Genomic DNA, 144179 nt, shown 5'->3' with positions numbered 1-144179 from the left:
TCTGTCAGGTTGGATGGTGAACGTTGGTGGACAGCCATTTTCAGGTCTCTCCAGAGATGCTCAATAGGGTTTAGGTCAGGGCTCTGGCTGGGCCAGTCAAGAACAGTCACAGAGTTGTTCCAAAGCCACTCCTTTGTTATTTTAGCTGTGTGCTTAGGGTCATTGTCCTGTTGGAGGTGAACCTTCGGCCCAGTCTGAGGTCCTGAGCACTCTGGAAGAGGTTTTCTTCCAGGATATCTCTGTACTTGGCCACATTCATCTTTCCTTCAATTGCAACCAGTCGTCCTCTCCCTGCAGCTGAAAAACACCCCCACAACATGATGCTCCCACCACCATGTTTCACTGTAGGGATTGTATTGGGCAGGTGATGAGCAGTGCCTGGTTTTCTCCACACATACCGCTTACAATTAACGCCAAAAAGTTCAATCTTGGTCTCGTCAGACCAGAGAATCTTATTTCTCATAGTCTGGGAGTCCTTCATGTGTTTTTTGGCAAACTCTATGCGGGCTTTCATGTGTCTTGCACTGAGGAGAGGCTTCCGTCGGGCCACTCTGCCATAAAGCCCCGACTGGTGGAGGGCTGCAGTGATAGTTGACTTTGTGGAACTTTCTCCCATCTCCCTACTGCATCTCTGGAGCTCAGCCACAGTGATCTTTGGGTTCTTCTTTACCTCTCTCACCAAGGCTCTTCTCCCACGATTGCTCAGTTTGGCTGGACGGCCAGGTCTAGGAAGAGTTCTGGTTGTCCCAAACTTTTTCCATTTGAGGATTATGTAGGCCACTGTGCTCTTAGGAACCTTGAGTGCTGCAGAAATTCTTTTGTAACCTTGGCCAGATCTGTGCCTTGCCACAATTCTGTCTCTGAGCTCCTTGGGCAGTTCCTTCGACCTCATGATTCTCATTTGCTCTGACATGCACTGTGAGCTGTAAGGTCTTATATAGACAGGTGTGTGCCTTTCCTAATCAAGTCCAATCAGTTTAATTAAACACAGCTGGACTCCAATGAAGGAGCAGAACCATCTCAAGGAGGATCAGAAGAAATGGACAGCATGTGAGTTAAATATGAGTGTCACTGCAAAGGGTCTGAATGCTTATGACCATGTGATATTTCAGTTTTTCTTTTTTAATAAATTTGCAAAAATGTCTACATTTCTGTTTTTTTCTGTCAAGATGGGGTGCTGAGTGTACATTAATGAGAAATAAAATGAACTTTTTTGATTTTGGCAAATGGCTGCAATGACACAAAGAGTGAAAAATTTGAAGGGGTCTGAATACTTTCCGTACCCACTGTATGTGACTGACTTATATGTTGTATCCTAAACAAATAACACAAAGCTTATTAAGTGTGTTGCATTAGTGCTGACCCAGAATGACAGTGTGATTGCTGCAGACCTGCGATGGCATCGAGACGATGCTCAGTGAAAAGCCTACATCTTTGTTTGTGTTTGTGTCAGAGTCTCAGCGAGTCGTCGGCAGCTCTGCTCCTGCTGGGCCGATGTGGACAGAGCAGCTGTCCCCCCACTTCCACAGAAACAAGCAGGTACAGACGCAACAACACAGCAACACTATGTTCATTTACTGCAACAGTAACTACAGTCAGCACCCAGAGCTGGTCCAAAAACAGGCTGACACTGAATTAGTTTAAAATAGTGCATCCTGCTTTTAACACGGATATGAGCAGATGTAAAAATGTTTCTAGACATGTCCAACCTTAAATGATCACCCCCTTCATGCTGTGGAGTCCTGCTGTTTCCAGCTGCAGGACACCCTGCTGCAGAGAGAGGAGGAGCTGGCCCGGCTGCAGGACGAAAACAACAAACTCAGACAGTTCCTCAACTCGTCTTTTGTGAGGAACCTGGAGGAAAAGGCTAAGGTCTGTTTACCACAGCCACCCTTATCTCTGCCACACTTCCACCACAGACATAACCAGAGCAGCAGAGAGTCCAAAAACACTGGATCATACTGCAACTGGATTTTAGGCTCTCACTGCTGCCTGAATGCTTTTGTAGCTGAGCCACAGGTAAACAACTGGTTAGAAAGCAGCTGCTGTTCCTCAGGACTTCACTGTTGGGAGGATGTTTTCATGATGTTTCATGTGGAGACTCCTGTCTGACTCCTGTTAGCTTGTTTATTGTTTACTGTAACTTAGAGGAAGATCAGACTACATTTCAACACAGGGTCCACTCACTCCTAGTCCTGTATTAGGAGCTCAAATGGCACAGAATCATTTACAGATTCAGATCAGTGGAGCATCCAGTGTCCAGAATGTGTCTGATCTGCTTCAGATATTTTTATGCTTTAAACCTGTAGGACAACAAAACAATGAGATGTCTTCATTTTCTGAGGAACATGATGGAATCTCACAGAAATCTCTGCAGCTGGCGAACAGTCAACTATCAACAGGAAACAGTTACAGTTTGATTAAAGCAGGAAGCGTAAACATCTGTCCTTGTTCCTCTCTTGCAGAAACTAACCACTGATGGGAGGATGATGCTGAAGAGAAACCTCATGTATGTGGATGACAAACGTTTCCAGAGGTGTGGTCATCAGCCAGTGGCCTCCCCGCAGGTCAGCAAGAGAGTTTGCAGGAACCTCACGGCTGAATTCAGCTCCGAGTGCCCCGAAACGTCCACCGCCTCAGAACCAAACTTGGACCTCTGGGTGCTACGAACGCTGGGCCTGAAGGACAGAGACACCATCGATACGTCCAATGAATCTTCACCTTCATCTGGATACAGCCTCCAAAGTTTTGTTTACAACACTGCAGCCTCCTCTTCCTCGTGCTCTGAATACACTCTCAGCTCCTCGTTCAGCCCCTCAGTCAACACCTCTGCACCTTCTGCCCACAGCTACTGCCAAAGCATGTCTCTGCAAAATCAGTGTAGGTACAACGCTGCCGAATGCCAAGAAGCTAACCATGATAGTTCTACTGAGTCGTCTCAGAACTGCACAACTCCAGGTCAGCACTCCGACTTCACTGCCTCCAACCTGACCCGACAGTGTGAAGGCCCTGATACTGTGATCGGGAGCTACCCCACGTTAACTGCCTACCAACCTCCTCCAGTGACAGAAGACCTGTCTTTCACCCACTCAGCAAACCGAACAGAGATTTGCTCCATCACTGCCTCAAGTCAAGCCCAGCCTGTGCAAGGAAACCCAGAAAAACTTTCCTCGTACTGGTCTCCACTGCACAGCGGCAACATGCCATCACAGGACATGATCCAGGTCAGTCCAGCAGGAGAGAGAGTCCATTTCTGCCCCATTTCATCTTCAAGTCCGGTCACAGTCCGACCCTGGACTCCTGTCCGAGGATCTCAGCCTCCTGCCACGCCTCTGACCCCTCGTAGCCGCACAGATTTGGCATTCAGTATGTCCCTCAGCCCGTCCAGCAGCGTCAAGACACACAGCTTCCCCCAGGGACAAGCCTTCGTCAGGAAGGACACTGAGGGAAGGTGGAACTTCACCTGGGTGCCCAAACAAGGACCATAGGCAGCCTGACGCATTTGAAAGGAAACTGGAGCAAAGGGCTGAAAACAAATGCAGCCACATAATATTTTAACTTTGATCAAACCCAAACTGTGGGCGCATAGAGCGTTTAGCATTTTAGCTTAGTATGTCGCTAATTTAAAAAACACTCTGTAACAGTCAACGTTAGCAGCACTGCCTGAAACGTTGCTTCAGTGGTTCTACTCATCCAAGTGTTCAAACTGCCACGTGCCATAGACAAAGGGAAACAGGACTGAAGACACACTGCCTCAGAACAATAACTGCGACTACAAACTGCCACAGATCATGTGCTGAAGGTCTGATTCCAGAAAAATACAGGGGATCAGTGTTAAGGCTGCCACTGGCTGGTTGGATTTTGAATGTTTGAGACATGTCACTGCCATTTCTGCCAACTCTGTGAACACACCACCAGCTAAAAACCACAAATGGGTTTTAAACACAATCTAACTGCTCTGTTTCAACCTGCTGAAACAGTCCAGTCCAAACACAGGACTCCTGCTGTGTCATTTTATTTCTACCCGATGTGTATGAACCATTTACTGACTTTATCCCATGTGAAAAACAACAGGACACAGGATAAATGCACCTTCTGATGTGAAAAATTAAACATGGTCACATTTTTCACATAGAGTCGTAGTTTATGTAAATCTGTTATCAGGAAACACTGCACATTAACAATATTAACATGGATGTAAAAACATTTTTGATTTTTTAAATAAAAATTTCCTTTAAACACAAAACTTCATGTTGTTAAAGTTGCACATGAAATAAAGAAATCGACATACAAGTTTCATATATGTTTATATGTTTCCTCTCATTTTATAACATGCATCTGCATTAGGAAGTGAAGCTGTAATGTGTTATGTGAAGTTCGCAGAATGTGTTTCACATGATGTGCCCCATTTAATGTACAAAATGTCTCCTCTGCCAACAGCAGCAATTTGATTCATTTCCTAACTTCATTCATTTTCTCTGCAGAAGACATGGCCTGTTCTGGGTTTCAGTCCTCAGTCACATGTTCACCAGAACCAAACCCAGTTTGCGTTTGTCCCGATCATGATTACATCCATGTCTCACAGATAACTGATCACTGCTGCTGCTCACGGTGGCAACACATTCAAATATGTGTCCAGCACACATATGTGTCCATACACTGTCCAGCAGCTGCTTAGCATGTTTTATATCGACAGTGAGTGTTTGTAACAGGCTGTGTTTTTATATGTACAGGTTGTAATGACAGTGTAACTGCAAACTACAAACTAACAGAAATTATGATTCATGTTTCAGTCGTCTCATTTTTACAGTCTGTTCATTTAGCAGAAATCTGAGGTCAATGGAACTATTGCTGAGGTGGATCAGGCCTCGCCGGTGAGTCAATGAATGTGTGTGAATCCAGAACCTGGTTCAGCTTATTGGTCTGTGCTGTAGACCTCCATTGTTGTCCAAAAACTTAAAAACACAGCAGGGAGCCACACTGCTGACCTGGCTCACATGGTTCTTCCTCACCAACAATGGGAGGCCTGTCTTCTTCCAAAAACCAGCTCCAGACGCTGCTGTGAGCAGAGAAGCTGCAGTGGAACCAGAGCATTTTTAGGCCTCATGCTCTCTATAATTTCACTTTCCACATCATGTCGTATAAGCACAAATCACGGATATTTATGGTATAAAATTACTTCTCCAAACTCAAGATTAACACACTCCTCGGAATACCCTTCCTGAAATCACTGATCTGGGTTTTACTCAGAGTTAGTAAAACAGTAACCCCATCAGTGGCACCTGTATTTATAAGGGTTTTTTAACAACTAATGTGGTATATTTTTACACTTCATTCCCCTTTTCTACTTATTTTGCACCTGTATTATTGTCAGTGTGAATAATATGTTTTCTTGGTTAGTGCCTGTTTGATTTGTATTTACCCAAAAAATTAGGTCATCGCATGTTTCATGTTACAGCACCAGCCATTTATTGTATTTAACGGTTTTTAGAAACCCTGACTCAGTAAGAACAGTATCACCTGCATACAGTTAGGTCCATAAATATTTGGACAGAGACAACTTTTTCCTAATTTTGGTCCAGTACATTACCACAATGAATTTTAAATTAACAACAGATGCAGTTGAAGTGCAGACTTTCAGCTTTAATTCAGTGGGTTGAACAAAAATATTGCATAAAAATGTGAAGAACTAAAGCATTTTTTTAACACAATCCCTTCATTTCATGGGCTCAAAAGGAACTGGACAAATTAAATAACTGAAAATAAAATGTTCATTTCTAATACTTGGTTGAAAACACTTTGCTGGCAATGACAGCCTGAAGTCTTGAACTCATGGACATCACCAGATGATGGGTTTTCTCCTTTTTAATGCTCTGCCAGGCCTTTACTGCAGCGGCCTTCAGTTGCTGTTTGTTTGTGGGTCTTTCTGTCCGAAGTTTAGCCTTCAACAAGTGAAATGCATGCTCAACTGGGTTAAGATCAGGTGACTGACTTGGCCATTCAAGAATATTCCACTTCTTTGCTTTAATAAACTCCCAGGTTTGGCTGTATGTTTTGGGTCATTGTCCATCTGTAATCAATTTGACTGCATTTAGCTGGATCTGAGCAGACAGTCTGTCTCTGAACACCTCAGAATTCATTCGGCTGCTTCTGTCCTGTGTCACATCATCAATAAACACTAGTTTCCCAGTGCCACTGGCAGCCATGCACGCCCAAGCCATCACACTGCCTCTGCAGTGTTTTACAGATGATGTGGTATGCTTTGGATCATGAGCTGTTCCACACCTTCTCCATACTTTTTTCTTACCATCATTCTGGTAGAGGTTGATCTTGGTTTCATCTGTCCAAAGAATATTTTTCCAGAACTGTTCTGGCTTTTTTAGATGTTTTTTTTTAGCAAAGTCCAATCTAGCCTTTCTATTTTTGAGGCTTATGAGTGGCTTGCACCTTGCAGTGCATATTTACTTTCATGCAGTCTTCTCTTTATGGTAGACTTGGATATTGATACGCCTACCTCCTGGAGAGTGTTGTTCACTTGGTTGGCTGTTGTGAAGGGGTTTCTCTTCACCATGGAAATGATTGTGCAATCATCCACCACTGTTGTCTTCTGTGGACGTCCAGGTCTTTTTGTGTTGCTGAGTTCACCAGTGCTTTCTTTCTTTCTCAGGATGTACCAAACTGTAGATTTTGCCACTCCTAATATTGTAGCTATTTCTCTGATGGCTTTTTTCTGTTTTCTCAGCTTAAGGATGGCTTGTTTCACCTGCATGGAGGGTTCCTTAGACCGCATGTTGTCTGTTCACAGCAAAATCTTCCACATGCAAGCACCACACCTCAAATCAACTGCAGGCCTTTTATCAGCTTCACTGATAAAGACATAACAAAGGAATTGCCCACAGCTGCCCATGCAATAGCCTTTGAGTCAATTGTCCAATTACTTTTGGTTCCTTTATAAAGAGGGTGGCACATGTTAAGGAGCTGAAACTCCTAAACCTTTCATCCAGTTTGAATGTGGATACCCTTAAATGAAACCTGAGTCCACACATTATGTCCATTTCCATTATATAACTAAAATTGGAATATGTTTCAGTAAACAGGTAAAACAACAAAACTTGTGTCAGTGTCCAAATATTTATGGACCTAACTGTATATGTAAATACCAACAGTCGTCAGATTTTCTTCTCTAATCTCTGAAGTGAAGTAATTTCTATAAATCATAAACGGTGGTGAGGAAAGTGTTTCCGCTCTGCTTTATGGTGAGCACATGAAAATTTTCGTCTCTGTGTGACATCTGTGGAAAAGTAACCACAGACATCGTCCTCTAAGAATCACAATCACAATCAACTTCACTGGCCCAGCATGTTGGACATACAAGGAATCTGACTCTCAATGTGCTTTGTGGTCAACAATAAACTTAAACAAGAAAAAGAGTTAGGGGGCAATTTTGTTGAAATCAGATCTGCAGCTTCAGAGGTGCAGCTTCTGTATTTTCTGTCAGGTGTCAGACTGAGGGCTGACTCTGTTAAGCTTGTTAAAGTTTTCCTCTTTGTCTTTAGCTTCGTTACCAGTTTAACCAGTCTGACCATTCTCCTCCTCGACCTGATCTCCCCCTCTTCTCAGGAACAAAAGGAGGCCAGCCGCTCCCTGGAGACGGCCCCCACCTCCTTCTCCGCCTTAATCCGCCCTCCCACTGGTCACGATGGTGAGGTTTCTTCTCCCTGGGGGTTCCCAACATAGGGTCCTGGCCCTGCCCTAGGTCCCCTGAGAGCAAGATGGGACCAAGGGAAAGTTGGAAGCGGGCCGTGTCCGTGGCAGGCCGATCGAGTGGTCTATCTCTAATGACAAGGTAAGACCGGCTGCAGATGTCCGACAGATTGGAGGCTCTTTCAGGGCAGGGAGGCCCCAGAGTCTGGCAGGAATGTGAACGCAGGGCCGCTCCGGATCACAAGCTGTGTTGTTATCAGCAGGCTGAGTGTCGGCCAGAGAAAGGAGTCATTAAAGAGGCCGGCCGACTGAAACTCAATCTGCACAGGCTGACTGGGGGAACGGCCTCGCCGCCACCTTCTCGCGAAGCCGCCAGCTTGGCTCACCTCAACAGACATTGCCTAATGACACAGGTGAGAGGATTTCTCTCCCAGAAACAGTTTCCTGGAGGAAGCTGAGCTCAGGTTTCAGAATCTGCTGGATTTCTTCCACACTGTGTGTTTAAAACTCTTTTTTGTCTCCATAAAAAACAGCCATGGTGCAACCATATACCAGTCCTGCACCACAAAGCTGATCTTCAATTTGCTTCATTTCACCAGGACAATTGACATGGTTTCCTGGAGGAAGCTGAGCTCAGGTTTCAGAGTCAAAGCAGAGATGGGTGTACACACTAACATCAGGACATTACGGAAAACATTTTAAAACAGGCCTGGTTTTCATCTCTGATTATAGAGTCTTTGATGAAACACCTAAATACCTTTAAATCCCAGACCTGGACCATCCCCATCAATGTATTTTACTATCAAGCATGAGGACCTTGTTTTCACTATTTCCTGTTAATGACTTTATCACACGCACATTTAAACAAGATGGTTTTTCATGCACCCATGATGGGACTGAACATGTGATACAGCAGTTCTCTAGAGTCTTGATCCTATTCACACTCATACCGATATTTAAAACATCTCAGGCTCTGTCCACATCACAGCTGAAATTTTCCAATTGGACGTGTGAACAGACCAAACCAGTTCCAAACCCAGACCAGTTGTTTTAACATCTCCCCCCTCTGCACATATCGCCTGTCGTCATCATTCAGTGGGGGAAACATCAACATGGAGGAGGGGGGGCAGTGGAGAGATCAGGATGCTTCACATTGGTTGGACATTTATGGAGAAGCTTCTGATGGAGCCAAACTGGAAGGAATATATGGGAACCCAGCAGCTTTGGAGGAAACTGCACAAATACATGGTGGCAGTTTAGGAGCTCAGGGTGTTCACAACGGAGCCTGATACATGTCGCTTTCAAAAAATAAATAAATAAATAAAATTTTTACACAATCGGGTCTCCAGCTGTCCAACAAAAACAAAAATTGAAAATATTCAAAATACAAATACTTCCAAAATGTACTTGAGTACTTGAGTAGTTCAAACCAGGATCAGTGGGAGCCAACATATATTAACACAAGTGGTCTGCAGTGTGGAGGGTGGGGGGTCCAACATGGTGGCTCCTGCAGGGTGGTGGGCATAGCCATCAGCTGTCAGTCAGGTGTAGGTGTAACATTAACAGCACAGACTGAGACCACAGACACTCCCAGAGAGCACATTAACCCGACATTAAGTCTTAATGAGCCACCCGACACATGGGTGCAAGTTTACGATGTCATTCTGAAAGTCCTGATTCAAAACAATATGAAAACACTCCCATCAGTGGCACCTTTATATTTAAAGTTTTCTAATAACTAATGTTGTTTATATTTGTACATTTTATCCACCTTTTCTACTTGTACCTGTGCTCTTGTCAGTGTGAATAATTTTTTTTCTTGGTTAATGCCTGTTTGATATGTAGTTACCGGTAATTAACAGCATGGAGGGAAACAGCCATCACTCTGTGAAGGATCATCTTTGCTCTGCTCTGTGGCTGATTAATTAATCCATATATGTTTTCTCATAGTTTTGATGTCCACAGGATTAATCTGCAGTGAATAAACGACTGACTCACTGATCAGTCCTGATTAGTTTCTGATAGTGATTAGCTGATTGACGAAAGAACACGGACACACACACACAGAGTTACAGATTGGGTGTGTGTCTGCTGTGTTTCACACTAATTGGTTCTGGCTAATACGTCATGTATAAGTGTATGGATGCTGCTGACCTCTGACCTCTGGATGAGTGATCAGTGAGGGAGAAAACCAGCAGAGAGGTGAGTCTGCAGAGAAATGAGGAGAGCTAAGCAGTTGAAGGCCTGAGTGAAACTATATCGGTCAGTGAACAGAACATGGAGCACAGTGGTGGAGTGCTAATATCAGTATATTTTACATGCCTGAGTGTTGGTGGTTCCCTCGGCGCTTGTGTCCACAATGTCTCAGTTACAGTCATTAAATGACATTGGGGAACGAGCTTCCATTTACAAGTGATACAATTAGAGGTTGTAAATATGGCACTGCAGCCATGCAGGGGGGAGCCCACAGGACTCCATTTGCTCCATTTACTGGCAGTGTCAATCACGACCCAGAAACAGACCAATGCACAGTGTGATGTCGCTAAAGTGTGTTACTGCCAAATTCTGGTCTTAAGTCAGCAACCAGTGAGTGAAGGCCCCACTCTTCATAACACAGCTTGTCTAACACACTTATCTCAGCCCTCATCCAAGTCCAGGACGAACCCAACAGACAGAAAGCTCTGACCCAAACATGGCCCTAAGCAGGGACTGGATTGTGGCCTGTCTGGATGTGAAGCTCGGAGGAAGCAGCAGAGATGAGTCTGTCTCTGTCTGCTCTCAGTTTAATGGTTAATGAGTCTAAATGGTGATTTGTGTGAGAATGAGTAACGACATACCAGCACTAACTGCTGCTGTCCCCTGCTCAACAGTTAACCCAATGAATGCACACACGCACACACGCACGCACACACGCGCGCGCGCGCGCACACACACACACACACACACACACACACACAATGACATTCGTCCTCCTCAGCCCACCTGTCTGGAGTCCACATGAAGCTGCAGGTGGGGCAGGTTCAAAAGCTGAAGCTGGGCCCCCACCACCAGTCAATCCATCAGGAATAACGTTAATGAGAATTCAGTGATCTGCAGTTTGAGGGTCCACCGCACAGAACATCTGTACAGAGACCTGAAGATGGAGGTTCATCCAGTTTGACAGAACCTGAGAGGACCTGCAGCCGGTCAAATCAGGACAAACTGCTCAGGTTCAGCTGTGTCTACCTGCAGGGTTTTGATGCAAAGCTGCAGGTGAATCAGGGGAGTCAACGTTTTAATGCCTCTTTGCATCGTGTTCTGTCATATTAGCCACGACTGTTAAAATGAAAAAATATACAAACATGGACCTCACCCAGCAGGGTGAGACACTGAACAGAGGCGTGTGGACGATGCACAGATCACATTTTTAAGCAGGTGGTTTCTGTGCATCCACCTTCAGGCTGCACCTGAATACTCATGTAGTCTGGAGTTAAAACTTTAGTGGTGCATTTATTACCACAGCCTGAAAACAGTAAATACAGCTAATACTGGTACAGTGGGTGAAATGTGGCGACCAGGAGCGTCTTTGTTTCCCCAGATCCTGTTGGATGACAAAAGAAAGGAACAAAGGCAGGAAACAAAAAGAGCTCAAATCAGAGAACACGAGTGGCGGGCGATCAAATAATGGCGGTCGCGTGGTGTAAGCGTGTGTGGAATGGAAGTCGACCGAGGGAGACGACCTTTGGCACAGCAGGAAACACACACACACACACAATAACACAATCCCTGTTTGCTGGCACGAGGCCACAGACTCACTGAGTCACGTACAAACATATCGTGAAGCGGCCAGAGCCTCACACAACAATGGACACACACACACCAATTTAATAACCAGTTAAACCAGTCCTCAAAGAAACTGATTACACACAAACATCTGGTAAATCTGATATCGACTTGAACAAGCTGCTCAGACGTTTTAACTAAAACACGACTGAGATAATAAGGGGCATGGCCAACCTTGTTTTTCATGAATGAACCTGCTCACACACACATTGTCCACAGTGATTGGTCAACGTTAAAATGTTCATCGATGGGAGGGACTAGAGCCTGACTGAAAATTCAGTAAAGTCAAAGCCATTTCCAAGGCACCCTTTTCTCCAGCTGTAATTGTCTGAATTGTAAATTTATTTTGGTAAGGGGGCACTGAAACACACCGTAATGTTTCGTGGCATGGAGGTAGTTCGGCAGCTCCCTCAGTGGCAAAGCACCGGGGGTGGATGAGAACCACCCCAAGTACCTCAAGTCTCTGGATGTTGTTGGGCTGTCATGGCTGACACGCCTGTGCAACATCGCGTGGCATTCGGGGACAGTACCCCTGGATTGGCAGATCAGGGTGGTGGTTCCTCTTTTTAAGAAGGGGGACCGGAGGGTGTGTTCCAACTACAGAGGGATCACACTCCTCAGCCTCCCGGGAAGGTCTATGCCAGGGTGCTGAAGAGGAGGATCCGGCCGATGGTCGAACCTCGGATCCAGGAGGAACAATGCGGTTTCCGTCCTGGGCGTGGAACACTGGACCAGCTCTACACACTCTCAAGGGTGCTCGAGGGTTCATGGGAGTTTGGGGGAGTCCAGTTCTGGGACCACAAGATTTCATCTCTGCTTTTTGCAGATGATGTTGTCCTGTTGGCTCCATCAAGCCAGGATCTCCAGCGTGCGCTGGGGAGGTTTGCAACCGAGTGTGAAGCAGCTGGGATGAGAATCAGCACCTCCAAGTCCGAGGCCATGGTACTCAACCGGAAAAAGGTGGCTTGCCATCTCCAGGCCAGGGGAGAGATCCTGCCTCAGGTGGAGGAGTTTAAGTATTTCGGGGTCTTGTTCACGAGTGAGGGAAGGACGGAACGCAAGATTGACAGACGGATCGGGGCATCGGCAGCAGTAATGCAGTCGGTGTACCGGTCCGTTGTGGTGAAGAAGGAGCTGAGCCGTAAGGCGAAGCTCTCAATTTACCGGTCAATCTACGTTCCTACTCTCACCTATGGTCATGAGCTCTGGGTCAACAAGATCGCGGATACAAGTGGCTGAAATGAGCTTCCTCCACAGGGTGGCCGGGCGCTCCCTTATAGATAGGGTGAGGAGCTCGGTCACCTGGGAGGAGCTCGGAGTAGAGCCGCTGCTCCTCCGCATCGAGAGGAGTCAGTTGAGGTGGCTCGGGCATCTGTTTCGGATGCCTCCTGGGCGCCTCCCTGGGGAGGTGTTCCGGGCATGTCCCTCAGGGAGAAGGCCCCGGGGAAGACCCAGGACATGCTGGAGGGACTATGTCTCCCGGCTGGCCTGGGAACGCGTCAGTGTCCCCTCGGAAGAGCTGGAGGAAGTGTCCAGGAAGAAGGAAGTCTGGGTAACCCTGATTCAGCTACTGCCCCCGTGACCCGGCCCCGGATAAGCGGAAGAGGATGGATGGATGGATGGATGGATGGATGGATGGATGGATGGATAGTGTGTCTGGTAATGCAGCTGGATGAGATTCAATTCAAATAAAGCATTGGCTTGTCAGGAGACAGAAATCAGATTCTTTATTATCCTTTTTAGGAAGCTGAGCAGGAACTGAAGAAAAGCTCAGATCAAACAGCTGCACTGCCATTAAAGTTCAGCTTTTCTCTTTACATGTGGATATTAAGTGTTGAAACCTCTGGTTAAAGGTGCTGTTGTAGTTTTTTACTTTCTTTCTGAATAACGTGTTTCACATCATCACGCTATGACCTCTGACACACATTTGTCACACGTTACATCACACACTGACATGTTACATTGCACACACTGACATGTTACATTACATACACTGACATATTACACACACTGATGTTACATCACACACACTGACATGTTACATCACACACACTGACATGTTACATCACATAGACATATTACATCACGCACACTGACATGTTACATCACGCACACTGACATGTTACACACACTGACATGTTACATCGCACACACTGACATGTTACATTACACACTGACATGTTACATCGCACACACTGACATGTTACATTACACACTGATATGTTACATCACACACTGACATATTAGACACTAACATGTTACATTACACACTGACATGTTACATCACACACACTGACATGTTACATTGCACAAACACTAACGTTGCATCACACACACTGACATGTTACATTACACACTGATATGTTACATCACACACTGACATATTACACACTGACAAATTACATTACACACACTGACATGTTACATCACACACATTGACATATTACACACACCGACATGTTACATTACACAGACATATTACACACACGTTTCATCACACACTAACATGCTACATCACACACACTGATATGTTACATCACACACACTGACATATTACATTACATATCCTGACATATCACACGCACTGACATGTTACATTACACACTGACATATTACACACACTGACATGTTACATTACACACTGACATATTACACACACTGACATGTTACATTACACACTGACATGTTACATCACACACTGATATGTTACATCACACACTGACATATTACACACTAACATGTTACATTACACACTGACATGTTACATCACACACATTGACATATTACACACACCGACATGTTACATTACACAGACATATTACACACACGTTTCATCACACACTAACATGCTACATCACACACACTGATATGTTACATCACACACACTGACATATTACATTACATATCCTGACATATCACACGCACTGACATGTTACATTACACACTGACATATTACACACACTGACATGTTACATTACACACTGACATATTACACACACTGACATGTTACATTACACACTGACATATTACACACACTGACATGTTACATTACACACTGACATATTACACACACTGACATGTTACATTACACACTGACATGTTACATTACACACTGACGTATTACACACTAACATGTTACATCACACACACTGCCATGTATATTTTACCTCTGTTGATTTTACCGCACACCTTTCTGTTGTGTTCTCTCATTTGTTCCTGTCACTGATTAGTTCCCCTTCACCTCCATCATCAAACTAAGACCAAGGTCTTTTGTCCCTGAGGGACTAAAAACAGCCCTAAACTTCAACCAAACCTCCTTCTCACCAAACCCTAAAAACCTGCAACTGACCCTGGACCCGACGGTTCACTGGTCCAACAGTGACACCTGCTGATTTATGTTGATTCTTCTGCCACATTTTCAGCTGTGACCAGCAGGCAGGGTCCAGATTTCAAAATAAAACTCCTCTGGTTCCTCATAAGTATAACTGTTGTTACAATTTCCAAAATAAAACCACACATGAACACCTTTCTCATGACTGCAGCTCATAAAGGAGGCAGATTCACTTTAACTTTACACTGGGAATGAAATCTCTACTTACATTTGCGGGCACGTGTGAGCTGATGCTGCAGTGAATTATGGGATACACGTCAGGCTGGAAGGAAATAAAAGGATGTTACTGTGAATCAAAAAAACTGGGAGAGGATTTCATTTTGTTTGGCAGCAGCGTTTCATCCTGATCAGAAACCACAGAAAATGTGCAGCAACGGGAGGATTAAAGTAACAGACTGAGTTTGTATTGGTCCAAAAACCTCAGAACCTCTTAGAACCCTCAGTGCTGCACAGAACCTGCGCCTAATAAAGTTTGATTTTTTATTCTGTTTGTTAATCTGCACCTTCATGTAGAAGACAAATATGTTGCTCTGATCAATTCCGCCAAAACGCGACATCACCGATGAACTTTCAACCCTCAGGACGAGCCTTCGAGCAGCTCTTGGTTCCTCACAGTACACTGCTGCTCATCGTCTGTCGTCACCTGTGCGTCTTGGCGCGTTGACGCAATGCATCTCATGCTCTTCCGGTCACCTCCCGCTTTCACCTAAGCCCAATTTGCCTGAACTTTGACCTTTCACGTAGGAAACACTGCAGGTGAGTCCATTTTAAAAACGTTTTATTGACCCAAAACAACAAACAGCAAACAGAGTGACACAAAAATACACATTTGAGACATTTACGACTTCAATGTTTGTTTGTGTTGTACTAAACCAAACTGTGTGAATGTGCTGTTCGCAAACCAGCGCTGAAGAATCCAAACTGTACAATTTCATGGAAAAGTACAAAATCAGCAGCACTGAGATCATTTTCAGACATTTCCACAAAAGATGATTCACGGTTTCAGGAAACGCTTCACTAAGTAAAAGAATCAAATAAATGCTATGCTTTTTAAAAAAATAAAAGACCTTGGGCACTGATCAGCAGTCACATATACAGATCCTCAGATGGCAAAGTCCAAATCTTCTTTAGTCTGGACCTCACATGAGTTTTGTGGAAAAATGCACAAACATTACAGTTTCTGGGTTTTTATAGGTGAAACCATCAGAGTCAAGGCTGAGGATTCACTGTGAAGGCATCACATTGACTGGACAGAAAAAACAGTCAGAAAAGAAACAGCTGACCAGCAGGTAGATTTCATGTTCAGGCTTCAAAAATACTAATTTGTTCTTGTAACAGAATTCTGTTTATTCATTAAAGATTAAGAAAAAAACAGACAATTTAACAGATTTTTAAAAATATAAGCAAAATCAACATCTCCTGGTTTAGAGTATAATAGTGCAGGTGGGATAAAAGGTGAGACCTGTGTACGGTGGCCCTGAGAGCTCAGTGCACTGTGATGTTAGAAAACACACAACCAAACATCAATCAGTCAGAAAAACCTCTTCACCATCTGAAAACACACATGCATCTTTCTGGATTTTTTTTTTCAGCCCCTCATGTCTGAGATCCATATTTAAACTTTGACATGACTTCAGGTCAGTTGGTATTTTGTCCTGGGAATCTGTGAGACAGTTTTAAAGACATGATTTCAACAGGAGATGATTGACCTGAAAAAATAAGATAAATGTGTGTGAATTATTTAAAGACTCAAATGTCCAAAAAAAGGCCTTTTCCAGTTGATCTTCTGAACGTGAATGATATGTTTTCCACAGCCTGACCAGCCAGACTAACTCGTTTTCTGTTCTATACAAAGAATTAGTCTGGAATCTCGGGGGTTGAGATCGATTTCCAGTGGACAGCCAATGGGCTCAGAATAAACCAATCAGAGAAACGAAGGATGTGACGCGTGCTGTAGACTGTGGTTTCTGTTGTTAAAACATGAGAACACAGTGTTATCACCAGGTCTGTGCATATTTTTGAATGGAGTAAACAGCAAAGCCAGTTGTAGAAAGATTTTTGGACTTTGGACTGACACTGAGAAACATTAAGGACAAGTCAGTTGTTTATGTGCAAGGCTTATTTAAATCTGATTGGACGACTGCCCCTTTGCAGATAAACGGCTGTGATTGGCTCTTTGGAGGCCGGAGGAAAAGCTTCTCTATGGCAGGGGGTTCAGACCCACGTTCGTTCACTAAGAAAGGACTGGGTCTGGTTGGCCACGCTGTGTTTTCCATTTAAGGACGTCATAGTCTTTTTGATCTGTGTCCATGCTGTAAACAGATGAGTTGAACGCTAAGTTTCTATTCTTGTTTTGTATCTGCAGGAGAAATAATCTAAACAGCAGAGAAGAGATGCTGTTTGCTTACAACCCTGCAGACATGATTCCCTATCACGTGAGTAAACTCAGGTGGATTCTGGTCAGACCTTCCCTGTGGACATCATTCTTCCTCAGAAGTCCTGGAACCAATCACCAGCTGTTGGTTGTGTTTTCCTGAGTCGTCCTAGTCACAGGTGGAAAGGGCAGAGTCCAGTTCTGAGGCTGGGTCACGTACAGGAGCGGGGTCAGGAGTAGAGTGTGTGTTGTGAGGAGAGTCTGGAGTCAGAGTGTGGTCTGTTTGTGGGACAGGGTCTGACTGAACCTCAGTCCTGTCATGTGACATCTGCACTCTAAGCTCCACTCGCCTGTCCTCCACCTGTCCAACAGACCCAGTGCACCCTGAGTGGTTCCTGGTGTGCTGTGATCCCTCTTCTCTGCAAGAACCCCCGATCCTCATCCTGTGCCCCCATCTGGGTGCTGCCTGTTGGTATCTGTAGCCCTGATTGGCTGACATCCACCTGTTTCTGTGGCTCTTATTGGCCCTGTCTCTGTGGTTCTGGTTCTGGATGTGTTGCGCTCTCTGCAGCGCCAGTGCAGCCAGGTCTGAGTGCGATGACGTGCTATCAATCAGCCTCCTGCCCAAAGCGAGGGGCCGGAGGGGCAGCGCCAGCCTCAACCGGAGCCAGAAACGAGACCGTCGTGGTTCAGATCGACTCCCTCGCCATGTCACAGTGCTGACAGAGGCCTGCCGGAGCTGAACCACCTCCGCACTTGGGAGTTTACTGACTGAGCGGTAAACAACAGCAACGATGGAGGCCCAGTGGCCACAATGGAGGTACAGACCCAGGCGACACTCCAGAAGGCTGAAGCTTTTTTCTGTCAGGAAGTCGGGGCTGAGGATAAACAGGAGGCGGCGACTCTTCTGCATCGACTGCAGGATAGACTCTGATAGATCTGACAGAGGACAGACAGGAAGGGTCACAAACAACAACTGATAAAATACAAACAGGAAAACAGCAGAAAGATTGTTATTCCTAAGGTGACACAAACGAAATGGAGCAGAGACTTTGAGCCCATTGGAAAAATATAATTCTGGGCCCCTATATATATTGTATATACATTTTATGGAACCTTGTTAGTCCTTGGTATTGTCCTAAACATTTAAACGGCTGGGCCAATCGAGTCCTAAACTAACATGCTATTGTTACGGTGCTAAATTTGGAGCACTACCACAAACTGGTGCTTGGCTAAATATCTCCAGGTGGTCCCTTTATTATAAAAATCAGAAGAATCCACCAACATTTTGTCAAATTTTCAGACAGCACAATGCAATAGAAAGCTCAGCCAAGACCCAGTAAGTGGTCCATATGTGTACTGTGAGCCTGTCTATATGGACAAATGGAAGACATGACATGAAACACAGAAATGGATGATAACAGCATGAGTTTAGATGAACAAATCATTTATTTTAATCTTTTTTTAAATAAGATACTGTAAACTGCTAAAATATAAAATTCAGAGCATGACAAAGTGCAGGATGCATTCTCCCATTACAGTAAAAGTGTTAACAGCATAGTGAATTATGTTAAAATAAAAAATACAGTTGATTTATTGTTAGTATCAAAAGTGCAGATTAATTCCAACAATTTAAATGAATGAATGAATTTTTTTAGTGCAAATACATTTTCTCTGGCTGATGCCCCATGGTTTCCTCTGTAACATTTCAAACCTGTGGTCGTTTTTGAGGCTTTTCCTAAAACATCTCAAATCTTCCTCTATGCAGATGACACACAGCTTTATTTCTGTGTTGGCTTGTTTTTGTATAGTGGATGCCCTAAAATATATTAGGAAGAAAGTGAGTTGCAGAGGAGCAACAGCCATAGTTGAATGTGTATTAATATAGAGTTCTTGGCCACTAGATGGTGCTGTGACAAAATTTAATTGAAGTAAATGTGAAAACCCCCAACCTTAGATTCCTAAAGATTCAAGAAAACATGTCTTTTCCCCACAGTCCTGAATTACAAAAGTAAATGTATTTATAAGAATTTTATATATGTCTAAACGATATTTAATAAAATATACTGACCACTTTTAAATGTCCTAAGGTGTCCTAAAATGTCCTAGAAGTTCTGTTTATATTATTTCTCCTAACGTCTTGGAGTAATGGTGTCTCAGCCTATTGCCTGCTGCTTATACTGCTTATGAAAAACAACATAACGCTTTGTAATCTGTACAGACATAAAATACATAGTGATAACTAATGAATAGTGTGCAGAACAAAGATGATTTATGATACTGATAATGACAGGACTTGTACTGAAGCTGTGAAGCTATGAAAAGTGATTAGCATCACCAGTTTGGTGCAGACATTCATGGTTTGCTGGTGATTTTGATGACGCCCTGACTTTTCCTCCAGCTCCACCACGAGTCAGATCGGACAATGTCACACGTTCAATAGACTGGAGTTATGGGTCGGTAGCACCTCCTGGTCAGCTCAGCAGAAGAACCTCATGTCAGCCCTGAAAGTGCCCTCACGATCCTCCCGAGGCAGCTAGACTCTGACTGAAGTGTTGCAGACAGGCTGCATAGCTCCGTCCTGGTTACGCTGCAGAGTTGAGGACAGTCAATGGTTTTTGACGGTGCTGCTGATGAGGCCCGTCTGGGAGTTTGTACTGTTCTGACTCATCAGCCTCATCAGTGCCACCTCCTTACTGCTGCCCTCCACCTCCCTGCTGCTAAGCCTCCTCACAGGTAACTCTACCCTCAGTCTCTTCCAGAAACGGGACGACAGCTCCTTGGATTTGTCCCCCTGCCAACGGACTAGAGCCAGGGCCACCCTGGCCCTCCTAAGCTCCCTGACCCAGCCCTGCCTGTGGACTGGCTTGTACTGGACCAGGATTACCCGCAGGTGCCCACCCAGCGCCATGCCATCGATCCCGGCCTTTAGCTCCAGCAGAGCCTGGGAGCCCTGAGAGGCGTAGCCTGGACTCAGAACCACCAAGAGGCGCCGACTACGAGCCACGAAACTCAGAGTCTCATCAGTGATGGCTGCAGGAAGAGAGTAAGGTTAATGAGGGGATGATGAATGGATCAATGGATGAATGGATGATGGATGGATGAAGTGTGTTTTTTCCATGTGTGCTGTTTTTGGTTCACCTGTCCAAACAGTAGCAGCAGCTGCATTAGCAGTAGTAGAAGAAGTAGTAGGAGTGGTAACTGAAGTGAACTGACAGTAGTGGTACCATTAGAAGGAACATCAATACTCAACAACTTAAGTAAAAGCAGAAGTAGTAACATAACACTGACAGTAGTTTAGTAGAAGTAATAAACTACCAACTACTGTAGTACCAGGGGTGAAAGAAGCAGTAAGAGAAAGATCAGCAACAACAGTAGTAATAAGAGCAAAAATACTAATAGTCCTTGTAGTAGGAATAATAGCAGGAGGGGTAATGTTACCAGTGCCTAAACAACTGGCAGTAGTACTGGTACTGAAATAATTGTAGTAAAAGCAATGGTAAAGTAGCAGCTGTAGCAAAAGTACTACAGGTATGGAAGTAGAAATAGCAAGAATGCTAGCAGTAGTACTAGTAGGTCAGTAGTATCAGGGTTAACTGTAATACTGGGTAATTTTATCAGACTGCGTACTGTAAGATGCTACAGTATGTTATATTGATTGCACAATTGTATTGGTCTGCATTAGAGTATCACTATGTATTATACTGCAGTGTATGTGTACCATGCTGTTGTATCAGTATGTGTTGTACTGTATTAAAACTTTGCAGTACTTTATTTTTTTTTATTTCAGAATCACAGTGTCTGCAGTCGGTCTGTGGTATCCAGCAGCAGTAGTAGTGTGAGTACTGCAGTACTTGTGCATACTCACTCCCTCCTGGCAGACTGTCTCGGTCAAAAATACACACTGAGTATCCGAGCTCATTCTCCAGGACTCGGCGCAGGGTCGACAGAACAAACTGCTCCTCCTCACTGTTCCTCGCATACGAGATGTACACGTCATACTCCTTATCATCTACACACGCCCAGACACGCACAGACACACACACACACACACAGGTTGATTACAAGTTCCCTGACCTTTCTCTCAAGAAACCAACATGTTTGTGTCATGATGAAGATAAAAGTCATTTTACTTTTGACTCTGAGGAAAAACCAATGATCTTATCTCAAGAGAACAACACAACACTTAATAACACTTAAGAATTTTGCAAGATAATAATGTGTGCGTATTTTCTACAGGATATGACAAAAATGCGAGTAGATTATTTTTTTGTGCGACATCATTTCGTCTGACTCTTAACTCTGATGTTAGAGCGTCCCTGAAAGCCCCAATAGGAGAGCTGAGCTCCAACAAGAGTAAACTTTACTGGCATCCAGCTCCAGTGATATTTTGCCAGAGTAGCTTTTCCACACTGTCCTGTTTTTAGCGCTGACTGAATAAATCTGACAGCAAACAGAGGGCGTTACACTCTGTCCTCCACAGGTTTAATAATCTAAATGCTCCAACTGCAGCCAGACTGACGAGATCAGCATCAAACTGAAGAAAATTAATATCAGGACATAAAAACGGGTGGTGGGAGGTCAGAAATTTCACGTTTCTGGCAAAAACAACACAACACTTTTATTAGTTGTTTTTTTCCAAGCTGATGTGTTTCAGAATGTGAACCTGTTGACACCAGCTGACAGGAAAATGTGGTACACAAAAAACAACCATGTGATGTGAATCCTCAGCCAATTATCACCACCTAGATTTACAAAATCCCAGCATGAATCTGAGAATTGACAGACTGGAAGTTTTGGAGGAAGATGCCTGCAGGCGGCAGGTCGAGCATCACATGGTGCTTACCTGTGTGTCGCTCGTCGGTGCCAAACCAGGAGCGATAGAGCAGCAGCAGCTCCAGCCAGAAGACGTGATAAAGCACGAAGAGGAGCAGCATGAGGAGCAGAGTCACGCCGAGGCCACAGCCCAGCTCCACCGATGGCAGCGACACTGACACGACAGTACAATATTAGATAGCACTGCTTTCTGTATTTTCCACCTCTGTTTCTGCAGAGGTTTCACACTAAAGGTCATCATCCTTTTAGTGGCTACAGAATCATGGACTGCTGCGGTTGACTTTTAATGTGAAATATCAGCAGGAAGTGCTGAGTATAAGCTTCCACCTCAGGGATGAGACTGACTAGTATCTATGAGTATGTCCGCTGAGACGGGAATGTGCAGAAAGTCAGATGAGGAGAAGCTGCTCACCCTCCTCCTTCAGCTGAGCCCTGCGGGTCTCGAAGCCTCTGTCGTTCCTCACAGAGCAGTTGTACTCTCTGCTCAGGTCTTCAGCCTGGAAGTCCTGGATCAGCAGCACGCTCTCCTCTATCCGGTCTCCATAGTCGTACTTCACCTGTCTGCGTAAACACACACATACATATATTTAAGACTCTTATTTGTATTGAAACGTAGTGAAAAATCCTGAATTTTCTCCAGTAAGGAATCAGGTTTTGGTTCAATCTCAAGCAGCTTCCACCTTATTCTGTCAAGATTCTCACACTTATTTTCTTTCAAAAATACTTCAAACTATTTTTGTCTCACAAACACAGACTTCAGTCCTAATTCTTTGGGGTAAGTCCGACTTGTGTCCAACTTTCAAGTATTAAATTTACTCTTCATTTAATATTAAAGACAGATTTCACATTCAGTCATTTCCTTGTTTAAACTGCTGTGCTGCATGACGGTACTGCATCAGCCAGACTCCTGTGTATTTACTGAATCATTTAAAACTGTGTCACCTTTTCAGATAAACTCCTACACTGGAGGTGTTTTCTTTCTACCTGTTGACTTTGGAGAATCGATGATCAGTAAGTTTATCCAGTGTCTTCCCATCAACCGTCCACCAAATCTCCCACGAAGAGTTCAGGTAGGGGAACAGACCTCGGCACACCAGGCGCACCTTTGTGTCTGAGGCAGAATCATTGTTCCAGTCAAACAGTGTCACAGTGTTGTGTGTGTGAACCACATTAAATTCATTAAAGTCTCATAAAAAGATGATGAACTGCCACTATACGAGCTTTGACCCAGATACATTGTCCAACTGTGGATTCATAGGCTGCTGAAAGCAGTCCCCAACAGATGCCCCATACATCATGTTTACTTGACAAACTACAGAGAGCAGTGGACTTTGATTATCACCAAACAAATGCTTTGCTGTGTTAAAGTGCAGGAAGTGAGATGGGTGTAACTTTAATGTAATTAAAATCTAAAATAGGAAATGTGTTGAAACAGGTTGCACAACACAAGTTATGGCAAAAGCTTTTCATGCTGCGTTCACTTGAAGTTGGAATTGCTGCTGACACTACTTGGTTGTAACAAAGTTCAGACTCAGGTACAAACTTCAGCAGAAGTCTTCAAATTTGTTATTGTTGTTTTAGGACCATAAACGCTGATCTTCGCTCTATTTGAAAAAATCCCGATGATAAAACACACAACCTGGTGTTTTACTATGTCAGCTATTTGTTTTGCTCCGAGCGTACACTACCATTTTAAAAAGAGTTCTTTAAGAAGCTCTTCTTTTTCTCTTTGTGGTCATTTTTAGTCTGTTAGTGATTGCTTGCATCTCTGGTTGTTTTATGTATTTTTGTATTTTTTTTTCTTTTAAGTGTCTGTGTGGTTGTTTTAAGTGTCTGTGTGGTTGTTGTAAGTGTCTGTGTGGTTGTTTTAAGCATCTGTGTGGTTGTTTCGTGTATCTTTGTGGTTTTAAGCATCTGTGTGGTTGTTTCGTGTATCTTTGTGGTTGTTTTAAGCGTCTGTGTGGTTGTTTCGTGTATCTTTGTGGTTTTAAGCATCTGTGTGGTTGTTTCGTGTATCTTTGTGGTTGTTTTAAGCATCTGTGTGGTTGTTTCGTGTATCTTTGTGGTTTTAAGCATCTGTGTGGTTGTTTCGTGTATCTTTGTGGTTGTTTTAAGCGTCTGTGTGGTTGTTTCGTGTATCTTTGTGGTTTTAAGCATCTGTGTGGTTGTTTCGTGTATCTTTGTGGTTTTAAGCATCTGTGTGGTTGTTTCGTGTATCTTTGTGGTTGTTTTAAGCATCTGTGTGGTTGTTTCGTGTATCTTTGTGGTTTTAAGCATCTGTGTGGTTGTTTCGTGTATCTTTGTGGTTGTTTTAAGCGTCTGTGTGGTTGTTTCGTGTATCTTTGTGGTTTTAAGCATCTGTGTGGTTGTTTCGTGTATCTTTGTGGTTTTAAGCATCTGTGTGGTTGTTTCGTGTATCTTTGTGGTTGTTTTAAGCGTCTGTGTGGTTGTTTCGTGTATCTTTGTGGTTTTAAGCATCTGTGTGGTTGTTTCATGTATCTTTGTGGTTTTAAGCATCTGTGTGGTTGTTTCGTGTATCTTTGTGGTTGTTTTAAGCGTCTGTGTGGTTGTTTCGTGTATCTTTGTGGTTTTAAGCATCTGTGTGGTTGTTTTGTGTATCTTTGTGGTTGTTTTACTCATCTGTGTGGTTGTTTTCTGTATCTTTGTAGTTGTTTTAAGCAACTGTGTGGTTGTTTTGTTATTTTGATTTTAAGTGTCCTTGGACATGGCGTACAGTGTGTGTGTTTGTGCAGAACGGGTGTGTTGTTAAAGATTTGTTCTGTTTTATGAGTCGAGCTCCTGCAGCCTCTGCTGATTCTGTGCGGACGATTAACTTTCTGAATGTTGAATCTCCTGTGAGCCGCTCTCAGGAAAAACCAATTTAAAAGAAGTTGTTGGCAGAGGCAGTGCAGCCTCTCCATCACTGCCACAGCTGCTTTATGGGCCCAGAGTCTCAACTGCAGGTGGAGCAGCTGCTGGAAGCAGCATAAAGATGGAAAACACAGGGTGGAGCTGCTGGAACAGAGAGATACAACTCCCCATCCAGATACAATGGACAATGTTAGGTGATAGTTATCGACAAAACACCAAATACTGTGGCTGAGACAGAAAACTGTTCACCAGGCTCCTTGTTTAAGGGCCAGTTATATATAGTATGTCACTTTCCTCAAGTCAAACCACAACAGCAGAAATCCTGCACTGAAACTGCTGCTCAGTTAAACAGGTCTAATCAGGCAAATGTACTAAAGTATTAGAAGTAAAAGTACTCAGTGTTACTGTGAGTGTTGTTCTGTTACCAGTGATATCAGTGGATTATTACTGATGCATTAGTTTGGTAGAGCTGTTATTTAAAGTGTTTTACATCAGGCTCAAACTAACATGATTGATTCATCATTCCACTTTCTCTCATGTTGAAGATTTGTTGAATTCATATACTTCAAGTGTTCTAAATGTCATCGATGTGATTGCTCCTGTTAAGGATAAATTAATCAGGAACAGGCAAAAGCCACCGGGGAGAAATGATGACTCGGTCAGGGCACAGAAAAGGGGGTGCCGGAAGGCCGAACAAAGATGGTGTAAATCAAAGCTCCAGGTTCATTATGACATTTATAAGCACACGTTGTGTGTGTTCAATGAAACTCTACGTAGAAAGAGAGAAATGTATTTTTCTGAAATCATCAACAACAGTAGTAACAACTCACGTGTCCTGTTTGCTACAGTGAGTAGGTTAACAAACCCTCCATCTCCATTGCCACTGGAACTAATCTAAATGTAATGAATTTGCATTATTTTTTAATGACAAGATTCAGGGTATTAAGCAAACAATAAATTGGACAAGGCAGATACCAACTCTGCAGCCATCCAGGAAACACTTGGTAGAACTGAAACACTTTACACCAGTAAATGACATAACAGTTGAAGAGACCATCTCAAGTCTGAGCTCATCCACCTGTTGCCTTGATATTTTACCCACTAATTTCTGAAATCAGTACTAAGCAGTTTGTTACCACAACTCACTCAATTAGTTAATAACTCATTACAGTCTGGAACTCAAGGGCCTTGAAAATTGCTGTCATCAAGCCTCTCCTGAAGAAGAGCAGTCTCGATGGCATGGTACTGAACAACTACCGGCCCATATCAAACCTGCCGTTTTTAGGCAAAATCATTGAAAAAGTTGTTTACCAACAACTTACTGACTTTCTCATGCTAAACAACTGCTTTGATGATTTTCAGTCAGGATTTAGGCCCCATCACAACACTGAAACTGCACTCATCAAGGTGACAAATGACATTCATCTGAACACCGACGCTGGCAGAGTCTCTGTCTTAGTACTGCTGGATCTAAGTGCTGCTTTTGACACAGTGGACCATGTGATCCTGTTACAAAGGTTAGAGGACTGGATAGGCATCTCTGGTACTGCCCTTAAATGGTTTAAGTCCTATCTTGAAGACAGGAAGTATTTCATTGAAGTTGGTAACTGTGTCTCAGACCAAATGGTGTTGACATGTGGGGTCCCCCAAGGGTCCATCTTGGGACCCCTTTTGTTCAATCTTTACATGTTTCCTTTAGGCCAGTTAATACGCAGCAATAATGTGTCCTACCATAACTATGCAGATTACACTCAGATTTACATTTCACTCACAGCTGGTGAATATGGACCAGCCGATTCACTGTGCAGCTGTATTGAACAGATCACTCTGTGGATGCAAAACAACTCTCTCCAAATAAATAGTGACAAGACTGAAATAATCATCTTTGGGCCTCAGAAACAAAGAGAAAGTGTCAGCAGTCACCTCGAGTCTCTTTCTCTAAAATTTAAAAATCAAGTTAGAAATCTAGGGGTAATCATGGACTCAGACTTGAATTTTAACAGCCACATTAAATCAATAACATCGTCAGCATTTTATCATCTCAAAAACATTGCCAGAATCAAAGGGATCATGTCTAAACCAGACTTGGAAAGACTCATCCATGCTTTTATCTCTAGCAGGTTAGATTACTGTAACGGCCTGTTCATGGAGCTCTCAAAACGAGCTGAAAGGCAGCTACGGTACATTCAGAACACTGCTGCTCGGGTCCTGACTAGAACCAGGAAGTACAACCATATTACTCCTGTTCTCAGATCTCTGCACTGGCTTCCTGTCTCTCAGAGAATAGACTTCAAAACAGCACTGCTTTTGTATAAGTCTCTTCATGGCTCAGCACCACATTACATCTCTGACATGCTGATGCCATATGAACCATCTTGAACTCTGAGAACATCAGGGACAGGCCTTCTGCTTGTGCCCAGAGTCAGGACTAAACAGGGAGAAGCAGCGTTTCAGTTTTATGCAGCTAAAACCTGGCAGCGTTTCAGTTTTATGCAGCTAAAACCTGGAATAGTCTTCCTGATGATGTTAGACAAGCCTCATCTCTGGCAATGTTTAAGTTCAAGCTAAAAACCTTTCTTTTTAGTGTGGCATATAACATATGACCTGACTAGACCTGACAGCGTTTTATCCAAACCGACCTATCTGCACTCAGTTTCCTCTAATATTAATTTTAAATTAATGTTAACTTTTTATTTTTTATTTTTACAAACTGTTTTGTCACTACTTTTGTCCAGTTGGGGGAGACAATCGGACTCATGGTCAGTACTCTAAGTTGATTAGGTTAGGAACCTTTGATCTAAAGCCAATTGGGTCAGGGACTCAGGGGTTAGGAACCCAGGCGCTTTAGTGTTATCCTTAGAATACTGGTCTAAACAGCTGTAGACTTAAAAAGGGTTTGGAACCTCCAGCTGTAGTCTACTCGAACCTAGATGTAAGAGTCCGGGACTCAGGATCGTCTCCGCAGATAGTCTGTGTTGAGATACTTTTAGTCCATCAGGGATGGGACAAACTGAAAGTAGGGGACCCACAAATATGGGTCAGCGTGGTCCGATAGTCGATATCATAAGGGGCAAATATGGTGACAAAGTGGTGGCATGCCTTTTTATTTTTTATTCTTGCTTATGTATTTTTAACCTGTCTTTTATTTCTGTAAAGCACTTTGAATTACTCTGTGTATGAATTGTGCTATATAAATAAACTTGCCTTGCCTTCATCTGCTGATTATTTTGCCCATTCATGGTTTCAGTCTTTGCTTTGTAAAACAGTCAGAACTCCTTCCTTACTCACACTGCATCTCCTCATATAATATGATGTTGACACTGAACACATCAGCATCATAATATAACTTTATTATAGCTATGTACTATAATATCCTGCATCCACAGTGACTTCAGCTTAATGAACCAGTTTCCTGCTTTGCTGAAATTATAGCTACTTTAGATGGCATAGCCCTGGCCTCCAGCACTACTGTGAAAACTCATTACTATCTGGATGTCCCAATATCTCCATAAAAAGCCTCCAGTTAATCCAGAATGCTGCAGCCAGAGTCCTGACAGGAACTAGCAAGAGAGATCATATTTCTCCTGTATTAGCTTCTCTTCATTGGCTCCCTGTAAAATATAGAATAGAATTTAAAATCCTTCTCACATACAAATCCCTTCATGATCAAGCTCCTTCATACCTTAAAGACCTCATAGTACCATACTATCCCAATAGACCACTTCGCTCTCACAGTGCAGGTCTACTTGTGGTTCCCAGAGTTTCCAAAAGCAGAATGGGAGGCAGAGCCTTTAGCTATCAAGCTCCTCTCCTGTGGAACCAGCTCCCAGCCTGGGTTCAGGAGGCAGACACTCTCTGTACTTTTAAAGCTAGACTTAAAACCTTCCTCTTTGACAAAGCGTATCGTTAGGGCTGGCTTCAGGTAACCCTGAACCATCCCTTAGTTATGCTGCTATAGGCCTAGACCTGAGGACCATTGGTGCACTGAGATCCCCTTCCCCTCCCCTCTCTTCCTCTCCTCCCCCCTCACATGTATATTCCACCATTGAATGTCACTAACCTTGTGCTCTCTCTCTCCCCTAGTTTGTGCTCTCTCCCTCTCTGTCCTCTCTCTCTCTGTACCTTCTTCAGGTGTCCCTGGTCCTGGAGCTGTATATTGCTGATGTGCAGTTACTGGCCCCACCAACTTGCAGTGTCTATTTGTTGTTTATTGTTGCTGTTCTTTTCTCTCTCCTCTAGCCACTCACCCCCACTGATCAACGCAGATGGCCGCCCAAACTGAGCCTGGTTCTGCTGGAGGTTTTTTCTTCCGTTAAAGGGAGTTTTCCCTCTCCACTGTCGCCAAGTGCTTGCTCATAAGGGATTTGTTGGGTTTTTTGTTTTTGTAAAGTGCCTTGAGATGATTTGTATTGTGATTTGGCGCTATACAAATAAAACTGAATTGAATTGAATTGAATTGAATTGAACTGAATTGCTTCTGTGCAAGAAAAGTAAAGTTCCACCAGACATCTGGGATCTGGTTGGAAACCAGCAAAGTCTCCCTCAAAGCCCAGTTTGAAGACAAAGCTCCCTGTTTGTTGTTCAGACAGTGTCACTTCACTGTGCTGTAGTTTAAGTGGATCAAAGTGCCATGTTTGTCTTCCTGTCTTCCTAATTCTGATCAATAATAAAATACTGCATTGATCGGTTCTGCTGATCCACTCCATCATCGTGACAACAACCTCTGGCTGTCATCTGTACTGATCAATGAGCCTGCATCCTCATATACATACAGCACAGCACCCCCATAATGCCCTGCTCAGTCAAGGGGGAGCTACTGTTCATGCTGCTGGAACAACTGCTACTTTTAAAAGTGCACCCCTGGAAATCCTTGTCTTAATCAAAGAACATGACTAGAACTGGACTCCAGAGTCGTCCGCAGCAGAAGTCTGACAGATCTGTTTGCCACAAGGTGCTGTTCTTTCAGCTGCAGCTGATCTAATGTCCACTAATTGAAGTGTTCTGATTAAAATAACCAGGACAATAAGTCTCCCTGGAGTCCAGACAGAATCAAGCAGGAGAAAACCAAGTGCAGGAGGAAAATAATGCAGCAGGAATAAACAAGGGGCAGAATGCAGAAACTGTTCAGAGTCCAGAAATAAGGGTCCAACCCTGCAGTAGGATCCAGGGAAAAGACACGTGGCAGTCCAAAATTGAGCTAGGACTGAAACAGACAGGGGACACAGGAAAGCACAAGGAAACTAAAACACTGGGAAGAAAATGGCTGAGGCTACAGGGAACACAAGATGACTTGACAAAGGTTCAGATGAAAACCTGACAGGTGTAAACACACATGGGCCAATGAGGAAGAGGACACAGGTGACAGTAAGGGAAGGAGATCAGGGACACTCAGGACCTCTACCTCGTTTCCCTCCACATTTAATGTTTCACCTGTTTACCTCTGCATCACATCACAAACGTGCAGTGTTCAGTGTGCTGACTCACCCCGTTTGACAGTGAACACCTGGTCCCAGGTCGGGTTTAGGATGCTCGGTTCTTTGGGCACTGAGGACGGATCTGGGCAAAGGAAGCAGAACACAGTTATAGTTAGTGTGAGCAGTAATACTGCAGTAGCAGTAGTATTGCCAGCAGCAGTAGTGGAAGTAGCAGTAGTACTGCCAGAAGTAGTAGAAGTAGTATTGTCAGCAGTAGTAGTAGTAGTACTGTTAGCAGTAGTAGTAAAAGTAGCAGTAGTATTGCCAGCAGTAGTAGTAGCAGCAGTAGTACTGTCAGCAGTATTGGTAAAAGTAGCAGTAGTATTGCAGGCAGTAGTGGCAGCAGTAGTACTGTCAGCAGTAGTAGAATTAGTAGTAGCCGTAGTACTGTCAGCAGCATCAGTAATAGTAGGAGCAGTACTTTAGCAACAGTAGTAATAGCAGTAGTACTGTCAGCAGTAGCAGTTATAGTAGTAGTAGTAGCAGTAGTACTGTCAGCAGTAGTAGTAGTAGCAATAGTACTGTCAGCAGCAGTAGTAGTAGCATTAGTACTGTCAGCAGTAGGAGTGGCACTGTGAGCAGCAGCAGTAGTAGTAGTAGTAGTAGTAGTACTAGTACTGTCAGCAGTATCAGTAGTAGCACTGTCAGCAGCAGTAGCAGTAGTAGTACTGTCAGCAGTAGGAGAACTGTCAGCAGCAGTAGCAGTAGTAGTAGTACTGTCAGCAATAGTAGTAGTAGCAGTAGTACTGTCAGCAGCAGTAGTAGTAGTTGCAGTGCTGTCAGCAGCAGTAGTAGTAGTTGCAGTACTGTCAGCAGCATCAATAGTAGGAGCAGTACTTTAGCAGCAGTAGTAATAGCAGTAGTACTGTCAGCAGCAGTAGTTGTAGCAGTACTGTCAGCAGCAGTAGTGATAGTAGTGGTACTGTCAGCAGTAGTAGTAGTAGTAATAGCAGTACTGTCAGCAACAGTAGTAGTAGTACTACCAGCAGTAGTAGTAGTAGTAATAGTAGCAGTACTGTCATCAACAGTAGTAGTACTGTCAGCAGTAGTAGTAATAGTAGCAGTACTGTCAGCAACAGTAGTAGCAGCAGTAGTACTGTCAGCAGGATCAATAGTAGGAGCAGTACTTTAGCAGTAGTAGTAATAGTAGTAGTACTGTCAGCAGTAGTAGTAGCAGTAGTACTGTCAGCAGTAGTAGTAGCAGCAGTAGTACTGTCAGCAGGATCAATAGTAGGAGCAGTACTTTAGCAGCAGTAGTAGTAATAGTAGTAGTACTGTCAGCAGTAGTAGTAGCAGTAGTACTGTCAGCAGTAGTAGTAGTAGTAGCAGTAGTACTGTCAGCAGCAGTGGTAGTAGTAATAGCAGTACTGTCAGCAACAGTAGTAGTAGTACTAGTACTGTCAGCAGTAGTAGTAATAGTAGCAGTACTGTCAGAAACAGTAGTAGTAGTAATACTGTCAGCAGTAGTAGTAGTAGCAGTAGTATTGTCAGCAGCATCAATAGTAGGAGCAGTACTTTAGCAGCAGTAGTAATAGCAGTAGTACTGTCAGCAGTTGTAATAGTAGTAGTAGTACTAGTAGTAGATGTAATAGCAGTAATATAGTGTCTCACAGACTACAGTCACGTTGATGCTCCTGGTGAAGTTGAGCACTTGGCCTCTCCTCAGGTACCGCACTGTGCAGTAGTATAAGCCCTGGTATGAGTCCATCATGACGTAGACCTGCAGACTGGCTTCTTTCTGCTGTCGGTTAGGGCTCCAGAACGGGTACCTGTCACATGTCTGAGACAGAAGGTGGGAAAGCTGTGAACTGAGCTTCAGCTTGATAACATCAGACACAAAGAGCAGCAGGTAACAGGTGAGGAAACACATTTCTAACACCAAACCTCCTACCGCCCATCGGGATCTAACACTAACCCAGTCAGGACTGACCTTGATCCTTATGAAAAACCTGATGATTAATGACTAAAGCCCTCATCGTTGTTGGACCAGAGCTTTTCTTAGTCTGACACGTTCTGATGGACACACTTTTGCCCACCATACCTCAGTGTTGGTGTTAATGGGTGGACTGTTGAATTACCAAGCCATCTTTTTTCACATGGTACCAGGTGACGGTCGGCTTGCTGTCGGCCATCTTGGTGGCATCCTGAAGGTTTGGACAGTTTAGGATCTTCCCCTCCTGCTGTGGGATCACCACCTGAGCGGGCGCCACGGTGGCCAGAGGCGGGCAGCTGGGGCCTTGGATCACCTCATCATGCTGCAGCACCTTGAGACGCATGGCGATCTTACTGCAGGATGACTTGTTGCTGCAGCACAGACAGTTTTTGACTTTGTGAGTGAAGTGGTGAGAGGAAACCTAAAACAGATTGGACAACGTGCAGCAGAGCAAACCACAAACACCATTTCCTTATGAGATAACTTTGAGTGACAGTCCTGACAACGTCCCTGTTTCTCAGCCGAGCCTGAGGCAGCAGGATGTGACGTGTGACCACGCAGGAAGAAAAAGAAGGTCAGAGTGGGCAGCACTGATGCAGAAGCAGCACAGGGAGACGTTATCAGCTCATAGTGGTTTCTGAGGCACCTCCTCCTCAGCTGCTGCCAGTTTGAGGTGAGTGAATGTTAAACCTGCTCTGTGGCCCAGACACACTCACATCTGTAGACTCAGGACTAAACAGGAACCATTTTTGCACATACACATGGAGCCACAGCTGCTTCATTTGTCTCAAGCTGCATTCGTACAGGGACTGCTGAGGTGAGGTTTTTTCTTTGGATGACGTTTATTGATAAATCAATCACGAAATCAATCGCTTCATGGTATCATTTCTGAAAACATCCTCACCATTTGTGCAGCATATTCAAACCAGGTGCTGCCCACATGAGGAGGAAACAAAGATGGTGTCAGAGGCTAATGTGCTGAGGATTATCATCAAACAACACTATTTTATTTTATGTTATTTCATTTCATTTCATCTTATACAGTGGTGTGAAAAAGTGTTGGCCCCCTTCCTGATTTCACATAACATAACATAACTGTGGTTAGACAAAATCCCAAACTACATGGTCCTGTGTGGAAAAAGTGCCCCCCCCCCAATTAAAACATAACATAACTGGGGTTTATCACACCTGAGTTCAATTCCTCTAGCCTCACCCAGACCTGATTACTGCCACACCTGTTCACAATCAAGAAATCATTTAAATAGGACCTGCCTGACAAAATGAAGTAGACCAAAAGATCCTCAAAAGCTAGACATCATGCCAAGAGCCAAAGAAATTCAAAAACAAATGAGAAAGAAAGTAATTGAGATCTTCCACAATGAGAGCCATTATCTACAAATGGCGAAAACATGGAACAGTGGAGAACCTTCCCAGGAGTGGCCGGCCGACCAAAATTACCCAGAGAGCACAGCTACGACTCATCCAAGAGGTCACAAAAGACCCCACAACAACATCCAAAGAACTGCAGGCCTCACTTGCCTCAGTTAAGGTCACTGTTCATGACTCCACCATAAGAAAGAGACTGGGCAAAAATGGACTGCACGTCACAGTTCCAAGACGAAAACCACTGCTGAGCAAAAGAAACATCAACAAAGGCTCATCTCAGTTTTTCCAGAAAACATCTTGATGATCCCCAAGACTTTTGGGAAAATACTCTGTGGACTGACGAGACAAAAGTTGAACTTTTTGGAAGGTGTGTGTCCCATTACGTCTGGTGTAAAAGTAACACTGCATTTCAGAAAAAGGACATCATACCAACAGTAAAATATGGTGGTGGTAGTGTGATGGTCTGGGGCTGTTTCGCTGCTTCAGGACCTGGAAGACTTGCTGTGATAAATGGAACCATGAATTCTGCTGTCTACCAAAAAATCCTGAAGGAGAATGTCCGGACATCTGTTCGTGACCTCAAGCTGATCCAAAACCCCCCAGCAAGTTCACCTCTGAATGGCTGAAGAAAAACAAAATGAAGACTTTGTAGTGGCCTAGTCAAAGTCCTGACCTGAATCCGATTGAGATGCTGTGGCATGACCTTAAAAAGGCGGTTCATGCTCGAAAACCCTCCAATGTGGCTGAATTACAACAATTCTGCAAAGATGAGTGGGCCAAAATTCCTCCACAGCGCTGTAACAGACTCATTACAAGTTATCGCAAACGCTTGATTTCAGTTGTTGTTGCTAAGGGTGGCCCGACCAGTTATTAGGTTTAGGGGGCAAACACTTTTTCACACAGGGCCATGTAGTTTGGGATTTTGTTTTCCCTTAATAATAAAAACCTTCATTTAAAAACTGCATGATGTGTTTACTTGTGTTATCTTTGACTAATATTTAAATTTGTTTGATGATCTGAAACAAAGTGTGACAAACGTGCAAAAACATAAGAAATCAGGAAGGAGGCCAACACTTCTTCACACCACTGTAGCTGTATGTGGCTGGTCTCAGTTAACTTCTCATGTTGACAGTAAATTACTGAATATTTCTTCAAGCAAAAACACCAGTCACCAGATACCACCATGTCTTTTGGTTTTTATAACCTGGAATTATTTAATGTGTTTCAAATTAAAATGTGTCGTTATTTCAGTGAATGCACGTATGATTTGTTTTTTTATCTGAAGGACTGAAAAATACTGGCTGAGCTGAAACTGCGTTTTTCTCTGTGTGAGCAAAATAAAACGAAGATTTAAATGTGTGTGTGCGTGTGTGTGTGTCTGTGTGCTCCACTTCTTTGCTGCACAAAACAAACATACAGACGCTGTAACAACAATCAGAGATGAATCATTTAACTGGTTGATTAAGAAAAGAACTGGCAGGTAAAGGGATAATGAAAACTAGTAGGTGCGGCCCCACCATGTGCGACCAGACTGCACGGCTGCTGCAGGAGACCCCTCACTGGTCACATGACTCTGCCCCTGCAGTGTGACTTTCACATAGCGAGCTGTAAACACAAGCTGCATTTTAATTGGCTGTCTACTGATCCAGCACTCTCCTTCTCTGTGACCTGCAGACCTCCTCTTAGCAAATGGTGGACCTGTGTCACCTGCAGGTCTGGACTGGGGCCAGCTGACGGGTCATATTTAAACGTGCATTTAGCATCGACATCCTGCGATCTGAGCAGAAGCAGACCTTTAACACGCTCCTAGAGCCACTTTAGCTGATTAAGTGTCGAGCAGCTAAGATAGAGAATCGAAGCGGAGAGAGCAGCAGACGCAGCTCATTGTATGTAAAGAGTCTGATCCAGGACCACCTGCAGCCCAGAGTCTCTGATCAAGCTCAACATCTTCTGTGAAATCACTTCTACTTCTGTCAGACTTTCTTTGAGTTTGACTTGTGAATGTGTGACTGACGTCCTGATCCTCAGGTTTTTATAGAACCAAAGCCCAACCTGACAAACTGTTGAATGTTAAATGTTAGTGGCTGCATGAGCTGTTTACATGTGATTATGGAAAACATTAAATAGAGTTTTGTCGTCAGCGTCATGTTTATCTCACTGAGCTGCACAGTCAAACAGCCTCTGCAGACCCTCCCACATACAGTGACATCATGAACACACAACACACTCTCTGCTGATTATGATCAGAACATTTTGCACCATGAACGCAGCAGATGTGATGTTGTGTTCAAACTTTCTATCAAGTCAATATTTCCCATCACATGCTTCATACAGGAGGTGACACGGCCGACAGCGCACATTATGATGACGTGACAGTGTGTATCGTTGGTATCTGACATGTTGCCTGCTGACCCTGATCCTGTGCTGTTGTCAGTGTCTGAGTGTGAAATCCTGTGGAAGTGGCTGATCCTGCAGCTTCAGCACAGCTAATGTCACCTTTTAGAACAGCCAACACCCAACATTCAATCCAGGAGACAAACTGCTCAGGCAGTTTTCTCTGGAGAAGGAGCTCTAGCAAACAAGGCTGGAAACTAATGGAATCCCCACCCCCATCTGCCCGCCCACCGCTGTGTGTGGTGTCTGGGTCTTACCGCAGCATGCAGATGTACTGTCCAGAGTCGGTGGCGTGGGCCGGCTGTAGCCACAGTCTCTCTCTGTCTTTGCTGAGCCGCAGGCTGCAGGTGAGGATCATCATCATTCATCAGAGACTGAACCAACGTAAATCAGGTACGATTCAATTAGAACGACATTAGAACAAACTCTAATGTCTTCAGTGATGCTAATCGAGCCGCTTGCCTCCACAACACCATACATCCTCACTGGAAGGGAAATCATTAGAGGACGCTTCATCATTCACTTACTCTCAAAGGGCCTCGGTCTGAAGGAGACCTCAGCCCCCACCCGTACCCTCACCCTGTGTTAAACCCAACCAGGGCTCGGCTGTCACTCACTCTGAGGGGACACAGATCAGCTCTTTCTGAATTATGGCTTCTATTAGTTTTTCACTGATTCAGCACATTTGTCTTGTCTACAACGCTTCTTGGCTGGAGCCTGACACCAAACATTTAAAGCAGCAGCCGGAGACTCTGTGTTTTTCAGCCCAACCAGATGCAGGCCACAGACTGTAAATAAAGATGGACGACATGAAGCCAAAGCTCTGAATACACCCGTGGGGGGCATCTTGTTTTTCCCACACATTTTCCAACCAGATTCTGAGCAGCAGTGGCCAGTGGTGGAGCCACAGTATCAGGCTGTCAATCATCTGAAATCGAGCTGTTTTTATAACTTGTTAAAAACAATCTGATTAGAAATGACACTTGTTGACAGATCAGTGTGATAATACCTCGAATGACAGGAATCAGCTTTGGGAAAATGTGTTGGACTTGAATTTTTAGTTTGGTTCATGTCGCACCATGGAGGGTGCGGGGCTTATGACTATACTGCACCTGACCACAAGGGAATGATCGACTGACAACAGGTGCACAAGGTCAGTGTGTACTTTAAAAAGTGATACTGAATTGTTGAAATAAAAGTCAAAAGTAATCTCAAACATGATATTTGTAACCAGCCCTGGGTGGGGTAAAAGGTTGAGGAGGTGGGTGTATCTAATGTACCTGTATGTGATTGGCTGCTCCAGGTCGTGACCCTCAGGGAGGCGGTACCAGAACAGGTTGTGTCCGGCGCTCTGGGTGGAGGTGTAATTGTAGACGGAGGGGTGGGAGAAAAGAGGGCAGGACATCCAACCGGCCTCTCCCTCGATCACAGACACCGCCCCATCATTGAATTCCCCCCAATCATAACACATAGGCTCTGACAGACAGAGATGCAAAGGAAGAATGCATTTACTCGAGTACTGTATTTTAGTACAACTCTGAAGTATTAGTACTTTACCTGAGTATTTCTATGTTGTGCATCCTTGGACTTCACTACATGTCAGAGCCAAACCTTGTACTTTTTCCTGCTCTACATTTATCTGATAACTTTAGTTCCTTTTCAGAATCAGATGGATCCATCAAAATACAGTACACTTGTACTTTAACTGCAGTGACATTTTAAATGCAGGACTTTTATTTGGAACAGAGGATCTTTACTCTGTGATATTTCATCTGTTACTGCAGTAAAGCCTCTGATGTGGTATGCACAGTAAATCAGGTGTGAATTAGAGATGCCAGTGTTGCTCTCACACACGTAGAGAAATCGTGTTGTGACGTCTCAGCCTACAGAACTTGGCAGATCCAGTCCCAGCAGCTGTTTTCAAGCAGCTCACAGTATAGGTCACAGCAATAGCTCAGACTAACACGACTCCTCAACACCAACGTCTGAAATGTGATTTAGAGTCCAGCAGGAGCTCTGCTCCTCATCAGTTTGTTCTGAATCAGAATCACTATGGAACTAACTGAACCCAGAGTCTGTGTCATATATAGCAGGTGATGTACACTCCCCTCCAAAAGAGATCAACATGTCAGCTTTTATTTCTAGGTGCTTACATCTGGATCTGATACACAACTTAGAAGACTGCACCTTTTGTTTGAACCAAACCATTTTTCATGTGAGCAAAAGTATTGAAACATGTGACTGACAGGTGTGTTGAGGGAAAACCCAAATGTTTTCAGTCTACAGCAAAAATAATTGGCCCCACTGTTCCAATACTGTTGTGTTATGTATATCTGGCTACGCAGTCACATGTGTAACCTGAACATCTAAAATGTCTACTCATTGGCTGCAGCTGCATCAGGACACAAAATGAATTTCAGTGTCAAAGCTTAAAGCTGACATTAAAGTTGCACTTCACTGTAAAATCAACCAAAGTGCTGTGTTGTGGTTTGTCGTCTCGGCTTTGTGTCAAAAGCTGCTGTGTTGTAACAGATGCTGCACACTTGCTCTGCTGGCATTTGATGAGGCAGGACTAGAGGGTCAGCTCTACCCTCAGCAGCTGAATTTATCACTTCAAACGGCTGTAAACTTTGGAAATTACCTCTCTGACAACATAAGGTGCATAAAAGTCTGAAAAATTATGACTTGTAATAAATGCAGGAAATTTTAATAGTTTGAGTATATGCTCATGGCGATAAAAAGCACAAAAGTGCGGGGATGACATTGAAAAGGATTCAAACATAACCAAGCAATAGATGCTGAAGCTCACTGGTCCCAGTGAGCAGGCAGCTGTGCACATAAACGGACAAATTAGAGACTATTAGAAACTGCTCTGTTCCATCATCAGACAGAACAGTGTAGGAAAAGTACAAGTACTGCACTTTACAGCACAGTTTTGAAATACTTATTTTGGGCAAATATTGCACTTTTCCTCCTCTACATTTATCTAACAGAGATACCAGTTACCTTTCAAAATAAGACTTCACCTAGTGATGCACTGACTGAAATTCTTCTCGTGTGTTTGGAAGCTGCTTAGAAAACTTAAGGAAAAACAGATTGCATGACTGCAGAGAGAAGCAGCAGTCCAAGTTCAGTCTCATGATGTGTGGGTCTTTGCTTAAACTTGGACAACACAAGGGTCCCACCCGAGGAAGACTCAAAGACAGTACACAGTCTGTGTGTGACCATTTGTCATGAAATAAAACAGCTGAAAGATCCTGCAGCTGAAACCACCATCTGCTCTGAAACTTCTAACGTAACAAAACCACCGTCTGCAGGATGTTACTCTGAAAGTGACAGCATCCTTCAAAGTAAAACTGACACTTGACATTCACGGTGCTTCTCACACACAGTAATTTCAACACAAGTGTTGATTCACTGACCTCACTGCACCAGTTTTCTCTAGGCTGCCAGCTAACATGCACTAATGTGCAGTGCACACAGTAGATATTAGTCTGTAGAAAGCGAGCAAAGCAGGTCTTCAGGTGTTCTGTGTCTGTGCCCAGGGGCCTGTAGTCTCTGATGGACACATTTAAGCATCAAATTTAAAGACTTGGTGAGTTTCCCTTTGCAGCAGATCTAATGAAGATCCAGGAAATGTTGTTGCCACAGGAATCAATAGTTTTTATTCTGGTTTATTTAAAATCAATCACTGCGTCAGTGGCAAAAACCAATAAAAATTTATCTGGTATAAGATATTTTTGGAGGTTGAGAAAAAAGCCTCTGGATGTTTCCCAGTGTCCCAGTTGGACTGAATAACATCATAGACATCATGAACTTCTTTGCTGTAATGCAGGTTTAGTCTTTTGCTGGTTTAACATTTGTGGAAACCAACAAAAACAGAGAAAATCACCAGTTTTCTCCTGTAGGTCAGTACCAAATGCAGGACTTTTACTTGTGGTGGAGTATTCTTACAGTAGTGTACTGCAGTACTGCTTCCAGCTCTGACAAAAGTACAGTGAATTTTAATTTCACTGTGTTATGGAGAATCTACAGCTGGATGAGCTTGGAAGTGGCAGCTGTTTTACAACGTCATAAGTATAAGAAGAAAGCAGCATAGATCCAGCTCTCTCTCTCTCTGGGCCAGGTCCAGGAGCCCGGTCCATCTCTGATTTAGAGTTTTTATGTGAGAATCAAACAGAGTTTAGGTGTGTTAACTGTCCTTGTTAAGGGAACAACGTTATTACACTTCCATCTCATTAACGGATGGAAGCACAGAGGGCAGCTGCTCCATTAAACACTAAACTCTAAACAAACAAACAACATCAGGCAGAGAAGGGATGCCAGCCTTCAGAGCCGATTACACTGCTTCTGCATAAATACAATTATGGCATTCAGTGTAAAAATGCTGCACAAAGTGAGATATATGTGACAGAGTGTGATATTTTGCTGAGGGTTTTGGACAGAAGCCAGAGTTTTCTGACCCTGACCTTCATGCTGAAAATATCCAAGCACTGATTTATTTTTGTCATGGTGGGAAAACTCTGAAACAAACATCTGATTTATTATCAGTGATGATGTCTTCTGAATAAATCCAAACATGTTCTGTTAACATGTTCTTTAAAAGGCACAATTTATGTATAGAACCCCCAATACCAGGTGTCACAAGGCTTCACAATAAATGAGACAAATATTAAGAGTAATGAGTAAAGAAACAATAAACAAGTGTTCTAATTGTTGAAAGTGTCTGATGTACAAACAGAGACACTTCCAAGTGAAGAGTCTGACGCAAGAAAATCCCAGGGTCCAACCTCGGAGCCTGCTGCTGATGTAACGACTGCAGGTCTGTGGCATCGGCAGGACACTGACCCTGCAGAGATGACTGATGACTATGACTGATCACCAGAATCAAGCCACATTCTGAATGTGATGGAGAGCCTATGTGAAGACATCAGCTGTCAGTATGAGTGTGTCAAAGGTTGGTTGATCATCCCACTGCTGATGTAGACTACCAGGCTGTGTCAGCATAAATCTGCTGGGCCTTGACAGTGACCTAACATACCTTTGAAAGTCCTGCTCTCACCCAAGCAAACAGCCATACTCAGCAGATGAGCCCTGACTGATATCCTGATATCGACAACAACAACAAACAAAACTCCAGTTGCATGAGACCTGTTGGAAGAGCCGGTCGAGAGCCTTGCTGCAGCTGCAAATCATACAGAGATGACTTCATAATACCCATGAAGCGGAAGTTACTGCTATGAAGAGGTGATAAAGTGTAAATACTCAACAGTCAGTGCCAGTCTGTGAAAACACAGCTTAGAATTCACGGATTGTATTTAGAAAATCAAATGAAATCATTTCTGGCATTTTGCTTTTTAACAGGACTTCGGGTTCCTGTTTGTGGAGCCTATGACACAGTGAAGTGCTGATTAGTGGTCTGACCTTTGTAAAATTAAAAGTCTGTTTTCTCACATTACTGAAAGCAGCTATGAATCACTGAATATACATATCACAGCTCTGAATTGTGTTGCTGAGGCTCATGGGAACTGAAGTACTTATGCTCATTGTACATGCCAAAATAATTTACCAGCAGAGAGAAAGGTTTCCCACTAATGACCTGGAATAAAAGGAAAATATTCAAGTCATCACATTAGAAAAGACTTCAACTGATCTTTAAAATTACCACCAATTAATTTGATCAGCTCATGGTTTCAGTTAAGGCTCAATCAACAAAGTCACACACGTACACACGCACACACACACACACGCACAATAACAAATCAAGGAAGATCCTAAAGGTCTTTAGATCCTCATCTTTCATGGATGAGTCAGTAACATGGAGGATAACGAGAATGGATGTTCCAAACATGATGGCCGTGTGTGTGAAACATCAGACCGTAGGTCATCACCTCATCAGACTAATCATTCAACACCAGTGTCCAGGACAGTCACTGAAACTACTGCAAAAATTAAAAATGTATATATACTGAGATCTTTAAAACCCCAAACACTACCAGGAGCTGAGAGAACCACCCCAAGAGTTCTTGGAACCCCTTGAAGAAATCCTAATTCTCAATCAAGGAGCTCTACAACCATATACACTATCTGATACTGGTTTAAGATCCACTACAGAGTCTGTAATACAGTGTCTTCCTTGAAGTCTGAAAAACCACCCACATCACCTCATTGGGCATTGAATCAACTCCAGGACCTGGAAGAACCAGCTCCTTAAACCTTTCTTAAAAGTCCCTTAAGACTCCCCCTCACACCAAACACTTTTTAGGAATTTCACAAAGATACCAAGACTGTCATAGATCTTTGAAACCACCTTAGCTTCTCCTCAAATGCCACAAACATCTGAAAATACTTTTAGTGACAGAAAACCACTAGAACCATCTAAAACTCAAACCTACTAAGAGAGCCAGTCACAGGCCTGGAACAGCAGCCTTAGGACTGTGGACTGCTGGTCAAAAAAAACGTGCAACATGAAATCAAGTTCATATGTCACTGCATTTACAGACTAAACGATTAATGATCAATAAACAAATAATTATCAGTTGCAGCCATAATAACGAGGACAAAGACTGCAACAACAAAACATCTGGAATCGTGACACAAAAAGCAAATTTTAAGCTAAAGTTTGAAAATAAAATGCGAAATTCACTGGATTCTTGTGTCATCAGCTCAGGCACAGGATCCTGTTTTGGATCCAGAGCCTCAGTTTGAGAAAGTACAGTGCAGGACAGTTTCAGGGCCACTGGTTCTCAGGGTTCTGAATTAATGGAGAGTATAGTGGAGTAATGTGTGTGCTGGTAATTGACCTGTCAGGTTTTCTCAGCCAGAGTATTAGTCCTTCTATTAAAACCTCCTCCAGCAGCCATCCTCCTCCTCCACCCCCTCCCATCCATCCATCCACACAAATACCTTCAGCCTCATCCCTCCATCCCCCTCCTCCATCCCCCACTATCCATCCATCCATACAAATACCTTCAGCCTCATCCCTCCATCCCCCTCCTCCATCCCCCACTATCCATCCATCCATACAAATACCTTCAGCCTCATCCCTCCATCCCCCTCCTCCATCCCCCACTATCCATCCATCCATCCATCCACACAAATACCTTCAGCCTCATCCCTCCATCCCCCTCCTCCAAACCCCACTATCCATCCATCAAATACCTTCAGCCTCATCCCTCCATCCTCCTTCTCCTCACTATCCATCCATCCACACAAATACCTTCAGCCCCATCCCTCCCCGTCTACCTCCCACCTTATCCGTCCATCTCTAACACGCTGCTGCACATCCTCTGCATGCAGGACCAATTTATTCTCACAGTCATTGTTTCATTTCACCAGAAAAATAATTTGTGTAAAGTCATGATTAAATTAGACTTTTACTGTAAACAATAACTGTAATCTCATCCTAATCTAATAAGAACGTAACATATTCATCATCGCTGATGGACGCTATTGGTTTTGGCCGGTGGTGCAGGGAGGATTCCAGATTCTGGCTGCTCAGACCCCTTTGTTTTGTTCATCACTGTGATATGAATCCATGAAGGGAAATAAATCACTTGGTGGCACAACAAGCCTCAGTTTTTTCACTTACTGCTGCAGGTTCACTCAGAACAAGAGACCAGAAAAAGCGAGGACACTGTGGTGCTGTCGCAGATGCTCGTACATTTCATTTTGGACCATTACATTACGGCAGTGAAAAAGTGCCACGTTATGGGACATTAAGAATATTTATGTGACAGTTTCACAGCAGTTGGTTGGTGCATTCACCCAGTTTCTCCTCCGACACTATCTGTTCCTCTTCTCAATTTACATCCATCTACCCCCACCTGCCCTCAAGACTTTAAAGTGCACATCAACAGTTGTGGTTGTTGTTCAGTATAAGCTGTGTCTCTCAGGTAGAACGTCCCTGTCAGCGATCACTGATCTGGCTCCTCCAATCACAGCCTACCTGGCACAGCTGGCACCTACCTGTTGGTTCACTGGACTGACTGATGGCTGGCGAGATGCTGGCCGCCACCATGAAGAGGAAGAGGAGGGTGGAGATGAAGGATGCCCTACAGATAGATGGAGCAGCCGTTAATTCACTAGCATTTGATTCATTAGCATTTTGTTTTGTTTACTTTTTAATGCATGATGATAAATCAGGCTGAACAACAAAAGCACGGGAAACAATCTACACAAGCAACATAGATCTGATGCAACAACATCTGGGTTGATGTGGCCGAAGCTTCAGTAACCAGGTTTGACCACCACTCTCTCTGCCCTCCTACCTGTGTGTGCCAGGGTCTCTCTCCCTCGGTTCTGATCTGTGCTGAGCTTTGCTCATCAGTCAGGTTTGTTTTGCTGTTCTGGTCCACACTCTTATCTATAACCAACATTAATTGTGACTGTGTCCAGACCGACAGCTGAGACAGAAGCTGGTCTGTGATCAGGTCCAAACTTAGATCTGATGCTCTGCTGCAGAGGAGGGTTTAAATAAATGACATATTCATGTCAAAGCTCAACGAATGTCTGAACCCTCAAACAGAAGAAGGTTATGAAGGAGAGAGAGAGACCGTCACAGTCGACAGTCAGTCAGAGCTAGCGGATCCCAGGAGGGACATCCAGAACCACAAGACCGACCATCACACAGACCCAGAGACACAGAGACACAGAGAGACAGAGAGACAGAGACACAGAGACACAGAGACACACAGACACACAGACACACTGATGTATCACCAATCCTCCTAACCCTGACCAGAACCTGGAACTAACCAGAATCAGGTTCTAACCTGAATCTACCTAGTGTCATCCTGAACCACAGAAGGATGAGTCTGGGAACCAGAGGTTTACAGAAGCAGGAGCTCTGAAAGTCAGTGTGAGTCCAGGAGCTGGAGAGAGCGGTTTGCCACAGGCATAGAGATGATGAGAAGCCCCCTTGTCTTGCCCTTGCCCCAGGGGGATTCTGGGTAGTTGATTACCCATTTTCTGTAGTGCTCAGCAGTTTCCAGTGCAGTGAAGAAAATCATATTGTATAAAGTATCATCCTCCCCAGTGAGAGCTGCAGCCCTCATTTACACCATCACAGGTCTGGATGCTGCAGCATTTGGCTGCACCAACACACTCGACGTCGCTAATTTACTTTAGACATTTAATGCAGCTGAGGCCTGTGGCAGCAGGGTAACGCTGAAGAGGTGTGTTTATCCATGAGAGCAGACACGCTCAGTAATTCACAAATGTCCCGATGAAGAAACATCTCCCACATCTACGTTGAATGATTTTACACCTCTTTGCTTTGGACCATCTGAGGTTCAGCCCTGGACTGAACTGTTCACGTCAGTGAAGAAATCAGAACGACCCCAAACCCGTTCTGGAGAATGAATACTTTTACTTTTCCTTCTACTGATACTTTTGTACTTCTACTGCAGTAACATTTTGAATGGAGGACCTTTACTTGGAACAGAGGATGATTTTCTCCATGAAGGATTTGAATGTCCAGTATAGACATGACTAAAACCTTTTTCCAGCTTCATATGAGCACCTGTTGTTGTTTTTAGAACTGATGGTGTTAACCAGTGACAGTGAGCAGACGTCCCTCAGGGACCACTTAGGCTACAGAGCTGCAGGAGAGAGCCCCGATCAATAACAAGCTGAGTTCATGTGGATCAGACTGACAAGCTCCACTGTCTGTGTCTGTCACAGCTGCAGATAAGCAAGGAGCAGGATGAGGATGAGGATGATGATGATGAAGAGGCAGGTGAACATTTCCACTGATCATTGCTGAGTCCACAAACCGATCTAACCAACGATAATCTGATTATGAGATTGGGTCGATAAAGGACACAGACTCTGCTACTGGAGAAAATCTCCTTCAAGACTGTTTTTAAAAATGTCCATTTGAAAACATTCTCCCAGTTTGCTAATTCTAAACTAAACTCTTTATAAATCCCAAATATCTTTACCCTTGTAGGAAATTCGGCATTTAAATTATGGAGAAAGCAGCAGTTCAGTTTTCATTCATTGTGCGTTACCGCTCCCTGCGCTGTATATGGGACTATTGACACAACGATTGATGCTGGTTAAAGTTATAGTTGCGCTGGTTTTAGCGCAGTTGGGGGAGTGGTATGTGCGCCGAAATGTAGAATAACCCGGAATGATTCATATGAATCATGAATCTGTGCTCTCGGTTTGCAGATGCTGACTGGGAAAAGTGCCACAACGATAAAATGGAAATTTTGTAGAAAGATCCGCGGGACGCCGACCACGAGCGAACAGCTGACACGCATCTGTTTTTTGGACATGTCGGAGACTCGGTACCGGGGCAGTGCTCGCACTAAAAAACACTTTCCCGTAAAGAAACCAGAGCGCTGTCGCCACAAACTTAGCACGGTCTGAGCCAGACTCCAGAGCCAAAACCAGGGAATTGGAAAAGAAAACCCAGCAGAGGGGGACTTACATGGACAGGAGGTCGTGGCGTCTCCTCGGTGTCTGTTCGGTCAGCAGGAACCAGTAGGGGCTGGACAGCTGGGGATGGGAGGGGTGGCGGGTCTAGGACCCTAGCGGACTGGTAGGGGGGTCTCCCGGGAGTTTATTGTGTACTTAAGTGGGGTGACCGCGTCCCGCTGCTGACTCACATACAGTCGCCCTCCGGGAAGCTCCGCAGCACCGGGACCACCGGGACCACCGCCTCTGAAGATTAAGGGCCCCGTGTCAAGGCGAGATCACGGCTGTAAATGTCCAGGAATAACGGCGGCGCACCAGGCCGGTCTCCGGGAGTCCTCCAGCGGGGTTAGCGCCAGTGTTTAATCAACTCATTAAAGAGAGTGTTGCAGCTTCTCCAAGACAGACAGCTGCTCACATCTGGACTCTAGTCCGAGGGACTGCGAGGAGCGCTGCGCCTTTTTATGCTCCTCAATGTGCGTCACACCCGCAGAAAAGCGATAAAACACAAGTTCGAACGCGTGTGTGTGTGTGTGTGTACATGTACGTGTAGGAAGTACAGGCTGAGTGGATTCCGGTTGACGCTGCTCCTCCTCCTCGCTGACACTGTTGCGACACCAGCCTGTGATTTCCCAACCACAGGAGGCGGTGCAGAGAGAGCACAGTATGAGGACCCGGGTCCGACACAGGGTCCGCGTGTAGCGGTAGCACCCCCACAGGCCGCGGCCGCTACTGCAGCGCTGCAACAAGTACCCACTGCAAAACCACCAGTACCCCTGTAAAAATACTGCAAGACGAGAAAATGTACTGCATCTACAATCTCATGAGTACAGAACCATTATCAGCAAAGTGTACTTTTAAGTATCACAAATAAAAGTACTTGTTACAGAAAATCTGTTTTGGCTGATACTATTATCATAATTAGAAGTGGAAGAAGTACTGAGATAATTTACTACAGTCACAGCAGAAATACACAGTATTTTCCACCTACTGAAAGTCCAAAATTACCATCATCCAATTGTACTTGAAGTATCCAAAGTAAAAGTAGTCATTGTGCAGAATGGCCCATTTTACATGAATGGATCTGATATTATTGGATTCTAATTATTGATGGATTATTGTGTTGATCACTTTAATGTTGGAGCTGGTAAAGATGGAGCTGATGTTAACTACCTTATATACTTCTAATTTGAAGTACTTTATATACTGCTGGGTAGCTGACGTTAACTACCTTATATACTTCTAATTTGAAGTACTTTATATACCGCTGGGAAGCTGATGTTAACTACCTTATATACTTCTAATTTGAAGTACTTTATATACCGCTGGGAAGCTGATGTTAACTACCTTATATACTTCTAATTTGAAGTACTTTATATACTGCTGGGAAGCTGATGTTAACTACCTTATATACTTCTAATTTGAAGTACTTTATATACTGCTGGGTAGCTTATGTTAACTACCTTATATACTTCTAATTTGAAGTACTCTATATACTGCTGGGTAGATGATGTTAACTACCTTATATACTTCTAATTTGAAGTACTTTATATACTGCTGGGAAGCTGATGTTAACTACCTTATATATTTCTAATTTGAAGTACTTTATATACCGCTGGGTAGCTTATGTTAACTACCTTATATACTTCTAATTTGAAGTACTTTATATACTGCCGGGTAGCTGACGCTAACTATCTTATATACTTCTAATTTGAAGTACTTTATATACCGCTGGGTAGCTGACGTTGACTACCTTATATACTTCTAATTTGAAGTACTTTATATACCGCTGGGTAGCTGACGCTAACTATCTTATATACTTCTAATTTGAAGTACTTTATATACCGCTGGGTAGCTTATGTTAACTACCTTATATACTTCTAATTTGAAGTACTTTATATACTGCTGGGTAGCTGACGCTAACTATCTTATATACTTCTAATTTGAAGTACTTTATATACCGCTGGGTAGCTGACGCTAACTATCTTATATACTTCTAATTTGAAGTACTTTATATACTGCTGGGTAGCTGACGCTAACTATCTTATATACTTCTAATTTGAAGTACTTTATATACCGCTGGGTAGCTGACGCTAACTATCTTATATACTTCTAATTTGAAGTACTTTATATACCGCTGGGTAGCTTATGTTAACTACCTTATATACTTCTAATTTGAAGTACTTTATATACTGTTGGGTAGCTGACGCTAACTATCTTATATACTTCTAATTTGAAGTACTTTATATACCGCTGGGTAGCTGACGTTGACTACCTTATATACTTCTAATTTGAAGTACTTTATATACCGCTGGGTAGCTGACGCTAACTATCTTATATACTTCTAATTTGAAGTACTTTATATACCGCTGGGTAGCTGACGCTGACTATCTTATATACTTCTAATTTGAAGTACTTTATATACCGCTGGGTAGCTGACGTTGACTACCTTATATACTTCTAATTTGAAGTACTTTATATACTGCCGGGTAGCTGACGTTGACTACCTTATATACTTCTAATTTGAAGTACTTTATATACCGCTGGGTAGCTGACGTTGACTACCTTATATACTTCTAATTTGAAGTACTTTATATGCCGCTGGGTAGCTGACGTTAACTACCTTATATACTTCTAATTTGAAGTACTTTATATGCCGCTGGGTAGCTGACGTTAACTACCTTATATACTTCTAATTTGAAGTACTTTATATACCGCTGGGTAGCTGACGTTAACTACCTTATATACTTCTAATTTGAAGTACTTTATATGCCGCTGGGTGTCTGACGTTAACTACCTTACATACTTCTAATTTGAAGTACTTTATATACCGCTGGGTAGCTGACGTTAACTACTTTATATACTTCTAATTTGAAGTACTTTATATACCGCCTACCTTATATACTTCTAATTTGAAGTACTTTATATACCGCTGGGTAGCTGACGCTAACTACCTTATATACTTCTAATTTGAAGTACTTTATATACCGCTGGGTAGCTGACGTTAACTACCTTATATACTTCTAATTTGAAGTACTTTATATACCGCTGGGTAGCTGACGTTAACTACCTTATATACCTCTAATTTGAAGTACTTTATATACTGCTGGGTAGCTGACGTTAACTACCTTACATACTTCTAATTTGAAGTACTTTATATACTGCCTACCTTATATACTTCTAATTTGAAGTACTTTATATACCGCTGGGTAGCTGACGCTAACTACCTTATATACTTCTAATTTGAAGTACTTTATATACCGCTGGGTAGCTGACGTTAACTACCTTACATACTTCTAATTTGAAGTACTTTATATACCGCTGGGTAGCTGACGCTAACTACCTTACATACTTCTAATTTGAAGTACTTTATATACCGCTGGGTAGCTGACGTTAACTACCTTATATACTTCTAATTTGAAGTACTTTATATACCGCTGGGTAGCTGACGTTAACTACCTTATATACCTCTAATTTGAAGTACTTTATATACCGCTGGGTAGCTGACGTTAACTACCTTACATACCTCTAATTTGAAGTACTTTATATACCGCTGGGTAGCTGACGTTAACTACCTTACATACTTCTAATTTGAAGTACTTTATATACCGCTGGGTAGCTGACGTTAACTACCTTATATACTTCTAATTTGAAGTACTTCATATGCCGCTGGGTAGCTGACGTTAACTACCTTATGTACTTCTAATTTGAAGTACTTCATATACCGCTGGGTAGCTGACGTTAACTACCTTATGTACTTCTAATTTGAAGTACTTTATATACCGCTGGGTAGCTGACGTTAACTACCTTATGTACTTCTAATTTGAAGTACTTTATATACCGCTGGGTAGCTGACGTTAACTACCTTATGTACTTCTAATTTGAAGTACTTCATATACCGCTGGGTAGCTGACGTTAACTACCTTATGTACTTCTAATTTGAAGTACTTTATATACCGCTGGGTAGCTGACGTTAACTACCTTATGTACTTCTAATTTGAAGTACTTTATATACCGCTGGGTAGCTGACGTTAACTACCTTATGTACTTCTAATTTGAAGTACTTTATATACCGCTGGGTAGATGACGTTAACTACCTTATGTACTTCTAATTTGAAGTACTTTATATACCGCCGGGTAGATGACGTTAACTACCTTATGTACTTCTAATTTGAAGTACTTTATATACCGCTGGGTAGATGACGTTAACTACCTTATGTACTTCCAATTTGAAGTACTTTATATACCGCTGGGTAGCTGACGTTAACTACCTTATATACTTCGAATTTGAAGTACTTTATATACCGCTGGGTAGATGACGTTAACTACCTTATATACTTCTAATTTGAAGTACTTTATATACCGCTGGGTAGATGACGTTAACTACCTTATATACTTCTAATTTGAAGTACTTTATATACCGCTGGGTAGATGACGTTAACTACCTTATGTACTTCTAATTTGAAGTACTTTATATACCGCTGGGTAGATGACGTTAACTACCTTATGTACTTCCAATTTGAAGTACTTTATATACCGCTGGGTAGCTGACGTTAACTACCTTATATACTTCGAATTTGAAGTACTTATTTTCTTAACTGATTTATTAATAATGAAAAATGCTCATTACAATCTGATAATTTCTGTTTCAAGCTGTGACACAGTTTAAACTGACAGTAAATACATCACTGAGAAAATCAATCAGTGCAATCAAATGTCAGAAAATTAATAACCAGTGATTTTGATAATTGATTGTATTTTTTATACAAAAATGCACAATATTATACTTCTTCAGCTGCTCAGATGTGAGGCTTTACTTTTTCTTGTACTTTATTTTTAATTATTCTGATTTTGTATTCTCATTTTTGAGTACTTCTAATAATTTAAGTACTTACTTTAGTAGTGGTATTGAAGTAGTACCTTCTAAAGGGTGAAGAATGAAAATACCTGCATTACTTGAACCTCCATGCTGCTTTAGTTCAGGTGCACCATACAGGACTGTAATCATGTGATTAGAAATGACTGGATTATTGATCAGCTGCAGCTTTTTCCTGGTGTGACGTCGCCCCCTGGTGGTGTCACGCAGCACTGACACACCTGGCAGGTAGAGACCACCTCTGAAGAGGCAAATGGCCTGCTGATGCTGCTACATGGCCAAAAGTATGTGTACCGATGTTTGGGGCAGATTTTCATTGCTTTATTGTGGTGCATTCACTTTCCTTCTGAAATATTTAATATTTATAGTCACAGAAAAAACAAAAGCTTGTCACAAAACAAGAAATCCCAACAAAAAATAAAGTTCAAAGTTCCTTCACCTTAAAAGTTCTAAAGATCCTTCACTGTAAAAGTTCAAAGTTCCTTCACCTTAAAAGTCCTAAAGTTCCTTAACATTGAAGGTCTGCCAGGGATCCTGAGACAGAAAAACATACATTTACTTTCCGTAGCTGATGGTTTTAACATCACTCAGCTGTGTTTTCCTGTCACTCTTCATTAAAATTGGATGGCGCAGCTCTTCAGACATCAGGATATGAGTCGTGTGTGAAGTGGAAAGCAGCTGCTGAGTGTATTCATGCTGCTCCGAGCTTTTAGCCGGACTGTCTGACCCGTGTTTTCAGGCTGCATCAGGAATAACAACAAGCTTTTATCTGAGGCCACAGAGACTCCTTACTTCACCTTACTTCACTCATCGCAGCCCATCAGCTTTGAAGCACAAACTGCAGTTTTAACCTTAATTATCTGAGATATCAATTTTTTCAATGCAAAAAGCTGCATTTTACCTGGAAAAACACCTTTAACACAGGAAAAATGTCATTTTCACTGACTGAAAGCAGGTTTCCTTCACTATTCGTTCTTGTGACCATGTGATCATTGAGCGTAACACTTACACTTGGGCTTGTATAAATAAAGTAGAAGCAAAATGAAAAGATGTCTGCAGACTGAACACTGAAAGCTCCTGAAACTTTTATGACATTTTTGAAAACATTTCAACACTCGCTCTGTTTCAGATTAATGTTAACATCTGCTGAAGCTCAGGACAGCAATCAGAAGCTGAACTGTAGCTTCAAATAAACCAGTGAGCTAATGCATCACTGCAAAAAACTACTGAATAATCCAATTCACTTCCATTTTTAACAGACTGTATTAAAAAGAGATCTTCACATGAAACATTTAGTAGACTCAACTTTCTTCTGTTTCTGGATATTTCACATATTTTGCCCTTTTTCTAACCTGAGTGTAAATAAAGGTGTATATAGTTAGAACAGGGAGGCCTGTACATGAAAGGGGAAATTGGAGCTGTTTTTTTTAAGAGATGAAATTGTTTTCACTGTTTCCAGTCTCACTTGCAGGAGAACACAGAGCAGCAGCATCACTGACAGGCCTCATCAGCCTTGTGATGAGAAACAACACTAAACATTTTTTACCACCTTGTTACATCATGTCTATTGGAACTGGTTTGGTGTTGGGATCATAATAATGTGTTCAAGAGTTATTAAAGCTAAGTTTTGGAAAACAAACTGCTGCTGAGACTGGAGACAAACCACTCAGGTGTTCAGCATCTGAACTCCAGCTACAGCTGTTAGTCACCTCTTCATCTGCAGGGCTTTAATGGGACTGACTGGAAACAGCGCCCTCTGCTGTTCTCATATAGCTGGAAACAAATGTTTTGCTTTTTCTTCTGCCAGTTGTTCAATTAGACTTGGGAGGAAGAAACAAAGCTAACACAGACATTTTTATATCATTTTTTTATTTTACAGTAATCTTTTTCATCCTGCTGCGTCTTTGCGATGACATTTTTCTAATGTATGAAGCGATATATGAATGTGTCTCAGAAAAGGTGCAAACATCAGCAAACACAAAGAAAGATTGAGAAATTTCAGGCTTTGACAAAGACGTTTCAACACAGAGACAGTTTGTCATCTTCCTCTCTGTTCACCTACTGAGGACATCATCATTCAGCACAGGGACATCTGCAGAAATGTAGACTTCCCCATGCTCCCACAGTCTCTTATTGTTTTTGGATAAAAGCTGGAGATCAGCAAGTCGACCTGCTGACCTCTCGTAAAATAGACATCACCTGCAGAGTGTCCTTTCTACTTCTGTTTACATTCTCATGCTGCCTTCAGGGGACAACAGATTTACACTGAATACAAGCCATACACAGAAAAACATTTGTTTCTTTGCAAAACGTTAATGTCATGCAGACATTTCAACATTCTCATTTCCTGACCAAAAGGCCATAGATGGGGAATCTTTCCCCATCTATGTTTTATCCCACAGAATTTGAACACAGGTGACTGTGAGCTTTTCCAGGAGTTAACATTAAATACATGTTTGTGGATGTGAACAAAGAAAACACAAAATCATTTTTAAGCCTTTTGATTTTCTAAACAAATTCAAGTTTGTGTAGAAAAGATTAAACAACATCAAAATTCATTTTGTGCTCAATTCATGAACAATGAAGTTAAACAAGTTAAACAAGGACTAAACTGAGCACAGATTCAAAGCAGCTGCACATGCACACACAAACTGTTTTCTTCTACACTTTCTCAAGTGAAAGTGAAAAGGTGATTATCATGTAGAACACAGTTGGTTCCTCTGTGATAGGAAACTTGTTCCACTCTGACTCCAAATGTGACAATGATTTCTTTTGTATTGGTAAATGAGATTTCCTTTTTAGTTCTAATCAGCTTTCATGTTCTCTTACCTTCCTCCCACCTCACTGACTCACTCGCTTCAGGACTTATTTTATTCTGAGTGTGTAACAGGATCAGCAGAGTCATGAAACACAAGAGTAACTGAGGAAAACTCTTCCTTCACATAATTCAACACTAACTTTGGCCCTGACATCTTCCCATGCGACAAATCTGTATTTCTGAAGATGATGTGATGAGTTCACAGCCTGATACAGTTTCCATTCTGCCCATTCTGGTTCTGTGGTGTCCTCCTGCTGATGAGGCTGCAGCAGCTGTAGAAACTGAAGTGATAGAATGGACATGTCCTGCTGGCCCAGGACAGAAAACAGTAACACACTGCCAGCGTTTCTGTTGCTTGTGGTCTGACCCGAGACCTTCTCAGAAGCAGTGCAGTGATTGGCTTATTTCTTTCCCGCCACCTGTCCATCCAGCTGTCCTTTTTTAACCAGCAAGATGCAAAACTCAAAAACAAGAAAGAAAAAATGCCTGTGCTGTGGCAACCAATAAGAGAGCCAGTACAATCCCAACCACCATGACTCCGCCCCCTCATTTAGTGCCTCTTAACTAAGTTGAAAATGGTAGCGCTAACAGAGCATGCATCACAGCTCAGCTCAAATGTTTCTCATTCTTTGTTGTTACACATGCAGAAAAGTTTTCATCTAAATCTGATCAATCGCTGAATCGAACGTTTCACGTCTGTCAGGAAACATCGGCTGGTGGGAGGTGACAGAGTTTCCTAGAAATCATCTGCACGAGTTTAAACTCTGCTGCATCCAAACCCCCAGACCCATCAATGAAAAGCTGAGGTTCAGTGTAACAATGATTTAAATGTATAAAAATCATGAGCTGAAAAAGACTGAAGTGATGTTTACTGTGTGCAGGAACTCTGCAGGTATTGTTTATTTATTGTTTGTGCAAAAAGTGCTAATGATGTGCAGATTAGCTGCTGAGCTAACTTCCACTCGCTGTGCTCAAACATCAGCGTGGACATGATGTAAACAAACAAACAAAAGCTTTTGTTCCTGTGCTGTGAGCAAACAGGACAAACATTCATGAGGAACTTTGAGAAACTTATGGAAGAAAATCTTTGAATTCAACATTAAAATCAGGGAAAAGTCGAATGTCTGTGAGGGTCTTTGCAGGTGACCTATCAGAGTAAAAGTCTGTATGTATTTCCTGCTTCTCATGCAAATACAAATCACACTTTTCATGTTGAGAAAACAGGAGGCAGTGATAGAAGGGGAATGTGTCATGAGACAGGAAATCAATCTGTGCAGATGTTTCTGGGAAACTGAGTGACGTTTGTCAGGAGTAAAGGGTTTGAGTAAGAGAAGAAGAAATGGAGCGGGCAGTGCAGCGGCTCATACTGAACGTCTGACTCACACTGAAAAAGGCCTCTGCAGGAACACACACCACGTGTTGTACAACACAAGCAGCCAGAATACCAGTCTGCTGTTTTTTAGTCCATGAAGTGCAAGTAAATATTTACAGGAATTAATCAGAACTGGGGGTGGAAGGAAATAAATCTGAAACGATACATAGAGGAGATGAATCTATTTCTTCTCTTCAAGAAAAGGTTTCTCAGTGTAAATGTGGTGAAAATGACCAACAAGCCTTTTCTGTCTGACACAGGGTTTACTAGACCACACCAGCACCGTCTCCTCAGTCATGTTTGTTTGATTTCCAGTTTAGAGGTCTGCAGAGCTGTTTGGCAGCAGGTCTGGAAACATAATCGATCATAATTTCCTACAAGGTCATGGGCAGCACCTGTTGATCACAGGGTTGGGATTTGTCTGCAGCTTTTTCAGATGTGATGTTCATGACGTTCAGGCGAGGTCCCAGTGACTCAGCCTACAGTTTCAGGGCAGTGCTTTTTGTCAAAAAAAATCAGGGCAGTGTTAAACATGTGATCAAATCCTCCCATCAGCCGACACCTGAATGCAGACCCCAGCAGCTGTGAGGCCACATCTGGCTGCACAGTTTTATTTAAACTTTTTACTCTTTTCTGTTGGAACCACTCGTCCATATTTCCCTCCAGCTGCAGGATTACAGGAACGTTTGGGGCTTGTCACCAAATTTCAACAGTGTCATTTGTTTTTATTGATTTTCAGTCAGCACACTCCAACTGCAGATTTGACAGCTGGAAAGAAAATCTGACTCATCTGAAGATTCAAAGAAAAATCTGTTTTTTTTTTCAAATCCAGGTGACCGGTCAATAACAACCATCACATCAAAGAACAGCTGTCAATAATAATCATCTCAAGAAAAGAACCAATCACAAAACTGCAGAGACTCCTGTGATTGTGATTGGTGAAGCCTACTGATGACATCACCAGCTGCTCAAATTTCTTTTGGTCAGAGCGAAACATAAACCCCGCCCCTTTCATATGATTGGCCTGTCAATCAAAGTGGCCCTACTTACAAGTTCCACGTGCTAAAAGACAAACGCTCAAAGTCGACACGCCCCCTTTCTAAAAGTGCACCAATCAGAGCTCAGCATGCAAGGTCTCATGAACGAATCATTTCACAGTGCAGCTCTCCATGAATATATAAGCCGATAAACATCTGCAGGGACAAGCAGACTTTTGGAAGATACATCATGCAATATTTCAACGTTTATTCTGTCTGAGCGGACCCCAAACACAACACGAGACAGAACCAGAGGAAGCTTCGTGTTCCTGCTGATCGTCAGCACTTTTCAGACTGAGCACCTTCCTCCCACATCTTTTCTATAAATTCACCCCACAGGAAGATAATCCATCGCTGTCAGTTTTATTTTTATCATGTGCTGCATTCACTGATCTGAAAACCGTCAGAACAATGGTGCGTTTGCAGGACGGCACCTAAGAGATTTATGTTTATTATTCTTATCATGTCTTAGTGTTTATCATTGTGTTTGGGGAAAAAATGCAAACTTAGATTTACCACATGAGAACACTGGAAAATAATTTGCTGACCCACTTTCTTTCTTTACAGGATGCAGCTGCTGATTTTCTCTGTGTTACTGTGCACAAATCCCACGCAGAGAAAACCAGCTCCAGATGTTTCTGTGAGCAGAGAGCAGCTGCAGTGGAAACAGAGACTGTAAATGGTGACAGCCGTTCTCGGCGTCTGGAACTGGTTTTTGGAAGAAGAAGGGCCTCCCATTGTTGGTGAAGAAGAACCATGTGGATCCAGGTCAGCGGTGTGGCTCCCTGCTGTGTTTTTAATAGTTTTTCGACCACAATGAAGGTCTACGGCACAAACCAATAAGCTGAACCAGGTTCTGGATTCACACACATTACGCTGAGGACACCACATTCATTGGCGCTGTCAGTCTCTGGATGGGAGACTGTGGGAACCTGGGAGGAAGTAAATCAGTCTGAAAGGTGATGGAGGGCTGCGAACACAATCAGCAGGAAAGTGAATTTCATGTGATTTGTAGTAAACAGACTAAAACCTGAAGAAATAGCAGTTTCCTCTCAGATATGAAGCAGGTTTCCAGCAGAGGAAACAGAGTCCTTCAGTGTTCGATCTCCGTTTTATTGACCCAACAGAACTCTCCGGCACCGAACACAAAACAAGAAGACAGAACAGAACCTCTTCCTTCTGATTGGACAGAACAACACAGAGAAGAAGAAGCGCGGCATGGCGAAAGTGCGAAGGTTTTTGCATTCATTAAGAAATGAAAGGCGGTGACGTTTCTACATGGCTTAAAGCTTCAGAGTTCTCAGCGCTCACTCCGCTCGGAAAGATTTTGTCCTCATCGTGACAGAAATGATAATGATTATGATTTGGTGATGAAGAGCAGGTGTGCTAGCTTCCCGGAGCCGTTTCAGCAGGGCTTTTTGCATAAAATGTAAATCATCATCAGCGTCCTGATTTTTTTCTTTTTCCCAACCAGCCCGTCCCCGTTAGGTTTAAAAGATTTCATTACGAGCAGAAGATTTTTTTTTTTTTTTTTTTTTTTTAAGCTTCTTTTTTTCTGTTTTCATTGTTGCCGTCGTGGCAGTTGGTTGTTGTCGTTGGTGTGGTTGGAGTTGCTGTTGTTGCTGAACAGAGGAAGTGTTAAAATGGGAGTTCGCCTCCTCGTCATCGGCCTGCGGGGAGCGCTGCAGGCTACGACCCGTCCTCTGCTGTGGAGTCCTCCTGCTGTTGCTCCTGCTGCTCCAGGCTCCTCGCCCGCTCCTCGCTGTTCATCGTCGGGCTCCGCGACGACTTCAGCAGCTTCTCCTCAAGCTCGTGCACCGACGGTTCCTTATACATGCAGACTGTGGGGGGACAGCATGTCCATCAGAACCAAGAAAACATCAGAAATAAGAACCTGCATTAATTATGGCCAGCAGAGGAAGAAGTACTCAGCTCCTTTCCTGCAGTAAAACCAGAAATACCACAGAGTACAAACGCTGAATATCAGTATGCAGATGTGTAACAGCAATATTCCTACACAGCTGGAGGAGCAGTGAGGAGGAGGAAAGGGACAGAAGGACGGGGAAGGTGATGGGTGACAGATATTTTTAAATGAAGGTGAGGGAGCAGGTGGAGACTGAGCTGAAAGCAGAGACCGAGCTTCATGTTTCCTGTTAAACTTCCATCTGTGATATTAGAGATTCACCTTGTCCCTGCAGGACGACCTCTGCTCACAGCTCCCTGCTCCGCACCGACTGGAGTCACCCCAGGGTCCATGTCCTTCACTTTGACTCATAAACTCAAGAATCTAAACTTTATAAACCTCTTCTGACATGAATGTCAGTGAGTCTGTGATGCTCAGTACTGTACTTCAGTCCAATTCTGAGGTATTAGTACTTTACCTAAGTATTTCCATGTAGTACTACTTCATCCTTGGACTTCACTACATGTCAGAGCCAAACCTTGTACTTTTTTTTTTTTTAAACTGACTGGGTCTGACACAGGGGTTCCTAATAAACCGACTCAGTCCGACACAGGGGTTCCTAATAAACTGACACGGTCAAGCTAACAGTGAAGCTAAGCTTACCAGAGAAGACAGGTGTCCACAGGTGTGTGTCTCACCTTTGATGGGTTTGGGGACAAAGTGTGAGCAGGGTTTGGTTTTCTTCACTCGGTTTCCCTTCATGACGATTCCGTCCTTGTTGAGGCCCAGGAACCAGGCCCGGCCTGACTCGTGCTGCCGGTACAGGGTGGACGAGTAGATGACGTAGTAGTTCTCAAACACCGATTCCTTGAACTTGCACTCTGATGTGAACACATCCTGACACACACACACACACACAAACAGTTGAAATCAGGTTTCTCTAATTCTCTGCCTGGGCTACAGAAGCCAGGTTTGTTGTTAACTGAGCGTTGAGAATCGCTCGGCGGACAAGGCTCAGTTGTCTCAGTATATGTAAATGTAGTAAGTGCAGTGAAATCAGTGGTGAGCTGCAGTGATTTTGATATTTTGACCACACAAGGGTCAGATACAACTGGCAAGACACACCTGATCCACCTCAAATTATTCAGCATCAACGCGTGACAGAAAACACCAACTTCACCTCCTGGATTATAAAGAGCTGCAGCCACAAGCAGCAACTTATTAAAGCTTTGCATCACACACGGCCCATGCTGATGTTTGCAGCAGAAAAACAAGCTCCATCTGCACGAGTCAGGACCCTGGTCTCTGTTGAACGTGCGTCCTCCGGTCACACTCTGTACTGTGTATGAGACACACATGGTTTTTGTGTTTTTGTTCTTTAGACGTCTTCTGACTGCACATACACACTGAACTGACCTGACCTGAAAAGACCCAGCCAATCAGAGCAGAACAAACATGATACAAAAACCTGTGCTGACGCTGACCTCTGAAGTGAAGCTGAAGTGATGAAGTGTCAGCACCTACACCTCAACTCTGTTGTTTAATCCTCTATATATTTTTGTTTGATCCATCATCAAATACTGAAATTAAAACTGACACATCCAGTTTCATCATATGGAGGAATGCTGCCTTCAGCGACTCTCCGACACGTGAGCATTTGCAAAAAAAATCTAATTCACGTGATTCTTTTTATGGGTGAATGCATTTCTTATTTCTCAAAACTTAAACTCATATGAAACCGTTTCGTTTTCCGTCTTCCATGAGGCCATTTGTTTCTCCTGCTCAGCGAACACTCTGACACTCGTCACAGATTCTGTTGGAGATATTTTTCTAATTTTGCCCTGTAAAAAAATTTGTGGCATGACAGCCACTGACAACGCATAAACCAGAGAAAGTGGAGAAAGAGGAGAGAACGAGAGGAGAGGGGTGCTGTGAGGAAACACAGGGAATAGATGATGAAGCTGCTTCTTTTCCTCCCAGCAGGGCGTCTGCTTCACATATCAAGACGTGATAAACAGATAAACAAGCCTCCCAACATAAACCACAGCTCTGCTTTCAGCAGTGATGTTTTACATAACTACACAGAGGACGAGGACACACTGCAGTAACTGTGCAGCTGAGAACCAGACTTCATGTCGTCAGTGATTTAAGCAGTTAATCACTTTAACCCAAACATGCAATGAGGCTCCTTCAACATGTAATTAGCACCTGCGACAGGCATTTACACTTGAAATTAGGAAGCATGGGAAAATCGACACTGAAAACTGTTCCTGGGCAGGGGGAGGCATTTGGAGCTTCACTAAAGTGAACACTTGTGTGTGTAAATAGTCTGGAGGTGAGAAACCAAATGAATGGTCTTTTAACACACTGAGGGGCAGCAGGCAGCGAGACTGACACAGCAGGGAGGGAGATTTAAAAAACGCACTTAATGCAATTACATTCAAAAGTCCTCTTTGTTGAAAAAAGGTGCAGAAGCAGCACAGTAGCTTTAGGACATAAAGCCAGGTCTCATCTGCATATAAAGACATGTTGTCACTTATTGATCTTACAGTGACATCACTCTAAAATTGGAGGGCACAGGTGTGCTGGGCTGTCAGAGGAGCTGCACACCTATTCACATCAACATGTATGTGAGCAGGTTTGCAGCATTAAAGCAGCAGCATTAAAAAAATAAATCCAGCCACAACAAAATCTGGGTTACATGAAGGTTTTTCGAGTTACCATAAAGATACAGCAGCATGGCCCCATGAGGACTTGTGGGAAACGTTGTCATTGACTAGAAATTGATTCAGACTTTCTCGTTATCAATCTGTGATCAGAAGCTTCCTCCTGTCAGCCCCTGCATCGTCGCTCTCCTCCTCCATCACTCCATCTCGTCAGGTATGCTGTGCACGCTGCGCTGAAGAATTGCATTTGAAAGTTTTATGGAGGGAGCAGACATGAATAATGGATGGGGGTGGACTCGCTGTACTCTGTCTACAGCACACACTGATCAGGGCTGTTCTTCATTATTATCATCAACGTTCACCGTTTCCTAACCTCCCAGACAACAAAAAATTTATGTTTTAATTGGGGTTGTGTCTTGAGCTGAATCAAAAACACAGCGTCTTTCCTCAAAGTGTAAGAACTGAAAACGTGACAATTTCACAGATTAACTCTGTGATCTTTGGGTCAGGACACTGGGAGGTAGATGAAGGTATGAGGAAGTGTTACTTTGCATAAATTTCACCGAGCAAGACCATCTGATATCTACAGTCCCTGATCACGGTGAAAACTATAAATGGGCTTTTTTAAAGCTCAGGCTACAGCCTCTGGATCACTTCAGGACGTTCTGAACAGCAGTTTATTAACGCATCATTTAACTGCAGGGAGTAAGAACTGTCAAAGCTGAAACAATGTAAATTCACCATTATAGAAATATAACCAAAACTACGCCAACTTCACAATAAAAGCCCTCTATATTCCTGATGGTTAAAACATGGTGTCTGTTTCACAGTAAAAGCTCACAAGTTACTTCATAGTAAATCCCATCTTACTGCTTCAAAGTGAAAGCCCTCCACCTGCTTCACAGTAATATAATTTCACTTGTTTCACAATAAAAGCTTTTAGGTGCTTCAAATTAAAAGGCCACCAGATCTGTGTTTTTAAAGTGTCTATATACAGAGAAGAAACCTTTAAAAATAAAATTTTAATTTGAAAAAAAAAACACCTGGGAGGCAGACAGGGAGACAGACAGGTGTTCTTACGGAAGTGTAGAGGTATCCCTCTGCATTCATGGCCACGTAGAGTCCAGCCTTCACTCCCTGGATGGCCACAACCCTCAAACCTACTGGGATCAGGTTAAACAGAGCTGGAGAGCAAGAGACATACAGAGAGAGAGAGAGAGAGAGAGAGTTAGAGTTACAGAGGTTAAATTAACTTTAGGACAATGTGAAGCAAAAAAATAAAATAAAATAAATCTGCCTTTAATGTTAAAACCTTTTCCATCGGATGAATCACACAAGTTATTTAACTTGTCCTTAAAATAAGTCAGATCTTCTGTGGAAATCCAACCCACTGGACTAAAATCACATTACAGCCGTTTACAGTGCTGCTTCAAATCCATCTGCAGCCTCGTGATGTGACGCTGAGCTTCCAGCTGATAAACCATGAGAAACACCAGTGAATAGAGAGAGAGGGATGGAGGGATGAAGTGATGAAAGGTGATTTAATCTTCAGGGACAGAGCGCTGCAGCGTGGGTGAGGATGAGGAGGAGGAGGAGGATGAGGCCTGTGGCAATGGCTTCTGTTAATCCTCCTTTATTTAACTCAGAGATGGAAAAATCCACAACATCTCCTCCTCCTCTCATCCTTTTTCCAAACCAGCGGAAGCAGCGGAATTTGTGATCCTGGGCTCCTCCAACATATCTACACTTGCTACTGGGCTTTCATGGCCTCTGACCAGGGGGTTTAAACTAGTTTCAATTAGTCAGATCAGGTTGTTATGCTCACAGGTTTCTACAGCAGGAGCCGATTTCTTAAGTTTCATAATATGAGGTGACACATTTGAATGTTTACCTGTGTACCAGTTCTGTGATCAGAAGTGACGTTTGATTAATTCAGCTGCTGCACGAGGCAGATGAAAACCAGGTCCAGCAGAGATGGACCCAAATTTCAGCCAAATCAAACATGCGAATCACAAATATGACTTCCATACCGGATCGGTCATGGCCTGAGTTAACAACGACCACCACTGGTGCTGTTGATTTACAGGGTGCCAGTGGAAATTGGACTACTGTTGGTCAAATAAGGAGAGGAGGAAGGCGTGTTCGTAGGCAAAGAGAGAAGAGGAAGGGCAGGAGTGTAGGACTTAAAGTAGGGACTTTGAATGTAGGGACTTTGACAGGGAAAACTAGAGAGTTGGCTGATATGATGGAGAGAAGAAAGGTGGATATCTTGTGTGTTCAGGAGACCAGGTGGAAAGGTAGCAAGGCCTATAGATTAGGAGCAGGGTTCAAGCTGTTTTATCATGGTGTGGATGGAAAGAGGAATGGAGTAGGAGTTATCCTGAAGGAGGATTTTGCTAGGAATGTTGGGAGGTGAAGAGAGTGTCAGATAGGGTGATGAGTCTGAAGCTAGAAGTTGAAGGTGTGATGTTGAATGTTGTCAGTGGTTATGCCCCACAGGTAGGATGTGAGTTAGAAGAGAAGGAGAAATTCTGGAGGGAGACGGAGGAGGTGATCCAGGGTATCCCTAGTGGTGAGAGAGTGGTGATTGGGACAGACTTCAACGGACATGTTGGTGAGGGAAACAGAGGTGACAAGAAAGTGATGGATAAGTTTGGTATGCAGGACAGGAATGCAGAAGGACAGATGGTGGTAGACCTCGCAAAAAGGATGGAAATGGCTGTAGTGAACACATTTTTCCAGAAAAGGGAGGAGCATAGGGCGACATATAAGAGTGGAGGCAGGAGCACACAAGTTGATTACATCTTGTACAGACGTTTCAACCTGAAAGAGATCAGTGACTGCAAAGTAGTGGCTGGGGAGAGTGTAGCCAGACAGCACAGGATGGTGGTGTGTAGGATGACTCTGGTGGTGAGGAAGATGAAGAGGACAAGGGCAGAGCAGAGGACCAAGTGGTGGAAGTTGATATGTGGCTTTCAGGGAGGAGCTGAAACAGGCTCTGGGAGGTCAGGAGGTTCTTCCAGATGACTGGACAGCTATAGCTAAAGTGATCAGGGGGACAGGTAGGAGGGTACTTGGTTTGTCATCTGCAAAGCAGATAAGAAGACTTGGTGGTGGAATGAGGAAGTTCAGGAGTGTGTTAAGAGGAAAAGGTTAGCTTAGAAGAAGTGGGACACTGAGAGGACAGAAGAGAACAGACAGGAGTACAGGGAGATGCAGCGTAAAGTGAAGGTAGAGGTGGCAAAGGCCAAACAAAGGGCGTGCAAGGACTTGTATAATAGGTTGGACACTAACGAGGGAGAGGTGGATTTGTACAGGTTGGCAGAGATGGGAAGGATGTGCAGCAGGTTAGGGTGATCAAGGACAGGGATGGAAATGTGTTGACAGGTGCCACAAGTGTGATGGAAAGATGGAAGGAATACTTTGAAGAGTTGATGAATGAGGAAAATGTTAGAGCACAGAGTAGAAGAGGTGACTGTTGTGGAGCAGGAAGTAGCAAAGATCAGTAAGGATGAAATGAGGAAGGTGTTGAAGAGGATGAAGAGTGGAAAGGCAGTTGGTCCTGATGACATACCTGTGGAGGTATGGAACTGTTTAGGAGAGGTGGCAGTAGAGTTTTTGACTGGGCTACTTAACAAGATCTTGGAGATTGAGAGGATGCCTGAGGAATGGAGGAGAAGTGTACTGGTGCCCATCTTTAAGAACAAGGGAGACGTGCAGAGTTGTGGAAACTACAGAGGAATAAAGCTGATGAGTCACACAATGAAGTTATGGGAAAGAGTAGTGGAGGCTAGGCTGAGGTCAGAAGTGAGCATTTGTGAGCAGCAGTATGGTTTCATGCCAAGAAAGAGAACCACAGATGCAATATTTGCTTTGAGAATGCTAATGGAGAAGTACAGAGAAGGCCAGAAGGAGCTGCATTGTGTCTTTGTAAATTTGGAAAAAGCGTATGACGGTGCCGAGAGAGAAGCTGTGGTTTTGTATGAGGAAGTCTGGAGTGGCAGAGAAGTATGTTCGAATGGTGCAAAACATGTACGAGAGCTGTAAGACAGTGGTGAGGTGTGCTGTAGGGGTGACAGAGGAGTTCAAGGTGGAGGTGGGACCGCACCAAGGATTGGCTTTGAGCCCCTTCTTGTTTGCTGTGATGATGGACAGGCTGACAGATGAGGTTAGACAGGAATCTCCGTGGACCTTGATGTTTGCAGACGACATTGTCATCTGTAGTGAGAGCAGAGAGCAAGTGGAGGAAAATCTAGAGGTGGAGGTTTGCTCTGGAAAGGAGAGGAATGAAGGCTAGCCGCAGTAAAACAGAGTACATGTGTGAAAATGAGAGGGACTCAAGTAGAATGGTGAGGTTACAGGAAGTAGAGGTGAAGAAGGTGGAGGATTTTAAGTACCTAAGGTCAACAGTCTAGAGCAACAGAGAGTGTGGAAAAGAAGTGAAGAGACGTGTGCAAGCAGGTTGGAACGGGTGGAGGAAAGTGTCAGGTGTGATGTGTGACAAAAGAGTGTCAGCAAGAATGAAATGAAAGGTGGACAAGACAGTGGTAAGACCAGCAATGTTGTCTGGTTTAGAGACAGTGGCACCCATGGCGACCCATGAAGGGAGCAGCCAAAAGGAATAGAAGAAGGCTCTAACTGGTCCATAGGAGTGAGTGTGTGAGGTTGTCTCTGTGTGGCCCTGTAATGGACTGGTGACCTGTCCAGGGTGTAACCCTGCCTTTCACCCAAAGAGAATAGGCTCCTGCAGATCCCTGTGACACTGGTTAGGACTGAGGGGGCATAGATAATGGAGGATGGATGAAATTGAGAGTTGGTTCATTTCTCTGTTCATCACTGTCCTGCAGTCAGATCAGAGGAAGCAGCATCTCAGACTCACTGTAGTCGCTGTTCTCGTCCTTGTTGCCGCCAATGGTTCCATCAGGCTGCATCTGCAGGAAGAATCCCTGCTCGCTGAAGAGTCGTGTCACGATGCCCTTCAGCTGTGACTCTGAAACACAACACACATAGATTAGCTTCAGACTGCAGGTACACACCTGTTAGCTTCAGACTGCAGATACACACTGAGCTTCAGACTATAGATACACACCTATTAGCTTCAGAATACAGATACACACTGAGCTTCAGACTATAGATACACACCTATTAGCTTCAGACTGCAGATACACACTGAGCTTCAGACTACAGGAACACACTCAGCTTCAGATCACAGATACACACCTGTTAGCTTCAGACTGCAGGTACACACTGAGATTCAGAATACAGATACACACTCAGCGTCAGACTACAGATACACACCTGTTAGCTTTAGACTACAAATACACACTCAGCTTCAGACTGCAGGTACACACTGAGCTTCAGATACACACTGAGCTTCAGAATACAGATACACACTCAGCGTCAGACTGCAGATTCACATGTTAGCTTCAGACTGCAGATACGCATGTTAGCTTCAGACTGCAGATACACACGTGAGCTTCTGACTGCAGATACACACCTGTTAGCTTCAGACTGCAGATACACACGTGAGCTTCTGACTGCAGATACACACTGAGCTTCAGACTATAGATACACAACTATTAGCTTCAGAATACAGATACACACTAAGCTTCAGACTGCAGATACACACTCAGCTTCAGACTACAGGTACACACTCAGCTTCAGATCACAGATACACACCTGTTAGCTTCAGACTGCAGATACACACTAAGCTTCAGACTGCAGATACACACGCAGCTTCATACTACAGGCACACACTCAGCTTCAGACTACAGGCACACACTCAGCTTCAGACTACAGGTACACACTCAGCTTTAGATCACAGATACACACCTATTAGCTTCAGACTATGGACACACACCTGTTAGCTTCAGACTACAGACACACACCTGTTAGCTTCAGACTACAGACACACACCTGTTAGATTCAGACTACAGACACACACCTATTAGCTTCAGACTGCAGGTACACACCTGTTAGCTTCAGACTGCAGATATGCACTGAGCTTCAGACTATAGATACACACTGAGCTTCAGAGTACAAATACACGTTAGCTTCAGACTGCAGATACACACCTGTTAGCTTCAGACTACAGACACACACCTGTTAGCTTCAAACTGCAGATATGCATTGAGCTTCAGACTATAGATACACACTACGCTTCAGACTACAAATACACGTTAGCTTCATACTGTAGATACACACTAAGCTTCAGACTGCAGATACACACGTGAGCTTCTGACTGCAGATACACGTTAGCTTCAGACTGTAAATACACAGTGAGCTTCAGACTGCAGATACACACGTTAGCTTCAGACTGCAGATACACACGTTAGCTTCAGACTGCAGATACACGTTAGATTCAGACTGTAGATACACATGTTAGCTTCAAACTGCAGATACACGTTAGCTTAAGACTGCAGATACACACTGAGCTTCAGACTATAGATACACACCTGTTAGCTTCATACTGTAGATACACACTAAGCTTCAGACTGCAGATACACACTAAGCTTCAGACTGCAGATACACACTAAGCTTCAGACTGCAGATACACACTCAGCTTCAGACTACAGGTACACACTCAGCTTCAGACTGCAGATACACACGTTAGCTTCAGACTGCAGATACACACTGAGCTTCAGACTGCAGATACACACGTTAGCTTCAGACTGCAGATACACACTGAGCTTCAGACTGCAGATACACACGTTAGCTTCAGACTGTAGATACACACTGAGCTTCAGACTGCAGATACACACGTTAGCTTCAGACTGCAGATACACACGTTAGCTTCAGACTGCAGATACACACGTTAGCTTCAGACTGCAGATACACGTTAGATTCAGACTGTAGATACACATGTTAGCTTCAAACTGCAGATACACATGTTAGCTTAAGACTGCAGATACACACTGAGCTTCAGACTATAGATACACACCTGTTAGCTTCATACTGTAGATACACACTAAGCCTCAGACTGCAGATACACACTAAGCTTCAGACTGCAGATACACACTAAGCTTCAGACTGCAGATACACACTCAGCTTCAGACTACAGGTACACACTCAGCTTCAGACTGCAGATACACACGTTAGCTTCAGACTGCAGATACACACCTGTTAGCTTCAGACTGCAGATACACACGTTAGCTTCAGACTGCAGATACACACTGAGCTTCAGACTGCAGATACACACGTTAGCTTCAGACTGTAGATACACACTGAGCTTCAGACTGCAGATACACACGTTAGCTTCAGACTGCAGATACACACTGAGCTTCAGACTGCAGATACACACGTTAGCTTCAGACTGCAGATACACACTAAGCTTCAGACTGCAGATACACACTCAGCTTCAGACTACAGGTACACACTCAGCTTCAGACTGCAGATACACACGTTAGCTTCAGACTGCAGATACACACCTGTTAGCTTCAGACTGCAGATACACACGTTAGCTTCAGACTGCAGATACACACTGAGCTTCAGACTGCAGATACACACGTTAGCTTCAGACTGTAGATACACACTGAGCTTCAGACTGCAGATACACACGTTAGCTTCAGACTGTAGATACACACTGAGCTTCAGACTGCAGATACACACTGAGCTTCAGACTGCAGATACACACGTTAGCTTCAGACTGTAGATACACACTGAGCTTCAGACTGCAGATACACACATTAGCTTCAGACTGCAGATACACCTGTTAGCTTCAGATTGCAGATACACATGTTAGCTTCAGATTGCAGATACACGTTAGCTTCAGACTGCAGATACACGTTAGCTTCAGACTGTAGATACACACTGAGATTCAGACTGCAGATACACACTCAGCTTCAGACTATAGATACACACTCAGCTTCAGACTATAGATACACACCTGTTAGCTTCAGACTGCAGATACACACTGAGCTTCAGACTGCAGATACACACGTTAGCTTCAGACTGTAGATACACACTGAGCTTCAGACTGCAGATACACACATTAGCTTCAGACTGTAGATACACACTGAGCTTCAGACTGCAGATACACACATTAGCTTCAGACTGCAGATACACCTGTTAGCTTCAGATTGCAGATACACATGTTAGCTTCAGACTGCAGATACACGTTAGCTTCAGACCCTAGATACACACTGAGATTCAGACTGCAGATACACACTCAGCTTCAGATCACAGATACACACCTGTTAGCTTCAGACTGCAGATACACACCTGTTAGCTTCAGACTGCAGTTACACACTGAGCTTCAGACTGCAGATACACACGTTAGCTTCAGACTGCAGATACACCTGTTAGCTTCAGATTGCAGATACACGTTAGCTTCAGACTGCAGATACACGTTAGCTTCAGACTGTAGATACACACGTTAGCTTCTGACTGCAGATACACACTGAGCTTCAGACTATAGATACACAACTATTAGCTTCAGAATACAGATACACACTAAGCTTCAGACTGCAGATACACACTCAGCTTCAGACTACAGGTACACACTCAGCTTCAGATCACAGATACACACCTGTTAGCTTCAGACTGCAGATACACACTCAGCTTCAGACTATATATACACACCTGTTAGCTTCAGAATATAGATACACACTAAGCTTCAGACTGCAGATACACACGCAGCTTCATACTACAGGCACACACTCAGCTTCAGACTACAGGCACACACTCAGCTTCAGACTACAGGTACACACTCAGCTTTAGATCACAGATACACACCTATTAGCTTCAGACTATGGACACACACCTGTTAGCTTCAGACTACAGACACACACCTGTTAGCTTCAGACTACAGACACACACCTGTTAGATTCAGACTACAGACACACACCTATTAGCTTCAGACTGCAGGTACACACCTGTTAGCTTCAGACTGCAGATATGCACTGAGCTTCAGACTATAGATACACACTGAGCTTCAGAGTACAAATACACGTTAGCTTCAGACTGCAGATACACACCTGTTAGCTTCAGACTACAGACACACACCTGTTAGCTTCAAACTGCAGATATGCATTGAGCTTCAGACTATAGATACACACTACGCTTCAGACTACAAATACACGTTAGCTTCATACTGTAGATACACACTAAGCTTCAGACTGCAGATACACACGTGAGCTTCTGACTGCAGATACACGTTAGCTTCAGACTGTAAATACACAGTGAGCTTCAGACTGCAGATACACACGTTAGCTTCAGACTGCAGATACACACGTTAGCTTCAGACTGCAGATACACGTTAGATTCAGACTGTAGATACACATGTTAGCTTCAAACTGCAGATACACGTTAGCTTAAGACTGCAGATACACACTGAGCTTCAGACTATAGATACACACCTGTTAGCTTCATACTGTAGATACACACTAAGCTTCAGACTGCAGATACACACTAAGCTTCAGACTGCAGATACACACTAAGCTTCAGACTGCAGATACACACTCAGCTTCAGACTACAGGTACACACTCAGCTTCAGACTGCAGATACACACGTTAGCTTCAGACTGCAGATACACACTGAGCTTCAGACTGCAGATACACACGTTAGCTTCAGAATGCAGATACACACTGAGCTTCAGACTGCAGATACACACGTTAGCTTCAGACTGTAGATACACACTGAGCTTCAGACTGCAGATACACACGTTAGCTTCAGACTGCAGATACACACGTTAGCTTCAGACTGCAGATACACACGTTAGCTTCAGACTGCAGATACACGTTAGATTCAGACTGTAGATACACATGTTAGCTTCAAACTGCAGATACACATGTTAGCTTAAGACTGCAGATACACACTGAGCTTCAGACTATAGATACACACCTGTTAGCTTCATACTGTAGATACACACTAAGCCTCAGACTGCAGATACACACTAAGCTTCAGACTGCAGATACACACTAAGCTTCAGACTGCAGATACACACGTTAGCTTCAGACTGCAGATACACACTGAGCTTCAGACTGCAGATACACACGTTAGCTTCAGACTGTAGATACACACTGAGCTTCAGACTGCAGATACACACGTTAGCTTCAGACTGCAGATACACACTGAGCTTCAGACTGCAGATACACACGTTAGCTTCAGACTGCAGATACACACTAAGCTTCAGACTGCAGATACACACTCAGCTTCAGACTACAGGTACACACTCAGCTTCAGACTGCAGATACACACGTTAGCTTCAGACTGCAGATACACACCTGTTAGCTTCAGACTGCAGATACACACGTTAGCTTCAGACTGCAGATACACACTGAGCTTCAGACTGCAGATACACACGTTAGCTTCAGACTGTAGATACACACTGAGCTTCAGACTGCAGATACACACGTTAGCTTCAGACTGTAGATACACACTGAGCTTCAGACTGCAGATACACACATTAGCTTCAGACTGCAGATACACCTGTTAGCTTCAGATTGCAGATACACATGTTAGCTTCAGACTGCAGATACACGTTAGCTTCAGACCGTAGATACACACTGAGATTCAGATCACAGATACACACCTGTTAGCTTCAGACTGCAGATACACACGTGTTAGCTTCAGACTGCAGATACACACTCAGCTTCAGACTGTAGATACACACTGAGCTTCAGACTGCAGATACACACGTTAGCTTCAGACTGCAGATACACCTGTTAGCTTCAGATTGCAGATACACGTTAGCTTCAGACTGCAGATACACGTTAGCTTCAGACTGTAGATACACACTGAGATTCAGACTGCAGATACACACTCAGCTTCAGACTATAGATACACACTCAGCTTCAGACTATAGATACACACCTGTTAGCTTCAGACTGCAGATACACACTGAGCTTCAGACTGCAGATACACACGTTAGCTTCAGACTGTAGATACACACTGAGCTTCAGACTGCAGATACACACGTTAGCTTCAGACTGTAGATACACACTGAGCTTCAGACTGCAGATACACACATTAGCTTCAGACTGCAGATACACCTGTTAGCTTCAGATTGCAGATACACATGTTAGCTTCAGATTGCAGATACACGTTAGCTTCAGACTGCAGATACACGTTAGCTTCAGACTGTAGATACACACTGAGATTCAGACTGCAGATACACACTCAGCTTCAGACTGCAGATACACACTCAGCTTCAGACTATAGATACACACCTGTTAGCTTCAGACTGCAGATACACACTGAGCTTCAGACTGCAGATACACACGTTAGCTTCAGACTGTAGATACACACTGAGCTTCAGACTGCAGATACACACATTAGCTTCAGACTGTAGATACACACTGAGCTTCAGACTGCAGATACACACATTAGCTTCAGACTGCAGATACACCTGTTAGCTTCAGATTGCAGATACACATGTTAGCTTCAGACTGCAGATACACGTTAGCTTCAGACCCTAGATACACACTGAGATTCAGACTGCAGATACACACTCAGCTTCAGATCACAGATACACACCTGTTAGCTTCAGACTGCAGATACACACCTGTTAGCTTCAGACTGCAGTTACACACTGAGCTTCAGACTGCAGATACACACGTTAGCTTCAGACTGCAGATACACCTGTTAGCTTCAGATTGCAGATACACGTTAGCTTCAGACTGCAGATACACGTTAGCTTCAGACTGTAGATACACACTGAGATTCAGACTATAGATACACACTCAGCTTCAGATCACAGATACACACCTGTTAGCTTCAGACTGCAGATACACACTCAGCTTCAGACTGCAGATACACACCTGTTAGCTTCAGACTACAGATACACACTCAGCTTCAGATTTAGTGATTGTTGAGGTGTTTACAGGGTAAAGGGGAAGACAAAGATGGCAGTGAGCAGAAAATCTAAATTTCAGCTTCAACTCAACCCTGCTCATCTTGACAGGTGGAACACACACAACGCTTAAACCAGTGTCTGGAGCCTTTCATCAGCTCAGCCCTTCCTGTAGGACAGTGTGATTCAGCTAAAGGAATGAGGATGTAAACATGATGGGAGCTGCAGTGATGAAGTGATGCTCCAGATGACAATGTGGGCCAGAAGGAGTCATCTCTGGCAGAAATAGACCAGAACACAGTGAGGCTAATGTGGAGCAGGCCTCTGTGCTAATTAACAGACACTGACAGGTCTGAAACTTTTAAAAAACAATGAGGGTTTGTTTACAACCTTTCTCCTTCAAGGTTTCCAACTGGTCAAATCACCACATCAGAAAATAAAAATATCTAAAAAATATCAGAAATGATCCTTTTCACTATGGATCTTTACACTGATGGGGCGGTGTATGAGTTGATGGGCCAATGGTTTCCCTCTGCCTTTGGTGGGTCCAGGTCAATGACTCGCGAAGCACACAGAAAACTCTCTCCAGGTACATCTTGTATTAACAGACAACCCAGCAGATAAGGGTGAGCAACCACCATTGACCTTTCATTCATTTACATATAAATAATGCATACGTTTTTTAATTATGATTTCATGAGACATTATCATCCACTGTCGTCTCCACAGTTTAAGGGCTTTAGAGGGTAAAACACTAAAATTACCTAATATTAATATCTTCGTTAATTTATAGGCTTCTATAAAGGGCTTTAAGTTTCCAATGAAGGTGGAGAACCAGGGATGGCTCCTATTTGGCAACTTAAAAACCTGCTAAAATCCATTTACACCCTCCTGCATTCAATGGGTTTCTGGCCTGATTAACACCAACTATGGTGCAAGTCTATGGGGCAGATTAAGGCCTTGTTAATGTGTAAGTCAGAAGGTTTCATCCACACAGAAATCCCATTTAAACCCTGTCAATATAAAGGATTCTTACTAGTATCCCCCAAAAACAGCCAGAGAGAATCCAGAACCAGATGAATTTTATGGTTATATTTATCACAGTGTGTCTGAGTGAGGAGGAGCTGTGAGTTTTACCACATCTGTGAGTCTGCAGGGGAAAATCACCTCATCACATGCTGCCTCCTGAACCGAGACATGATGAGAAAGTCACAGTTAAGAAAAATTAACAGAGGAGCCACAGTTCACACTGATGAGGGCAAAACGTGCTGAAAACACCAATAAAAGCCAGACGACTGCTGCACAAATACACACACACACACACACTCACAGATGACTTCAGCATCCCTTTCACTAACTGTGCATTAATTCACTACATTTGGCCAAATTTGACATTTGCAATAAATTAGAACAACAGAAGAAAGTCATGCACACTGGCTCATCTTTATGAACAACATTTTGCTGAATAGAACTAAATGTTGTTAATAAATGAATTACAGCCTGTGAATATGACATGAAGACAATAACACAGCACAGGCCTTTACCCAGATAGAGTGGGCAACACAAATTCCTGTCCAAGCAGAAAAAAAACATAACATTAAACTGAGGCAGTAACGTCCAGGCTGAGGCCAATAAAGTGTTTTTATTATGAGGCCACCATGTTGACTGATCAGTGTCATGACAGCAAAGCCGCAGAAATGACTGCATATACACAGCAACATAAGAAACTGCCTATACTAGTGCAGTCATCAAGCTCAGATGCTGCTGGACTCATCCTGAACCAGCAGGTTAGTTTCACTGTAGAGCAGGTGAGTGTGGGCGGCCGACCCTTTGGCACCAAAGCCCTGAGGTTAATGAGGACACACAAGCATGAGAGCTGCCAGCCTGTGATGCTGAACGACAGGGAGCCAAGCTCCGGTGGGCTCCGGCCCAGTTCAACCCCTGGTGATGATGGTGAACTAAATACACCTTGTGACTGAGCCTGTTCCTTTACCAACCCACTCAGTTCTTCCACCGGAGAAGTTAAAGACGCCAGAGGCCAGTAAACTGAGAAAGGACTGGTGGAGCAGGACCGTATAAAAACTCCTTTAAGAAGCTCTTTGTTCTTCTGCCACGAAAACATGAAGCAGAGACTGCAGCAACAGCTTGCTGGCTGACGAGAGACACAGCTCATAAATGTGGAAAGGCTGAACTCCATCCAGCAGCCAGATACACTACTGCTCTCATAAACCTTAAACGTTTCAGCTCAGCCTTTTATCTGAAATCCAGCAGGAGGTTACTGAGGCCTGACTTCATCACAACAGAAGCTGCATCCACACTTGTCTTTGTAGCAACATTAAATATTTGAAATTGCTGATGAAAATGATGCAGGTTAACCCAAATATCATGAAGTGTTCACCTGGTATATTCTGTGTGTGAGACTCCAGCACTGACAGGCTACTGTAGGCCCAGGGCTGTGGACTAAACACTGTTCATCACGTGGTAGCATGCTAATGTTTGCTAATTAGCTGTTGTAACAAGGTGCAGCTGAGGCTGATAGGAATGTCTGTAGGTCTATAAACCTATAAGTCATGGACACATTCATATTTACCACATTTCATCACAGTCCATCCAATAGTATGAGATGTTTCAGTCTGGACCATGCACCAGAAGTCCTTACAAATACGCATTCACTCACTAGTCTGGTCTGTAAATTATTTAGATTTTTCTCAGATTTCTAATTCACATTTCAAACTGTTGCACACAAGTGAAATGTTGGCAACAGGAAACAAACAACAGGTTAGCGAAGTACATGAATGAGTCCTGAAATCCTCAAAGGCCCCCAGTCTCTGGTGATTTTCAGCGCCCTGTCTACAGTTCACACGTACAAAAGTGTGAGGAAGGGAGTCTGTACAAGAACTGGTGTTGGGACAGGTTGAGTCAAAACAAGTCAGTCGAGTCTGTGGGTTTATGCTACTGAGCGGTCTCTGCAGAGACACAGTTTAAAGGTGCAGTATCATGGCTCCCTTCAAGTGACTGGCAGAGAGTTTGGTAACAAATAAAAACCCAGAGGGCGGGAACTGTGTCGGGCTCAGAAACAGAATCAAAACAGTGTCTGAACCCACCTGGTTTCCGGCGCACCGGTCTTTTCTTTCCGCTGCAGAAGCGAACTTTGCTGAAGACACTGAAGATGTGTCTCTCGCACAGAGACCTCGGGTCTTTACTGGGACTCGAGCGTCTCTTGTTGGTGGCGACCTTGTCGCTGTTGGACTCGCGGGCCTGACGCTTCTGTCGGATCAGGGAGCTGGCGATGGCCGCCGCCATCTCCCCGGGAGGAAGACGAGACCAACAAGGACAAAATATCTGCTCCTGTTCAGTGTCCGGACGCTCAGGCTGAATGTTTTTCAGTCCAAAGCAGGTGACATGTTGGAATCTGAGAATCTACTGCTTTTTAAAATTGATTTCTCTCTTATCGTCGCTCCATAGAACCACGTTGGTAACTGAAGAATCCTTAGAGTTTGTGGAACTTAAGCACTGAAATCATGTGTCATATATTTCATGCAGGTCAGTCTCACGATAAGTGATCAGGCACGATTACTGAGAAATACAGATATTTTTCTTTTTTATAATCATATATCTGACATATAATGCTGGTTTCACTGAGATAAAAATAATTAAGAAAATGTTGGTCAACATGTTCAAGAAGTCGTAAAGGTTCTCAGAAAAAGGAAGAGCTTGAACGTCTACAGGGCCTTGAAAACCATACGATACAGTAAAAACTGTAAAACTCAAACTGGTTTGACACCATCACAACGAAAGAAGAAAAATGATTTATCATGATTTTCCTTGTAGACTGATTGATGTGTGTTCCCAATGTTGTGAATGAAAAAGCTGCTATGAATCCTGGACCATTATCAGTTCAGCTCTCCTCCACGGCTGCTGATGATGCATCCAACACCCAAAGAATCAAAGGACAACCTGCTCTGTGTCTTCATGTCATCACCAACATCAGTCCCAAGTTTCAGAGAATCAGTTGCAGCAGTGATCACCAACCCACAAAGGGCTGAAGAGTTTACGACGCAAAACGGCATCAAAATAATCCCAGAGCCAGAATCCAACAGATCACACACCTCGACTCTGTTCTGCTCTATTTTACTCTACTGTGTTATCCTGCCTGATCCTCTCCTCCTCCTCCTCCTCCTCTTCGTCCTCGCGGGCTGAGAGCTGCAGAATGTGATGAGAGGCTGAGAGACAGAAGAGAGGGAAGAGCGGTGAGAGAAGCGAAAAAAGAGAGCAGCCGTCAGCGGGAGGGGGAGGACTAGTCAAAGAGTGAGAGAGTCATGGAGAGACAGGAGGTGGAGGTGTGGAAGACGCTCCTAAAAATATTCCGCCTGATGTTTCATGTTGCTCCCAGTTTACCTTCACTCCATCCTCCTGATGCACTGACTCGCCACAGGACGCCAGTTTGTTCTGGTTTCACTTTGGATCCACTACCAGGATTCACCGAATCACTCTGACCCCATTTCCACTTCATTTCAGGTGTTTCACATCCAGACAAAACCCAGAAGTGATTCAGACTAACATCATTGTGTCTGCTGGTCAGATCTCTTTACACTTTCTCAGCTACCTGTCAATCAGCATCACACTTCCTTCAGTCCAGCTGAACCATGGACAGGACTGTGTACTGAAACCTGGTACCAACATGGCACCTGTTGTTATACAGTGAGTGTCTATTGGATCCAATCACAGTGCAGATTCCAGTGCCTCATGTCGGCCCGGGATGTAGATTGAAACATTACAGGCAGCATCAGTGCACATCACATGCTCTCACCAGTTAACGTTTCCTCTGGTAACAGCAGCTGACTCCAGCTGTTAGCTAGTCTCTTAAGCTCTGTTCAAATGCCTGAATCCAGAGAGGTTGAAGTGCAGCTGTACTCCAACACCAGCATGTGCAGCAAATGTTTCAGTGCAGCTGGGTGTAACAGTGATGATGGTGTTTTTGTTTTAGCAGCCAACCCTAACACTGGATGTGTGTCTTATGCTGAAAAACTGCTTCCAGATAACAGCCATAAAAACTATTCAAATGTTCCACATGCTTCCATGTTTCTGGGCTACAGAGCAGGTGGCTCCATGAACAGTAGAAAACATGAATGAAAGAGACGAAATACAAATATCCTACTGCTCAGGGGTTGACCTCCAGCTCATTGACCAAAACACCAGTAGAAGAATTTGTGACCTTTAGCTGTTTGATTACATCCATTTGATGCATTTACAATCATCAGCTGCCATCAGCTACAAACAAATCTCTTATTTTTAGATGCTGTTTTCCTGTTGGAGGCTGCAAGGTTACATAAAACCATCTTCATCCTCGCTGCATCCTCACAGCAGCACAGGAGCCTCACGAACATGTTGTCAGAGTCTGAACACCATAAAATCTGCTCTGACTGATGAAATGCTCTCTGAGCCTGCAGGGATCAGCACTATCTAGCGCCTCATACTGTTGCTGCCGCTTCACAGCAGAAATAATTTACTCATCGCTTCACATTGAAGCTCACTGTGAACACTGGAGAGGACCGCAGCCTCGGACCTGAGGAAATTGGTCCCACTTCTGTGAACAGGTGGACCAGCAAAATAAAGAGGTAACATTTTTTTATTTGCATTTAAGACATACAGATAAATTACATCATCACAGGTCTCAGTACTGATGAATCTGTTTTAGCAGCTGTTTTCAAATTATTGTCTGTAAAAATAGTGAAAAATCAAAACATGTCCAACAGTCAAGACATTATGAAATTTACTTTGAGATAAAACATGAAAAGTGAAAGTTAAAAAATTACAGTTTTCTAAATAATTAATTCCAGTTGAATTAGTGATTACTAGACAAATGAAAGTTGTGAGAGGGAAGGAGCTTCATTAATGTTTTTGGAATTTTTCAGATTTTTACTGGTCACATTTATAATCCACAAAATCTGACATTAGTTTATGCAGCTGAACATGTGTTTGCATTAGAGCAGCAGAGTCCAGATGTTCAACAGGTGGTGAAATGCAGATCATCCAGATATTACAAAGATCCAAAGCAAGAAACAGCACGTCACCAAACAGACCTGGATAAATTCCCCTGGGTTCAAGCACTCGTTATTTAATCACTGGTTTCCCCAGAAAAAAGTGATGTTTTAATGGGAGTTAATAATATTTGTGACATGTCACGATCTGTAAGGATCTAAAAAACCAAACAAAGGAAAACCCAGGTTTTCTGACTTTTCCTGCCCCAATCTGCTTCACACCTTCTTTATTAGCATAAGATGCTTACCCATGTGCAAAGAATGCAGACTGCACATTTTATAGCTTTTTGTTTGGACTGAATTGGACTAGAGCTCAGAATCCAGCTGTATCACTCTACACGTGACAATGAAGCTCTTAAGTCTTGAAATTTTCATGAATGTAAAAAATAGAAATAGTCTTGGCTGCAACAGAAAGTGTCTGCAGGAGCTCATATTTGCCAGACGAGGTTTACACCTGAGGTTTACATCACACTCATTCCTTATTTTCCTATTATTAGTATATTATTACAAGTATGCTGGCTGAATTTCAACAGCTGCGATGAATGTATTTTCTTACAGTATGTCTTGATGTATTTAGTCCAGTATCCCTCCCCATTCTGAACTGGAACCTTCCCAGTTTCCACCCTTCATCCACCTGTGGAAGAGCAAGCTGAACCTTAGCTGTGATTGGCGGCTGGTGTGTGTGTGCGTGTGTGTGCGTGTGTGTGCGTGTGTGTGTGTGTGTGTGTGTGTGTGTGTGTGTATACAGGACAATTAGCTATGAAGAGCTCATTACACAATCCAATTATGAGCTGAGAAAGTATGAGTCACAGACAGCAGCACCATGGAGAGCAGGGCTGGGGGTCAGCAGAGTGAAGTGCAGGGACAGAGGAGAACATGGCTGGTTTCATTGTTCACCGAAGCACATTTTACTGGTGCTCAAAAGATGAGACCGAGCAGCAGCCGCAACACACCACTAGACCTTAGTGCTGCATTCAACACTATTGACCACAACATCTTATGACTGAGACTGGAGCATGTGACTGGTACCAGAGGAACAGCGTTAAAATGGTTCCAATCCTATTTATCGGACAGATTCCAGTTTGTACATGTCCATGACAAACCTTCCACATGAACAAATGTTAGTTATGGAGTTCCACAAGGCTCTGTGCTAGGACCGATGACCTAATGACATTCACCATGTACATGGCTATGTCATTAGGAAGCACTCTATTAATTTCCACTGCTATGCAGATGACACTCAGTTGTATCTATCTATTAAACCTGTTAACACAAACCAGTTAACCAGACTTCAAGCGTGTCTAACTGACATAAAGGCCTGGATGACCAGTAACTTTCTACTTTTAAATTCAGAGAAAACAGAAGTTATTGTATTTGGGAAATAACTTTTCTAAAATTACAGCTACTTTAGATGGCATAGCCCTGGCCTACAGCACTACTGTGAAAAACCTTGTGAAGAACCTTGTCCTTTAACTCACACATAAAACAAATCTCTAGAACTGGCTTCTTTCACCTGCGCAACATTGCCAAAATTAGGAACATCCTATCTCAAAATGATGCAGAAAAACTAGTCCATGCATTTGTTACCTCAAGGTTAGATTACTATCTGGATGTCCCAATATCTCCAGTTAATCCAGATGCTGCAGCCAGAGAGATCATATTTCTCCTGTATTAGCTTCTCTTCATTGGCTCCCTGTAAAATATAGAATAGAATTTAAAATCCTTCTTCTCACATACAAATCCCTTCATGATCAAGCTCCTTCATACCTTAAAGACCTCATAGTACCATATTATCCCAATAGAGCACTTCGCTCTCAGAGTGCAGGTCTACTTGTGTTTCCCAGAGTTTTCTAACTATACGCTTTTTGACAAAGCGTATAGTTAGGGCTGGCTTCAGGTAACCCTGAACCATCCCTTAGTTATGCTGCTATAGGTCTAGACTGCCCAAGGACCATCGGTGCACTGAGCTCCCCTACTCTAACCCTCCCCTCCCTTCCCTTCCCTTCCCCTCTCTTCCTCTCCTCCCCCCTCACATGTATATTCCACCATTGAATGTCACTAACCTTGTGCTCCCTCTTCCCCCTAGTTTGTGCTCTCTCCCTCTCCCTCTGTTCTCTCTGTACCTTCTGCAGGTGTCCCTGGTCCTGGAGCTGTATATTGCTGATGTGCAGTTACTGGCCCCACCAACCTGCAGTGTCTATTTGTTGTTTATTGTTGCTGTTCTTTTCTCTCTGCTCTATCCACTCACCCCAACCGGTCGAGGCAGATGGCCGCCCAAACTGAGCCCGGTTCTGCTGGAGGTTTTTTTCTTCCGTTAAGGGAGTTTTTCCTCTCCACTGTCGCCAAGTGCTGCTCATAAGGGTTTTTAGTTTTTGTAAAGTGCCTTGAGATGATTTGTATTGTGATTTGGCGCTATACAAATAAAATTGAATTGAATTGAATTGAATTGAATTAAATTGAACACCGAACCCCAACCCACACATATGTCAGATCTCTGTCCACCCAAAGCAAAAGCAAAGGAGGATATTTTCTCCAATCTGGTTCCTGCAGGACACAGCTCTGAGAAAACGCCACACATTATATTACACATCATCAGGTCATTCAGATTTCTGTCCCTCAAACCTGATGCAGGATTTTCACTTCTGATCAAAACCAGCTCATCTGGTCTGAAGAGTAAAACGCTGCATGACACATCAGTAAACTGAAGGTTTTGGTGCTTCAGCTCTGGAATCATGTATGCGTGAAGCCTTTGATGCTAATGAAATCTAATCCTCCATATCTAATCCGCTTCCTTCTGGGCCTGAGGCCGACATGTCCACCAGGTTTCACAGATTCTGCTGGCAGACTGAAGGGAACCAAAACTCATCATTATAAACATCGTCATCATCATCATCATTATCCACGCACTGTGTCTGTTTCCCAGCACGTGGAGAAGTTGTCAGTGAACGCACCACCATACTGAATGTAGGCCTACTGTCCCAGTAGAAAAAAACAGGTCAGCGTCTTTAATTACTGTCGTGTATTTGCGTCCTCGTAACTTCACACTGGGACCGAAAGCAGAGACGGAGGATGATGAAGAGAAATACCTTCAACATTCACCGCAGGTCCTAATGAATCAGCTGCCCACCAACGCATTCTAGGCCAACTGTCATGAACAACGCGATTTTAGTGAATGCAGCTTTTAAATCATAACACTTTTAGTGGTGGAATATAACAAAGTACACTGAACAAAGTGCTGTATGGAAGTAACCTATATATTAGAGATATATCAAAAAGATTCAATATAAAATGAGGGATGAAATCTTTTGTGTGGTTGGTGTTTTGATCGTGTTTTTTTTCTGGCTCATAGTCTGTGTAAAAATGTTACAGTTTAGAAATGGTTGAAGTCAAAAATAGTTGATGCTCTGGTTCCACTGCAGCTTCTCTCTGCTCACAGCAGCATCTGGAGCTGGTTTTTGGAAAAAGACGGGCCTCCCATTGTTGGTGAGGAAGAACCATGTGAGCCAGGTCAGCGGTGCGGCTCCCTGCTGTGTTTTTAATAGTTTTTGGACAACAATGGAGGTCTACGGCACAGACCGATAAGCTGAACCAGGTTCTGGATTCACACACATTACGCTGAGGACACCCCATTCATTGGTGCTGGCAATCTCTGGATGGGATCTGGACTCAGTGACACACACACAGATCCATTGAGGCTGTTTCACACCCTTGTATGATGAGCTGCGGAAATAGAAACGACTTATAAAACAACAGCACAGGCTCATACATGTGATGAAATTAATACATCTGCTCATTTTTGTTGTGAATCCATGCAGAAAGTTAAGCACCTGGGCCGTGGTCTCACAGTTGCTGCCTCCAGAAAACAGCACCATTTTTATCTGCTGGTTAATCAGCCTGATAGCGTTATACCTTCACACACACACACTTTCTCTGCTGCTGCTGCCTGTTAATGAACCCTGGGATCGATTGGGACACAGCCATGGCGGATTGCCTGCCCTTCAGTCCTGTGGGTTTGTACAGTTCAGGTGTGTTTCCTGATCAATAGACAAAGTGCCTAATCAGAGGGCAGAGGAATGTCAGCAGGTCCATGGAATCACCCCAGCGGTCCTGGTATGCAGGGCCACCACATGTTTAAAACTGCATCAGTGTACTGCATAAGTACTAAGTACTGCATCAGGTGTACCGTAGCACTGCTGCAGGTTGAACAGCATCAGCATTCATTATTAACAGGCTGTTTTCACTCTGTCATTTAGTGTTTGGATTATGAGTTGAGATTAGTTGAGAACAGAGTTTTGAGTATTTAAAAAAAAAAAAAAAAGGCTCAGTCACTACCTGGGAGGTGTCTTTAATAATTTTATTATTTCTCCATGTAAAGTGAAACCTTCCAACACGCACCAAATGAGAAGAGTTACTCTGTCACTGAGTCTGATCATTCAGCTTAACCCGCCCCCCCTTTTCCCACACACACACCTGCACACTGCAGATAAACCAAAAACAGAAGAAAACCACAGGAAGAAACAGCGTAGGAGGTGAACAGGACAGCAGCCGATGTTGAAACCAAACAAAAACCCTCGCTGCATCTCAACAGCATCACTCAAATTGCACTGTTCATCTGTTGTTAAACACCAAACCCTGAATATATTCTGATGTAACAGTCCCTGTTTCTGCTCATGGCTCCTCTCAAATACAAAATACAGATTGTTTTCCTGAATCTGTGTGTTGCATCACAAAAATCCTGCAAGACCTTCCTTGTCCTCACAGGAACAACCAGCATCTTTTGTGTAGACAACGTTAGCCTAGCTTAGCACCAAGACTAGAATCAGAGGGAAACTGTTAGCATAGCTCCATCAAAATGTCACCAGCTAAAACCTCCATGATGTGGGACAAAGACGACACGTGACGTGTTATGTCTTTCATGTCTCAAGCTTTTTAAACCCTCTGCATGTGCAGCTGTCTTCTCTCAGACACAAAAAGATATTTAAATGATGAATCTTTTATATATGTGGCCTACGTATGGGATACAATCTTTGTGGCCTAAGTAAAAAAAAAAAAATCATAAACATAAGGTTTATTCTGTGAGAGAAGACCATTTAACCATTTAAAAACCAAATGTTCAAAAACAAAAGTTTTTGTTTCAGACCCTTAACATGAAGACATTTATAAGAAAATTTAGAAACTAAGCTGAAGTGTGAAGTTATCACTGTTTCTCTGAGTGTGAGGAAAAGGTTTGGCTCAGTGCTTGACCAATCAGCTGCAGCCTCTCATTAAATCACACTGATAACCCTGAGCTTATGTCTGATCCAAGACTGGAGACATGCTGCCATCTGCTGGACAACTTCGAATTCCACAGGTACTGCTGCTAATATCACAGGTACTGCTGCTAATATCACAGGTACTGCTGCTAATATCACAGGTACTGCTGTTAATACCACAGGTACTGCTGCTAATACCACAGGTACTGCTGCTAATACCAAAGGTACTGACAGAATTAGTATGCACAAACATCCACAGCATCCATCAACAAAGAGACGAAATATGTGTGTGTATATTAAATGTTTGATGTTCAATCAGTAAATCAGGAGACAAAATTTATGATTGGGAGAAATAACAAGCAACTTTTTCAACCTTATACAAATGTGTGTGAACTGTTATAATTGATTTCAATGTGTTGTGATGGAACATGTTTTAAGAGACGTGCAGCGTCCAATCACACACTGATTTACAATAAAGGGGCATGTCAGTCTCTAATAGATCTCAGTGAAGGATGCACTCGTGTTTACATCTCCTCCAGGCAGCCTCCTCATTCCTCAGAACAGAAAAAAAAAGCCTGGGACATCCTTTCTTATTATATTCTGCTACACAGCTACACAAGTGTCCGAATATCACTGCTGTTTCTAATAAGAGTCACCTGACGTCAGCCGTTCTGTGCTAACACGATGCAAACTCTGCACTAAAGCTCAGCTCTAAATACACAAGGTGCTGAAAGGCCTGAGGAAACTCACAGCTGCTCAGACAGAAATACACAACGCTGTAAATATAACTGCAAGGTCATTGTCAAGGTCGGTTGACCCCCCCACACACACACACACAGGGGAAGTAATTTTAGTTGTGTGTTCTGGTTCTGCCACAGCGTATGGAGCCAAACATATTGTTTTTACAGTTTTTCTGTCTCTGACACATTCAAATGAGAACAATTTCCTCCCTGTCCCAGAAAACATACACACTCCACAACGCCACGCACACTCAGTGGTCAGATTATTAGGAACCCCTAACAAACTACAGCCTACAGATGAATGAACAGTTGTGAAAGAGCTTGAATACAAACTGAACATTATCAGCTTCATGAAGGAGGATCTGACACAGAGGTTCCTCATAAATGGACTCAGTCTGACACAGGGGTTCCTAATAAATGGACTCAGTCTGACACAGGGGTTCCTAATAAACTGGCTGGATCCGACACAGGAGTTCCTAATAAACTGACTGATCTGACACAGGAGTTCCTAATAAACTGACTGGTCTGACACAGGAGTTCCTAATAAACTGACTGGTCTGACACAGGAGTTCCTAATAAACTGACTCAGTCTGACACAGAGGTTCCTAATAAACAAACTGGATCTGACACAGGGGTTCCTAATAAACTGACTCAGTCTGACACAGGGGTGTCTAAATCCCAGTGCCTGAACTATCTGTGCCTATTTGCATGTTTTGGAAATGATTTGCATGATGTTTGCAGTGCAAACCTGCAAACATCGTCAAAGACAACCCTGTTTTCTTTGAGTTGCAGGCAGGTGAAACACAAACCACACAAACTGGAAGCTAAGATACATAAAATACTTCATAAAAACATAATAAAAAGATATAAAACTCCAAACTGTACATCTAATGCCAGAGGTGCATCCATTTGTCATAATCATCCAACTGATTTTTATATCTGGCACTGAGCAGCAGCAAACAGCTGCACACAAAGTGTCAACGTATTTCTCAGCATGTATTTTATTCTCTATGTGATGAAAACTGATTCATGAATTTCTGGTCCCGGTACAGATTTAAACTGGTCCACTTTCAGCACATAGTAAAACTTTTAATACTTAAAACACATTCTTGTTCAGTATAAACAGAGACCAGTCGGCTCTTTCTTCCTTCAGAGACTGTAAACAGTGACGGCTGTTCTCAGCGTCTGGAGCTGGTTTTTGGAAAAAGATGGGCCTCCTATTGTTGGTGAGGAAGAACCATGAGCGGATTTGCACAGATACAGAATCACAGGCTGCTGCCTTTAATTGGCAGCTAGAGTAAACATCTGTAGCTTCCAACACCAGTGCAGACAATACAGCTTGTCTGTTTGACTGTTGTGTGTTGTCTGGATTCTTTTATGATCATTAATATTAGTTTTACTTTATTTCCATGTTTTTGTGTCTCAGGAACCCTTGAAAACAAAAAACCCAGACAAACCACCTGTGGCGTTCAGTCACACCTGGATGTGCTGGAGTCGCTCCAATTCCTCCCTCACTCAAAACATGACTGCAGGAATCAGCATCAACACACTGAACAGGGACCGGACTTCTACAGACCTGAGTCCAGGTGAGACTCACCCTGCTGGCTGCTCTCTTTCGGAGCACTGCCCTCCTCCTCGTCAGCCTCCTCTCCTGGGCTCTCCCTGGACAGCAGACGACGGAATATGCTACAGTAGCGGGTCATGGTGTACAGAGACCTGACTCAGTTCATCCTCCAGAGATCCAGTCAGCGAGTCAGTCCCTTCAGCTGAGCAGAGTCTCTCAGATCAGAGTCATTAGAGCCTGAGGGTGTGTTGGTGCTGCACATACCTCAGCAGCTCACGCCTCCCTGTGACGACACACGGCTCAGCTGCTGCTACAATCACTGTGGGAGTGTCAGCAGCAACACAGTCCAGACAAAAACCTCTGCTCTCACAGTTTGTGTCCCTGAAGAAAAACCTCCTATTTGTGAAGCTGGATCTCTGATAAAGCCTGAGCTGCGATGAATGCAGGACGTGTGGCTCTTGTCACACGAGTGTGGTGATAAAATACGACCTGCTCTCAGCCAGCAGGTTCTGTCAGGAGCATGAATCATGTCACAGCACATATCCAGTGATGCACGCCTGGCCTGGACTGAGTGAACTAATGGGCCCCCACCCCTCTAGTACGAGACACCCACACTGAAAGACACAAAAATGACTACTACGATTTGTGCTTCTTTGTGCTCACTTTTCTCTCTTTGCATCTGTTTTCTGTGGAATTTGTGTCTTTGCGCGTTGTGGTTGTTTTGTGTCTTTTAATTGAGGTGCAGGCTTTGGCTTTTTGCAACACCGGACAGTGGCGGACCACACTACATTTAACCAACTGTGAGAAGCTGTCACATGGTCTGTGTGTTGTGATTGGAGGTCCGTAGTCCCGCTACAATTTCAGGTCTGAAGTTGTACTCCAGGTTCATGTTTGGAGTCGTGTTCTGGATTCAGGCCTGGAGTCATGTTCCAGGCTCAGGTTTAGAGTCGTGTTCCAGGTTCAGGTCTGGAGTCGTACTCTGGGTTCAGGTCTGAGTGGGTTCAGGTTTGGACTCGTGCTTCGAGTTCAGGCCTAAATGTGATCCTGCAGTAAGATGACCGTGGTTATTCTGAGGGTGTAAATCGCAGTATCTGGAAGGCGATCACAACTATTAATATCAGAGAACAACAAACTGACATAGACATCTGAGGTCTGGTTTAGACAAGAACAGGACCAGTTCCTATGAGGTCCAACTGTGAGACAAACCTAAAATATTCATGGCTGGTGGAGGGAAAAGAAGGTGGTCAGACAGACATGGAGATAAGAATCGCGTGTTCAGACTTTTCAAAGTGTTGAACACCTTAAATCTGAACAACTCTTAAATCTTCTTTGTCTCCTTTTCAGATGGAAAACTTGAAAACTACAGCCATCATCTGACAGGGAGCAGCAGAATCACACATCGACTCCACACACACTGACCTTGACCTTTACACAGACATCCTGCACTGTTACATGAGAGCGCTATAAAACTCTTCGCATGACAGCTATGATGTTTCTAACGGCACTAAAGTCAGGATGAACATTTCAAAGACACAATATCAAGATCAATACCTGAGCAGGGACTTTCTCAGACTTTCTATTTTTGCCTGGTCAACATCATCAAAACTACAATTTCATTATTTAATTTGAAGAAAATGATCTGAAAATATCTGCAAATACCAAACTAAGTGTGTATGAGATAAATGTACATTTAAATGTACAGCTCTGTACTGAACTGTTGTCACACTGTCATTTTTGTGACGTGGCTCCATGAATGTTGAAAACAGGATGAGTTAAAGTTTCCAACACACAGCTGGAGTCTGAATTATCCTTCATGGTCATGTTTTCTCAGTAACACACACATTTTGTTGTGATGGCGAAGGAGAGAAGGTGAAAATGAGACGTGTGATATTGGAGTCTAGTATAAAAATAGTGAAATGTGTCTGTGCTGGTCATGTGGACTGTACGTTCATGCACTGCGCCCAAGTCTGTGCACGAAGTGACTGTGGGACTGTGCTGATAGAGGGTTGGTTAAACTACAAAGACACAAAATGACAGAAAGTAGACAAAAAGAGTGCAGGCACCAGAAATGCACAACAATCAGACACATAATGATGATAAAAATCCAAAACTACAGAGACACAGCATATGAGAGTGAGACAAAATGACTCCAAGGATACAAAACTACAGACAGATCCAGAATGACACAACATTAGGTGCAGTTCTGTGTTGGATGAGGGGCCATTTACATTGGCCAGGGCCTTCGATGTGTGTGTTTTATATTCAGGACACGTCACTGTGTGTGAACCTGACCTTAATGTGAGCTCACTGTGGGAGTAGTTTTGGTGAAAGCAGGAATCAGGCGGCTGACAGCTATACACACTGTTTCTGAGCTGCTGCGCCACTGCAGAGACAGCTCCCAGACCGGCCTGCAGGGGGCGGACTGCAGCAGCTCCTGCCTTGGCGTGAGGGTGTGACAGACTGAGGGGAAGACATGAAGCAGAAGTGAAGGACATAGGGAACATCCCAGTTCACTCAGCTGCATCCGGGACATCTCCCCTTCCCTCCGTCCTTTGAGAGAAATACAGACGCCCTGTCCTCTGGGTGTCATTTTATTGGGGAGTGTTGTGGTAAATGTGGAGATATGTGCATGTGCACGAAAGCATGAAATGGGCAAAGCTGAGAAGTAAAAACAGAAAAACTGCAGGAGGAGGTGTTGATAGTAAGCATCACACCTGAGAGCATCAGAGGCAACAACACAAAGGTGGGACGAGGGGCACGGAGAAAAAATTAGAACATGTTCTCCCCACCACTGGAACATCTGGCGGCAGGTGAACATGCAAATCCTGCGGGATCACACTAATTCTCACGGTGAACTGAAACAAACATGGACACCAGCAGCAGCCTGCACAGTTTATTTGCAGTTTGTGCTAAAAAGGACAAAAAGAGGAAAAAGCTTTGAGTCAGATGAGAAACTGGACGAAGACGTGTGGACAACATGGACTGTGGAGTCTGCAGAAAGAACTGGACTTTATCAGTCCTGATGTGGTTTGTTTATCATTCAGTTCCAGTGTACTTTCACACCACAGCCCATGGGATCATTCAAATCACTGACGTCAGCCAAAAACCTCTAGAAGCTCATTTACTTTCACTCACTTTTCCTAAGCTGATGCGTGTTCAGTTTTTATGCCTCTCAATAGGACACGGACTGGACATGGACAGGACATGGACTGGACAAGGCCTGGACAAGGACTGGACAAGGACTGGACAGACTGAACATGGACTTGACATGGACTGGACATGGACTGGACAGACTGAACATGGGCTGGACATGGACTGGACAAGGACTGGACAGACTGAACATGGACTGGACATAGACACACACTCATACTGACACTACTGTCAGGCGTCTGTGCACTTGTCCACATACGAACACTGGGATACAAGTGGTGACCCCCTGACAGGAGCAGAAGCTGATTTGCTGTTGAACAACATGAAAAAGTAAAAGAAAGACCAAACAGAGGAATTCCTTCCAGAACACAAAACCAGACCAACACATGGACTCAGGTTCTGGGGTCCAGCAGGAACTGCTCTGAGCTGTTTCTGCCTAGTGGCCAAATCCCGTTACTACAGTTTCTGTGTTAATCACATGAAGCACACAGTGACTGGAAAAGGTGCAGCTGTTCAGTAAAAACCATGCTCTCTGGGCACTGTGGAGTTCATGATCCACTTCTCCTGGTTCCCTTCATGGACGCAGGGTTCAGATTTGTGTGGACTGTTGGCAGCACGCAGCCACTGTTGCAGTGTGTAAGCTGCAGGTGAAGGAGGGGCTGATGAGAACATGGCTGCAGCAGAGACATCCATCCTGTTCATCTGCTGCAGCCACACAGCCGCATTACACCCGACTGATCTACAGCTGGGCGTGTGTGCGTGTGTGTGTGTTGCAGAGGCCATTTGCAGAAGAGCCTCATAAATAACTGAAAGCTGTGCTGACTCCCTCTCTCTCTCTACATGACCATACACTTAAAGATGCTCGCTCGCTCACACACTCTCTCATTCGCTGTCTCTTCACTGTCTCCATGGCGATCACTCTTAAAGGACCACACCAGCTTTTTTTAACCCGTCCCATCTGACCATGCAGAGCTTACGTTACATTACAGGAATACAGATGATCTCACTGCGTCCATTAGCAACGTGCTAACACTTTAGCATCCATTATGCTGAGTGATATGAGTCTGTGTGCTAATGTACGCTGAGAGGAGCTGTGCACTTTGTGTTAGTGTTATCTGTTGTTTTTGTTCTGATCTGATGCTTCTTCTTCATATTAATGTGACATAAACACACACTAACTGTCTGTGTTTGTGATCTGCCTGGTTTACAAAGAGTCTGACTGGAGACTGTGTCTTCATGTGCAGCTCAGAGTTTAAATAAAGTTTCAGTTAAACTGGTGCTAACTAATAATGATTTCCAATTATTTACCAAAGAATTGTTTGGTCAGAAACATATTTGTTTCTTTTTTGGAACTTTTGTGTTTGTCTGAGAAGTGATTTCATGTTTAGTCTAACTTCAGTGTTTTATTCTGGTCCATGTGGGACTGAAAGCTTTGAATGAAGCCACTGTAATGAGGCTCTAATTCAACAATTCACTGTCATCACGTTCTGTTTATCACATTCCTGTGATGTAGAGCTGACTTAGGGCCTTTATCACAATACTTGCTGATTAATTTAAAACTATCCTCATGGTCTCAGTTCTACTGGTTTAACAGGAGCAGCTGCAGGACTGTGTTCTGTGTAAAAAGCCCTCGATTCAGACATTCAGTTTTTCCACCTTTAGGCGAATCATTTTCTTTCCTTGTCAGCAGAGACCTGATCCCCTTAGGCAGCTGCTTCCATATGCTGCCCTGTTTTTATTCCACCTGCTTCTTTACATGTGTTCTGTGCCACACACCTTTAAACTGTAAATTCACTACAGACCCAGAGACTTATTAGAACCAGATCAGGTACACACTATCAATCATGGTCCTCACATTCAATGACATAGTGAACAAAAGGAACAGTGGAGACACACTGGAAACCAGTTCAGAGAACAAAGGGCCATAAAACAGGGAGGGGCACGCACACGCACACGCACACACACACACACACAGACACACACACACACACACACACACACACACACACACACACACACACACACACACACACACACAACACACAGTTGGTGCTGAGCTCAGCATCCCTGCTGTTTCTGTTTATTTCTCTGGTCCACACACACGCTAGCATTTCTATCTTTGTGAGGACAATCACTGACATACAGCACTCCTTAGACCCTCACCCTAAGCTCAACTTGAACCCTACCACCAAGTCTTCACTCTCAGGACTTTAAAAGACTGAGGACCAGTCAAATGTCTCACTCCGAGTGAATTATGATCAGAATAGTCCTCACAAAGATAGAAGTACACACACAGACACTGTGGCTGCTCAGCATTACCAACTAATAAATCATTAACAGCTGCATAAATTCAAAAACACAGCTGGAAACATCTGGTCAGGATACAAAAACAGTCTTGGAAGAACAAGAAACAATCTGTATGAGATTTTACAAACTGCAGGTCATAGTTTAATGTCCTGGTGTCTGAAGACCTGGCCCCTGTTTTTACTAACTCATACATTCGCAGCATCTGCTCAGCTCTTCCAAATTTTAGCTGCCACATTTCTTCTCATAGCAACTGCTGCAGGAAGTGACAGTCAGGACCGATTCATTCGTCCATTCTGTCGAGGTCCTGTACAGTCCACCAATGCCAGCAGCCGTGTGACTGGATTTCCATGTAAAACAGTCGGTCAGATCACAGCCACATCAGCGTTTTACCATCTGAAACAAACAGCAGCACTGTCACATGACTCCTTCATGCCTTCATCTGCAGCAGGTGGATTACTGTTACACACATCCAGCTCAATCAGAACAAGAACCAGAACTGTTCTCACACAGTTCTGTGTTCACATGGAGCCTGATGCTCCACTTATAGTGGGAATCAAACAGCATCATGTGACCACCTCAGTGGGAACAGCCTGGTCCGGTCCGGCCAAAACAGAAGGAGTTTCTAATGGGAATGGGGGAGGGGGGTGGAAACCTTTAATAATCTGATCAATAGGAAAATATTGGCCATGGAAACACTTGGTCCCATCATTTCTCTCCTGTTGGAATAAGTACAGTTGAAACCAGAAGTTTACATACACTGCGTAAAAAGACACATAAACAAGACACAAAGATTACTATGTCTTAAACAATGTGGGAAAGCCCAGATGATGATGACATGACTTTGTAAGCTTCTGATAGGTTAACTGACAACATTTGAGTTAATTGGAGGCACACCTGTGCATGTATTTTTAAGGCCACACTCAAACACACTACTTCCTTGTTTGACAGTATGGGAAAATCAAAAGAAATCAGGAAGAGATATCAGGAAGAGAATTGTGGAGCTGGTTCATCCCTGGGTGCAATTTCCAGATGCTTGAAGGTGCCACATTCATCTGTTCAAACAATTATCCGCAACTATAAACAACATGGGAATGTCCAGCCATCATCACAGGTTCTGTGTCCCAGAGATGAACATATTTTGGTCAGAAACGTGCGAATTAACACCAGAACCAAAGCTAAAGACCTTGTGAAGATGATGGCTGGAGCTGGTAAGAGTGTGTCATTATCCACAGTCAAATGAGTCCTGTACCAACATGGCCTAAAAGGTCACTCAGCCAGGAAGAAGTCATTACTCCAAAAGCAACATAAAAAACCCAGATTATAGTTTGCAAACGCACACAGGGACAAAGACCCTAATTTTTGGAGACATGTCCTACGGTCTGATGAAACTAAAGTGGAACTGTTTGGCCATAATGACCATCATTACATTTGGAGGAAAAAGGGGGACGCTTGTAAACCCGAGAACACCATCCCAACTGTGAAGTATGGGGGTGGCAACATCATGTTGTGGGGCTGTTTTGCTGCAGGAGGAACTGGTGCACTTCATAAAATAGATGGCATCATGAAGAAAGAACATTATGCGGAAATGTTGAAACAACATCTCATAACATCAGCCAGAAAGTTGAAGCTTGGGTGCAAATGGGTCTTCCAAATGGACAATGACCATTTGGCATACCGCCAAAATAGTCACAAAGTGACTTAAGGACAACAAAATCAATGTTTTGGAGTGGCCATCACAAAGCCCTGATCTCAGTACCATAGAAAGTTTGTGGGCAGAATTGAAAAGGCGTGTGTGAGAAAGGCAGCCTACAAACCTGACTCAATTAGACCAGTTCTGTCAGGAGGAATGGGCCAGAATTCCAGCAAACTATTGTGAGAAGCTTGTGGAAGGATAGCGCCAACGCTTGACCCAAGTTATACAGTTTAAAGGCAATGCTACCAAATACTAAGGAAATGTATGTAAACTTCTGACTTCGAAGAAAGTAATAAAAATTTCTCTCACATATTCTCCCTCTCATTATTGCAGCATTTAGCAAATATAAATAATTTTGGCAATCCTAACTGATCTAAAACAGGAGAAGTTTAGTCTGATTTAATTTCAGACAGTGGGAAAAAAAAGGTTTATGTGTCTTTTTACACAGTGTATGTAAACTTTTGGTTTCAACTGTAGATTCTTTCTGATCATGTCTGACCCACATGGGGGGAACATTAGGGGTTGGGATGAGTTTCTGGGAGGGACAGAAACATGGAGGCACCAAAACCAAACTGGTCTGTGGCTGATACAATGTTTTTGTTGTTGCTGTTTCTCTGTTTCTTTGTTTCCCAGTTGGTTTCAAGGTAACGTACATCTTTTTACTGCAGTGAAGCTGTTTCTGCGTTTGTCTTTGTTTTTACTCACATTCTACGTGTTTTATTTTAGTCGTGATTTTACAGCAGACCCATTGGACTGAACCCTGCTCCTTCACAGCCAGACTCAGCAAACACACACTCACGCAGTGTTTGGGTGTTTCTCAGCTGATCAGTCAAAACAGAAAACAACAAGTAATACACACGTCCGCTGGGACCCTGAGCAGGTCTCTCAGGTTTCTGGGCAGTACGTTACTACCGTTCAGGATCAATACACACTGACCAGCTGTAAAACAAAGACGCTGAAACTGAAGCGGGTTACACTCCCAAACATACACACACACACCTTACTGTTCTCTGTGGGTCTCAACTGATTCAACAGAATAAACCTAGCTCAGTGATCTGACATGATGAAATCAGGCTAGGTCTGAACCCTGGTGGACCCGGGGCCTTTCTGTGTGGAGTCTGCATGTTGTCCCCGTGTCTGTGTGGGTTTTCTCCTCCCACAGTCCAAACACATGCAGGTTAGGATTAAGGTCTGAACCCCGGTGGACCTGGGGCCTTTTTGTGTGGAGTCTGCATGTTGTCCCCGTGTCTGTGTGGGTTTTCTCCTCCCACAGTCCAAACACATACAGGTTAGGTTGGTTGGTGACTCTAAATTCTGAATGTGTCTTCTGTCTCTGTGTGTCAAGCCCTGTGATTGGCTGCTGACCTGTCCAGGGGGGACTTCTCACCCACTGCATGCTGGGATGGGTTCCAGCACCCACCACACACATGGAGTCGGAAAAGACAGTAGATAATGCATGGATGAAAAATCAATAAGTTGGAGCTTTTCTTCATTTCTGCTGTGGTTATTGGATAATTACATTCAGACAAGCCTCTAATACAATGACATCATCCATGGTCTGAGCTGTTTCACACAGACACAGTTTAGACCTCCAGCATTTTGCAGGTTTACTGACTTCAGGAAGTCACTGCTCCTGCTCACAAAATAATTCAGTCCTGGACAGGCAGCTGGTCTGGGAGGTTTATGTGGGTTACATAAAACTCCTAGACCAGCTGCCTGTCCTGACCCAGTCTTGATGCTGACTGATGCACAGTGGGTCTGACTCTGGACTTTTCGCAATACCACATACATACATACACCATGTTCGGACTCCAGCCTCCCGAGGACGGGAACACCAGCGTCCTGCTGACAACATGAGCTCAGCTTGTGCCTCTCAAACACTGCCATGATAATAAAGAAGGTTTCTTGTAGGACTGTCATGTTAAATCTATAATAAATAAAGTTCTAATCATAAGCCTTAACCTTCAGGCCACACTGATTTACCAGGACAACATCCCTCCTGGTCTGCCAGCAGGTTTCTTGTATCTCTGAAAATGTCAGAGCAAATTTTCAATTGGTGTCACTGGATAAACTGACCACATCTTCTAAATGTAAAAGGTTATTTTCTGCCTGAAACATGTAAATCAAAAACGTAATGGAGTGCCATAAAACCAGCCCCAGGACTAAGAACAGCTCTGAGCCAGGCTAGGCATCACAGCTAGTTGGTGCACGGTGCATTCTGGGATATTTGTTTGCCTCAAGTAAAGAGAAGTCAGCCTCCAGAGGATGCTCGATAAAGTGGGCGGAGCAAAAACAACAACGCTCCACAAGGCGGCAGAAGAAGACAGAAGACAGACAGGAACTCAGACTGAGAACGTCTGTGCAGAGTAGAAGGTCCATATTTCCTGCAGCTGGAGTCCTGAAGAAACTGGGTCGCACTCACGCCTGTCCTGATACACACATGCATCAACACACCCCATATTTCATATTTAACACACACACACAGCTGAGCTGATGGGACTAGTGATGCTGAGGCTGATCAACACAAACACTTTGTCACTGTTGCTGATGAGAATAAGAGCCAAGCCTCTATCATTTCAACATGAGCAACATCTGCACTGATGTTTTAATCACGTCACATCTCCTTACTGTTATTGACCGTGTTGTTCTGTAAAGTGCTCAAAAGGGACTCTGGAAAAAGGTTGTTATTATGAAAAATACTCTGTATATTAACCTGTAACACGGTGAGCTGGCTGACTGGCTCTGCACTGGGCAGCAGTTTACTGACCACATTTATATTCTGAGGCGTTCATGAGCAGCACAAAGCTGACTCACTCAGGCCCTTTATCCTGTTCAGTTCGAAGACGTTTCACTGACCCAGCACAGTTTTCACTCGGATTCCTCTGCACACTGCAGGAATATCAACACCAGCACAAATGCATCCACCAAGCACCGGGGAGTCTGAGAATCGTCCCGGCTGGAAACACACATCTCTGTTTCCTGCTCAGCAGCAGTTTATGTTGCATCACCACAAAACCTGATGTACATGAGCAGCAAAGATGGGATCGGATTTGTTACCTGACAGAAAAATAAACATTTGAGTTTTATGTTGAGACGCCTGACACAGCGAGGCTTTAGACTGGAGATCCAAGCTAAAAAGGTGAGATGAGTTGAGCTGGTCCTGAGGATCTGGAGTGGCACTGGCCTGAGCAGATCACCTCCATTTTGAGAGGGTCAAAGAGCGTGGCACATGTGTCTGAAGCCAAACTGACAGTACTGCATTGTTGTACTTCATTTGTACTGCATCAGATGTAGTAGCGCTGCAGGTTCAACAGCATCAGCGTCTCTGCCTCGTTATTATCAGGCTGTTTTCACTCAGAAACTGGATGAGACAGTAAAAATGTGAGTTAGTGCAGGAGACTGTCCTAGGGGGCGCTATTTCCTGTGTTCTGGTCTGTACTGGACGCAACATACATTGCTAAGTCTCCTGGGTCTGTTTTTTTTTCTGAAGAGTCAGCTTTTCAGCCCTGACACAGATGAGACCACAAAACTCGCTGGAGAAACCAGCAGCTTTATGGACGACAGCACTTTGTTCAGCTGACAAACCTCCACAGTGCAGTTAATTCACCAGTGGTCCGACTGTCCCTTAATGATGTCCCAGCTACACTGAAACCATGATCCGAGGGTAAAACAGCCACTTGAGCATCAGGAAATTATGCGTTTACTGTCCCTGGGAGTACATATGCACACAGTCTGTACATCTTTCTACTGAAAGGTCAAAGGTCAGATTCAGTCCACAGCTGATTTTCTCTCAAAACATCACTAAAACATCTCACACACACACACACACACACACACACACACACACACACACACACACACACACACACACACACACACACACAGATCCTCAGATGTGCGTCCCTTTGGCTGATTTGACCTTTTCTTCTTTATCCATTCATTTCTATGAGACTGTGCACATGGGCATTGTGAGGGTTGGTGTGCGTTAGCTCCACAGCTTTAAAGTATCTGCACTCCTGTGTGTTGTGTTTCTAAATGCCTCACACCCAATGTTCGCCTGGTGATCTGCCACAGAACAAAGAGTGAGGTTGCTGATTGGACAGTGCAGCTCCTTCTCGCTGCTGTGAAAATGTTTGTTGTTACTGTTGTTGTTTGGAAGCTGCAGCTGATGTGGGCCAGAGCTTTGCTCAAGGGCACAAGTGAACAGCAGCTTGGTGCTCGTCAGGTAACACACCTGTGTGAACACAGCACATCTGTCCCCACATCCTCCTGTTGGTCTCAGTCTGCAATAACCTGTCTGTCTTACCAGCCTGTTATCTGTCCACCTCTCTCCTGTCTGTGTCTCCCACCTGTCTGTCTCTACGTGCTTTCAACGATGCTGTTGTCAAACTTTGGGTGTCTATCTGCCCCCTTCCCTCCTTGGATGTGTCCTCTGCCCTGTGATCTGTCCCTGCCACCTCCTGTCTCATCTCAGTCTCTCCATCTTTTCTCTGTTTATGCTCTGCAACATCATGTCTCCCCGTCCACCTGTCTCTCTCTCAATCCACCTGTCTGTCTCCCAGTACACCTGTCTCCCAGTTCATCTGTCTGTCTCTCAGTCCACTTGTCTATCTCCCAGTCCACCTGTCTGTCTCTCAGTCCACTTGTCTGTCTCCCAGTCCACCTGTCTGTCTCTCAGTCCACTGTGTTTTGCTGCATCAGGCTTCTCCACGGTTAAACACACACACACACTGCACCCCATCCCATAATAACCACACCTAAATGATCCAGTGCAGCTGTATTCAGGATGTGAGCGGGCAGGGCAGCAGGATACCGCAGTACACTTCTACCCAAAATGCATCACTCCCTCCCTCCATCCACCCATCCGTCCATCATGTCTCCATCCCATCGGCATCTCCAGCACCAACTTTCTCTCGTCCCTCCCTCCACCCATCCAGCCGTCTCCTACCTATCGGTGCCTTCTCTTTGCCCTCCATCTCCCGCTGTGGTTCGGTTCGGTCCTCTCGCCGCCGTCACAGATCCACCTGTCGACGCTCCTTCCTGGATCCGCTGCAGTCACAAGCGTCGAGGCGGAGATGTGCTCGGTGAACAGCCGCTGACAGTTCGATACCGGCGGGAGAGAGGAGGAGGAAGGAGGCAGGAACCGACAGAAACACACCGCGGTATTTTCTCTGAAATCCTCCTCACACTATCCGCTGTTCTCCTTCACTTGTTTTTTTCCCTCCTCCTGCGGACGTCGAGGCTCGTGTGTTCACCTGTCCGCGCGTTGCTGCTGCTCTCTCTCTCTCCTCGCGCTGTGTTGCAGTAGCTCGAGCCAGGGGAGCACAGTGACGTCACCGCCGGAAGAGTTTCAGATGACAGGATGAGGATGATGATGGAGACGCAGAAGTTACCGAACCTACCATCTCTGTCTCAGGATCCTGGTTTTGTCCAGGTGGTCAGTAAATGACTCTTACAGCTGCATATACAGCTTCTATTGTTCTTCACAGCTCAGATTTTATTATTTCAGTGACCACATCCTCAACATGAATGAGAAAAGCAGCTGCTGTCAATCCAATTCAAATCTATTCCTCACTTTCCTCTATAACCTGGGATTCAAACACAAACTTTTAAAATCACAAAACCAATAATTTTTCATTTAAATTTATAGTAAAGGCCCTCTAGTGATTTTTGCATTTTTATCTCCCTGAATTAAAGTTAAGAGCTGCTTTCCCCAACAGGGGCCACAGATACAAACCTATAGAAAAACCCATAAACCTGACGTGCAAACACGTGAAGAAACTCCTCCTTTGTGAGGTGATGTGTCGTTTTCACACATTACACTGAATTTATCATGAGACATCATCAGACACAGCTCGTCCAGGTCTTTCGTCCGTGACCTGCACAGTCCCTCAGGTTGTTCCTGTCTAAATCACTGATTTTTCTTCAGTGCACAACCCAGTGTGTGTGTGTGTGTGTTGATATGTGGAGGGTGATGGATGGTTTCCCATTGGCACAGCGACCGCTCTGAAGGAGGTGAGGAAGAGCTGAGCACGAGCAGGTGGAGGACAGGTGCTGAGTCAACAGGAAGCAGGAAGTACAGGAGAGGGGCAGAGGAGACATGGTGAGAAGGAAACAAGGACAGAAAGAGAGGAGACAAGGAGAGGAGGAGAGGAAACAAGCAGTTAAAGCAGAAACATGGAGAGATCATCGGGGGAAAGAGGAGAAAAAAGGAAGAGAAAATGAGAGGAGACGAGACCACGTGTCTTAGAGTGTTGTTAGTGCCAGACATTTCTAAAAAACATGGAAACTGTTTAGAGCAGCACGGTGTATTAGCACAGTTGCCTCACAGCAAGAAGGTTCCTGGTTTGAAACCCATCAGGGGCCTTTCTGTGTGGAGTTTGCATGTTCTCCCTGTGCTTGTGTGGGTTTTCTCCAGGTACTCTGGTTTCCTCCCACAGTCCAAAAACATGTATGTCAGGTTGATTGGTGACTCTAAATTGCCCATAGGAGTGAGTGTGAGTGTGTGAGGTTGTTTGTCTCTATGTGGCCCTGTGATGGACTGGGGACCTGTCCAGGGTGGACCCCTGCCTTTCACCCAAAGAGAGCTGGGATAGGCTCCAGCAGATCCCTGTGACCCTGGTTAGGAATAAGGGGGTATAGATGATGGATGGATGGAACTACAAACTACATTTTATTGACCAAGGTGAAATGTCACTAAAAGTAAACTCACTAGATCAGCAGCTGGATTTGGAAAATTCCAGGTGTTTTTAAATTACATCCCAGTTTAATTTCAGCATGTTTTCAAAGCAGCAGATTGGAACACATTTAAATGTTTTTAATTTTAATTTCAAAGCACAGCCGTTAGTAATGAAATGTGACTGATAGGACATAATTAAAATATTAATATTTTACATATTTTATAAACAGCACCCTACAGCACCACCGTGTTTACGGGACTTTAACATGTCTGATTAAAGTTGAGGTTTCTACAGTGATTTATGTGTTGTGCACAAGTCTTTATGCACCACAGCTTTTGCACATAATTTCTAAACAAAGCATCAAATTTGTGCACAAGATATTGACTTTTGGAAGTTTGGATTATTTACATTGTGCAAAAAAAGGGTAATTGCTTATGCATAAGATAACCTGTGCACACAAACTTTTGTACTCACACACACACAAAAAAAAAAAAAAAAAAAAAAAACACCCTTTAAAAAACCAGTAGCTCTGCACTTTTCACTACAGGAGGTTTAAAACATTTAGACTTTCTACCACCAGGAAACTGAGGGTTCACACGCTGCCATTACGGTGATTTCTAACTTGTTAATTATGAATCCGTAGCTCCAGTAAAATTAACTGCTACGTTTTAGCTTTTAGGATTTCAGGGCTTCACTCACAACACATTAATGTTGATGTTAAAAAATATGAGCAGAGTTCCTCAGGGCTCAGTTCTGGGGCCTCTATTATTCAATTATCAATTCAATTATACCTGCTCCATTCAGGTTATATCCTTTAACATAACCTGACTTTTAAACATGGTTAAGCAGATGACGCCCATATTTACTTTAACAACAAATCACTACTGTAGCAAAGACATCTTAATAAGAAACTGTATGTAATTCTATTTTCTTTGATGAAAATAAAAATATCTGGCAACAGGTAGTAAAAATGTCAATAACAGCCTGAACCACTACATTATTTGTGGTCAGTTTATTTCTTTCTGTGGTTGTTTTACATCAACCTCATCTCACGTTCTAACATGGACAAATAACACGCTTTGGAAATAGGGAGCAATATGTACACCAAATTTCATGACATACAGTATGCCCAACTTGTTCCACTTACACTGCTATTGGAGACGGTTATTATTAGGGTAAGAAATCGGAGCAGGTGTCATGGCCAATATAATCTCGCTACCAAAATGTGCACCCATGCAAGTGGAATCTGGATTTGACATACTTCCTGCAGTTTTTCCAAAGCATGTTTTTGGTGAAAGCTGGGGTGAGATCAGGCTGTTTTAATAACTAGGAAGCCAACCAAATGAAAGACTTTAAGTCAATAGAAAAGACTGAGAAGAGAAAGTGAGTTTCTGGCTAAAAGCCTTTATGATGAATCTACTGTACAGTGAATTTCAGTGGAGAATGTTCACAGGTGATGGAGGAGCTGCCATCTGAAGGATTAACCCTTCCAAGTCCACATTGCATAAAAAAAAATCCATCATCAGAATGAAGCAGAGCAGCAAGATACAGAAAATTAAAACTCACAGTTGAATAGTTCTGAACAAACAGAGGGGAGTAAGGTCAAAGGTCATGAACACACCGTTTACATTTCCACCGAGCAGGAGTGTGTGTGTGGCACTTTAATGGTGTGAAAAACCTCTGAGGGAGAGTGTGAGTTAGTGTTGGTTTGTGGGATTCAGTAGTGTTCAGTGTACTGTGGTCTGTCTTGGTTAAAACCAGTTTTAACATGTCTTTCATGCTACATGAGGTGTGCGTGTGTGTGTCTGTGTGTGTGGGTAATTTCACTAATTGCACTTGAGGATGAGCATATGGAGACAACATTACCAGTCAGATTTCTGCAGATTCTTTTTTGGCATTTGTCTGGAAATGTCTGACAACATAAACTGGGACCACCTCACCTTCAGCACCACCAGCTCAGGTAACTCCTGTCTTGTCTTTTCTGTCTACTGACTGCCCAGAAATTTTAGGACTGAAATACCAAATAGTGTTGGAATCAGAAAATATTAACTGCCAGAGCAGAACTGACCGGTGGGATTTACACTGTCACATGTCCTGCTCAGTGTGTAACTTGGCCAAATTCCTCTTAAAAACTAATGAGTGGTCTGACAGACAGATAGAGTGGCTGCCGACCACAGTCCCCACAGTCTGCTGACTGGAAACTGGGAACCATCCAACAGACTGGAGAGGACTCAGCCTGAGCTGGTTAAATTGAAGGAGAGTTGAACCCTAGAAACGCAAAAAGAAAAAAGAGCAACTGAGGAAAAACATCAGGTCTAAAAGCACAGATTGGCATAGAGACAGTGAAGCTCACTGATCTGATCAAAACAACAACAGAAAGTGTCAGGAGTAAGTGGAATGAGGTGCTGTGATATCATGTACTGGAAAAATCTGTGACACTTCACCTGCCAACGGTCACACTGTAGCAGATTCACCTGAGTGTTAGACTGTCGAGCAGACAGACTGGAAGGTGCATGCTGCATTCAATATCAGCAGGAAATCACACTCTTTTCTCTCATGAGTTTGCAAATCTCAGGTGTGTACACACACACACAGAGCTCCAAATAGTATTTTCTGATGTTCATACAACGAATCATTTTCCCAAGTTTCTCTATTAGCAGTGATGCTATATGTTATTCCTGCTTTACTCTGAAAGAAACCTTTTGTTTAAAGCAGTGGTTCCCAGTCCTGGTCCTCAAGGCCCCCTACCCTGCTTGTTTTCCACCTATCCCTCCCACACCCACAGCTGATTACCAGGATCAGGTGTGTTCAGCCAGTCAGAAGCAGGAAGTGCAGGGATAGTTGGAAAACAAACAGGGCAGGGGGCTTTGAGGACCATAATTGGGAATCACTGGTTTAAGGTGAGCTGGGGATTTTCTCGAGCCAAAAACAGGTGAGAGTTTAACTTGGGGAGCAAAACAACCATCGGTCAAGTGTTAAACTGGTTGTTGCTTCTTTTTCTTACGCTGTATCTCTCAACCTACCTGTGTGTTTTCCTCACATAACAACTGGCCTTCAGGCAATAATCAGATAAATCCTGAGGCATGGTGGGCGGCGACAGAACACGGCAGGACCCTGATTAAAAAACTAGACGGGCTTGGTCAGCAGATCATGGCCACGCTCAATGTGGGAAATTGTCTTTTCTCTTTTACTTGAACGAATAACATGTTTTTTCCTATAAGTGCAATCACTCAGCGTTTCCTCATTCGCAGGAGAAGAAAAACTCCTAACATGCTCCTTTCTTCCATGCAGTGTGTGATTTCAGGCTGAAGCTGCAGGTTTGGACCCAGCTACCGTGCTCAGCACATTGCGACCACATAGGCTCATGAATGTTGGTACAGAGTCACTGTGCTATTCCACGGTTTAATAAACACATTTCAAAGGTGCAGTATGACCACTGTCTAGTGAAGTGTCAATTGTCTACTCATATGATACAACAACTCAGGTTGGACACAATGTCCACAATCAAGAGGAAAAGTGGTGTTTTTTACATTCTGTGCAAAATTAGACAAAAATAAGTCCACAATTCATCATCATCATCATCATCATCAGTATCTATGTCTCTATACACACCAGTGTTGAGTCTGTTTTCTTCTATTTACAGTTAGTTTCTAAGACGTTAGTACCACTGTCCCTCAGTGGGGCTAAGACATTCCTCACCAAATCTGATCGTTAGTCCTGGGCCTGAGACTTCTGTCTGTGCCTTTTGGTATTCCCAACTCTGGAGTATCTATACAATCTTACACAATAAAGAAACGTTCAACAATCTTGATCCAGGATTGGTGGAAATCCTAAAGAAGATTTTACAGATATTTGAGCTGAAAGAGCAGAGGAAGGTTCAAATGTTTACATTCTGAAGTCACTGAAGTTTTTAATTAGGCCGATTCATAATAAATGTATTCATTATGAGAAATTAGTAACTATAAATGATGAGATAGCCTTCTGACTCCAGGTCATGCTTATGAGATCAGCCTGGTTATGTCAAAATAACATACTATGTCCTTTTCATCACTGTGGGAAATTCATTATTTTCAATTACTGAACTAAATTTCTGTGATCAAACATTTACAACATCTGCGTTCTAATGATTCTTCTCTACAGAATATTTAAAGTAATTTTTGCATTGAGGGGGTGTGACTTTATGTTAAAGCCTCAGCTCCTTCACTGCCTCAAACCTTTCTCTGAACAAGCCTCCATTGTTTCCAGGAGCTGTTGGGTTCTGTCTCATTTCTAGGATCCCTGATAATTTACATTAAACTACTTCAACATGGGAAAGGACACCTTAAGGTGAATTTCCACCTCACCCTTCATTTTTACAAACACCCAGCTGCTGTCCAGCTGTCTATGTAGAAGGCATTCAGCAGGTAAAAACACAGGGCACACAGTGAAAGAGGAGGGAACAGGGGAATGGGAATAGAAAAATAAAAATAAAAAAATTGCAGCAGACACAACTAGACGATCACCTCACTTCACTCTGTGGCAGAGAAACTGAGAACTGTAAAAAATAAAGTTTCAGAGGCAGCGGGCACCAGGCGAAGAGAAGGAAGGCAAAAGAGAAAGAGGAGGAGGAGGTCTGGGAGAACGTTTCTGTCTCAGAAGAACTTGTCGTCAATACGGAAGTGCGGTCGCGTCACGTCATCAGGGTTGATGAAGACTGAAATGGATTTGCCCGGATTCTCTGTGACAAGCTGTTGAAGCTTCTTGGCCAGTCGATCATCTGGCTGGTTCTCCCCACCGGCGTCAGACTGTGGCGATGGCAGGTTGTTGGAGCTGCCTCGCCACTGCAGTTCCACCGTCAGCCAGTTGGCTGCCTTGGCATGCTCAATCGCAGTGCGGAGGTGCTCGGCCGGGTCGGAGCGAACCGAGGAGAGTTTGCGGGCGTGCAGCATGGCCGTCTCATCTGACAGGTGCTCCAGCATGTTGCACTGGGGGATGAAGTAGTTTGGACACATCTTGTTGACGAGGCAGTGCTGGAGGTCGTCGATCAGACCCAGCAGGAAGTGGGCGGAGAAGTCATCCTGCACCAGGTAGTTAGCAGGGAGGCGGTCGCAGGCCCACAGCATGATGCTGCGGAGGTGGTAGGGGCTGATGGCTTTGGGGCGGGACAGCAGCTTGATGATGATGGCTTTACAGGCCTGGTATGCCTGCATTAGGCTGGATGAAATACACTTCTTCAGTTGCACTTCACTGCGGGCAAATGACAGGCGCCACTCGTTCTCCTTGCGACCTTTGAAGGAACAGGCGGGGACGAGGTAGAAGCCGCTGATCACCTCCTCCTCTGTGATCTTCCCATCCCAGAAGTGGTTCTCCATCAGCCAGCTCTGAGCAACGGCCGGCCAACCTTTAAACGACACCACAGGAACAATGTCGTATAGCATGCGGCTGCTCCCGACGCCCAGGATGACGGAGATAATGGTGCCATTCCTCTCTACCTTCTCCACTCTCGGCATTCCTCTCTGCGGCTTCTTCTGCACCTCCTGCAGCACCAGGGATATGGACTGGTGGAACCAGTCAGCCACCAGTGTCGGAGAAAAGAAGTAGTTGGTGGTCCCATTGATGTGGTCGACAATAGTGCAACAGTCCTTCCACTTATTTATGGTTCCTTCATCGAAGAGGCGTAGACTGAGCCACGAGTGGCCCAGGGCTGAGTGTCTCATGTCCAGGGTCACCGGCTGGTTGCGGTCATGGAGTTTGAGCGCCGGGACCAGTAGAGTGAAGTCCATGTCGTAGTCTGTGCCACGGGCGTAGACGCTCAGTTCGTCTAGGTCCATGTCTACCACTCCCTCCCGAACACCACCTGAAAGGAGGAGGTACTCGTTGGCCACCGGAAGCTTCTGGTCCAACTTTTGGACCATTCCTAAGACACAGATGAAGAAAGAGGCAATTAGATCAATAACTATGGCATCACATTTCACACAAATACAGACAACTACACAACAGAGCCTGCTTCAATTCAATTTATTTATTTTATTTATATAGCGCCAAATCACAATACAAATCATCTCAAGGCACTTTACAAAAACTAAAACTAAAAACTAAAAACCCAACAATTCCCTTAAAAGCAAGCACTTGGCGACAGTGGAGATCAAATTACTCAATCAAATCAATCAGATCAATCAAATTACTTTTTGCATCATCTGTAACTGGCTCCTCACACAGCTTCTGGACCTGCCAACCTCTGCAAATGTCTGTAAATGACAACCTGACAATCAAGCAGCGTCTTCACCTGTGTTTGAGAATAGACATTCAAAGCTAGAGCTGAAAATGGGGGAAGTCATATTTACTGCAACAACTTTCATAATAAATGCTCCTCAACAGGCAGCAAGGCCTGCAGCCAGTCACCAGAAATGAGTCCATGGTAGGAAGACGTCTTTGGAGTAAACTGTAGAAGCATTGGTTCCACTTTCTAACCAAGTGCTGGCTTCCTAACAAATGGCATGTTTTATTCTTAGCTAGGGCTGCAACAAATCCTTGTGAATTTGATTACAAAAATTCCTTGAAGAATTTGCTTCGAGGATTTTTTGTAATCCTTTTTTGTAATCGTAATTCCTTTCATTTCTACCACTTGCGTTATCAGACCTGCTCCACCTAGGGATCATTGTTCCACACGGACCATAATGACTGTCGCACAACACATTTCAGTATCAAAAGTTGGCACTAAGGCAGAGAGCGAAAACGTCCGTAAAAGGCAGATGATGTCCAAAGTTTGGGATCATTTCAAACTTATACAAGATGACAACATGGTGCAATGCGTGTATTGTAAAGTACAACTGGACGAACCACAACAGCACTTCGTCAATACTTCCAATATCTGGACAGAAAGCATTCAGCTGTGAACCAGACCGGATCACCCAGCGGAGCCGATACAAGGTAACATCATTTCAAGCTAACCTGTTGTTTCTATCATGTATTACACAATAGTATTATTGTTTACAAATGCAAAAGTCTATTTTATCCGATTACTTAAGCAATCGCTGAAATATTCGGTAGAATACTCGATTGCAAAAACAATCGATAGCTGCAGCCCTAATCTTAGCTGGTCAGCACTAACATGCCTCTGGTTAGTTCACCAGGCAATCCATCAAGAAGTCATTATTTCACCAAACGTTTGGCCTCCCTTACTTTTTTGATTTTATACCAATACAACAATTTAATCTTGTTTGGCTTATTGCTTTGTGAACATAAACATGTTTTCATTGAACTAAAAAAGCTAAAGTGGTCTCGGTTTGGACTCTTAAAAAAATCTGCTCTGCATCACATGTCACAGTGTTCACCCTCAGTAGTTGGACTGGATCAGGCTGGACTCAGGGTATCTGCAGGTTTCTAAGAATTAAATTTAAAACCAATTTTGTAGAAATAAAATAAAACATCCCACAATACAACCAATTACCATAACACACTGTTTATTGATATAAACTGTTTATACACCGTTTGATTTATTGAGTAAAACAAAAATAAAATGCCAGGTGTTTTCCGACAGATTTCCGCAGCCGCTTTGTCTTATTCACACCCGCATGTGTGATAGGCTAAAATAGCATTATACGACTCCTTAATACTCCTTAACATGATTTAGTCAGTATGATTTCATGTAAAAGGGAAATGGGTTAAACAAATGGGAAAAATGTAATAAATATTAATTCATATTAGTTCATGCAAGCCTTTAAAACATTTGATATGCAGTTAAAAGTTGGTTAAAACATGTTGAATACTTTAAGAACTGTAAAACCTTTTGTTATCTTTGATATTGTATTAATATTTGTTTGTTTCATTCAAGGGAAAGATAATCTTGTGTGTTGGTAATCTTTTGCTAAGCCTGAGTCTGTATTCTGCTCTGAGATCGATTGGTCAGGGCTCGGCCCCACTTCGAAAAAGAGCGCGTTGTTCCCGGATGAAAAGAATTAAAAAAAAAGAGACTGCAAGAGAAAAATACGACATGGCTCTCGTGGTTCTTTCCCCCCTGTTTACAGGGGTGTAACATATTTTGGAGGCACCGCTGGGATTGCTGCTTAGATGTCCAGTGTATATAGTCTGTGCATTGAATTCCAAGCCAGCTAAATCCCCACACATAACCCAGGCGGACTGCAGGGAGGAAGGTGTTGCTGTCTAAGGAGTGCTGGTAGCTGTGCTAAAGAGCACGTCACCTGAGACCAGCCAGAGGTCATCGGGGACTGTAAGGACGTACAGCTCAGCGTCGCCGGTTCCAGTAAAAGTTCCTCCTGTCCAGCTGCCACAATGACGACAGTGGAAGAGCTACGTGAAAAAGTAGTGGGTGAATTGCACTCATTGGCCAAAGACGATTTAATAACAATCTGTGAGTTCCTCAGTATGTCAGAAAAAGTCAATGTTAACGGAAAAACACGGTTATCATTGCTAACACATATTCAGATGTACCTTGAGAGAGAAGAAATAACAGAATTAGAGGATGAAGGAATGTCAGAACTGCTACTGCTTAAAGACAAAATTTCCGAAATTATCAATGGCACAGAGGAGGAAGGGGAAACGGCGGGACAAAATATTAGTAACCCAGGGAATCGGGAACACGTACAAGAACTGCAGACGGTAACACCACTGCTAACAGGGAAGACCATTTCAACTAACAGCACAGTGGCCAATGCCCAACGCCAAACAACTAGCCACCCTGTGAGTAGCCTACCGCTAACAAATGCACGGCAGCAACCAAGTCCTTACTGGCACAAAGACTTTAAGATCTCGGGCCAGGTCGGTGAACCAGGCCAGAAAGATAAACTGACATTTTCCAGTCTTGCTCATCAGATTGGGCTCAGCAGAGGTTATCCCGAGATTGATATTGTAGATGCTGTCATTAGAGCTATCTCACCAGGTTTACAACTTCGCAGCTACTTGGAGGGAAAGGCCAACCTTACTCTTCCCACCCTCCGTTGTATCCTGCGCTCTCATTTCCAAGAGAAAAGTGCCACTGAGCTCTACAAGCAGCTGGCTTCAGAAGTACAACATAATAAAGAAACAGCCCAGAGCTTCCTGATGAGAGTTTTAGATTTGAAACAAAAGGTGTTGTTTGCATCCCAAGAATCAGAGTCGGGGCTTAAATACAACCCAGCTCTGGTTCAGCGGATGTGTTTACACACAATACTGACAGGCCTTCAGAGTGATAGTGTTAGGATAGATATGCAGCCCCTGTTGTTAGACACTGGGACCCCAGATGAGCTTTTGTTAGAAAAGTTAAATATTGCCTGTGCTAATGAGGCAGAGAGAAAGAATAAGAAAAAGTGTTTAGCGTCACAGTTAACTACAAATGTGAATGTAGTCCAGTTAGGGGACACTCCACCTGTTAAGTACCCTGTGAAGGAAGCCAAAGCTAAATTACCATCTGAGCTTTTAACAGAACTAGCAGAGCTTAAGACAGGTGTAGCTTCCTTAAAAGGCCTTAGTGCAGAGATAGCTCAGATTAAGGAGACATTACAGCAACCCATGGTTAGCCCGCAGTCCTATGCCCAACATACAGTTGTGCAGCCAGGCAGGGATCGCCAGCTACAGCAGCAGTATTATGGCTACCAGGGTTACCATCAAAGACCAGCTCCACCACCGCCTCAGTATGTAGCCCAGCACTACACTTGTCGTCCAGCCCGTCTTCAGAGGAGGTGCCCCGTTTGCCAACAATCTGGAGCCAGCGAAAGTTGCACTCACTGCTACCTCTGTGGGAGTGGGGAACATTTTCAAGCAGGATGTAAGACCAGAGGCACCCGCCCATCCAGGGAGGCTCCTTTAAACCAGGAGTGGTTGCCACTGCGGGACAAGTGTTAACCATAGGCCACAAAGAGTCCCAACAATGTGTGAATTGTAAATTGATAGACCCCCAGAAGAAACTGAGACAATGTTCGTCATGTAAAAAGACACTTTATTGTACCAGAACATGTCAAAAACAACATTGGGCTGAACATAAGAGACAATGCACTGAAATAAAGAGCTCACATAAAGCTAATGAAGAGGAACCTGCCCACGCACTGCCACACCCACAACAAGTGAACTGCCCGCACAGAGTCACATCACTGGTTGGCAGGCAGTGCCTTGTTGAGTGCTTCCTGGATGGCCACAGACTCCCAGCTTTGTGGGATTCAGGCTCACAGGTGTCCATCATTGATGAAAAGTGGAAAAGGGACTACTTGCCAGACAAACAGCTCAGAGATAACCTCGAGTTCTTTGACACTCTGGTTAAGGTTAATAAGGGTGCTTTACCAGTCATAACACTAGGTGTTTCAAATCCCACTGACCATGATATAGTCCTTTCAGGCCGCACTGTAGTTGGCACAGTTCAAACTATTACAACCACATTACCTGCATTTATGTTGGCAAAAGCTACACCTGTAGCGACTGTTAACCAGACTAGCATGCAGGTACCCGGTAGTTCTAGCGAGAAGTGGGACCCACCTGTAGATCTTAGCCACCTGAACGAAGAGCAGAGACTAGAGGTTAAACAAATGCTAAGAGAAGAGTCTCAGTCCTTCTCAAAATCAGACAACGATATAGGTTGTATTGAAAGACTGAAAATGACTATTTCACTTAAAGATAATGAGCCAGTGAAACGCACCTACATGGCAGTGCCGCGCCCGCTATACCAAGAGATGAAGGGTTATCTCCATGACCTCATAGCACAGGGTTGGGTTAGAAAGTCAAACTCTTCATACTCCTCTCCAGTTGTGTGTGTTAGAAAAAAAGACGGCACGTTACGACTGTGCATTGATTATAGAGACTTAAACAGAAAGACCCACCCAGACCGCCAACCTATTCCTCGAGTCCAGGACATCATGGACAGTTTAGGTGGCAATTCCTGGTTTTCCCTCTTAGACCAAGGAAAGGCATACCACCAGGGGTTTATGGCAACGGAAAGCCGGCCGCTCACTGCTTTTGTTACCCCCTGGGGACTATATGAGTGGATACGCATCCCTTTCGGTCTCATGAACGCCCCTGCAGCATTTCAACACTGTATGGAAGAGTGCCTGGATGGACTCCGGGACAACATCTGCATCCCGTATTTGGATGACACGTTAGTCTACAGGAAAACCTTCAAAGACCATGTGGAGGATGTGCGACAAGTGCTTCAGCGGCTCAGAGACTATGGCATAAAGTTGAAACCCAGTAAGTGTGAAATGTTTAAACATCAGGTACGCTATTTGGGCAGAATTGTGTCAGCAGAGGGCAGTAGAGTCGATCCCGCTGATTTTGAAGCAGTTAGAGCACTCAAAGACGTCAGACCACAAAATCTTGGCCAGCTTAGGAAAATGCTAGGTCTTCTTTCCTACTACAGGCAATATATAAAAGACTTTTCTAGAAAGGCTAGTTGTCTGTATGAACTTTTAAAAGCAGACAGAGAAGGCTCAGACACCAAGCCAAAGACAAAACTAAGAAAAATGAATCAAGCAGTGCCCTCAACGAAACCAATAGTGTGGACTGACCAGCACCAAAGTGCGCTGGAAGAGCTGATTGACTGCTTACTTCATCCACCAGTGTTAGGCTTTCCAGATTTCACACAGCCATTCATTGTGCACACCGACGCTTCTCATAAAGGACTGGGCGCAGTGTTGTACCAAAGACAAAATGGTAAGCTGAGAGTTATTGCTTATGGCTCCCGTTCATTAACAGCAGCTGAGAAAAACTACCACTTCCATGCAGGCAAGCTGGAGTTTCTAGCTTTAAAGTGGGCGGTCACAGACAAATTTAGAGACTATTTGTACTATGCCCCGACATTTACTGTGTATAGTGACAACAACCCGCTCACATACATTTTGTCAACTGCTAAACTAAATGCAACTACTTCACCATGGGTTGCAGAATTAGCTGACTTTCACTTTACTATTAAATACAAACCAGGAAAAGAAAATGGTGATGCGGATGCCTTATCGAGAATGCCACTTGATGTAGAGACATTAATCAAACATTATTCTAAGGAGCTGACACCAGACACCATTGCAGCCACCATACACGCCATTGAAGTCCAAAGGGAGTCTCCTGCAGCGTGGACATTATCAAGTGCAGCAGCCATGTCAGTCACTGTAGAAGGTGAATCAGTTAACGCATCCATTAGGCCCATACCAAAAGAACAGTTAAGTGAAGCGCAAAAGACTGACCCAATAATAGGTCCTGTACTACAGTGGAAACAAGTGGGTTCAAGGCCACGGTTCAGAGAACTGAAAGCATTCAGCCCAAAAACGAAATGTCTATTTAGAGAATGGGAAAAGCTGGTGCTAGATAGCGATTGCATCCTGTATCGAGCCACTGCCGCCCGCAAACAGCTAGTCCTGCCAGATGGTGCTTGAAGAGCTGCACAACAATATGGGTCACCAAGGTGTCGACCGCACAGTGTCCCTAGTACGTGACCGTTTCTTTTGGCCATACATGCAGTCAGATATAGAACATTACGTGACTAAAGCATGCTGTTGCATTAAGCAGAAGAAGCCCTGTCATGAATCAAGAGCCCCTCTGACAAATATTGTGACCACACAGCCCTTTGAACTTGTTTGTATAGACTTTCTCCATCTTGACAAATGCAGAGGTGGGTATGAATATATCCTTGTCATCATTGATCACTTCACCCGCTTTGCACAAGCTTATGCTACCACTTCGAAGTCAGGAAAAACTGCAGCGAACCTTATCTTCAATGACTATGCCTTGAAGTTTGGTTTCCCTTCTTGCATCCACCATGATCAAGGCGGAGAATTTGAAAATCAGTTGTTCAGCCAGTTAAAGACACTCAGTGGGGTGGCCGGATCTCGGACCACACCCTATCACCCCATGGGAAACGGTCAAGTGGAGCGTATGAACAGGACATTATTACAGATGCTTAGGACACTAACTGAAACGCAAAAGTCAAACTGGAAAGACTCTATCAACAAACTAATGTATGCCTATAACTGCACATGTTGTGAAGTGACTGGTTATTCGCCATTTTATCTACTGTTTGGAAGGTCACCCAGACTCCCAGTAGATATGTTTTTTGGACTGTGTCCAGGGTCAGGCCCGAATGACTTGAGAGACTATGTTGATAAATGGAAAAAAGGCATGGAAGAAGCATATGCTATTGCCAATGAGAATGCAAAGAAAGCTGCTGAAAAGAGCAAAAGACGCTATGACACAAAAGTGAGAAGTTCTGTCCTACTTCCCGGTGAGCGAGTCCTTGTAAAGAATCTGACACCTAGAGGAGGACCGGGTAAATTGCGTGATTACTGGGAAGAGGTCATTCATACAGTAGTTAGACAAATTGGACCTGACCTACCTATTTATGAGGTGAGACCAGAAAAGGGTAAAGGATGTGCTAGGGTGTTACACAGGAACCTGCTTATGTCTTGTGACCACTTGCCCTTCGAACAAGAACCCGAAATCAACAAGCCGGTGAAAAACAGAAGGAGAGAGAGACACCAACCTGCTCGCGAACTTCAAGAAATGGATAATGAGGACAGTAGTGATGATGATTGCTTTCATCATGCACTGCCTCACCCGTCTGCACCTCAGGCATCAGATCTGCCAGCGGAAACAAGGAACCAAGAGCCTCCAGCATTGAGACACCAGCCTCCAGCATCAGCTACTGCTGCTTCAGCACCTGAGCCCCCCGTTGGAGATCAACTGGATGTACCTGACGTGCCTGCTGAGAAGATGCCTGATGAGGAGATGGGTTCATCTGCGAGTAGCCTATCTGACACCTCACCGCCTGCCTCACCATCATTAGCCGTACCTGAGGAACCACCACCACAGCGACCACAACGAGAGAGACGTCCACCGAGACGCATGACATACGACCAGCTGGGCATCCCCTTCCTGTTACAGTGTCCAGCCTGTACCTCAAATGTTCCCTGTGTATCCCGGAGTGGTCCCATGGTTGCCAGCTTTACAGCCATACTACACTCACTCTCCCTATATGTATGAACTCCAGCAAATGTAAGTTGACACTTCCCCATTGATGACTTAGGGACTGTACTTACAGCCTATCATCATGGGCCATGAAAGACTTTTCCTATGAATTCTAACCTCAGATGATTAAAACTGTTAATGTGACGACTTACACCAGAAGACTGGTTATAGACTCTTTATATAGTCATCAGTCAACAGACATGCACTGTGGTAATGGTTTGCTTTCACACTTTGAATGTCAAAAGACAGCTACTGAGTGAAATGCAACTGTAGAGATGTATTAGATTAGATGTCGGGACGACATTCTTTCCAGTGGGGGGGAGTGTGATAGGCTAAAATAGCATTATACGACTCCTTAATACTCCTTAACATGATTTAGTCAGTATGATTTCATGTAAAAGGGAAATGGGTTAAACAAATGGGAAAAATGTAATAAATATTAATTCATATTAGTTCATGCAAGCCTTTAAAACATTTGATATGCAGTTAAAAGTTGGTTAAAACATGTTGAATACTTTAAGAACTGTAAAACCTTTTGTTATCTTTGATATTGTATTAATATTTGTTTGTTTCATTCAAGGGAAAGATAATCTTGTGTGTTGGTAATCTTTTGCTAAGCCTGAGTCTGTATTCTGCTCTGAGATCGATTGGTCAGGGCTCGGCCCCACTTCGAAAAAGAGCGCGTTGTTCCCGGATGAAAAGAATTAAAAAAAAAGAGACTGCAAGAGAAAAATACGACATGGCTCTCGTGGTTCTTTCCCCCCTGTTTACAGGGGTGTAACACATGTGGGTCTCCAAAGCTTTCATACCCATTGTTCTGAGTTTTACATTTTTTTGCACAGCCTGCACAGGACCTCGAACACTTTGCCACTAACTGGACTTAACCACGGTGCAAAATTAGGGTAACCAATTGTCATTAAATTTATATTTACCCATGGCAAAAGACTAATGCTGAAACTTTCCCGCAGTTCACGCAGCTGCCGGAAAGCATGTGTTAAATAAACTCCCCTCAAACGCGTATTTTAGTTGGTTCCGCCTATTTCGTTCTGCATAACAAATACGCGAAAGGCTTTCAAATTGATTTCAAGATGAAAATAAAATCTTCTTTATGGGGTCGGTTAGATTTCATTTTAAGACCTTTGAAATGCAAATTTAAGACATTTTAATGCTAATGAAGGCCTTAGTTTTATAATATGGAATTTAAGACTTTTTAAGATTTTTTAAGGATCCGCGGACACCCTGTGGACTGGTTTTCTGCTCTGCTGACCCCACACTTCCCTGCTGCTGGGACACAGACTGTTTGTTTAGTGGTCTTGACCATTTCGCAGAATCAGCTGACCCTCTGTCCCTCGTTCAGGACACTGATTTTCATTTGTGAGTTTTTTTATATTAATTGTGTTCATTCTTCAGTTTCCTGTTGCTGTGAGTTGACATTCAGTACTACAGGAATCAATTACTGCTACAACTCAGTGCAGCAACGATCAAGTTATGGCACAATATGCCAGGCTGAGCTGTAGTTTTCATATTTCAGCTCAATAAAGACAAACCTGCTGACTTCACCTACACATCGAATCTTTTTCCCATTATTCCTCTGTATTGACACTCATTGAACCTGCACACTAAAACACGTGTGAGGTGCATATTTTTGTACTAAAACAAACCACTAATGATCCTGATTATCAAAGGAGGAGAAAAGTTTAGGGATGTACCTAAAGTTTTTGAAAATACTGATTCAGTGAAAAAGTTTGTTGAGGTGTTTCACTCAAAACAGCTTCTTTACTTTGGTTTCTACATTTTATCAATAGTCCTGTTTTAATTTACGAAATTCTTAACACTAAAGATGTTTTTCCCATCAGCCCCTCACCAAGACCTGTCACTAAAGCTTAATGTGTTCAGCCTGCAGTCTAACCTCATTTCTAACTATTTATAATGTGGGACTGGAAACATCAGTGATTTAAGTTCCTGTGTTTAGATCAGGTCGTCAAAAACAGCTTGTAGTCTGGAGGAAGCCTGCTTTGTTTGTGGTTAATCTGGTGGCATAAAGGACAGTATCATGAGCATTAAGGCTGCTCGATTATGGAAAAAATCATAATCACTACTGTGGTCATTATTGAAATCATGATTATTTTACACGATTACTCATTGACTTTGGAAATATGTTGCATTTATTGAACAAAACAATGAATTCTCCTTAAAACAAATAATATAAAATATATTCACGTGTATAAATAGCCCCCTCCTTGAACCGCCACCTTATCGTGGTGGAGGGGTTTGAGTGCCCGTATGATCCTAGGAGCTATGTTGTCCCGGGCTATATGCCCCTGGCAGGGTCTCCCAAGGCAAACAGGTCCTAGGTGATGGACCAGACTAAGAAGCGACTTATGAAGCGAAAATCGAGGACCGTGACGTCGCCCGGCATGGCGAAGCCGGGGCCAGACCCTGCAGCCAGGCCTGGGGTTGGGGCCCGTTGGAGAGTGCGTGGTGGCTGGGTCTCCCCCCATGGAGCCCAGCCGAGGAAAGCCAGAAAGAGTGACGTGGCACCACCCTTCTGTGGACCTACCACCCGCAGGAGGATCCATAAGGGGCCAATGCCTAGTTGATCAGGCTGAGGTCGAGGACGGGGAACCTCGGCGACCCGATCCCTGGATGCTGAAACTGGCTTTAGGGACATATAATGTCATCTCACTAGGGGGGGGAGCCTGAGCTTGTGCAGGAGGTCGAGCGGTACCGACTAGAGATAGTTGGGCTCACCTCCATGCACAGCCTGGGCTCTGGAACCCAGCTCCTTGAGAAGGGCTGGACTCTCTTCTACTCTGGAGTTGCTCGTGGTGAGAGGCGGTGAGCTGGTGTGGGCTTGCTCATAGCTCCCCAGCTCAGCCGCCATGTGTTGTTTCCCCCCCGGAATGAAAGGGTCATTTCCCTGCGCCTTCAGGTCGGGGATAGGTCTCTCACTGTTGTTTCGGCCTATGGGCCGAACAGCGGTGCAGAGTACCCGGCCTTTTTGGAGTCTCTCGGGGGGTTGCTGAAAGGTACTCCTACTGGGGACTCCATAAATCTGTTGGGGGACTTCAATGCTCACGTGGGCAGCGACAGTGAAACCTGGAGGGGCGTGATTGGGAGGAATGGCCTCCCTGATACGAACCCGGGTGGTGTTCTGTTGCTGGACTTCTGTGCTAGTCACAGTTTGTCCAAAACAATCACTATGTTCAAGCATAAGGGTGTCCATCAGTGAACGTGGCACCAGGACACCCTAGGCCGGAGGTCAATGATCGACTTTGTAGTCGTGTTGTCTGACCTTCGGCCGTATGTCTTGGACATTCGGGTGAAGAGAGGGGCAGAGCTGTCAACTGATCACCACCTGTTGGTGAGTTGGATCCGCTGGCAGAGGAGGAAGCAGGACAGACTTGGCAGGCCTGTTGTGAGGGTCTGTTGGGAATGTTTGGCCGAACCCGCTGTCAGAGGGGTCTTTAACTCACACCTCCAAGACAGCTTCTACCAGATCAGACCATTGAGTCCAAATGGACCATGTTTTCCACTTCCATTGTCGACGCAGCAGCTAGGAGCTGTGGCCGTAGAGGTTTCGGGTGCCTGTCGTGGCGGCAATCCCCGAATCTGGTGGTGGACACCGGAGGTAAGGGATGCAGTCAAGCTGAAGAAGGAGTCCTAGCGAGCTTGGTTGCCTTGGGGGACTCCCGAAGCTGCTGACGGCGGCAAAAACTCGGGTATGGGAGGAGTTTGGTGAGGCCACGGAGAAGGACTACCTGTCGGCCCCAAAGAGATTCTGGCAAACTATCCGGCGCCTCAGGAGGGGCAAACAGTGCTCTAGCAAAACTGTTTACAGTGGAAGTGGGGAGCTGCTGACCTCGACTGGGGATATTGTCGGACAGTGGAAGGAATACTTCGAGGATCTCCTCAATCCTGTCAACACGTCTTCCATAAGGGAAGCATGGGCTGTGGATTCGAAGGCTCATCCATCTATCACCCAAGCCGAAGTCACTGAGGTAGTTCGGCAGCTCCTCGGCGGCAAAGCACTGGGGGTGGATGAGATCCGCCTCGAGTACTTCAAGTCTCTGGATGTTGTTGGGCTGTCATGGCTGACATGCCTGTGCAACATCGCGTGGCGTTCAGGGACAGTACCCCTGGATTGGCAGACCGGAGTGGTGGCTCCTCTTTTTAAGAAGGGGGACTGGACTAGAGAGTGTGTTCCAACTACAGAGGGATCACACTCCTCAGCCTCCCGGGGAAGGTCTATACCAGGGTGCTGGAGAGGAGGATCGTGTCGTGCCTGTCTACGTCGAACCTCGGATCCAGGAGGAACAATGCTGTTTCCGCCCCGGCCAGCTATACATCCTCTCAAGGGTGCTCGAGGGTTCATGGGAGTTTGCCCAACTCCACATGTGTTTTGTGGACTTGGAGAAGGCATTCGACAGGGTCCCTCGTGACATTCTGTGGGAGGTGCTCAAGGAGTATGGGGTCTGGGGCCCTTTGCTGAGGGCTATCCAGTCTCTGTACAAACGGAGCAGGAGCTTGGTTCGTATTGCCGGTAGTAGGTCAGTCCTGTTCCCAGTCCACATTGGACTCCGGCAGGGCTGCCCTTTGTCACTGGTTCTGTTCATTAAATTTATGGACAGAATTCCTAGGCGCAGCCACGGGCCGGAGGGAGTCCAGTTCGGGGACCACAGGATCTCATCTCTGCTTTTTGCAGATGATGTTGTCCTGTTGGCTCCATCAAGCCAGGATCTCCAGCGTGTGCTGGGGCGGTTTGCAACCGAGTGTGAAGCGGCTGGGATGAGAATCAGCACCTCCAAGTCCGAGGCCATGGTACTCAACTGGAAAAAGGTGGCTTGCCATCTCCAGGCCAGGGGAGAGATCCTGCCTCAGGTGGAATAGTTTAAGTATCTCGGGATCTTGTTCACGAGTGAGGGAAGGACGGAACGCGAGATTGACAGACGGATCGGGGCATCGGCAGCAGTAATGCGGTCATTGTACCGGTCCGTTGTGGTGAAGAAGGAGCTAAGCCGGAAGGCGAAGCTCTCGATTTACCGGTCAATCTACGTTCCTAGTCTCACCTATGGTTATGAGCTCTGGGTCATGACCGAAAGAACAAGATCGCGGATACAAGCGGCTGAAATAAGCTTCCTCCGCAGGGTGGCCGGGCACTCCCTTAGAGATAGGGTGGGGAGCTCGGTCACCCAGGAGGAGCTTGGAGTAGAGCCTCTGCTCCTCCACATCGAGAGGAGTCAGTTGAGGTGGCTCGGGCATCTGTTTCGGATGCCTCCTGGGCACCTCCCTGGGGAGTTGTTCCGGGCATGTCCCACCGGGAGGAGGCCCCGGGGAAGACCCAGGATACGCTGGAGGGACTATGTCTCCTGGCTGGCCTGGGAACGCCTCGGCGTCCCCGTGGAAGAGCTGGAGGTAATGTCCAGGGAGAAGGAAGTCTGGGTATCCCTGATTAGGCTGCTGCCCCCGCGACCCGGCCCCGGATAAGCGGAAGAAGATGGATGGATGGATGTATAAATAGCAATACTCTTCAGCATTGCACTGAAGAGTGTGTCTTTAGATTAGATTAGATTCAACTTTATTGTCACTGCACATGTGGGAACAAGGCAATGAAATACAGTTAGCATCTAACCAGAAGTGCAGTATTCAGAGGCGTTATATACAATGAGTGAAATGATTTAGATGTATGCAATGAGGAAGATAAGATAAGAAGAGGCGCTGATGAGCCTTCGTGACCAGACTGGAGCTGTTGGTAGTCCAAGGGAGATCCTCGGAGATGTGGATACCCAGGAATTTGAAGCTAGTGACACAGTCTACCACCTCTCCATTGAGTGCGTGTGTGTCACCTTTCTCCTTCCTGTAGTCCACTATGAGCTCCTTGGTCTTCGTAGTGTTGAGCAGCAGGTTGTTTCCGGCGAACCACGCAGCTTAAACGGTCCACCTCCTCTCTATAAGCTGACTCATCGTTGTCTTTGATGAGTCCGATCACTGTGGTGTCATCTGCAAACTTGATAATTGTGCTGGAACTATATACAGGCTTGCAGTCATAGGCGAAGAGAGAGTAGTAGTAGTTTGGTGAAAAACTTGGAAGGGATGACGGTGTTAAACGCTGAACTAAAGTCCAGGAAAGGCATTCTGGCATAGGTGTCTTTATTGTCCACATGAGAGAGGACTAAGCGCAGCGCTGTGAAAACTGTGTCCTCCATGCTCCTGTTCTGATGGTAAGCAAATTGATGAGGGTCAAGTGTGGCAGGAAGACAGGTTTTGAGGTGTGCCAGGACCAGCCGCTCAAAGCACTTAGTGATGATGGGGGTGAGCGCTACTGGGCGGTAGTCATTAAGGCAGGATACAGTGGAGTTTTTTGGTACTTTTTTTATTAGTTGGTCATATGTCGACACCACCGCGTAGCAAATCTTGCACATAATATGTTTTTAATCCACGTCTGCTTCTTCGAATCCAAACAACTGAATTACTGAATTACAACTTTTGTTGACCAAAGACTTCTGTGGCTGCTCTCTTTCCACCATCTTCACTCATGCTGACTTTTAAATGCTACCAGATACCACATGTGACTTGTTTCACTGACAGTATAGGCTGAGAGAGTTGTGTTTAACTCGTTTTTTCTCAATTACATAGTTTTTATGATCGTTGAGACCCGAAATCAAAATCAAAATTTGATTAATTGCACAGCCCTAATCAGCATAAAACTGAACTTTCCCACTTTGAGTGAGAAAATGTATCTAAATTATACAGAGAAAAAATAATAAGTCTAATGTTGATCGTTGAGGAAGGACCAATTTGAAACTATGAGCAACAGGACACAGTGAACATCAAAACACACAGTGATGTTATTAAAGACTAATGTTAGAAATACATACAGGGTGCTCCTTAAAGAGTGTGTGGGTCATTTTTTGTATTTTACACAAATTCAAAGACACAATACCTGAGAGGAAATTCATATGCACACTGTGAGCAATAAATAGAAGCTGTGAGAACATTATGACTTGTTTTTCTGGACATTCTGGTGAATGTTGTTATTTCTGTGCTGAGATCAGACAGAATGAGACGCCTGATTTTCAGTAAAAAGATTTTGATTTGAAACAAATCTGTGAGTTGTGTTGGCAGACTTCAGTGTCTGGCTATAAAAGCATTTAATGCCTAAATTTAACTGTGCAGCTCTGTCACTTGGACATTTTTTCAGTGTGTTGTATGTGTGTTGGACTATTTTAATCTGGATCTTGGAGGAGATCCAGTATGTTAATGAATCTTTCTGATTTGAAGTGTTCTCACATTCCTGCAGTTCATCCTCCATGGTTCCTGTTCCTCTCACAATGTTTCGGTTATGGCCATGATGACAGAATTATTAGTGCTGTTTGTTAAAGTGGAGTGACGTCGCTCTCACCATCTTCGTCTCACGTCAAAACCTCAGCAGCAGCTCAAAGTAATTGAACCTTTTAAAGCTGCGCTGAACATCAGATAGACTCACTGACATCAATCACATGCTGCATATTCATAAACAAACTGTGAATACCCTGAACACCACCTAACAACAGCCACAATGCAGCCAATGATGCCCCAGTATGTGTTAAGGTCAGACTGGGCCTGCCTTATGAACCATTAGAAAACTGAGAAGTCAAAGGTCTTCTTTGTCTCATCTGGACCCAATTTACATCAGCTGAATGTAACATAAGATTTTACACTGAAGAAGCTTTTAGGAATCGTTGTCAGTGAGAATAATAAATCATTAAAAAAATTTGTAGGAGGAACAGATTTATGTGTTCACATTGGTCTTAAAACAAGACCATTTAAAACATTGAGCTTTCAATGGGGAGGTGTCTTTTCCGTAAGAACACCCTGGATAAATGAAGACAGTGGCACCTAAATAAGATATAAATAAACAGGACGAAGAGCTGGAGCGACGAAATAATAAATATAATCCGAACACAGACTCAAAGGAGGATTTACTCATCTTCCAAATCCACAAATCTGGACAAACATCCAGTTATCAGACCTGCAAAGTACAAATTCACTCAGGTCAACTCCATGCTCGACCTGAGAAACAAGCACAGACTCACAACAACTAAGCTACTGCTCACACGTATCCCTCCGCCACAGCTCGGGAGGGAAGTTGCTAGTTCCTCATTTCTTCCAGTGTCTTAGTGTCCCAGGTGAAAAGCTAGAACAGGAACAGTTACGAGAACCAGGAACCTTTTGGGCCTTTGGTTATGATGATTTCGAGGGAAACAGCAGAAACAAGGCACTGATGTCATAAACCCAACAACTAGTTCTGCAGTACATGATTGGCCATAACAGCCTCTTCCTTTTGCTTTAAAAGTTGAACCACTCAAAATGTTTATTAATCAATGGATTGATTGATGATTCCCGATATTTACATTTAACCCTATCAATGAGGCTGGAAACACAGCAGGCCTGTTATGGTGATAAACTGAGTGTAAAACCACAGGTGCCTGTTCGTCAGTTTAGGAGGGACTTAAACATGTTTGTTTTCAGTGGACTTCACACATCACACCTGTCACTATAAAATATCAAATTGCACTGGCTGCGTCTCCCTGAGCTCTGATGGCAGCAGTGCAGAAAGGCTGCAGCTGGCTCTGCAATGTGGGAGCAGCTGGACTCTGACGTCACCTGGTCACACAGAGAGAAACGTCCACTGGGCTCCCTGCCCTCACATTTCACAACAGACATGAACCAGCACCAACGACTGCTGTGTCCCAGTCTGATAGTCCTCTGCAGCATTCACCAACACTGCTGTGATAATGATGGAGGTTGTTTTGGTGCCCACATGTCACAGACCTGCTGTGGAGCTGAGGGCATGAAGCTCCAGCAGAAAACCTGGACCAGGCTCAGCTACAAACCTCTGTGCAGAGCCTTAATGTGGGACAAATCTCAGACTGGACTTCTCGGGTCTGATCTCTCACCTGGATCACTCGGGGGCAGAGTTAGGAGAGTTTATTAAAGCTGATTCTGTCCTGCAGCAAACTGGATCTGTAAACACCTTCAGCACAGCAGTAAATGTGCCGAACAAGAAACCTGTAGTCCTCCAGCACTGACAGATCAGACTGGTAACACTGTGGAACCTAAACTGTGCTAGCTGCTCACCAACGCATCCACCAAACAGGAGCTAGATGGTGGGAGGAACCAGCCGGTGCAGCCGGTCCGTATCGGTGCATCTCACCTGTGCACAGGTGTAGGAGCCTGGGCATGAAACGAGCATCACGGCTGCTCTTTAACCTTTAAAGTCATGCACAAACCAACAAAGCAGGAGCTGCAAGTCGGAGCAGGTGGAGGTTTGCCTGGATGCCTACGACTGCTGTTATGCTGAGTTCTGCCTGCCGCGATTTGCCTGCACCTTGCGGGAGCGCACTTGACCAAAGCGAAAACTCCCAACCAACAAATTCTGAGACAAAGGACTGTTTAAAGGCATAAGTTGCTTTTTCAGTTTATCAGCAATAATAACAGATCCCAGCCTAATTGTATTTCTGAATGTTTAATGTCATCTGCGTTTTATTGGGTTAAAATCTAAGTAGTGTTTCCGCATTAAGAACTCAAGATTTGCCTGAAATCTGCTCGCTTTCCAACGGCTGGATGTTGTTAAGAAAAGCTTTATAGACTGATCGTTATGGTAGAATAAGGTTTTTAGGGATGACCACTGAATGTTTTGTGTCAAATTCACATGTAAAAATCTGCTCATAAAACATGTGACTTGTTGAGTTTAAGTGCGAGGGGTGGATGCAGGACAGATTGTTGATATGAGGCTGGATATTATCAAATGTATAAAATTAAGTCATGACGAAATAGTCCCAGTTATTATTAAAACCATAAGATTCATTAGTGTGGGTGCATTTATTTATTTAGATATTTAGCTTTATCTGAAGAAAAAACTAATTAAAACAAAGCTAAAATAAATAAGATCAAATAACTACACATTAACATTTTACACTAATACATTTTCTCTCGGAAATAACATTATTTCTCCTTAAAAAATTATGTTGAAAAGAGTTTAATCTTGGATTAAACAAGTATACTGGACTCTTGTTGTTTATTGTTGCTGTTCTTTTCTCTCTCCTCTATCCACTCACCCCAACCGGTCGAGGCAGATGGCCGCCCTAACTGAGCCTGGTTCTGCTGGAGGTTTTTTCTTCCGTTAAAGGGAGTTTTCCCTCTCCACTGTCACCAAGTGCTTGCTCATAAGGGAATTGTTGGGTTTTTTGTTTTTGTAAAGTGCCTTGAGATGATTTGTATTGTGATTTGGCGCTATACAAATAAAACTGAATTGAATTAAATCTTAAACATTATAACAAGTCTTCTATTTTTTAAAGATATTTTTTATTGTGTTGGGGGTGGTGTGGTTATTTTTATTTTTATTTTTTTTTAAGGGATACATCACCTTTATTTTTGAAGGGAAATATTTTTTAGGTTGTGAAGTTGCCCAAACAGTTCAAACACTGAATCTAAAGCAAATAGGCTGGTACATACATGTGTGATTCCTTGCTTAAACTGTGTATAGTTCCATAGTTCCAAATTGTGAAAGTTAGAATGTGATCTCCGCAGTGCCAGTTTTCCTTTGCATAGATTCGTTAGTGAAAGTGTGTTAATATGTCAGCACTGTTCCTTTTGTTTTCACAGATCCACAGAGAACCTCTGCCATCACTGTGGATTGGAAGGGGCAGATGACAAAACATGTGTAAAGCTGGAAAAAGTGAAATAGAATAGGAATTTGAGAGATACTTCAAAGCTTAGAGAACTAATTGACAGTAATGCTGGGTATATTTGGCTTTCCGGTACAAACTTTCAAGCAATCTAATAATATAGTACAATAATGCACTCACAACAATTCTATAATGCTTTTAGCAACATCCAGCCGTTGGAAAGCGAGCAGATTTCAGGCAAATCTTGAGTTCTTAACGCAGAAACACTACTTAAAACAGAGTTTAGCCCAATATAACGCAGATGACTTTAAACATTCAGAAACTACAATTAGGCTGGGATCTGTTTGGGATATGTTATCATTGCTGATAAACAAGAAAAAAGCAACTTATGCCTTTAAACAGTCCTTTGCCTCAGAATTTGTTGGTTGGGAGTTTTCGCTTTGGTCAAGCGCGCTCCCGCAAGGTGCAGGCAAATCGCGGCAGGCAGAACTCAGCATAACACCGCCCCCACCCTCTGACTGGAAGCAGGACCGTTACCGCCGCTCACCCAGCATGGAGAAGATGAAGTCCTTGGCCGTGTGGATCTCCAGGGCCCGCTGGTCGTCGTACTCCCGCTGGTCGTGCTTGCTGAACTCCTGGATGAGCCGGTTCAGGTCCTCCATGCGGGCCGCCGACCTGAAGTCGAGCTCGGGCCCGACGCCGCCGCCGTGCGGGAGCCTCCCGGCGGGCAGAGTGGGGCTGTTCCCGAGACTGCCCGCCGAGCCAGACCGGCTGGAGAGAGCAGGGGCCGCCATCGTTCCTCCTCGGTCACACACAGGTTCACTACTACTGGTACCAGAGCTGTTGGTCCCTGCCGAGCCGAGCTGAGCCGAGCCACACCACACACGATCGCCGGAAACAACAGCTACGCTTCCGCTGCTCGCCGCCTTCAAAATAAAAGCGCGACTCGTTGAGGAGCCCAACTGAATGTTTTTGTTTATTTACTGCGCACGTGATTAAACATAAACGAAAGGTGGAACCGAAACGTCAGAGTGAATATGGTATTTAGCAATGAGGCTTTTGAGGCAGATGTTGAAAATGCACAAACATATTTAAAACAATGAAATTATTCAGACAGCAAAAGCCGCTGAAATGAATCAATGTGAGAATATTTCATTTTTTAATTAATAAAATAAACTTGATATACTCGTGCTGCAAATAGTGTGTTTCCGGTTGTGTAGTGTCGGCCTCCGACCTCCAGGGAGTGCTGTAGCTCCGCCCCCCCCACCTATGGCGCTTCGAGCTGACCCGGAAACGAAGGACTGGTCCGGGGTTGATAGGTAGGGGTCGTAGGGCTCCGACATGGCGTGGAGGAGCTGCTTCGTCTTGCTCGGACTGACTAGACAAGGCGTTTTACGGAGCTCTGCGAAGGAAGGCAGGTTAGTGAGCACAGCCGGACAGAGGGGCCCTGTTCCGGCTGAGCGAGGTGCAAACATCTGCTGTTGGCACCAGGCTTTTGTTAGCGAGCTAACGTTAGCTCTATGGCTAACAAGGCTAACTGCTGTTTGTTTGTTTGTGACTTTTTACTTGTTTAGTTTTGACACATCTGCGTAATTTAATCATTAACTCTCAGCTTTATATCCCTATTGTGTGCGTTTTGTTATCTTTAAATCTAATATAATATGATATGATATGATATGATATGGTATAAATCGTTTTTCTTCCTTTATTAACAGAACACAGAAATTAAATGTACCGGGGACACCGAGCATCGACATAAATACACAAAGCACAGTCAGTGAAAACAAATAAAACCATCAAAGTGATACAGTATGTGTCCACAACATATTTAACTAAGACATTTATTTTAAAGGTCTCTGATCATGGTGCTCTACTAGTTTGGAGTTCATTTCTCATGGATGTGTGCTTGTCATAGTATTATTAAACTAAAAGTATTGAAGTTATTTTTCTCTTTGACTTCGACACAGATCAGACGTCTTTATCTTGTAAATACAGATTATTTGCTCCTATTTTCTCGTGCTGAATATTTAGGTGTGACTGCAACTCAGTTTTTTCTTGAATCTCTATAAATCTCAAGGATAATTTAATATAAAAAAATAAACATCTCCAGTTTTAATGACTTTATAGCTTTGAATCTATTACTACAAGCACATTTATGTAACTAATAATCATTTTCATTATCTGCTTGATTAATTGTAAAACTAGACCAGCTACAGCTTTGTGAAATCCATGGTGATGTCTTCAGGCGTGCTGTGTCCGAGCAAAAGTACAGAGCACAAAGATTTTTAATTTCTGTTTTAAACATGACAGAGATGAGCAGGGAATCTTCCCATGTGAGAAGCTGGAACATGAGGATTTGTGGAAGTGTTCATTTTTAGTCTTTTTAGTGAGTCTATTAGCTGCAGATCTTTGTGTGCCTGTAAACCTCCTCAGGTGATGTTCTGTGCCCGTCCAGCAGGTGGCATTTCACCATCCAGCAGAGATGTGGCTTCAAAAAAGCCACCAGGAAACCTGAATCCAAGAGGGTGGTGCCGGAGGAGCCGGGACCCCCCCACACAGAGTCCTCTGAGGCTGCAATTCAGCGCCGGACCCCTGCCCCACAGTGGGACCAGCAGGCTCCCTCTGGCCCCCCCCGGGCCTTCGGTCGGCTCTTTAGACCATTGGTCTTCACTGTGGGGGTAGGTGATGTCTACCTGTTGGTGTTGGAGGCGACATCATTGGTGATGCCATGGGCAGGTGTTAATGCCATGTCAGTTTACAGGCTGCGCCTTCGGCTCAGCGGCCATCTGGCAGTATGAGTCCCTCAAGTCTCGGGTCCAGAGCTACTTTGATGAGATCAGAGCTGATTGGCTGGAGAAGCTGCAACCTCAGAAACGAGGGGACGTCCGCAAAGAGGTGAGCAGGGTTTAAAAAAAAAAAATCCAAGTAGGTGAGGGGGTTTAAGGTCACAGTTGGTGATTGTGTGTGTATGTTACTCAGTCCAAACCCCATCCAGAGACTGACAGCACCAATTAATGTGGTGTCCTCAGCGTAATGTGTGTGAATCCAGAACCTGCTTCAGCTTATCGGTCTATACCGTAGACCTCCATTATGTTCTAGACAACAATTAAAAACACAGCAGGGAGCCACACCGCTGCACTGGCTCACGTGGTTCTTCCTCACCACACTGAGGTAAAAGAAACACAAAAGCATCACATGTTCAAACATGAAAGAAAGAACAGGAGAATGTTATAAGGGGCATGAAATAGTTTTTTTTGTTGTGTTGTCATGTTGGAGGATTAAGTGTCTTGTTTAACCCTCATGTGATTGGCTGCTTGTGTCTCAGGTCAACCAATGGTGGAACAACCTGAGTGACGGTCAGAAGACAGTCACAGGTGAGACAACACACACACAGAGACACAGGCACATTAACTTCGGGTGTATTTTTATTTGTGTGTTTGAAAATGTTGAGGAGACAAAGTTGTCCTGCCTCAGTTTGTTCCATGTTGTAGTTCTTTCTCTCACCAGCTCATATTGATCACACTGGAAGAAAACTACAGAACCAAACTAACCTGCACCAGCTCCTTTAATAGCAGGAACAGACCTACACACACAGTCTACAACAGCTGCTGCTGCAGGATTTACACTCTGTAGGTCAAAGAACAGAGAGCAGGAATTATTTGCCAAGTAGTTTTTTTTAGGGTTTTTTCACACAGCTGTTGATTGTTTTTAACATATCTGACACATTAAGCAAAACGAAAGAAAATCCATGCAGGACTTCACACTGTGTCCTTCAGCTTGAGCTGTGACAGCAGACAGGCTGAGTCCACATTAACATCCAGAATCGTCAGCAGACCTCGTACAATCCTGACCCCCATTTGTGTTTTATTTTTCGCCCAGGGATCATAGCTGCTAACGCCATAGTCTTCTGCTGTTGGAGAGTTCCGTCTCTGCAACGCTCCATGATCAGATACTTCACCTCCAACCCTACGTCCAGTGAGTGTGCCTGCTCCGTGGTCCTCAGGGTGGTGTGTTCGTGGTTCCACACTGTGACCGACGCCCAGTAAACACTGATGAAAGGAGTTCAAACTCTGCTGCTGTTGTTGTTTTTGTTTGTTGTTTTCCTGCAGAGACTCTGTGCTCCCCGATGCTTCTCTCCACATTCAGTCACTTCTCTTTCTTCCACCTGGCTGCCAACATGTACGTCCTCTGGAGTTTCTCCAGCAGCGCCGTGTCCATGCTGGGCAGAGAGCAGTTCATGGCCGTGTACCTGTCTGCAGGTGTGGTGTCTGGAGATGGTGATGATCATCAGTCAGCTTCTGTGTGTCTGCTGTCACAGTCACTAATGTTTGCTTGTGTCTGTCCAGGTGTTATTTCTACGTTTGTCAGTTATGTGAGTAAGATGGCCACAGGGAGGTTCGGCCCGTCTCTTGGAGCGGTAAGCAACAACTTCACTGCTTCCTTTTCTGTTGTACTGGGATCAGAAACGATTTGCATTGAGTCCAGACTGTGTGGCTTCATGTAGACTCTGAGTTTGTTTTGTTCTTGTTGTGTGTGTATTTTCAGTCTGGAGCCATCATGGCCATCCTCGCTGCTGTTTGTACCAAAATGCCCGAAGCCAAACTGGCCATCATCTTCCTCCCCATGTTTACCTTCACTGCTGCCAACGTAAGGATCCCTGCACCTGGCTCACCTGGTTACCTTGACTCACCAAAAACTGATCCTCCTTCTCCATGTCTCTGCAGGCCTTGAAGGCTATCGTTGCCATGGACACTGCGGGTCTGGTGCTGGGATGGAAGTTTTTTGACCATGCTGCTCATTTAGGTGGAGCCATGTTTGGGATGTGAGTCACAAGTCAACCAATCAGTTTACTTATTGAAGTGTTTCAGGTGACGTGATGAGCAGATGAAGCTTTATGAAGCTCTGGGGCAAAATTTGAGGTTTCAGGACTCCAGACAAAGAAAGAACAGCAACATCTGGTGGTTTGTAAAACTCAATGACAGTTTCATATATGACAATAAAATTCCAAATGCTAAGTGTTACTATTAAATCTGTAACACTAAATAAATGTGACATAGATATTTCAGTGAAACACGAGAGAGTAAAATCCATAAATAGTTGCTGAGGATTCATCTTTTAATGTTACAGTTAACTCACATTTCTTATGAGTCATATTTGCTGTGATTGGATCTGCATTGACTTATAATGATCTTTTTATTATTGACAAACCATGTAACAATACACAACATAACCAACACAGATGCCCAGAATTCTGAACGTGGTCTTATATCTCTGCACTGGATTGATTCTGATCCCCCTGTCTTCCAGCTGGTATGTCCTGTTCGGCCACGAGTTGATCTGGAAGAACCGAGAACCATTTGTTAAAATTTGGCACAACTTCAGAACTCGAGGAGGACCAGGCAGAGGCGGCGATCAGGGAGGTGCCATGTAGGACGCAGAGACAGCAGCACTGATGAACAGAAACATTTTAGATGCACAGATGTGCAGAGAGAGAAGCTGCAGCAAATAGACCCTGGATCCCTGCACTGATCGGCTTCACCAGAACCAGGTTACAGGAAGCAGATGGGACTTACAGAGACACAGCCTGCTGGTGGAGTCATGTCCATATTTATAAAAATAATTATTTGATTTTCTTCACTTTTTGTTTCCATTAAAAAAACAAATCGACTCAGTTGTTTTTTGTTTTTTTTTTTCTTGAACCCCAAAATACCATGACAACAGGACCTGAAAACTCAAGCTCAAATAAAGAAATCAAACCGAGGACAGAAGTTAATCATCGCACTGGAACCAGACTCAGTCACTGAAGGCCCTGATGGAAACTGACTAACTTTTTCTATCAGTCAGTGTTTGACAGAGCTGTGTGTATTTCAATCAAAGAATTCAGCACTGGCTGTTTTAGGAGTCACACATGGTTAAAACCAGAACAAGCAGCAGCAACAAGTTACAGTAAAGGTTTTATATGCATGGACTCACTTTAAAAATCAGAGTTTCATCTTTCTGCTTATTTGTTTGTTGGTTTTCCTTCAAAGAAAATTGTAAAACGAGGCTGACTGATGTACCCTGATTCATGAAATGTTCACTGTCACGTGAACATTTGTCATGGGTAGGAATGTCCCTGATCAAACTAAATTTTCACAAGCTATTGTTTCAAAAATATTAACTCTGTAGACTGCCACCATGCACAGACTGAACTGAAATGTAGACTACAACGTCATTTGTGCGCAGTTTCCTCCAAAGCTGCTGGGTTCCCATATGTTCCTTCCAGTTTGGCTCCATCAGAAGCTTCTCCATAAATGTCCAACCAATGTGAAGCGTCCTGGTCTCTCCACTGCTCCCCTCCTCCATGTTGATGTTTCCCCCACTGAATGATGATGACAGGCGATATGTGCAGAGGAGGGAGACGTTAAAACAACCACATGAATTCTGATCTGACCCTTCTGACGGCGCTCGCACACTCACACATCGGATAGGAATCAGCTCTAGGACCACATGTGGAGGTGGCCCAGATCTGATCTGAGAACAAACGTCAAACTGTCAGTTTAGTACATTTGACTCTGCTCTCCCTGAAACCTTCTGGTAGATGTGTAGGTTTGTTGTGCTCATAGTTCATATGAATATGCTGCTTCAGCAACAAAACATTCCCGTGTGTATATGGACTCATCGTCACTGACTTGAAAAATCCTGCACTGATCTTTAAGTACAAAACCTGACCGAAACTGGAATATTCGGGCTAAGTAGTTGACTGTGACCTGCAAACGTGATGTCAGTTTAGTCAACAGAGGAACTCTCATCAGTATAAAGTCCACAAACCGTCTCAGACAGTGAGTGAGAGTTTAGTTTCTGTATGCAGCTGTGAGGCACACAGGCTGTACAACACACAACAGCCTCTACTACAAGGAAAAACGTTGCCAGGAAGATAAAAATACTCATGACGAATAATAGGAGCTGTGCTGTTCAACGGCAGCAAACAATTATTTTCACTGTTTTCATTTCAATCTTTTGATCAGTTTTACAGTGAAGTACTCATTTGGTAAAAAAAAAAGGAAAAGTATTAAAAAGTCCTGCTCATAACAAACAAGAGTCAGAGGTGAAACTGGGATTCCTGAACAGTCATGTGTGTTCAGTGATGTATGTTCAGTGGCTGTTCGGCCTTTTCCAGAGTTCATCGACCCTTAACGCCAACAGTCCTCAGACCAGGTTCACACCGAAAACCCCACAAAAACAAGCTTGACAAACAGTTGGAGCGACAATTGACAAAAACCAGGAAAAACTTCACTTCATCCTCCAAATCTGAGCTGACGGTAAGAACACAGACCCTGTGGCTGTGACGGCAGATAATCCATCATTTTTCACTTTTTTCTTTGTTTGTTACTAAATTCCTTTTTTTCATTTTGTACTGTTTGAGTGATGTAATCATCAAAGAATAGATGGCACCATTCTCTAATCTTCGTGCTGGTTAGCCCACCAGGACCAGGAGTTGCTTGTTCCTTTCACAAGTGTACATCCATCACTGACAAATGTACTGTTTTCTTCTGTTATAAGAACCTGCAGTGCAGCTCTTTTACTGAACTTTTATAAGTGAAACTATATATTGGTGAGATATTCAGAGTGAGAGAGATACTGTAACACTGTGATGGTCTTTTTGGTAATAGCCAGACTATAGAATAACATCATACTTGGAATTTAAGCCTAATAAGATCATTAATACTCCTTGTCTCGTTCTAATGTTACTACTTTGTGGTAGTAACACAGATAATGTGTCAGTGACCAAAACCTGATAAATTAGATTAGATTAGCACAATGCTTTTAGCCTTGAATGCAATTTGAAACATAAATATATATCTGTTATATATACAGTGGATACGGAAAGTATTCAGACCCCTTTAAATGTTTCACTCTTTGTGTCATTGCAGCCATTTGCCAAAATCAAAAAAGTTCATTTTATTTCTCATTAATGTACACACTGACGGGATGATCGTGCTACTGTACAACTGCTGGATCTCTTTTCCCCTGAAGCTTAAAAATCACTTACTGTGCTGAAGTTTGTTCAGTGTCGGAGCTGGTTGGTGGTGTTGACCTGCTGTGTTTCCAGGTGTGTGTAGGGACTTTGAGCATGGCAGTGGGCCTGCAGGTCATGGGCCTGATTCTGGGCGTGGTGTCCTGGTGTCTGCAGTCCAGCAGCACCTCCTCTCAGGTATGGAAGATGAGGAGTCAGGCAGAGTCGGTCACAACCAGTCAGTGGCAGTTTGAAGGCCTGTGGATGAGCTGCGCCGCTACCTCGCTGGGCTCGATCCAGTGCAGCAAGTTCAAGACGCTGCTGGGGCTTCCAGGTGAGGACGCAGCACACACTGATTGTACTGCTACAGAGGAAATGTGTCCAGCACAACCTGGACCCATGTATGACACTGTAGAAACAGAACTATAAAAAGAAACATTAAAAAACCACTAGTGTTGGGCCTATTTCAAGTTCTGAAGTTATCACCGATATTAATTCACCAACCGTTAATGTAATTGAGCCAATAATGGGATTTTAGTTGGATGGGTAATGGATTGTAATTATCATTTTTAATTTTTCTGAATTAATTATGAGGTTTTTTACTTATATTTTATTCTTCCATCTCCTGAGGATCTTGATACCTTCGATGCTCCTCCTCAATCAACCTCCAGAAATCAATTTAGAAATGTAGCACATCCTTCAGAATCCTGCTGTTTTTCAGTTTCCTTCAGTGTCACAGTGATCCAGTGACAAACAGCAGTTGATCACAGTCAGTTCTGCTGCTGATGGGGACACTTTGGCCTAATAATCTCCACATTGAAGACAGATAAAGAATAATTTGAGACAAAATGTACTTTTTCATGTTCAAATTTCATGTTCATTCTGTGAATATTTTTTGGCATTGACATTCTCCATTCTTGCATAAAGTGCATAAATTACGTTTTCATTTTTCTTTCGTAAAACCAGTTCTGTACAAATAGAAGGCATATTTATGTTACTCATGCTGTTCTAAAAATATCAGTAAATGATAAATCTGGTAGTGTAGATATTTATTTAGTACATGTAGTGACTGATATAAGCCTCTAATTAAAGGAGCAGATAAGGAGGGGATTGGATTTTATTTTGAATTTGCACAGAAAACCTCTGAAAATAAATCAATGGTCTATGAGTAATTATTTTTTAATGCACACAATATTTGGGGAACACATAAATAAGCACCCTGTGTTTGAAGTGTTTTTATTCATGAAACCCTCCTCGGTAGATTCCAATCCAAAGTTGTCAGGTAATTCTGCTTTAAATTAGCTGTTAACTGAGCCCAGCCAACTGCAGGATGTTTCCAAGTGGAAAACACCTAAAAAAACGGTGACATAACAACAGCTGTAGTTTTTACCACTGTGTGGTGATTCCTAGCTCACCTGCAGGCCTGCAGGGCTCTGATGATCCTGTCCCTGCTTGTCGGTCTGGCCTCCATCATCGTCTCTGTGCTGGGACTCAGGTGCACCAAGCTTGGCAGAACCTCGGAGCACATCAAAGACCAGATCGCCCTGAGTGGAGGAATCATGTTCATCCTGTCGGGTACGTGGACAATCACTCCTCTCAGAGGAGACAAAATGTAGTCCCTGCTGTGAACAACTAACTACATTGTCTGCTTTCATTTCCTGCTGCAGACTCTCTATAATGAAAACCTGCATTTCTTTTTGGACATGCATCAATGTCAGACAGGAAAAATAAAAGTCGCAATTAATTTCAGGAAGGAAAAGAATTCAAATTTTGTAAAACTGTTGTAGTACGCAAACAAAAGGTTACCATCAAAATTTTCTTTGGCCTTTGTTGTGACCTCACGCCCCGATGAGACTCTGTCTTACTGTGACCTGGTGACCTCACCTCAGTGTTTCCCCTCCCAGGCGTCTTCAGTCTTACTGCAGTATCGTGGTACGCCGGCAGAGTCATCCACGACTTCTATGACCCGCTGTATGGCGGAGTCAGGTCTGTCACCACAAACACTCCCTGTTGATGCTGATGATGATGATGAAGATGCTGACCTCACTGTGTGTTGCTGCTGCAGGTTCGAGCTGGGGACTGGACTGTACCTGGGCTGGGCGGCCTCCTCTCTGGCTGTACTGGGGGGGTCTCTGCTGTGCTGCTCCTGCAGGAGGACATCTCCTGCCCCCCCTGCACGGTGAGCAGGCACACACTCTGCTACATGTAGTACCGGGTGAGTTGTGTCCACAGGAGGGCGCTGTGACTTTTCCCACAGAGAGCAGCAGCCTCATTTTGCAGTATTCCCTGAAATGACACCAGATTAGGGATTTTTAAAACTTTCGTAATAAACTGGGACATTTAACAGAATTGATTCCACTGTTGGACAATGAGACTGTTTAGGGAACAGGAGAGAGTGAATTCTAACGGTTTGTGCATTGTACCTGGATTCTTTCTCAAACACACACAAACATAGAGCTATTTGTTTCAATGACAGTGAATCAGCTTTATGGTTATTGCTGTGGGTGTCATTACATGTGTGTGCTGTGCACCCTGCAGGCAGTTTTCATACAACTACTCCACAACGAGCCGAGGTCAGAACATCTACAGAGTGGCTCCAGCCTCCGACAGCAGCAGCTCCAAAGCGTACGTCTGAACCTCGCTGACATGATGCTGCACACAGAGACACCACAGGCTCAGTCAGGACTTTGTCAGACCAAACGTGAAAAAACAAAAGTGGGATGGTCGTTTATGTCTGAACCTTTTGTGTTACCGAGGTCACTGTGTAGCCGCAGATTCATTAGCTGTGTTTCGTTTTGGCCTGTTGTAAGTAAAAGTTTCCTGAATCAGCAGATGTCACATAACAACACATTTGTGTTTGTGTGGTTCAGAAAGACTCGATCCTAAAGCCTCTAACACCCTGATGAACTTTAAAGATAAAGAAGTCTTACAGTTTTAAAGATGCAGTCAGTGGTTTTTCTTACTGGCATAATAAAAAACATTAGTTTGGTTTCTGTGTGACCTGTAGCAGAATACCTGTCCTGTCTAACAGCAAAACATGTGCACACAGGCTCGACCTCCTGTACGCTCAAAAAAAAGTCAAAGAATTAAAAACTTTCAGACACTGATGACAAAACAAAGTGAATCTGTACTTTTTCTTTGCATTTTAATGGATGTTGCTGCTGTGCCCAGGTATGACGTCTCCTTAACTCCAAAATGTGTCATCAGACTGTGTGGAGACATATTCTCACAGTGTGGATAACAGGACAACAGATATGAGTCTAAGATATTACAGTTTAGTGTCAACAGAGAATAGTTGTGCAAAGTGCAGAAAGTCTTGTCTTGTGTGCGTCCACACTGTACCCTGATCTAACAATGGATTTAGTTACCTTTCAAAAAACAGCCACATGTGAATGTCTCTTTCAGACCTACTACCAGATTAGATTAGATTATTCTGGATTAGTTTAGATTAGATTACATTATACTGGGTTAGTTTAGATTCAATTAGATTATACGGGATTAGTTTAGTTTAGATTAGATTATACTGGATTAGTTTAGATTGGAGTATATTGGGTTAGTTTAGATTAGATTATGCTGAATTAGTTTAGATTACATTAGATTATACTAGATTAGTTTAGATTACATTAGATTATACTGGATTATTTTAAATTATACTCGATTAGTTTAGATTAGATTATACTGGATTGGTTTAGAGTACATTAGATTATGCTGAATTAGTTTAGATGAGATTATACTGAATTAGTTTAGATTACATTAGATTATACTGAATTGGTTTAGAGTACATTAGATTATGATGGATTAGTTTAGATGAGATTATACTGAATTAGTTTAGATTACATTAGATTATACTGGATTGGTTTAGAGTACATTAGATTATACTGGATTAGTTTAGATTAGATTATACTGGATTAGTTTAGATTACACTAGATTATATTGGATGGCTTTAGATTACATTAGGTTATACTGGATTACTTTGGATTAGATTATACTGGATTAGTTTTGATTACATTAGATGATACTGGATTAGTTTAGATTATATTAGGTTATACTGGATTAGTTTAGATTAGATTATATATATAAGCATATAGTTAGGGCTGGCTTCAGGCAACCCTGAACCATCCCTTAGTTAGTTATGCTGCTATAGGCCTAGACTGCCCGAGGACCATCGGTGCACTGAGCTCCCCTACCCTACCCCCCCCCCCCCCCCCCTTCTCTCCCACCTCATGTATATTCCACCATTGAATGTTACTAACCTTGTGCTCTCTCTCTCCCCTAGTTTGTGCTCTCTCCCTCCCTCTCTCTCTCTCTCTCTCTGTACCTTCTGCAGGTGTCCCTGGTCCTGGAGCTGTATATCACTGATGTGCAGTTACTGGCCCCACCAACTTGCAGTGTCTATTTGTTGTTTATTGTTGCTGTTCTTTTCTCTCTGCTCTATCCACTCACCCCAACCGGTCGAGGCAGATGGCCGCCCAAACTGAGCCCGGTTCTGCTGGAGGTTTTTTTCTTCCGTTAAAGGGAGTTTTTTCCTCTCCACTGTCGCCAAGTGCTTGCTCATAAGGGAATTGTTGGGTTTTTAGTTTTAGTTTTTGTAAAGTGCCTTGAGATGATTTGTATTGTGATTTGGTGCTATACAAATAAAATTGAATTGAATTGAATTGAATTATACTGGATTAGTTTAGATTACATTAGATTATACTGGATTAGTTTAGAATACATTAGATTATACTGGATTAGTTTAGACTACACTAGATCATACTGGATTAGTGTAAATTACCGGAGTGTGAGTGCCTTATATCATTCGGTCTTGGAAGATAAACAGGACTGTGCCTGGCTAGTATTTGGATGGGAGACCAACTTGGAAGACCAGGGGCTGCTATCCTCAACTACTGAGGTTGTGTCAGGAAGGACATCTGGCATGAAACTTGTGCCAAATCAATCATGCAGACAAATTGATCTGCTGTTTCTACAGAGAGCTGTTTAGAGTCAGTCACACCACAATAACAAGAGAAGATGAAACACTTTAGCAGAACTTGTTATAGTTACAATTGTCACCACAATAAGAACACAACCAGAAATTCTATTGTTTTCACTGTGCTGAGTAATTTAAAAACATTTCTCTTATGTGTTTTATTATTTTCTGTGGTGAAAAATATAATATTAGAAATAACCTCAATTTTATACCCTGCTTTGTTTAAGTAAATAGAATGTTTTGGCAGAAATCCTGGTCACTGGACCGGAGTGCAGCGGCTTATTCCTCCCCTCTGGTGCTGCCATCATGTCTCTAAAGTTTCTAATTAGGCCCAAACCAGACCAACAGGTTGTGGAGTCAGCAGGCAGTGACTCCTGTTGACTCACAGGCTTCTAATTACAAATATGGAATTGTAATAAAATATAATGATCAGATGGAGTCCGTCGTGTTTGGGTCAGGTTTGGTCTGACTTGGTTTCTGTCCTGTTGTATGAGGAGTCTGTGTTAGTAAGGATTTGTAAATCTAGAGTAGCACGTAGAAGGCAGGAGAGGTTGTGGGATCGCTGGTGTCAAGCCAATGGAGGAGATGTGTCCCTGTTTGAGCTCTTCCTCCAGTACAGCTGCAAACCTCTAGCTCTGAAGACACCACCACCTCACCTGCTGAGCTCTGACTGGCCCGTGACCTGGAAAGTGGACCACATATTCAGTCTGACCTTTATGGGAACGCTGAAATTCAGACGACATATGTTTAATTACAATCTGAAGTGAAACACCTGTCTCCCAGAATATGACAACAATGTTTAACATTTGTAATTAAGGTAATTAGAGATCTGTGTGAGAGGAATGTGGGCAGGACCCAATAAATTTCTTGTAGACAACATAAAGCCTGCACAGCAGTATAAACGTCGTCTCTGTCCTGGTAAAACAGAAAACTTCAATTTTGATCTGGAAAATCTGCTTTTCTCTGATTGTTTGGAAAGAACGTGTGAGGCTGAAGGATGGCCAGGCACAGAGTGTATGGGCTCTGGTTCTACCCGTTACTGCTTGGTGTCCTGGTCTGGCCCGGTCAGGCTCAGCTCCCAAACATGGCGCAGTGCTTCGTCTCGGGGACCCTCAGTCTGATCCGGCCCGCAGAGACAAGGGACGAGGAGAGCTGCCGACTGGAGTGCATCACGGAGCCCGACTGTCACATGGTGCTGGTGGCCACATACCACTGTCTGCTGGTCAACTGTCTGAACCGGGGCTGGTTCCTGTACCCCAGAGACCACAGCACCCAGTTTACCGTGTTCCCCGTGCACACCTCAGATAAAGGTAGGACGGCTTATATTTAATTTGTTGTTTTGTTTGTGGCACTGTGATGGACTGGTGACCTGTCCAGGATGTACCCCTGCCTTTCACCCAAAGAGAGCTGGGATAGGCTCCAGCATATCTCTGTCAGCTACCCAGCGGTATATAAAGTACTTCAAATTAGAAGTATGTAAGGTAGTTAACGTCAGCTACCCAGCGGTCTTATACTTCTAATTTGTAGTACTTTATATACCGCTGGGTAGCTGACGTTAACTACCTTATATACTTCTAATTTGAAGTACTTTATATACCGCTGGGTAGCTGACGTTAACTACCTTATATACTTCTAATTTGAAGTACTTTATATACCGCTGGGTAGCTGACGTTAACTACCTTATATACTTCTAATTTGAAGTACTTTATATACCGCTGGGTAGCTGACGTTAACTACCTTATATACTTCTAATTTGAAGTACTTTATATACCGCTGGGTAGCTGACGTTAACTACCTTATATACTTCTAATTTGAAGTACTTTATATACCGCTGGGTAGCTGACGTTAACTACCTTATATACTTCTAATTTGAAGTACTTTATATACTGCCGGGTAGCTGACGCTAACTACCTTATATACTTCTAATTTGAAGTACTTTATATACCGCTGGGTAGATGATGTTAACTACCTTATATACTTCTAATTTGAAGTACTTTATATACCGCTGGGTAGCTGACGTTAACTACCTTATATACTTCTAATTTGAAGTACTTTATATACCGCTGGGTAGCTGACGTTAACTACCTTATATACTTCTAATTTGAAGTACTTTATATACCGCTGGGTAGCTGACGTTAACTACCTTATATACTTCTAATTTGAAGTACTTTATATACCGCTGGGTAGCTGACGTTAACTACCTTATATACTTCTAATTTGAAGTACTTTATATACCGCCGGGTAGCTGACGTTAACTACCTTATATACTTCTAATTTGAAGTACTTTATATACTGCCGGGTAGCTGACGCTAACTACCTTATATACTTCTAATTTGAAGTACTTTATATACCGCTGGGTAGATGATGTTAACTACCTTATATACTTCTAATTTGAAGTACTTTATATACCGCTGGGTAGCTGACGTTAACTACCTTATATACTTCTAATTTGAAGTACTTTATATACCGCTGGGTAGCTGACGTTAACTACCTTATATACTTCTAATTTGAAGTACTTTATATACCGCTGGGTAGCTGACGTTAACTACCTTATATACTTCTAATTTGAAGTACTTTATATACTCATGGGTAGCTCATGTTAACTACCTTATATACTTCAAGTTATCAGTTAAATGTAGAGCAGGAAAAAGTACAAATAAGTACATGTCACTAATGACATGTAGTGAAGTCCAAGGATGAAGTACCACAACATTGAAATGCTCAGGTTAAGTACTAATATCTCACACTTGTATTTCCGTGTAGTACTTTGTTAGTATCTCAGTGGCTCTGCACTTGCTCACATGCTGTGAGATTTAACAGATTAATGTTTTTTGTTTGATTTGCTGAGCAGCAGTTTTCCCATCACAGGTTAGAATCTGTGGCAGCAGGTGATTACCAGGTGTGACTGTGTTGTGTCTGCGTCTCCCTGCAGATAACTGCTCTGACACTGCCACCGGCTGCCTGCCTGGGAGCCCCACATTTGTCTGCAACAGGACTAGTTCCAGGTGTGAGCGCTCCGTCAGCCACTGTGTGGCCAACATAGACATGTTCGACACCCAGGAGGCCTGTGAATCCCACTGCACTGACAGGAACATATGTAAGAATATAACATCAGGCACCACTGAGGTTAAAGGGGCAGTTCATCAGTTTTGGGTGATGAGATTAGATCATCTGTCAGTCTCATGGAAAATGGAAGCGGTATTTGGAGTTATGTGAGTCAGAGTTTCTCTGTCATAATTACAACTTAAGTGACATTATTTACAAGTCACAATCTGGTAATTAGATGCATAACTTCCATATTTTTAAGTTCCAAATAACAAACATCCACGTGCAGAAGACTCACGCGTTATCTGAATAATGGTAAGTGCTGGTTAGTAATGGGATCATTCACTCTGCTGCATGTCATCAGCATGAACCTGGACCGCTATATAAATCACACATCAGACACACTGTTAATAATATGTTATTAAATGCCAAGAAACTATTTTTAGACATTCATCTCCACAGGAAGCTCATTTTATCAGCTCTGTGACCTTGAATTTGTTTGCAAAGTTGTTTGTAGGTCAGTATATTTGTGAACACCATAAATTATTCCTCAGATGCATCATTTTAATTTTTTGTTCATAGATTTTCAAACATGTTCTTACCACTATTGAGACGTGTGTCTTTCAAAAAGACAAAGGTAATTTATCCCAAGTGTACTGACCAGAGGTCCATAATCTTAACTTAACATAACTTAGCTTAATCTTAAAACATAATTTTCATAATTATTAGATAATCAGGCTAATTGACTTGATAGATGCTACACCAGGTTTTAAAGATGCTGTTGCTTCCAAGAACACAAGCAGAACACAACTTGGCATTATCACATTTATTGCAGTAATATTACAGAATATTCTGCTTTACTTCCATGTTTATCTTATATATGGTCATCTATATATCTATACATCAATATTTCAGATATTAACCCAGTTAATACAACCAGTCAGCCTGCACCGACTACAGGTAATAACCCATTTCTTCTACATTATCTTTCTACATTTCTTTCGTTTTACAGTATCTTCCATATCTTTTTCTGCATTATCCTTCACATAGTACTACCACTGTTCCTACAGAGACATATAACTATTTACTGTACATTCTTTGTACCAGTATTACGCTCATTTAAAAAGGTTCATTAATATCAATAATTTTCATTTCAGGTGTTTCACCAACTGTAACCAACAATAAAGGTATTTGTTTCTATATGTTGCTGATACAGCTGTAGTTCTGAATGATCCTGCAGCATAAAACAACTTATTGACATCTGTAAACACATAAATATACCAACACTGAAATGATGAACTTGCTTTGTCAGTAATGGTGTTTCATCTCTGAGCCATTTGTGAAATTGCTGTCATCACAGTTTCTTCCATATCATTATACAGTATAAAACTGCACCATTGCATACACATGCTGATGGCAGGGTATTGATGGACTTTAGATGATCATGTTCATTATAGTTTATTACAGAACTTTTCACTTTAGTTCCATGTTTACCTTTTAGATAATTTACTCAACAGTGTTCCAGAGATTCAACCAGCTAAACCAACCAGTCAGCCTTCATCAACTTCAGGTAATAACACGTCTGTACTGTACATTATCTTTCAGAAATGTTTGACCAGCTCTTATACTCTTGTACCTGTATTACTCTCATCTAAAAAGGTTTATTCATATTATTGATCTTTGTTTCAGATGTTTCAGCTCCTGTAACCAACAACAATAAAGGTATTTGTTTTATCTTTGCTTTCTCCTTTCACTCACTGTACATGTTGCTGTTACAGCTGTAGCTCTGAATGAACCTGCAGCATATAACAACTTATTGACATCTATAAACAAATAAATATACCAACAGTGAAATGATGAACTTGCTTTGTCAGTGATGATGTTTCATCTCTTAGCCAGGTGTGAAATTATTCATTAAAATAACAATAAAACAAATAGTCAGGACAAATTCCAAACATAAAGCAGCTGTTCCTTTTATATATTTATATATATATATATAATATAAAACTGCATCATCTGCGTATATTTGAACATCAGCTCCAATACATGCTGATGGCAGGTTATTGTTGAACTTTACATTGTTAAATTTATTACAGAATGTTACACTTTATTTCTGCGTTTATACTTTAGATAATTTGGTCACCAGTATTCCACAGATTCAACCAACTAAACCAACCAGTCAGCCAGCAGCAACTTTAGGTAAGCTCACATCTTCTTTATAAATATTTTACCATCTCGTTACTACATACTACACTCACTGTTCTTACAGAGACATAACTATATTCAGTGTACATTTTTTGTGCCTGCATTACATTAATCTAAAAAGGTTCATCAGTATTACTGATTTTCATTTCAGGTGCTTCAGCTCCAGTTACCCACAATAATACTAATACAACCAGTCCTACAGCGACTTCAGGTACTCACACTTTTTTCAACATTACCTTTTATTGTTTTTATAAATATCAACTTCATAGTTACAGTTTAACTCCACATATTCTACAGTCATGGATAGATTATTGAAAGGGGTCACCAAGTACAATCTCAGGATCATGCAAAGACTTAAAAGAGGCAGAATGAACATGAGAAACCCAGTTGTAGTTACAAAGTATCTTTTTATTACCTGTCAGGTAGTCCATCCACGACTACAGTCGCTGTTCAGAGGAGGAGAAATATGTTTATTGTACATTACCTCTGTGACATTACATGGAAAAATGTTTTTTAATATTCTATACCTCATGTTTCAGCACCTGCATGCAACTGCAATAAAGGTATTTGTATTTATTCCCTATCTCTCCTTTCACAATGTGTTTATTTTTACCTTCAGACTGTTAGAGGTCAAGAGTGGTCATCTCATTCACCCTGTGTTTCTCAGACCAAACTAAAATACAAGGCCTAAACTTCACCCCTCAAATATTATCTGGGATGGGTCAAAGCTCCTGATCTTCATCATTCTTCCTCCTCTCATTCAGATCTCATCTTCCTCATAATCCCCATCGTATTCCTCATGGTGATGCTGTGCATCATCATCATCATCATTATTGCTGTCAGACGGCGGCGCCGCAGACGGAGGCGCAGGTCTTCTAA

General features: G+C 43.5%; 7 protein-coding genes across 14 annotated transcripts in view; 3 read left to right on the top strand and 4 right to left on the bottom strand.

The window, feature by feature from the left end:
* Positions 1 to 4070, top strand: part of gmnc (geminin coiled-coil domain containing) — a 7078-nt gene extending 3008 nt beyond the window's left edge. The window contains exons 3-5 of the mRNA XM_026298237.1: positions 1454 to 1539; positions 1756 to 1872; positions 2466 to 4070. Coding sequence (XP_026154022.1) covers positions 1454 to 1539; positions 1756 to 1872; positions 2466 to 3488 — 1226 coding nt within the window. The 3' untranslated portion in view covers positions 3489 to 4070. The remainder of the gene's footprint in view (positions 1 to 1453; positions 1540 to 1755; positions 1873 to 2465) is intronic.
* An 11792-nt stretch (positions 4071 to 15862) lies between these two features.
* On the bottom strand, positions 15863 to 18981 carry LOC113135065 (uncharacterized). Its single transcript, XM_026314690.1, has 2 exons — positions 18959 to 18981; positions 15863 to 18376 (listed from the first exon to the last, which is right to left on the bottom strand). The coding sequence occupies exons 1-2, from the start codon at positions 18979 to 18981 to the stop codon at positions 17461 to 17463; spliced, it is 939 nt and encodes a 312-aa protein (XP_026170475.1). The 3' UTR covers positions 15863 to 17460.
* LOC113142349 (interleukin-1 receptor accessory protein-like) lies at positions 18748 to 47248 on the bottom strand. Of its 2 annotated transcripts, XM_026327357.2 has the most exons (12): positions 46624 to 47248; positions 44154 to 44239; positions 37466 to 37661; positions 36443 to 36526; positions 32551 to 32776; positions 32084 to 32252; positions 30483 to 30554; positions 23112 to 23238; positions 22540 to 22688; positions 22138 to 22281; positions 21160 to 21303; positions 18748 to 20324 (listed from the first exon to the last, which is right to left on the bottom strand). In XM_026327357.2, coding segments are annotated over exons 1-12 (1824 nt in total). In that variant the 5' UTR covers positions 46626 to 47248; the 3' UTR covers positions 18748 to 19899. The 2 variants fall into 2 exon arrangements, with proteins under 2 accessions (XP_026183142.1, XP_026183150.1); XM_026327365.1 differs by lacking the exons at positions 44154 to 44239; positions 46624 to 47248 and having other exon boundaries at positions 36443 to 36559; positions 37466 to 37593.
* A 6165-nt stretch (positions 47249 to 53413) lies between these two features.
* LOC113143147 (fibroblast growth factor 12) lies at positions 53414 to 87119 on the bottom strand. Of its 4 annotated transcripts, XM_026328627.1 has the most exons (6): positions 76176 to 76374; positions 66159 to 66269; positions 62360 to 62463; positions 59312 to 59510; positions 58912 to 58914; positions 53414 to 58551 (listed from the first exon to the last, which is right to left on the bottom strand). In XM_026328627.1, the coding sequence occupies exons 1-6, from the start codon at positions 76372 to 76374 to the stop codon at positions 58400 to 58402; spliced, it is 768 nt and encodes a 255-aa protein (XP_026184412.1). In that variant the 3' UTR covers positions 53414 to 58399. The 4 variants fall into 4 exon arrangements, with proteins under 4 accessions (XP_026184412.1, XP_026184421.1, XP_033181403.1 ...); XM_026328636.2 differs by lacking the exons at positions 58912 to 58914; positions 76176 to 76374 and adding an exon at positions 86702 to 87119; XM_033325512.1 differs by lacking the exons at positions 58912 to 58914; positions 76176 to 76374 and adding an exon at positions 80700 to 80763.
* Positions 87120 to 101800: 14681 nt separating this feature from the next.
* Positions 101801 to 125983, bottom strand: LOC113138536 (protein MB21D2). Its single transcript, XM_026321074.2, has 2 exons — positions 125633 to 125983; positions 101801 to 106394 (listed from the first exon to the last, which is right to left on the bottom strand). The coding sequence occupies exons 1-2, from the start codon at positions 125877 to 125879 to the stop codon at positions 105130 to 105132; spliced, it is 1512 nt and encodes a 503-aa protein (XP_026176859.1). The 5' UTR covers positions 125880 to 125983; the 3' UTR covers positions 101801 to 105129.
* Positions 125984 to 126325: 342 nt separating this feature from the next.
* On the top strand, positions 126326 to 130752 carry parlb (presenilin associated, rhomboid-like b). Of its 4 annotated transcripts, XR_003296473.1 has the most exons (11): positions 126326 to 126503; positions 127541 to 127763; positions 127840 to 127980; positions 128411 to 128459; positions 128965 to 129060; positions 129195 to 129344; positions 129432 to 129502; positions 129631 to 129732; positions 129810 to 129843; positions 129946 to 130046; positions 130393 to 130533. XR_003296473.1 is itself a non-coding variant. In XM_026321099.1 (10 exons), the coding sequence occupies exons 1-10, from the start codon at positions 126427 to 126429 to the stop codon at positions 130419 to 130421; spliced, it is 972 nt and encodes a 323-aa protein (XP_026176884.1). In that variant the 5' UTR covers positions 126326 to 126426; the 3' UTR covers positions 130422 to 130752. The 4 variants fall into 4 exon arrangements, 3 of the variants coding, with proteins under 3 accessions (XP_026176884.1, XP_026176877.1, XP_026176869.1); XM_026321099.1 differs by lacking the exon at positions 129946 to 130046 and having other exon boundaries at positions 130393 to 130752; XM_026321092.1 differs by lacking the exon at positions 129946 to 130046 and having other exon boundaries at positions 126330 to 126503; positions 127544 to 127763; positions 129810 to 129907; positions 130393 to 130752.
* A 1449-nt stretch (positions 130753 to 132201) lies between these two features.
* LOC113138571 (claudin-1-like) lies at positions 132202 to 135757 on the top strand. Its single transcript, XM_026321112.1, has 6 exons — positions 132202 to 132386; positions 133178 to 133415; positions 134492 to 134656; positions 134986 to 135067; positions 135147 to 135260; positions 135620 to 135757. The coding sequence occupies exons 1-6, from the start codon at positions 132216 to 132218 to the stop codon at positions 135714 to 135716; spliced, it is 867 nt and encodes a 288-aa protein (XP_026176897.1). The 5' UTR covers positions 132202 to 132215; the 3' UTR covers positions 135717 to 135757.
* The last annotated feature ends 8422 nt before the right edge of the window (positions 135758 to 144179 follow it).

This window comes from Mastacembelus armatus, chromosome 13 (assembly GCF_900324485.2).
Source record: "Mastacembelus armatus chromosome 13, fMasArm1.2, whole genome shotgun sequence".
NCBI lineage: Eukaryota > Metazoa > Chordata > Actinopteri > Synbranchiformes > Mastacembelidae > Mastacembelus > Mastacembelus armatus.
Note: the sequence above shows the minus strand (reverse complement) of the source record. Positions and strands in the feature narration are given on the sequence as shown.

Coding starts and splice junctions, on each gene's coding strand:
- LOC113135065 (XM_026314690.1), bottom strand. CDS start 18,981: ATGGGGCATCAGCCAGAGAAAAT. Junction 18,377..18,958: donor GGGCATCAGCCAGAGAAAAT/GTATTTGCACTA, acceptor CAATATATATAG/GGGCCCAGAATTATATTTTT.
- LOC113142349 (XM_026327357.2), bottom strand. Junction 32,777..36,442: donor CAGTACATCTGCATGCTGCG/GTAAGACCCAGA, acceptor TCTGTGCTGCAG/CAACAAGTCATCCTGCAGTA. Junction 20,325..21,159: donor AGACAGTCTGCCAGGAGGGA/GTGAGTATGCAC, acceptor CTCTTCCTGCAG/CCATCACTGATGAGACTCTG.
- LOC113143147 (XM_026328627.1), bottom strand. CDS start 76,374: ATGGCGGCGGCCATCGCCAGCTCCCTGATCCGACAGAAGCGTCAGGCC. Junction 62,464..66,158: donor GGACGAGAACAGCGACTACA/GTGAGTCTGAGA, acceptor CTTGCTCTCCAG/CTCTGTTTAACCTGATCCCA. Junction 59,511..62,359: donor AGGGATACCTCTACACTTCC/GTAAGAACACCT, acceptor TGTGTGTGTCAG/GATGTGTTCACATCAGAGTG.
- LOC113138536 (XM_026321074.2), bottom strand. CDS start 125,879: ATGGCGGCCCCTGCTCTCTCCAGCCGGTCTGGCTCGGCGGGCAGTCTC. Junction 106,395..125,632: donor CTTCATCTTCTCCATGCTGG/GTGAGCGGCGGT, acceptor TCTGTGTCTTAG/GAATGGTCCAAAAGTTGGAC.
- parlb (XM_026321084.1), top strand. CDS start 126,427: ATGGCGTGGAGGAGCTGCTTCGTCTTGCTCGGACTGACTAGACAAGGC. Junction 127,981..128,410: donor GAGGGGACGTCCGCAAAGAG/GTGAGCAGGGTT, acceptor CTTGTGTCTCAG/GTCAACCAATGGTGGAACAA. Junction 129,503..129,630: donor TCGGCCCGTCTCTTGGAGCG/GTAAGCAACAAC, acceptor GTGTATTTTCAG/TCTGGAGCCATCATGGCCAT.
- LOC113138571 (XM_026321112.1), top strand. CDS start 132,216: ATGTTCAGTGGCTGTTCGGCCTTTTCCAGAGTTCATCGACCCTTAACG. Junction 133,416..134,491: donor GACGCTGCTGGGGCTTCCAG/GTGAGGACGCAG, acceptor GGTGATTCCTAG/CTCACCTGCAGGCCTGCAGG. Junction 135,261..135,619: donor TCTCCTGCCCCCCCTGCACG/GTGAGCAGGCAC, acceptor TGCACCCTGCAG/GCAGTTTTCATACAACTACT.